Genomic DNA, 144,179 nt, shown 5'->3' with positions numbered 1-144,179 from the left:
TTTCTCTTGAACGTCCTGCTACATTGAAATATGTGAGTTTCTGTGAAATTGAAATTCTACTAATAAGGTCTAGTTTGAACCGGTTAAACATTTGAACCAGCGATTCATTCGACAACAGTTCGGTATTACGGTCCTGAATGAGCATGGATTCTTCATGGGTTTTGTCATACGTTTCGACTTCTTGCAAAACAGTTTTGTAATTTTGAATCAACTCGGCGTTTGATTGGCTGAGCAGATCTCGAACACGCTGCTGAGTGTTGTTTAGTTTTTCGCAAAAATTTGCTAACTTTCTGTTTCGTTCGTAATTGACCTTCGAAGTATTTTTGATTTCTGGCACAAGACTTTCTTGTAGATTTTTGCACTCGTGTTCTAGGTTTCTACTCAAAGCTTCTCCTTCGTCTAAGTTTTGTTGGACTGTGTTTGACATTGCTTCTTTTTTAAGCCGCAGAGGTTTTTCTTTCAACTCTAAAGATGTCAAGGTTTCAAACACTTGAGCTTTAACTATGGCAGCTTTTTCCTCCATTGGTTGAAATGTATGCTGACTATGCTTTGTCAGACATTTGCAGCATAACGGAACATCACAAGTGTGGCAGTATTCGAGGCACGGCAAGGCATGTTGGGGGCACGCAAAAGGCTCCTTACCTTTAGAGTCGATTACAGAATGCTGTTTCCGGATGTGTGGAAAAACACATATTTCGCAGAAGATTTCTGGGGTCGATCCTTTTTCCAGGTCGGATGAACACGTTTCACATCGGTATAAAGAGACGGGAGGTATAGTTGATAAACACATGGAGCACTCGGAGACAGACATTAGTTAATAAAGTTATCGCAGCAGCTTTTATTCAAAACAAAACTTTCGTATGAAAGGAGGCTGAATAGAAGTTCGCCAATCTAAGAGTCGCAATTAGTAAAAACATAGATTGCTTAAGATTGATAACCAACTTCCTAGTTGCCCGTCTTTTCCTCCCTTAGTACGATTAAAGAATTCGCATGCCCAAAACTAACCATGAATAGAAGAGAACTTCTAAAAAATTTTGTTTTCCATATACGGTAAACTTCTTGTCATAAAGTTCCATAGAATTCCATACGTAAGAAATATATGAAACCTTTCTGATAATTCAATTTCAATACATAAGAAATGTAGGACTAGCGTTTTTCCATAAATCAAAAAATGTTATGAAAACACGAAAAACAAAGAGTTCTCTGTCATAAGAAACCCATTGGTTGAGGGGAAGAAATCTCACAGATAGTCGGGATGTTTATATTATTTGTATGAAGTGATATTTGATAATTCGTTCAGAACTATGAGAAAACCGTTAAATTTCAAGTATGGCTAGAAAAATTTTAGCCAAAAAACTTTCCACTTGAATAGCGTGTCCTGATTTTTTTCAGCATTTTAAACCATATCTTAGCGAATAAAAGCAACAAAATTCAACTTTGGATTTGCGCAGCAAGAAAATTCAATTTTGTTTAATTTCTATAAACAATTCAATGTGGTCTACGTTATAGACAAAAATCCTAAGTAAAAACTGAAACAAGTTTTTCCCTGATAGCTGGATTTTTACACTGAATTTTCTTGAGCTATGTAAAAATTGCTTATCAAACAGTTTTAATGAACGGAAATTGTATGATAAGTGTTTTTTCTATAAACTCTGTGCATGCCATTGTATGATGAGCGTTTTTTTTTGTATCGAAACTGCATAACAAGTATTCCAACAAACCAGCAAGCTAGATAGACTTCTGTATCACAGTGAAGCCCAGAGAGTTCCACCTACCGTTTCACATGTCTGATGTCGCAAATGTTTTACAAAATAAATTTATCAAAGTAAGTGAAAACTGATAATTTTTTGTTCATTTATGCAATATTTGGGTCAGAGAGCAGGCCTCTTGTGATTAAGGAATGTTTTATGATCCGGATTTAAGATCTGCCTTTGCGCTAAGCAATAAAAGATATCTGGCAATTAAAAAAAAAACAAATTGGCAATTCTCAAAACCCAATAACTTTATCCAAGCTTAACAAAAAAACTACTTCGAAAAAAAACACAAACCCGCGCTTAAAAATTCAGTAATTTTCTTCAAAAAATGGGAAAAAGACGATGAAACTATATCAAAATCAGTAATTTCACAAATGAATGGTTGAATAATGGATTTGTCGCTGTTAAAAGGGTGAATTCACATAGGTTCCAATATTCGTAGCTCCCAGAATAAAAAATCTGTCAAATAAGTCCCAAAATTTATCTTATTGAAATCTGATTGGTTGAAATTTGAGCCAACGAATTTCTGGATTGATTGTATACTGTTCAAGCAGCATAACTTCAAGCTGCAGAATAGTGACTGCCGCAGCTGCGCCAACGTGTTGCGAGCTTGCCACCAAAGGGTAAGACTCTATACGAAATTTAGAGCCGGTTATCGCCGCAAAGCGGCGACGCGCGCATAGCGCGCCCACCGGCCATCTTAAACCGAGACTCGGCTAATTTAGTCTTTTGACCAATTGAAAAGATTTGGGACTTATGCGACTGCCTTTTTTATTATGGAACTTATGGGACTGATTTTTCATTTTGGGACCTATGAATACGCAACGATAAAATAAATGTTTCAGAGTTGAGTTGTTGAAGTGCCTATAGAGTTAACTCAACATGTGTAAAATAAAAACTGAATTTGTTGAGCTAGCAAAACTTAGCTTCAAGAATAAACAATGGTTATATAGGTGCTAGGGATTTTAGCAGACCGGTTTTTTAGCAGACCAGTTTTTTTTAGCAGACTCAGAACAATTATAAAGTGTGCTGGCTAACTTCAAACGCGGCATTGGCGATTAGCGATCGCTTGCTCCGCTGCGCTTCAATTCATCACGAGTGTTATTGTGCGCGTAAATATTTGTTTTGCCGCTAACTTAGACTGTTGTGTTCTTGAAGTTAATAGTTTTGTTAGAAAATCCTGAGATAATTGACTTAATTGAGGAAGCTTGGCCCCAGTCTGAGTGTCTGTTTGAGTCTCTCAATCAATCATGCATCACGTTATAACGTTGATCTGCTAAAAGACTGATTTTTCACTTTTCATGCTAAGCGATTGGTCTGCTAAACGATCGGTCCCCGGTTATATAGCTCGTTTTGCTGGCAGTGTTTAAACAAGTCAGCTGGCGTCGTTTTCATTAAAAAAACGGATCGATTTGAATTGATCTATCTTAATTTGAACTAAAAATAACATATTTTATACCGTTCATCGATTCAAGATTCATATTCCATTTTTATATCGTTTATCTTTATCATAACAGCATCAGTCAAGAATCGTTCATGTGGAATTAAATCAAGCTACTTAACCAAAATAACTTTCAGAAGAAAAAAAAACAGTTGTCGGTTTGAAACTACAAGGGCCATATGATTTAAAAGAAACTATGTTTTATCAGCGCATAAATTCGCTACTGAGCACGACCTCAATTTTAGGTGCGGAGAGATCCGTCTCCAATTCAAATTTTGTGACGTCCAAAAGCTTCTACTTACCAAATCAATTTTTGGTCGAATAACCATGAAATTTTTCTAAAGACATCTATGGCTCTTATATAATCCAAATTTGAAGGCGAGAGAACAAAAATGTGAAGTTGCGTTATTTTCCACCCGCTTGTTGTTATACTGGGTCAGCGAGTGAATTGAAGATACTACGATACAATCACGCATTCACGTAAAACACCTAAAAGGTGGCAATGTGTCTGCTAACTACTTCACAAAACATGCATTCACGAGAAACACCTAAAAGGTGGCAATGTGTCTGCTAACTACTTCATAAAACATGCATTCACGAGAAACACCTAAAAGGTGGCAATGTGTCTGCTAACTACTTCACAAAACATGCATTCACGAGAAACACCTAAAAGGTGGCAATGTGTCTGCTAACTACTTCATAAAACATGCATTCACGAGAAACACCTAAAAGGTGGCAATGTGTCTGCTAACTACTTCACAAAACATGCATTCACGTAAAACATCTAAAAGGTGGCAATGTGTCTGCTAACTACTTCACAAAACATGCATTCACGAGAAACACCTAAAAGGTGGCATTGTGTCTGCTAACTACTTCACAAAACATGCATTCACGTAAAACATCTAAAAGGTGGCAATGTGTCTGCTAACTACTTCACAAAACATGCATTCACGAGAAACACCTAAAAGGTGGCAATGTGTCTGCTAACTACTTCATAAAACATGCATTCACGAGAAACACCTAAAAGGTGGCAATGTGTCTGCTAACTACTTCACAAAACATGCATTCACGAGAAACGCCTAAAAGGTGGCAATGTGTCTGCTAACTACTTCATAAAACATGCATTCACGAGAAACACCTAAAAGGTGGCAATGTGTCTGCTAACTACTTCACAAAACATGCATTCACGTAAAACATCTAAAAGGTGGCAATGTGTCTGCTAACTACTTCACAAAACATGCATTCACGAGAAACACCTAAAAGGTGGCATTGTGTCTGCTAACTACTTCACAAAACATGCATTCACGAGAAACACCTAAAAGGTGGCAATGTGTCTGCTAACTACTTCATAAAACATGCATTCACGAGAAACACCTAAAAGGTGGCAATGTGTCTGCTAACTACTTCACAAAACATGCATTCACGAGAAACACCTAAAAGGTGGCAATGTGTCTGCTAACTACTTCATAAAACATGCATTCACGAGAAACACCTAAAAGGTGGCAATGTGTCTGCTAACTACTTCACAAAACATGCATTCACGTAAAACATCTAAAAGGTGGCAATGTGTCTGCTAACTACTTCACAAAACATGCATTCACGAGAAACACCTAAAAGGTGGCATTGTGTCTGCTAACTACTTCACAAAACATGCATTCACGTAAAACATCTAAAAGGTGGCAATGTGTCTGCTAACTACTTCACAAAACATGCATTCACGAGAAACACCTAAAAGGTGGCAATGTGTCTGCTAACTACTTCATAAAACATGCATTCACGAGAAACACCTAAAAGGTGGCAATGTGTCTGCTAACTACTTCACAAAACATGCATTCACGAGAAACACCTAAAAGGTGGCAATGTGTCTGCTAACTACTTCATAAAACATGCATTCACGAGAAACACCTAAAAGGTGGCAATGTGTCTGCTAACTACTTCACAAAACATGCATTCACGTAAAACATCTAAAAGGTGGCAATGTGTCTGCTAACTACTTCACAAAACATGCATTCACGAGAAACACCTAAAAGGTGGCATTGTGTCTGCTAACTACTTCACAAAACATGCATTCACGAGAAACACCTAAAAGGTGGCAATGTGTCTGCTAACTACTTCACAAAACATGCATTCACAGGAAACACCTAAAAGGTGGCAATGTGTCTGCTAACTACTTCACAAAACATGCATTCACGAGAAACACCTAAAAGGTGGCAATGTGTCTGCTAAATACTTCACAAAACAAGCATTCACGAGAAACACCTAAAAGGTGGCAATGTGTCTGCCAACTACTTCACAAAACATGCATTCACGAGAAACACCTAAAAGGTGGCAATGGGTCTGCTAACTACTTCACAAAACATGCATTCACGAGAAACACCTAAAAGGTGGCAATGTGTCTGCTAACTACTTCACAAAACATGCATTCACGTAAAACATCTAAAAGGTGGCAATGTGTCTGCTAACTACTTCACAAAACACGCATTCACGTAAAACACCTAAAAGGTGGCAATGTGTCTGCTAACTACTTCACAAAACATGCATTCACGTAAAACACCTAAAAAGTGGCAATGTGTCTGCTAACTACTTCACAAAACATGCTCTAACGAGAAACGCCTAAAAGGGGGCAATGTGTCTGCTAACTACTTCACAAAACATGCATTCACGTAAAACACCTAAAAGGTGGCAATGTGTCTGCTAACTACTTCATAAAACATGCATTCACGAGAAACACCTAAAAGGTGGCAATGTGTCTGCTAACTACTTCACAAAACATGCATTCACGTAAAACATCTAAAAGGTGGCAATGTGTCTGCTAACTACTTCACAAAACATGCATTCACGAGAAACACCTAAAAGGTGGCAATGTGTCTGCTAACTACTTCATAAAACATGCATTCACGAGAAACACCTAAAAGGTGGCAATGTGTCTGATAACTACTTCACAAAACATGCATTCACGAGAAACACCTAAAAGGTGGCAATGTGTCTGCTAACTACTTCATAAAACATGCATTCACGAGAAACACCTAAAAGGTGGCAATGTGTCTGCTAACTACTTCACAAAACATGCATTCACGTAAAACATCTAAAAGGTGGCAATGTGTCTGCTAACTACTTCACAAAACATGCATTCACGAGAAACACCTAAAAGGTGGCATTGTGTCTGCTAACTACTTCACCAAAAATGCATTCACGAGAAACACCTAAAAGGTGGCAATGTGTCTGCTAACTACTTCACAAAACATGCATTCACAGGAAACACCTAAAAGGTGGCAATGTGTCTGCTAACTACTTCACAAAACATGCATTCACGAGAAACACCTAAAAGGTGGCAATGTGTCTGCTAAATACTTCACAAAACAAGCATTCACGAGAAACACCTAAAAGGTGGCAATGTGTCTGCCAACTACTTCACAAAACATGCATTCACGAGAAACACCTAAAAGGTGGCAATGGGTCTGCTAACTACTTCACAAAACATGCATTCACGTAAAACACCTAAAAGGTGGCAATGTGTCTGCTAACTACTTCACAAAACATGCATTCACGAGAAACACCTAAAAGGTGGCAATGTGTCTGCTAACTACTTCACAAAACACGCATTCACGTAAAATACCTAAGAGGTGGCAATGTGTCTGCTAACTACTTCACAAAACATGCAATCACGAGAAACACCTAAAAGGTGGCAATGTGTCTGCGAACTACGTCACAAAACATGCATTCACGTAAAACACCTAAAAGGTGGCAATGTGTCTGCTAACTACTTCACAAAACATGCATTAACGTAAAATAGCTAAAAGTTGGCAATGTGTCTAATAACTACTTCACAAAACATGCATTCACGAGAAACACCTAAAAGGTGGCAATGTGTCTGCTAACTACTTCACAAAACACGCATTCACGTAAAATAGCTAAAAGGTGGCAATGTGTCTGCTAACTACTTCACAAAACATGCATTCACGAGAAACACCTAAAAGGTGGCAATGTGTCTGCCAACTACTTCACAAAACATGCAATCACGAGAAACACCTAAAAGGTGGCAATGTGTCTGCTATCTACTTCACAAAACATGCATTCACATAAAACACCTAAAAGGTGGCAATGTGTCTGCTAATTACTTCACAAAACATGCATTCACGTAAAATAGCTAAAAATTGGCAATGTGTCTGCTAACTACTTTACAAAACATGCACTCACGAGAAACACCTAAAAAGTGGCAATGTGTCTGCTAACTACATCACAAAACATGCATTCACGAGAAACACCTAAAAAATGGCAATGTGTCTGCTATCTACTTCACAAAACATGCATTCACGAGAAACACCTAAAAGGTGGCAGAGTGTCTGCTAACTACTTCACAAAACATGCATTCACTAGAAACACCTAAAAGGTGGCAATGTGTCTGCTAACTACTTCACAAAACATGCATTCACGAGAAACACCTAAAAGGTGGCAACGTGTCTGCCAACTACTTCACAAAACATGCATTCACGAGAAACACCTAAAAGGTGGCAATGTGTCTGCTAACTACTTCACAAAACATGCATTCACGAGAAACACCTGAAAGGTGGCAATGTGTCTGCTAACTACTTCACAAAACATGCATTCACGAGAAACACCTAAAAGGTGGCAATGTGTCTGCTAACTACTTCACACTCATGCATTCACGTAAAACACCTAAAAGGTGGCATTGTGTCTGCTAACTACTTCACAAAACATGCATTTACGAGAAACACCTAAAAGGTGGCAATGTGTCTGCTAACTACTTCACAAAACACGCATTCACGAGAAACACCTAAAAGGTGGCAATGTGTCTGCTAAATACTTCACAAAACATGCATTGACGAGAAACACCTAAAAGGTGGTAATGTGTCTGCTAACTACTTCACAAAACATGCATTCACGAGAAACACCTAAAAGGTGGCAATGTGTCTGCTAACTAATTCACAAAACATGCATGCACGAGAAACACCTAAAAGGTGGCAATGTGTCTGCCAACAACTTCACAAAACATGCATTCACGAGAAACACCTAAAAGGTGGCAATGTGTCTGCCAACTACATCACAAAACATGCATTCACGAGAAACACCTAAAAGGTGGCAATGTGTCTGCTAACTACTTCACAAAACATGCATTCACGTAAAACACCTAAAAGGTGGCAATGTGTCTGCTAACTACTTCACAAAACATGCAATCACGAGAAACACCTAAAAGGTGGCAATGTGTCTGCTAACTACTTCACAAAACACGCATTCACGAGAAACACCTAAAAGGTGGCAATGTGTCTGCTAACTACTTCACAAAACATGCATTCACGTAAAACACCTAAAAGGTGGCAATGTGTCTGCTAACTACTTCACAAAACATGCATTCACGAGAAACACCTAAAAGGTGGCAATGTGTCTGCTAACTACTTCACAAAACATGCATTCACGAGAAACACCTAAAAGGTGGCAATGTGTCTGCTAAATACTTCACAAAACATGCATTCACGAGAAACACCTAAAAGGTGGCAATGTGTCTGCTAACTACTTCACAAAACATGCATTCACGTAAAACGCCTAAAAGGTGGCAATGTGTCTGCTAACTACTTCACAAAACACGCATTTACGAGAAACACCTAAAAGGTGGCAATGTGTCTGCTAACTACTTCACAAAACACGCATTCACGAGAAACACCTAAAAGGTGGCAATGTGTCTGCTAACTACTTCAAAAAACATGCATTGACGAGAAACACCTAAAAGGTGGCAATGTGTCTGCTAACTACTTCACAAAACATGCATTCACGAGAAACACCTAAAAGGTGGCAATGTGTCTGCTAACTAATTCACAAAACATGCATGCACGAGAAACACCTAAAAGGTATTAATGTGTCTGCCAACTACTTCACAAAACATGCATTCACGAGAAACACCTAAAAGGTGGCAATGTGTCTGCCAACTACTTCACAAAACATGCATTCACGAGAAACACCTAAAAGGTGTCAATGTGTCTGCTAACTACTTCACAAAACATGCATTCACGTAAAACACCTAAAAGCTGGCAATGTGTCTGCTAACTACTTCACAAAAGATGCATTCACGAGAAACACCTAAAAGGTGGCAATGTGTCTGCTAACTACTTCACAAAACACGCATTCACGAGAAACACCTAAAAGGTGGCAATGTGTCTGCTAACTACTTCACAAAACATGCATTCACGTAAACACCTAAAAGGTGGCAATGTGTCTGCTAACTACTTCACAAAACATGCATTCACGAGAAACACCTAAAAGGTGGCAATGTGTCTGCTAACTACTTCACAAAACATGCATTCACGAGAAACACCTAAAAAGTGGCAATGTGTCTGCTAACTACTTCACAAAACATGCATTCACGAGAAACACCTAAGAGGTGGCAATGTGTCTGCTAACTAATTCACAAAACATGCATTCACGAGAAACGCCTAAAAGGTGGCAATGTGTCTGCCAACTACTTCACAAAACATGCATTCACGAGAAACACCTAAAAAGTGGCAATTTGTCTGCTATCTACTTCACAAAACATGGATTCACTTAAAATACCTAAAAGGTGGCAATGAGTCTGCTAACTACTTCACAAAACATGCATTCACGAGAAACACCTAAAAGGTGGCAATGTGTCTGCTAACTACTTCACAAAACATGCATTCACGAGAAACACTTAAAAGGTGGCAATGGGTCTGCTAACTACTTCACAAAACATGCATTCACGAGAAACATCTAAAAGGTGGCAATGTGTCTGCCAACTACTTCACAAAAACATGCATTCACGAGAATCACCTCAAAGATGGCAATGTGTCTGCTAACTACTTCACAAAACATGCATTCACGTAAAACACCTAAAAGGTGGCAATGTGTCTGCTAACTACTTCATAAAACATGCATTCACGAGAAACACCTAAAAGGTGGCAATGTGTCTGCTAACTACTTCACAAAACATGCATTCACAAGAAACACCTAAAAGGTGGCAATGTGTCTGCTAACTACTTCACAAAACATGCATTCACGAGAAACACCTAAGAGGTGGCAATGTGTCTGCTAAGTACTTCACAAAACATGCATTCACGAGAAACACCTAAAAGTTGGCAATGTGTCTGCTAACTATTTCACAAAACATGCATTCACGAGAAACACCTAAAAGGTGGCAATCTGTCTGCCAACTACTTCACAAAACATGCATTCACGAGAAACACCTTAAAGGTGGGAATGTGTCTGCTAACTACTTCAGAAAACATGAATTCACGTAAAACACCTAAAAGGTGGCAATGTGTCTGCTAACTACTTCACAAAACATGCATTCACGAGAAACACCTAAAGGTGGCAATGTGTCTGCTAACTACTTCACAAAACACGCATTCACGTAAAACACCTAAAAGGTGGCAATGTGTCTGCTAACTACTTCACAAAACATGCATTCACGAGAAACACCTAAAAGGTGACAATGTGTCTGCTAACTACTTCACAAAACATGCATTCACGAGAAACACCTAGAAGGTTGCAATGTGTCTGCTAACTACTTCACAAAACATGCATTCACGAGAAACACCTAAAAGGTGACAATGTGTCTGCTAACTACTTCACAAAACATGCATTCACGAGAAACACCTAGAAGGTTGCAATGTGTCTGCTAACTACTTCACAAAACATGCATTCACGAGAAACACCTCAAAGGTGGCAATGTGTCTGCTAACTACTTCACAAAACATGCATTCACGTAAAACACCTAAAAGGTGGCAATGTGTCTGCTAACTACTTCACAAAACATGCATTCACGAGAAACACCTAAAAGGTGGCAATGTGTCTGCTAACTACTTCACAAAACGTGCATTCACGAGAAACACCTAAAAGGTGGCAATGTGTCTGCTAACTACTTCACAAAACACGCATTCACGAGAAACACCTAAAAGGTGGCAATGTGTCTGCCAACTACTTCGCAAAACATGCATTCACGAGAAACACCTAAAAAGTGGCAATGTGTCTGCTATCTACTTCACAAAACATGGGTTCACTTAAAATACCTAAAAGGTGGCAATGAGTCTGCTAATTACTTCACAAAACATGCATTCACGAGAAACACCTAAAAGGTGACAATGTGTCTGCTAACTACTTCACAAAACATGCATTCACGAGAAACACCTAGAAGGTTGCAATGTGTCTGCTAACTACTTCACAAAACATGCATTCACGAGAAACACCTCAAAGGTGGCAATGTGTCTGCTAACTACTTCACAAAACATGCATTCACGTAAAACACCTAAAAGGTGGCAATGTGTCTGCTAACTACTTCACAAAACATGCATTCACGAGAAACACCTAAAAGGTGGCAATGTGTCTGCTAACTACTTCACAAAACGTGCATTCACGAGAAACACCTAAAAGGTGGCAATGTGTCTGCTAACTACTTCACAAAACATGCATTCACGAGAAACACCTAAAAGGTGGCAATGTGTCTGCTAACTACTTCACAAAACATGCATTCACGAGAAACACCTAAAAGGTGGCAATGTGTCTGCTAACTACTTCACAAAACATGCATTCACGTAAAACACCTAAATGTGGCAATGTGTCTGCTAACTACTTCACAAAACATGCATTTACGAGAAACACTTAAAAGGTGGCAATGTGTCTGCTAACTACTTCACAAAACACGCATTCACGAGAAACACCTAAAAGGTGGCAATGTGTCTGCTAACTACTTCACAAAACATGCATTGACGAGAAAAACCTAAGAGGTGGCAATGTGTCTGCTAACTACTTCACAAAACATGCATTCACGAGAAACACCTAAAAGGTGGCAATGTGTCTGCTAACTAATTCACAAAACATGCATGCACGAGAAACACCTAAAAGGTGGCAATGTGTCTGCCAACTACTTCACAAAACATGCATTCACGAGAAACACCTAAGAGGTGGCAATGTGTCTGCCAACTACTTCACAAAACATGCATTCACGAGAAACACCTAAAAGGTGGCAATGCGTCTGCTAACTACTTCACAAAACATGCATTCACGTAAAACACCTAAAAGGTGGCAATGTGTCTGCTAACTACTTCACAAAGCATGCATTCACGAGAAACACCTAAAAGGTGGCAATGTGTCTGCCAACTACTTCACAAAACATGCATTCACGAGAAACACCTAAGAGGTGGCAATGTGTCTGCCAACTACTTCACAAAACATGCATTCACGAGAAACACCTAAAAGGTGGCAATGTGTCTGCTAACTACTTCACAAAACATGCATTCACGTAAAACACCTAAAAGGTGGCAATGTGTCTGCTAACTACTTCACAAAGCATGCATTCACGAGAAACACCTAAAAGGTGGCAATGTGTCTGCTAACTACTTCACAAAACACGCATTCACGAGAAACACCTAAAAGGTGGCAATGTGTCTGCTAACTACTTCACAAAACATGCATTCACGTAAAACACCTAAAAGGTGGCAATGTGTCTGCTAACTACTTCACAAAACATGCATTCACGAGAAACACCTAAAAGGTGGCAATGTGTCTGCTAACTACTTCACAAAACATGCATTCACGAGAAACACATAAAAGGTGGCAATGTGTCTGCTAACTACTTCACAAAACATGCATTCACGAGAAACACCTAAAAGGTGGCAATGTGTCTGCTAACTAATTCACAAAACATGCATTCACGAGAAACGCCTAAAAGGTGGCAATGTGTCTGCCAACTACTTCACAAAACATGCATTCACGAGAAACACCTAAAAGGTGGCAATGTGTCTGCTATCTACTTCACAAAACATGCATTCACTTAAAATACCTAAAAGGTGGCAATGAGTCTGCTAACTACTTCACAAAACATGCATTCACGAGAAACACCTAAAAGGTGGCAATGTGTCTGCTAATTACTTCACAAAACATGCATTCACGAGAAACACTTAAAAGGTGGCAATGGGTCTGCTAACTACTTCACAAAACATGCATTCACGAGAAACATCTAAAAGGTGGCAATGTGTCTGCCAACTACTTCACAAAACATGCATTCACGAGAAACACCTCAAAGATGGCAATGTGTCTGCTAACTACTTCACAAAACATGCATTCACGTAAAACACCTAAAAGGTGGCAATGTGTCTGCTAACTACTTCACAAAACATGCATTCACGAGAAACACCCAAAAGGTGGCAATGTGTCTGCTAACTACTTCACAAAACATGCATTCACGAGAAACACCTAAAAGGTGGCAATGTGTCTGCTAACTACTTCACAAAACATGCATTCACGAGAAACACCTAAAAGGTGGCAATGTGTCTGCTAAGTACTTCACAAAACATGCATTCACGAGAAACACCTAAAAGGTGGCAATGTGTCTGCTAACTACTTCACAAAACATGCATTCACGAGAAACACCTAAAAGGTGGCAATGTGTCTGCCAACTACTTCACAAAACATGCATTCACGAGAAACACGTTAAAGGTGGCAATGTGTCTGCTAACTACTTCAGAAAACATGCATTCACGTAAAACACCTAAAAGGTGGCAATGTGTCTGCTAAATAATTCACAAAACATGCATTCACGAGAAACACCTAAAAGGTGGCAATGTGTCTGCTAACTACTTCACAAAACACGCATTCACGTAAAACACCTAAAAGGTGGCAATGTGTCTGCTAACTACTTCACAAAACATGCATTCACGAGAAACACCTAAAAGGTGACAATGTGTCTGCTAACTACTTCACAAAACATGCATTCACGAGAAACACCTAGAAGGTTGCAATGTGTCTGCTAACTACTTCACAAAACATGCATTCACGAGAAACACCTCAAAGGTGGCAATGTGTCTGCTAACTACTTCACAAAACATGCATTCACGTAAAACACCTAAAAAGTGGCAATGTGTCTGCTAACTACTTCACAAAACATGCATTAACGAGAAACACCTAAAAGGTGGCAATGTGTCTGCTAATTACTTCACAAAACATGCATTCACGTAAAACACCTAAAAGGTGGCAATGTGTCTGCTAACTACTTCACAAAACATGCATTCACGAGAAACACCTAAAAGGTGGCAATGTGTCTGCTAACTACTTCACAAAACATGCATTCACGAGAAACACCTAAAAGGTGGCAATGTGTCTGCTAACTACTTCACAAAACATGCATTCACGAGAAACACCTGAAAGGTGGCAATGTGTCTGCTAACTACTTCACAAATCATGCATTCACGAGAAACACCTAAAAGGTGGCAATGTGTCTGCTAACTACTTCACAAAACATGCATTCACGAGAAACACCTAAAAGGTGGCAATGTGTCTGCCAACTACTTCACAAAACATGCATTCACGAGAATCACCTTAAAGGTGGCAATGTGTCTGCTAACTACTTCACAAATCATGCATTCACGAGAAACACCTAAAAGGTGGCAATGTGTCTGCTAATTACTTCACAAAACATGCATTCACGTAAAACACCTAAAAGGTGGCAATGTGTCTGCTAACTACTTCACAAAACATGCATTCACGAGAAACACCTAAAAGGTGGCAATGTGTCTGCTAACTACTTCACAAAACATGCATTCACGAGAAACACCTAAAAGGTGGCAATGTGTCTGCTAACTACTTCACAAAACATGCATTCACGAGAAACACCTGAAAGGTGGCAATGTGTCTGCTAACTACTTCACAAATCATGCATTCACGAGAAACACCTAAAAGGTGGCAATGTGTCTGCTAACTACTTCACAAAACATGCATTCACGAGAAACACCTAAAAGGTGGCAATGTGTCTGCCAACTACTTCACAAAACATGCATTCACGAGAATCACCTTAAAGGTGGCAATGTGTCTGCTAACTACTTCACAAATCATGCATTCACGAGAAACACCTAAAAGGTGGCAATGTGTCTGCTAACTACTTCACAAAACATGCATTCACGAGAAACACCTAAAAGGTGGCAATGTGTCTGCCAACTACTTCACAAAACATGCATTCACGAGAAACACCTTAAAGGTGGCAATGTGTCTGCTAACTACTTCACAAAACATGCATTCACGAGAAACACCTAAAAGGTGGCAATGTGTCTGCTAACTACTTCACAAAACACGCATTCACGTAAAACACCTAAAAGGTGGCAATGTGTCTGCTAACTACTTCACAAAACATGCATTCACGTAAAACACCTAAAAGGTGGCAATGTGTCTGCTAACTACTTCACAAAACATGCATTAACGAGAAACACCTAAAAGGTGGCAATGTGTCTGCTAACTACTTCACAAAACCTGCATTCACGTAAAACACCTAAAAGGTGGCAATGTGTCTGCTAAGTACTTCACAAAACATACATTCACGAGAAACACCTAAAAGGTGGCAATGTGTCTGCTAACTACTTCACAAAACATGCATTCACGAGAAACACCTAAAAGGTGGCAATGTGTCTGCTAACTACTTCACAAAACATGCATTCACGAGAAACACCTAAAAGGTGGCAATGTGTCTGCTAACTACTTCACAAAACATGCATTCACGAGAAACACCTAAAAGGTGGCAATGTGTCTGCTAACTACTTCACAAAACATGCATTCACGAGAAACACCTTAAAGGTGACAATGTGTCTGCTAACTACTTCACAAAACATGCATTCACGAGAAACACCTAAAAAGTGGCAATGTGTCTGCTAACTACTTCACAAAACATGAATTCACGAGAAACACCTCAAAGGTGGCAATGTGTCTGCTAACTACTCCAAAAAAAACATGCATTCACGTACAACACCTAAAAGGTGGCAATGTGTCTGCTAACTACTTCACAAAACATGCATTCACGAGAAACACCTAAAAGGTGGCAATGTGTCTGCTAACTACTTCACAAAACATGCCTTCACGTAAAACACCTAAAAGGTGGCAATGTGTCTGCTAACTACTTCACAAAACATGCATTCACGAGAAACAATTAAAAGGTGGCAGTGTGTCTGCTAACTACTTCACAAAAAATGCATTCACGAGAAACACCTAAAAGGTGGCAATGTGTCTGCTAACTACTTCACAAAACATGCATTCACGAGAAACACCTAGAAGGTGGCAATGTGTTTGCTAACTACTTCACAAAACATGCATTCACGAGAAACACCTAAAAGGTGGCAATGTGTCTGCTAACTACTTCGCAAAACATGCATTCACGAGAAACACCTAAAAGGTGGCAATGTGTCTGCCAACTACTTCACAAAACATGCATTCACGAGAAACACCTTAAGGGTGGCAATGTGTCTGCTAACTACTCCAGAAAACATGCATTCACGTAAAACACCTAAAAGGTGGCAATGTGTCTGCTAACTACTTCACAAAACATGCATTCACGAGAAACACCTAAAAGGTGGCAATGTGTCTGCTAACTACTTCACAAAACATGCATTCACGAGAAACACCTAAAAGGTGGCAATGTGTCTGCTAACTACTTCACAAAACACGCATTCACGTAAAACACCTAAAAGGTGGCAATGTGTCTGCTAACTACTTCACAAAACATGCATTCACGAGAAACACCTAAAAGGTGCCAATGTGTCTGCTAACTACTTCACAAAACATGCATTCACGAGAAACACCTAAAAGGTGGCAATGTGTCTGCTTACTACTTCACAAAACATGCATTCACGAGAAACACCTCAAAGGTGGCAATGTGTCTGCTAACTACTTCACAAAACATGCATTCACGAGAAACACCTCAAAGGTGGCAATGTGTCTGCTAACTACTTCACAAAACATGCATTCACGTAAAACACCTAAAAGGTGGCAATGTGTCTGCTAACTACTTCACAAAACATGCATTCACATGAAACACCTAAAAGGTGGCAATGTGTCTGCTAACAACTTCAAAAAACATGCATTCACGAGAAACACCTAAAAGGTGGCAATGTGTCTGCTAACTACTTCACAAAACATGCATTCACGAGAAACACCTAAAAGGTGGCAATGTGTCTGCTAACTACTTCACAAAACATGCATTCACGAGAAACACCTAAAAGGTGGCAATGTGTCTGCCAACTACTTCACAAAACATGCATTCACGAGAAACACCTTAAAGGTGGCAATGTGTCTGCTAACTACTTCAGAAAACATGCTTTAACGTAAAACACCTAAAAGGTGGCAATGTGTCTGCTAACTACTTCACAAAACATGCATTCACGAGAAACACCTAAAAGGAGGCAATGTGTCTGCTAACTACTTCACAAAACATGCATTCACGAGAAACACCTAAAAGGTGGCAATGTGTCTGCTAACTACTTCACAAAACATGCATTCACGAGAAACACCTAAAAGGTGGCAATGTGTCTGCCAACTACTTCACAAAACATGCATTCACGAGAAACATCTCAAAGGTGGCAATGTGTCTGCTAACTACTTCACAAAACATGCATTCACGTAAAACACCTAAAAGGTGGCAATGTGTCTGCTAACTACTTCACAAAACATGCATTCACGAGAAACACCTAAAAGGAGGCAATGTGTCTGCTAACTACTTCACAAAACATGCATTCACGAGAAACACCTAAAAGGTGGCAATGTGTCTGCTAACTACTTCACAAAACATGCATTCACGAGAAACACCTAAAAGGTGGCAATGTGTCTGCTAACTAATTCAGAAAACATGCATTCACGTAAAACACCTAAAAGGTGGCAATGTGTCTGCTAACTACTTCACAAAACATGCATTCACGAGAAACACCTAAAAGGTGGCAGTGTGTCTGCCAACTACTTCACAAAACATGCATTCACGAGAAACACCTAAAAGGTGGCAATGTGTCTGCTAAGTACTTCACAAAACATGCATTCACGTAAAACAACTAAAAGGTGGCAATTTGTCTGCTAACTACTTCACAAATCATGCATTCACGAGAAACACCTCAAAGGTGGCAATGTGTCTGCTAACTACTTCACAAAACATGCATTCACGTAAAACACCTAAAAGGTGGCAAGGTGTCTGCTAACTACTTCACAAAACATGCATTCACGAGAAACACCTAAAAGGAGGCAATGTGTCTGCTAACTACTTCACAAAACATGCATTCACGAGAAACACCTAAAAGGTGGCAATGTGTCTGCTAACTACTTCACAAAACATGCATTCACGAGAAACACCTAAAAGGTGGCAATGTGTCTGCTAACTAATTCAGAAAACATGCATTCACGTAAAACACCTAAAAGGTGGCAATGTGTCTGCTAACTACTTCACAAAACATGCATTCACGAGAAACATCTAAAAAGTGGCAATGTGTCTGCCAACTACTTCACAAAACAAGCATTCACGAGAAACACCTTAAAGGTGGCAATGTGTCTGCTAACTAATTCAGAAAACATGCATTCACGTAAAACACCTAAAAGGTGGCAATGTGTCTGCTAACTACTTCACAAAACATGCATTCACGAGAAACACCTAAAAGGTGGCAATGTGTCTGCCAACTACTTCACAAAGAATGCATTCACGAGAAACACCTAAAAGGTGGCAATGCGTCTGCTAAGTACTTCACAAAACATGCATTCACGTAAAACACCTAAAAGGTGGCAATTTGTCTGCTAACTACTTCACAAATCATGCATTCATGAGAAACACCTAAAATGTGGCAATGTGTCTGCTAACTACTTCACAAAACATGCATTCACGAGAAACACCTAAAAGGTGGCAATGTGTCTGCTAACTACTTCACAAAACACGCATTCACGTAAAACACCTAAAAGGTGGCAATGTGTCTGCTAACTACTTCACAAAACATGCATTCACGAGAAACACCTAAAAGGTGGCAATGTGTCTGCTAACTACTTCACAAAACATGCATTCACGAGAAACACCTAAAAGATGGCAATGTGTCTGCTAACTACTTCACAAAACATGCATTCACGAGAAACACCTAAAAGATGGCAATGTGTCTGCTAACTACTTCACAAAACATGCATTTACGAGAAACACCTAAAAGGTGGCAATGTGTCTGCTAACTACTTCACAAAACATGCATTCACGAGAAACACCTAAAAGGTGGCAATGTGTCTGCTAACTACTTCACAAAACATGCATTCACGAGAAACACCAATAAGGTGGCAATGTGTCTGCTAACTACTTCACAAAACATGCATTCACGAGAAACACCTGAAAGGTGGCAATGTGTCTGCTAACTACTTCATAAAACATGCATTCACGAGAAACACCTAAAAGGTGGCAATGTGTCTGCTAACTACTTCACAAAACATGCATTCACGAGAAACACCTAAAAGGTGGCAATGTGTCTGCCAACTACTTCACAAAACATGCATTCACGAGAAACACCTTAAAAGTGGCAATGTGTTTGCTAACTACTTCAGAAAACATGCATTCACGTAAAACACCTAAAAGGTGGCAATGTGTCTGCTAACTACTTCACAAAACATGCATTCACGAGAAACACCTAAAAGGTGGCAATGTGTCTGCTAACTACTTCACAAAACACGCATTCACGTAAAACACCTAAAAGGTGGCAATGTGTCTGCTAACTACTTCACAAAACATGCATTCACGTAAAACACCTAAAAAGTGGCAATGTGTCTGCTAACTACTTCACAAAACATGCATTAACGAGAAACGCCTAAAAGGGGGCAATGTGTCTGCTAACTACTTCACAAAACATGCATTCACGTAAAACACCTAAAAGGTGGCAATGTGTCTGCTAACTACTTCACAAAACATGCATTCACGAGAAACACTTAAAAGGTGGCAATATGTCTGCTATTTACTTCACAAAACATGCATTCACGAGAAACACCTAAAAGGTGGCAATGTGTCTGCTAACTACTTCACAAAACACGCATTCACGTAAAACACCTAAAAGGTGGCAATGTGTCTGCTAACTACTTCACAAAACATGCATTCACGAGAAACACCTAAAAGGTGGCAATGTGTCTGCTAACTACTTCACAAAACATGCATTCACGAGAAACACCTAAAAGGTGGCAATGTGTCTGCTAACTACTTCACAAAACATGCATTCACGAGAAACACCTAAAAGATGGCAATGTGTCTGCTAACTACTTCACAAAACATGCATTTACGAGAAACACCTAAAAGGTGGCAATGTGTCTGCTAACTACTTCACAAAACATGCATTCACGAGAAACAGCTAAAAGGTGGCAATGTGTCTGCTAACTACTTCACAAAACATGCATTCACGAGAAACACCTAAAAGGTGGCAATGTGTCTGCTAACTACTTCACAAAACATGCATTCACGAGAAACACCTGAAAGGTGGCAATGTGTCTGCTAACTACTTCACAAAACATGCATTCACGAGAAACACCTAAAAGGTGGCAATGTGTCTGCTAACTACTTCACAAAACATGCATTCACGAGAAACACCTAAAAGGTGGCAATGTGTCTGCCAACTACTTCACAAAACATGCATTCACGAGAAACACCTTAAAGGTGGCAATGTGTTTGCTAACTACTTCAGAAAACATGCATTCACGTAAAACACCTAAAAGGTGGCAATGTGTCTGCTAACTACTTCACAAAACATGCATTCACGAGAAACACCTAAAAGGTGGCAATGTGTCTGCTAACTACTTCACAAAACACGCATTCACGTAAAACACCTAAAAGGTGGCAATGTGTCTGCTAACTACTTCACAAAACATGCATTCACGTAAAACACCTAAAAGGTGGCAATGTGTCTGCTAACTACTTCACAAAACATGCTCTAACGAGAAACGCCTAAAAGGGGGCAATGTGTCTGCTAACTACTTAACAAAACATGCATTCACGTAAAACACCTAAAAGGTGGCAATGTGTCTGCTAACTACTTCACAAAACATACATTCACGAGAAACACCTAAAAGGTGGCAATGTGTCTGCTAACTACTTCACAAAACATGCATTCACGAGAAACACCTAAAAGGTGGCAATGTGTCTGCTAACTACTTCACAAAACATGCATTCACGAGAAACACCTAAAAGGTGGCAATGTGTCTGCTAACTACTTCACAAAACATGCATTCACGAGAAACACCTAAAAGGTGGCAATGTGTCTGCTAACTACTTCACAAAACATGCATTCACGAGAAACACCTAAAAGGTGACAATGTGTCTGCTAACTACTTCACAAAACATGCATTCACGAGAAACACCTAAAAGGTGGCAATGTGTCTGCTAGCTACTTCACAAAACATGCATTCACGAGAAACACCTCAAAGGTGGCAATGTGTCTGCTAACTACTTCAAAAAAAACATGCATTCACGTAAAACACCTAAAAGGTGGCAATATGTCTGCTTACTACTTCACAAATCATGCATTCACGAGAAACACCTAAAAGGTGGCAATGTGTCTGCTAACTACTTCACAAAACATGCATTCACGTAAAACACCTAAAAGGTGGCAATGTGTCTGCTAACTACTTCACAAAACATGCATTCACGAGAAACAATTAAAAGGTGGCAATGTGTCTGCTAACTACTTCACAAAACATGCATTCACGTAAAACACCTAAAAGGTGGCAATGTGTCTGCTAACTACTTCACAAAACATGCATTCACGTAAAACACCTAAAAGGTGGCAATGTGTCTGCTAACTACTTCACAAAACATGCATTAACGAGAAACACCTAAAAGGGGGCAATGTGTCTGCTAACTACTTCACAAAACATGCATTCACGTAAAACACCTAAAAGGTGGCAATGTGTCTGCTAACTACTTCACAAAACATACATTCACGAGAAACACCTAAAAGGTGGCAATGTGTCTGCTAACTACTTCACAAAACATGCATTCACGAGAAACACCTAAAATGTGGCAATGTGTCTGCTAACTACTTCACAAAACATGCATTCACGAGAAACACCTAAAAGGTGGCAATGTGTCTGCTAACTACTTCACAAAACATGCATTCACGAGAAACACCTAAAAGGTGGCAATGTGTCTGCTAACTAATTCACAAAACATGCATTCACGAAAAACACCTAAAAGGTGACAATGTGTCTGCTAACTACTTCACAAAACATGCATTCACGAGAAACACCTAAAAGGTGGCAATGTGTCTGCTAACTACTTCACAAAACATGCATTCACGAGAAACACCTCAAAGGTGGCAATGTGTCTGCTAACTACTTCAAAAAAAACATGCATTCACGTAAAACACCTAAAAGGTGGCAATGTGTCTGCTTACTACTTCACAAAACATGCATTCACGAGAAACACCTAAAAGGTGGCAATGTGTCTGCTAACTACTTCACAAAACATGCATTCACGAAAAACACCTAAAAGGTGGCAATGTGTCTGCTAACTACTTCACAAAACATGCATTCACGAGAAACAATTAAAAGGTGGCAGTGTGTCTGCTAACTACTTCACAAAAAATGCATTCACGAGAAACACCTAAAAGGTGGCAATGTGTCTGCTAACTACTTCACAAAACATGCATTCACGAGAAACGCCTAAAAGGTGGCAATGTGTTTGCTAACTACTTCACAAAACATGCATTCACGAGAAACACCTAAAAGGTGGCAATGTGTCTGCTAACTATTTCACAAAACATGCATTCACGAGAAGCACCTAAAAGGTGGCAATGTGTCTGCCAGCTACTTCACAAAACATGCATTCACGAGAAACACCTTAAGGGTGGCAATGTGTCTGCTAACTACTTCAGAAAACATGCATTCACGTAAAACACCTAAAAGGTGGCAATTTGTCTGCTAACTACTTCACAAAACATGCATTCACGAGAAACACCTAAAAGGTGGCAATGTGTCTGCTAACTACTTCACAGTACACGCATTCACGTAAAACACCTAAAAGGTGGCAATGTGTCTGCTAACTACTTCACAAAACATGCATTCACGAGAAACACCTAAAACGTGACAATGTGTCTGCTAACTACTTCACAAAACATGCATTCACGAGAAACACCTAAAAGGTGGCAATGTGTCTGCTAACTACTTCACAAAACATGCATTCACGAGAAACACCTCAAAGGTGGCAATGTGTCTGCTAACTACTTCACAAAACATGCATTCACGAGAAACACCTCAAAGGTGGCAATGTGTCTGCTAACTACTTCACAAAACATGCATTCACGTAAAACACCTAAAAGGTGGCAATGTGTCTGCTAACTACTTCACAAAACATGCATTCACGAGAAACACCTAAAAGGTGGCAATGTGTCTGCTAACTACTTCACAAAACATGCATTCACGAGAAACACCTAAAAGGTGGCAATGTGTCTGCTAACTACTTCACAAAACATGCATTCACGAGAAACACCTAAAAGGTGGCAATGTGCCTGCTAACTACTTCACAAAACATGCATTCACGAGAAACACCTAAAAGGTGGCAATGTGTCTGCCAACTACTTCACAAAACATGCATTCACGAGAAACACCTTAAAGGTGGCAATGTGTCTGCTAACTACTTCAGAAAACATGCATTCACGTAAAACACCTAAAAGTTGGCAATGTTTCTGCTAACTACTTCACAAAACATGCATTCACGAGAAACACCTAAAAGGTGGCAATGTGTCTGCTAACTACTTCACAAAACACGCATTCACGTAAAACACCTAAAAGGTGGCAATGTGTCTGCTAACTACTTCACAAAACATGCATTCACGAGAAACACCTAAAAGGTGACAATGTGTCTGCTAACTACTTCACAAAACATGCATTCACGAGAAACACCTAAAAGGTGGCAATGTGTCTGCTAACTACTTCACAAAACATGCATTCACGAGAAACACCTCAAAGGTGGCAATGTGTCTGCTAACTACTTCACAAAACATGCATTCACGAGAAACACCTCAAAGGTGGCAATGTGTCTGCTAACTACTTCACAAAACATGCATTCACGTAAAACACCTAAAAGGTGGCAATGTGTCTGCTAACTACTTCACAAAACATGCATTCACGAGAAACACCTAAAAGGAGGCAATGTGTCTGCTAACTACTTCACAAAACATGCATTCACGAGAAACACCTAAAAGGTGGCAATGTGTCTGCTAACTACTTCACAAAACATGCATTCACGAGAAACACCTAAAAGGTGGCAATGTGTCTGCTAACTACTTCACAAAACATGCATTTACGAGAAACACCTAAAAGGTGGCAATGTTTCTGCCAACTACTTCACAAAACAAGCATTCACGAGAAACACCTTAAAGGTGGCAATGTGTCTGCTAAATAATTCAGAAAACATGCATTCACGTAAAACACCTAAAAGGTGGCAATGTGTCTGCTAACTACTTCACAAAACATGCATTCACGAGAAACACCTAAAAGGTGGCGATGTGTCTGCTAACTACTTCACAAAACACGCATTCACGAAAAACACCTAAAAGGTGGCAATGTGTCTGCTAACAACTTCACAAAACATGCACTCACGAGAAACACCTAAAAGGTGGCAATGTGTCTGCTAACTACTTCACAAAACATGCAATCACGAGAAACACCTAAAAGGTGGCAATGTGTCTGCTAACTACTTCACAAAACATGCATTCACGAGAAACACTTAAAAGGTGGCAATGTGTCTGCTAACTACTTCACAAAACATGCATTCACGAGAAACACCTAAAAGGTGGCAATGTGTCTGCTAACTACTTCACAAAACATGCATTCACGAGAAACACCTAAAAGGTGGCAATGTGTCTGCTAACTACTTCACAAAACACGCATTCACGTAAAACACCTAAAAGGTGGCAATGTGTCTGCTAACTACTTCACAAAACATGCATTCACGAGAAACACCTAAAAGGTGACAATGTGTCTGCTAACTACTTCACAAAACATGCATTCACGAGAAACACCTAAAAGGTGGCAATGTGTCTGCTAACTACTTCACAAAACATGCATTCACGAGAAACACCTCAAAGGTGGCAATGTGTCTGCTAACTACTTCACAAAACATGCATTCACGAGAAACACCTCAAAGGTGGCAATGTGTCTGCTAACTACTTCACAAAACATGCATTCACGTAAAACACCTAAAAGGTGGCAATGTGTCTGCTAACTACTTCACAAAACATGCATTCACGAGAAACACCTAAAAGGAGGCAATGTGTCTGCTAACTACTTCACAAAACATGCATTCACGAGAAACACCTAAAAGGTGGCAATGTGTCTGCTAACTACTTCACAAAACATGCATTCACGAGAAACACCTAAAAGGTGGCAATGTGTCTGCTAACTACTTCACAAAACATGCATTTACGAGAAACACCTAAAAGGTGGCAATGTTTCTGCCAACTACTTCACAAAACAAGCATTCACGAGAAACACCTTAAAGGTGGCAATGTGTCTGCTAAATAATTCAGAAAACATGCATTCACGTAAAACACCTAAAAGGTGGCAATGTGTCTGCTAACTACTTCACAAAACATGCATTCACGAGAAACACCTAAAAGGTGGCGATGTGTCTGCTAACTACTTCACAAAACACGCATTCACGAAAAACACCTAAAAGGTGGCAATGTGTCTGCTAACAACTTCACAAAACATGCACTCACGAGAAACACCTAAAAGGTGGCAATGTGTCTGCTAACTACTTCACAAAACATGCAATCACGAGAAACACCTAAAAGGTGGCAATGTGTCTGCTAACTACTTCACAAAACATGCATTCACGAGAAACACTTAAAAGGTGGCAATGTGTCTGCTAACTACTTCACAAAACATGCATTCACGAGAAACACCTAAAAGGTGGCAATGTGTCTGCTAACTACTTCACAAAACATGCATTCACGAGAAACACCTAAAAGGTGGCAATGTGTCTGCCAACTACTTCTCAAAACATGCATTCACGAGAAACACCTAAAAGGTGGCAATGTGTCTGCTAAGTACTTCACAAAACATGCATTCACGTAAAACACCTAAAAGGTGGCAATTTGTCTGCTAACTACTTCACAAATCATGCATTCACGAGAAAAACCTAAAATGTGGCAATGTGTCTGCTAACTACTTCACAAAACATGCATTCACGAGAAACACCTAAAAGGTGGCAATGTGTCTGCTAACTACTTCACAAAACACGCATTCACGTAAAACACCTAAAAGGTGGCAATGTGTCTGCTAACTACTTCACAAAACATGCATTCACGATAAACACCTAAAAGGTGGCAATGTGTCTGCTAACTACTTCACAAAACATGCATTCACGAGAAACACCTAAAAGGTGGCAATGTGTCTGCTTACTACTTCACAAAACATGCATTCACGAGAAACACCTAAAAGGTGGCAATGTGTCTGCTAACTACTTCACAAAACAAGCATTCACGTAAAACACCTAAAAGGTGGCAATGTGTCTGCTAACTACTTCACAAAACATGCATTCACGTAAAACACCTAAAAGGTGGCAATGTGTCTGCTAACTACTTCACAAAACATGCATTCACGAGAAGCACCTAAAAGGAGGCAATGTGTCTGCTAACTACTTCACAAAACATGCATTCACGAGAAACACCTAAAAGGTGGCAATGTGTCTGCTAACTACTTCACAAAACATGCATTCACGAGAAACACCTAAAAGGTGGCAATGTGTCTGCTAACTACTTCACAAAACATGCATTTACGAGAAACACCTAAAAGGTGGCAATGTTTCTGCCAACTACTTCACAAAACAAGCATTCACGAGAAACACCTTAAAGGTGGCAATGTGTCTGCTAAATAATTCAGAAAACATGCATTCACCTAAAACACCTAAAAGGTGGCAATGTGTCTGCTAACTACTTCACAAAACATGCATTCACGAGAAACACCTAAAAGGTGGCGATGTGTCTGCTAACTACTTCACAAAACACGCATTCACGAAAAACACCTAAAAGGTGGCAATGTGTCTGCTAACAACTTCACAAAACATGCACTCACGAGAAACACCTAAAAGGTGGCAATATGTCTGCTAACTACTTCACAAAACATGCAATCACGAGAAACACCTAAAAGGTGGCAATGTGTCTGCTAACTACTTCACAAAACATGCACTCACGAGAAACACTTAAAAGGTGGCAATGTGTCTGCTAACTACTTCACAAAACATGCATTCACGAGAAACACCTAAAAGGTGGCAATGTGTCTGCTAACTACTTCACAAAACATGCATTCACGAGAAACACCTAAATGGTGGCAATGTGTCTGCCAACTACTTCTCAAAACATGCATTCACGAGAAACACCTAAAAGGTGGCAATGTGTCTGCTAAGTACTTCACAAACATGCATTCACGTAAAACACCTAAAAGGTGGCAATTTGTCTGCTAACTACTTCACAAATCATGCATTCACGAGAAAAACCTAAAATGTGGCAATGTGTCTGCTAACTACTTCACAAAACATGCATTCACGAGAAACACCTAAAAGGTGGCAATGTGTGTGCTTACTACTTCACAAAACACGCATTCACGTAAAACACCTAAAAGGTGGCAATGTGTCTGCTAACTACTTCACAAAACATGCATTCACGATAAACACCTAAAAGGTGGCAATGTGTCTGCTAACTACTTCACAAAACATGCATTCACGAGAAACACCTAAAAGGTGGCAATGTGTCTGCTTACTACTTCACAAAACATGCATTCACGAGAAACACCTAAAAGGTGGCAATGTGTCTGCTAACTACTTCACAAAACACGCATTCACGTAAAACACCTAAAAGGTGGCAATGTGTCTGCTAACTACTTCGCAAAACATGCATTCACGAGAAACACCTAAAAGGTGACAATGTGTCTGCTAACTACTTCACAAAACATGCATTCACGAGAAACACCTAAAAGGTGGCAATGTGTCTGCTAACTACTTCACAAAACATGCATTCACGAGAAACACCTCAAAGGTGGCAATGTGTCTGCTAACTACTTCACAAAACATGCATTCACGAGAAACACCTCAAAGGTGGCAATGTGTCTGCTAACTACTTCACAAAACATGCATTCACGTAAAACACCTAAAAGGTGGCAATGTGTCTGCTAACTACTTCACAAAACATGCATTCACGAGAAACACCTAAAACGAGGCAATGTGTCTGCTAACTACTTCACAAAACATGCATTCACGAGAAACACCTAAAAGGTGGCAATGTGTCTGCTAACTACTTCACAAAACACGCATTCACGTAAAACACCTAAAAGGTGGCAATGTGTCTGCTAACTACTTCACAAAACATGCATTCACGAGAAACACCTAAAAGGTGACAATGTGTCTGCTAACTACTTCACAAAACATGCATTCACGAGAAACACCTAAAAGGTGGCAATGTGTCTGCTAACTACTTCACAAAACATGCATTCACGAGAAACACCTCAAAGGTGGCAATGTGTCTGCTAACTACTTCACAAAACATGCATTCACGAGAAACACCTCAAAGGTGGCAATGTGTCTGCTAACTACTTCACAAAACATGCATTCACGTAAAACACCTAAAAGGTGGCAATGTGTCTGCTAACTACTTCACAAAACATGCATTCACGAGAAACACCTAAAACGAGGCAATGTGTCTGCTAACTACTTCACAAAACATGCATTCACGAGAAACACCTAAAAGGTGGCAATGTGTCTGCTAACTACTTCACAAAACATGCATTCACGAGAAACACCTAAAAGGTGGCAATGTGTCTGCTAACTACTTCACAAAACATGCATTTACGAGAAACACCTAAAAGGTGGCAATGTGTCTGCCAACTACTTCACAAAACAGGCATTCACGAGAAACACCTTAAAGGTGGCAATGTGTCTGCTAAATAATTCAGAAAACATGCATTCACGTAAAACACCTAAAAGGTGGCAATGTGTCTGCTAACTACTTCACAAAACATGCATTCACGAGAAACACCTAAAAGGTGGCAATGTGTCTGCTAACTACTTCACAAAACACGCATTCACGAAAAACACCTAAAAGGTGGCAATGTGTCTGCTAACAACTTCACAAAACATGCACTCACGAGAAACACCTAAAAGGTGGCAATGTGTCCGCTAACTACTTCACAAAACATGCAATCACGAGAAACACCTAAAAGGTGGCAATGTGTCTGCTAACTACTTCACAAAACATGCATTCTTGAGAAACACTTAAAAGGTGGCAATGTGTCTGCTAACTACTTCACAAAACATGCATTCACGAGAAACACCTAAAAGGTGGCAATGTGTCTGCTAACTACTTCACAAAACATGCATTCACGAGAAACACCTAAAAGGTGGCAATGTGTCTGCCAACTACTTCTCAAAACATGCATTCACGAGAAACACCTAAAAGGTGGCAATGTGTCTGCTAAGTACTTCACAAAACATGCATTCACGTAAAACACCTAAAAGGTGGCAATTTGTCTGCTAACTACTTCACAAATCATGCATTCACGAGAAAAACCTAAAATGTGGCAATGTGTCTGCTAACTACTTCACAAAACATGCATTCACGAGAAACACCTAAAAGGTGGCAATGTGTCTGCTAACTACTTCACAAAACACGCATTCACGTAAAACACCTAAAAGGTGGCAATGTGTCTGCTAACTACTTCACAAAACATGCATTCACGAGAAACACCTAAAAGGTGGCAATGTGTCTGCTAACTACTTCACAAAACATGCATTCACGAGAAACACCTAAAAGGTGGCAATGTGTCTGCTTACTACTTCACAAAACATGCATTCACGAGAAACACCTAAAAGGTGGCAATGTGTCTGCTAACTACTTCACAAAACATGCATTCACGAGAAACACCTAGAAGGTGTCAATGTGTCTGCTAACTACTTCACAAAATATGCATTCACGAGAAACACCTAAAAGGTGGCAATGTGTCTGCCAACTACTTCACAAAACATGCATTCACGAGAAACACCTAAAAGCGGCAATGTGTCTGCTAACTACTTCACAAAACATGCATTCACGTTGTAAAACACCTAAAAGGTGGCATTGTGTCTGCTAACTACTTCACGAACATGCATTCTGCATTCACGAGAAACACCTAAAAGGTGGCAATGTGTCTGCCAACTACTTCACAAAACATGCATTCACGAAAAACTCCTAAAAGGTGGCAATGTGTCTGCTAACTACTTCACAAAACATGCATTCACGAGAAACACCTAAAAGGTGGCAATGTGTCTGCTAACTACTTCACAAAATATGCATTCACGAGAAACACCTAAAAGGTGGCAATGTGTCTGCTAACTACTTCACAAAACATGCATTCACGAGAATCACCTAAAAGGTGGCAATGTGTCTGCTAACTACTTCACAAAACATGCATTCACGAGAAACACCTAAAAGGTGGCAATGTGTCTGCTAACTACTTCACAAAACATGCATTCACGAGAAACACCTAAAAGGTGGCAATGTGTCTGCTAACTACTTCACAAAACATGCATTCACGAGAAACACCTAAAAGGTGGCAATGTGTCTGCTAACTACTTCACAAAACATGCATTCACGAGAAACACCTAAAAGGTGGCAATGTGTCTGCCAACTACTTCACAAAACATGCATTCACGAGAAACACCTAAAAGGTGGCAATGTGTCTGCTAAGTACTTCACAAAACATGAATTCACGTAAAACACCTAAAAGGTGGCAATTTTCCTGCTAACTACTTCACAAATCATGCATTCACGAGAAACACCTAAAAGGTGGCAATGTGTCTGCTAACTACTTCACAAAACATGCATTCACGAGAAACAGCTAAAAGGTGGCAATGTGTCTGCTAACTACTTCACAAAACACGCATTCACGTAAAACACCTAAAAGGTGGCAATGTGTCTGCTAACTACTTCACAAAACATGCATTCACGAGAAACACCTAAAAGGTGGCAATGTGTCTGCTAACTACTTCACAAAACATGCATTCACGAGAAACACCTAAAAGGTGGCAATGTGTCTGCTTACTACTTCACAAAACATGCATTCACGAGAAACACCTAAAAGGTGGCAATGTGTCTGCTAACTACTTCACAAAACATGCATTCACGAGAAACACCTAAAAGGTGGCAATGTGTCTGCTAAATACTTCACAAAACATGCATTCACGAGAAACACCTAAAAGGTGGCAATGTGTCTGCCAACTACTTCACAAAACATGCATTCACGAGAAACACCTAAAAGCGGCAATGTGTCTGCTAACTACTTCACAAAACATGCATTCACGTCGTAAAACACCTAAAAGGTGGCGTTGTGTCTGCTAACTACTTTACAAAACATGCATTCACGAGAAACACCTAAAAGGTGGCAATGTGTCTGCTAACTACTTCACAAAACATGCATTCACGAGAAACTCATAAAAAGGTGGCAATGTGTCTACTAACTACTTCACAAAACATGCATTCACGAGAAACACCTAAAAGGTGGCAATGTGTCTGCTAACTACTTCACAAAACATGCATTCACGAGAAACACCTAAAAGGTGGCAATGTGTCTGCCAACTACTTCACAAAACATGCATTCACGAGAAACACCTAAAAGATGGCAAAGTGTCTGCTAACTACTTCACAAAACATGCATTTACGAGAAACACCTAAAAGGTGGCAATGTGTCTGCTAACTACTTCACAAAACATGCATTCACGAGAAACACCTAAAAGGTGGCAATGTGTCTGCTAACTACTTCACAAAACACGCATTCACGTAAAACACCTAAAAGGTGGCAATGTGTCTGCTAACTACTTCACAAAACATGCATTCACGAGAAACACCTAAAAGGTGGCAATGTGTCTGCTAACTACTTCACAAAACATGCATTCACGAGAAACACCTAAAAGGTGGCAATGTGTCTGCTTACTACTTCACAAAACATGCATTCACGAGAAACACCTAAAAGGTGGCAATGTGTCTGCTAACTACTTCACAAAACATGCATTCACGAGAAACACCTAAAAGGTGGCAATGTGTCTGCTAAATACTTCACAAAACATGCATTCACGAGAAACACCTAAAAGGTGGCAATGTGTCTGCCAACTACTTCACAAAACATGCATTCACGAGAAACACCTAAAAGCGGCAATGTGTCTGCTAACTACTTCACAAAACATGCATTCACGTCGTAAAACACCTAAAAGGTGGCGTTGTGTCTGCTAACTACTTCACAAAACATGCATTCACGAGAAACACCTAAAAGGTGGCAATGTGTCTGCTAACTACTTCACAAAACATGCATTCACGAGAAACTCCTAAAAGGTGGCAATGTGTCTACTAACTACTTCACAAAACATGCATTCACGAGAAACACCTAAAAGGTGGCAATGTGTCTGCTAACTACTTCACAAAACATGCATTCACGAGAAACACCTAAAAGGTGGCAATGTGTCTGCTAACTACTTCACAAAACATGCATTCACGAGAATCACCTAAAAGATGGCAATGTGTCTGCTAACTACTTCACAAAACATGCATTCACGAGAAACACCTAAAAGGTGGCAATGTGCAGCTAACTACTTCACAAAACATGCATTCACGAGAAACACCTAAAAGGTGGCAATGTATCTGCTAACTACTTCAAAAAACATGCATTCACGAGAAACACCTAAGAGGTGGCAATGTGTCTGCTAACTACTTCACAAAACATGCATTCACGAGAAACACCTAAAAGGTGGCAATGTGTCTGCCAACTACTTCACAAAACATGCATTCACGAGAAACACCTAAAAGGTGGCAATGTGTCTGCTAACTACTTCACAAAACATGCATTCACGTAAAACACCTAAAAGGTGGCAATGTTTCTGCTAACTACTTCACAAAACATGCATTCACGAGAAACACCTAATAGGTGGCAATGTGTCTGCTAACTACTTCACGAAACATGCATTCACGAGAAACATCTAAAAGGTGGCAATGTGTCTGCTAACTACTTCACAAAACACGCATTCACGTAAAACACCTAAAAGGTGGCAATGTGTCTGCTAACTACTTCACAAAACATGCATTCACGAGAAACACCTAAAAGGTGGCAATGTGTCTGCTAACTATTTCACAAAACATGCATTCACGAGAAACACCTAAAAGGTGGCAATGTGTCTGCTAACTACTTCACAAAACATGCATTCACGAGAAACACCTAAGAGGTGGCAATGTGTCTGCTAACTACTTCACAAAACATGCATTCACGAGAAACACCTAAAAGGTGGCAATGTGTCTGCCAACTACTTCACAAAACATGCATTCACGAGAAACACCTAAAAGGTGGCAATGTGTCTGCTAACTACTTCACAAAACATGCATTCACGTAAAACACCTAAAAGGTGGCAATGTTTCTGCTAACTACTTCACAAAACATGCATTCACGAGAAACACCTAATAGGTGGCAATGTGTCTGCTAACTACTTCACGAAACATGCATTCACGAGAAACATCTAAAAGGTGGCAATGTGTCTGCTAACTACTTCACAAAACACGCATTCACGTAAAACACCTAAAAGGTGGCAATGTGTCTGCTAACTACTTCACAAAACATGCATTCACGAAAAACACCTAAAAGGTGGCAATGTGTCTGCTAACTACTTCACAAAACATGCATTCACGAGAAAAACCTAAAAGGTGGCAATGTGTCTGCTAACTACTTCACAAAACATGCATTCACGAGAAACACCTAAAAGATGGCAATGTGTCTGCCAACTACTTCACAAAACATGCATTCACGAGAAACACCTAAAAGGTGGCAATGTGTCTGCTACTACTTCACAAAACATACATTCACGAGAAACACCTAAAAGGTGGCAATGTGTCTGCTAACTACTTCACAAAACATGCATTCACGAGAAACACCTAAAAAGTGGCAATGTGTCTGCTAACTACTTCACAAAACATGCATTCACGAGAAACACCTAAAAGGTGGCAATGTGTCAGCTAACTACTTCACAAAACATGCATTCACGAGAAACACCTAAAAGGTGGCAATGTGTCTGCTAACTACTTCACAAAACATGCATTCACGAGAAACACCTAAAAGGTGGCCATGTGTCTGCTAACTACTTCACAAAACATGCATTCACGAGAAACACCTAAAAGGTGGCATTACGTCTGCCAACTACTTCACAAAACATGCATTCACGAGAAACACCTAAAAGGTGGCAATGTGTCTGCTAACTACTTCATAAAACATGCATTCACGAGAAACACCTAAAAGGTGGCAATGTGTCTGCCAACTACTTCACAAAACATGCATTCACGAGAAACACCTAAAAGATGGCAGTGTGTCTGCTAACTACTTCACAAAACATGCATTCACGTCGTAAAACACCTAAAAGGTGGCATTGTGTCTGCTAACTACTTCACAAAACATGCATTCACGAGAAACACCTAAAAGGTGGCAATGTGTCTGCTAACTACTTCACAAAACATGCATTCACGAGAAACACCTAAAAGGTGGCAATGTGTGTGCTAACTACTTCACAAAACATGCATTCACGAGAAACACCTAAAAGGTGGCAATGTGTCTTTAACTACTTCATAAAACATGCATTCACGAGAAACACCTAAGAGGTGGCAATGTGTCTGCTAACTATTTCACAAAACATGCATTCACGAGAAACACCTAAAAGGTGGCAATGTGTCTGCCAACTACTTCACAAAATATGCATTCACGAGAAACACCTAAAAGGTGGCAATGTGTCTGCTAACTACTTCACAAAACATGCATTCACGTAAAACACCTAAAAGGTGGCAATGTTTCTGCTAACTACTTCACAAAACATGCATTCACGAGAAACACCTAATAGGTGGCAATGTGTCTGCTAACTACTTCACGAAACATGCATTCACGAGAAACATCTAAAAGGTGGCAATGTGTCTGCTAAATACTTCACAAAACACGCATTCACGTAAAACACCTAAAAGGTGGCAATGTGTCTGCTAACTACTTCACAAAACATGCATTCACGAGAAACACCTAAAAGGTGGCAATGTGTCTGCTAACTACTTCACAAAACATGCATTCACGAGAAAAACCTAAAAGGTGGCAATGTGTCTGCTAACTACTTCACAAAACATGCATTCACGAGAAACACCTAAAAGATGGCAATGTGTCTGCCAACTACTTCACAAAACATGCATTCACGAGAAACACCTAAAAGGTGGCAATGTGTCTGCTAACTACTTCACAAAACATACATTTACGAGAAACTTCTAAAAGGTGGCAATGTGTCTGCTAACTACTTCACAAAACATGCATTCACGAGAAACACCTAAAAAGTGGCAATGTGTCTGCTAACTACTTCACAAAACATGCATTCACGAGAAACACCTAAAAGGTGGCAATGTGTCTGCTAACTACTTCACAAAACATGCATTCACGAGAAACACCTAAAAGATGGCAATGTGTCTGCCAACTACTTCACAAAACATGCATTCACGAGAAACACCTAAAAGGTGGCAATGTGTCTGCTAACTACTTCACAAAACATACATTCACGAGAAACTTCTAAAAGGTGGCAATGTGTCTGCTAACTACTTCACAAAACATGCATTCACGAGAAACACCTAAAAAGTGGCAATGTGTCTGCTAACTACTTCACAAAACATGCATTCACGAGAAACACCTAAAAGGTGGCAATGTGTCTGCTAACTACTTCACAAAACATGCATTCACGAGAAACACCTAAAAGGTGGCAATGTGTCTGCTAACTACTTCACAAAACATGCATTCACGAGAAACACCTAAAAGGTGGCCATGTGTCTGCTAACTACTTCACAAAACATGCATTCACGAGAAACACCTAAAAGGTGGGATTACGTCTGCCAACTACTTCACAAAACATGCATTCACGAGAAACACCTAAAAGGTGGCAATGTGTCTGCTAACTACTTCATAAAACATGCATTCACGAGAAACACCTAAAAGGTGGCAATGTGTCTGCCAACTACTTCACAAAACATGCATTCACGAGAAACACCTAAAAGATGGCAGTGTGTCTGCTAACTACTTCACAAAACATGCATTCACGTCGTAAAACACCTAAAAGGTGGCATTGTGTCTGCTAACTACTTCACAAAACATGCATTCACGAGAAACACCTAAAAGGTGCCAATGTGTCTGCTAACTACTTCACAAAACATGCATTCACGAGAAACACCTAAAAAGTGGCAATGTGTCTGCTAACTACTTCGCAAAACATGCATTCACGAGAAACACCTAAAAGGTGGCAATGTGTCTCCTAACTACTTCACAAAACATGCATTCACGAGAAACACCTAAAAGGTGGCAATGTGTCTGCTAACTACTTCAAAAAACATGCATTCACGAGAAACACCTAAAAGGTGGCAATGTGTCTGCTAACTATTTCACAAAACATGCATTCACGAGAAACACCTAAAAGGTGGCAATGTGTCTGCTAACTACTTCACAAAACATGCATTCACGAGAAACACCTAAAAGGTGGCAATGTGTGTGCTAACTACTTCACAAAACATGCATTCACGAGAAACACCTAAAAGGTGGCAATGTGTCTGTCAACTACTTCACAAAACATGCATTCACGAGAAACACCTAAAAGGTGGCAATGTGTCTGCTAACTACTTCACAAAACATGCATTCACGAGAAAGACCTAAAAGGTGGCAATGTGTCTGTCAACTACTTCACAAAACATGCATTCACGAGAAACACCTAAAAGGTGGCAATGTGTCTGCTAACTACTTCACAAAACATGCATTCACGTAAAACACCTAAAAGGTGGCAATGTGTCTGCTAACTACTTCACAAAACATTTATTCACGAGAAACACCTAAAAGGTGGCAATGTGTCTGCTAACTACTTCACAAAACATGCATTCACGAGAAACACCTAAAAGGTGGCAATGTGTCTGCTAACTACTTCACAAAACATGCATTCACGAGAAACACCTAAAAGGTGGCAATGTGTCTGCTAACTACTTCACAAAACATGCATTCACGAGAAACACCTAAAAGGTGGCAATGTGTCTGCTAACTACTTCACAAAACATGCATTCACGAGAAACACCTAAAAGGTGGCCATGTGTCTGCTAACTACTTCACAAAACATGCATTCACGAGAAACACCTAAAAGGTGGCATTACGTCTGCCAACTACTTCACAAAACATGCATTCACGAGAAACACCTAAAAGGTGGCAATGTGTCTGCTAACTACTTCATAAAACATGCATTCACGAGAAACACCTAAAAGGTGGCAATGTGTCTGCCAACTACTTCACAAAACATGCATTCACGAGAAACACCTAAAAGATGGCAGTGTGTCTGCTAACTACTTCACAAAACATGCATTCACGTCGTAAAACACCTAAAAGGTGGCATTGTGTCTGCTAACTACTTCACAAAACATGCATTCACGAGAAACACCTAAAAGGTGGCAATGTGTCTGCTAACTACTTCACAAAACATGCATTCACGAGAAACACCTAAAAGGTGGCAATGTGTCTGCTAACTACTTCACAAAACATGCATTCACGAGAAACACCTAAAAGGTGGCAATGTGTCTGCTAACTACTTCACAAAACATGCATTCACGTAAAACACCTAAAAGGTGGCAATGTGTCTGCTAACTACTTCACAAAACATGCATTCACGAGAAACACCTAAAAGGTGGCGATGTGTCTCCTAACTACTTCACAAAACATGCATTCACGAGAAACACCTAAAAGGTGGCAATGTGTCTGCTAACTACTTCACAAAACATGCATTCACGAGAAACACCTAAAAGGTGGCAATGTGTGTGCTAACTACTTCACAAAACATGCATTAACGAGAAACACCTAAAAGGTGGCAATGTGTCTGCTAACTACTTCACAAAACATGCATTCACGAGAAAGACCTAAAAGGTGGCAATGTGTCTGTCAACTACTTCACAAAACATGCATTCACGAGAAACACCTAAAAGGTGGCAATGTGTCTGCTAACTACTTCACAAAACATGCATTCACGTAAAACACCTAAAAGGTGGCAATGTGTCTGCTAACTACTTCACAAAACATGCATTCACGAGAAACACCTAAAAGGTGGCAATGTGTCTGCTAACTACTTCACAAAACATGCATTCACGTAAAACACCTAAAAGGTGGCAATGTGTCTGCTAACTACTTCACAAAACATGCATTCACGAGAAACACCTAAAAGGTGGCAATGTGTCAGCTAACTACTTCACAAAACATGCATTCACGAGAAACACCTAAAAGGTGGCAATGTGTCTGCTAACTACTTCACAAAACATGCATTCACGAGAAAGACCTAAAAGGTGGCAATGTGTCTGTCAACTACTTCACAAAACATGCATTCACGAGAAACACCTAAAAGGTGGCGATGTGTCTCCTAACTACTTCACAAAACATGCATTCACGAGAAACACCTAAAAGGTGGCAATGTGTCTGCTAACTACTTCAAAAAACATGCATTCACGAGAAACACCTAAAAGGTGGCAATGTGTCTGCTAACTATTTCACAAAACATGCATTCACGAGAAACACCTAAAAGGTGGCAGTGTGTCTGCTAACTACTTCACAAAACATGCATTCACGAGAAACACCTAAAAGGTGGCAATGTGTGTGCTAACTACTTCACAAAACATGCATTCACGAGAAACACCTAAAAGGTGGCAATGTGTCTGCTAACTACTTCACAAAACATGCATTCACGAGAAAGACCTAAAAGGTGGCAATGTGTCTGTCAACTACTTCACAAAACATGCATTCACGAGAAACACCTAAAAGGTGGCAATGTGTCTGCTAACTACTTCACAAAACATGCATTCACGTAAAACACCTAAAAGGTGGCAATGTGTCTGCTAACTACTTCACAAAACATGCATTCACGAGAAACACCTAAAAGGTGGCAATGTGTCAGCTAACTACTTCACAAAACATGCATTCACGAGAAACATCTAAAAGGTGGCAATGTGTCTGCTAACTACTTCACAAAACATGCATTCACGAGAAACACCTAAAAGATGGCAATGTGTCTGCTAACTACTTCACAAAACATGCATTCACGAAAAACACCTAAAAGGTGGCAGCAATGTGTCTGCTAACTACAGTGCTGATTTAAATTAACCGGACAAAACGCGTTAAACTTGAAATTTAAAACGCGTTTTTCTCAAATTGGGTTGAGTTTAGGTGAAAACTTATGAAGACAAAACTTGCTTAAAATTTTAGCAGAAATAATATGGTGTAATTTGTTTTGCGAAATTCGGGCCCAAAATTTTACCCCAAAAATGGTTCATTTTGGCTTTTCTTAGTTAATCAAAAATTACGCCGAAAATACTCAGTTGATCACAGACATAATTATATCAAAGTGAGCCCTTTACGTAGCCCAACAAACTTTAACTAGGGTATAATCTCCAAAATATTGTATAAGTTAATTTATGTTTGTTTGATAGAAAAAAAGGTCGTTTTTACTAAATAAAATACCAACTTTTTATTTAAAAACAATTTTCAAACGGTTTGCAATTTTTTTTTGGAGAAAATACAATTCATAAAGTTTGTTGGGCTACATAAGGGGCTCCTTTTGATATAATTATGTCTGTAATCGACTGAGTATTTTCGGTGTTATTTTTGATTAACTAAGAAAAGCCAAAATGACCTAATGTTGGGGTAAAATTTCGGGCCCGAATTTCGTAAAACAAATTACACCATATTAATTCTGCTAAAATTTTGTCTTCATAAGTTTTGAGCTAAACGCAACCCAATTTGAGAAAAACGCGTCAAAAAGCTTCAATCAATCAACTTGCTTGGCTCTTAGACGCAATCCGGACCAGCATCATTCTGATGCTAGGCAATTAAGACGACACGACGTTAAAAAGACATGGTATTAGGACGTAAAATGAGCAGTAAAGAGGTGATATGTAAACCAGCCGAAGTATCAACCAGCCAAAAATAGGTAAGAAACAATTATAAAAGACATGCGAAAGTTATGCAAATTCATTATATGATCTGAATTTTCGACTGGCTCAGATACTCCGGGCAATTTCGGTTGGTTTATATTTTGGCTGGTTTAATTATTCTCGTTAAAACATTCAAAATGAGCAGTTCGAAATTGAGCAGTCTATATTTCTCAGAAACTACATCTGGATAAGAGTGTATAGCCCCGTCTTAAAATCCCATCAAAAACAGTCTTAAAGGTTGGCGCCTTATTTGCTGGGCACCCATTATTCTACTCAATTGTAGGAAACCGTTTTTTGCAAGATAAAACAAGCCTTAAGGTTGTGATAAAATAGTTATTTTGTTTTAGGAGAGACAAGAATACTAATTCACCATATTCATTTGAAGTTCAGAATACTGAAATTCAAGTAGACGACAACAACAGTACTAAGGCAAAAGTTACCGAACTTCGATATCTGTATCAGACTCTCGCAGTGAAGAGCACAACCAAAAAACCTTCTACAGTGCTGACACCACATAGCGAAGACAAAAGCGGCACATATGTACACATCTGATAAGCTCGGCGGCAGGAATCTCAATCAGCAATGCAGTTTCTACTATAGTGGCGCAAATAATAGTCCAATTGCAGTCAGCGATTTCAAAAGCGATCAGAAACGCCGTGAATGGGTTTGAAAACAAGGTTTTGCTAAAAAGACGCAAGATCTTGAATATAGCAAAAGCAAAAAAGATCTGATGACAAAACGTGAGACAGAAAAGCGGGAAACATACAACAGAGGGGATAACACTAGTATTTTTGGACTAAGAGACGATGGTAATACCGATGAGCACTTTTAAACATTCCATGAGGAAACCTTTTAAAGGTGCTAGAGCTCTCTAAAAACAGTTGATGCCTGTACAGACGAAAAAGAAACCTCTATTGCACACCAAGTAGCAACTAGGCATCGAGCCATTAAAAACATAAATTTCAAAATTCCACGAAAGACTAAAAAATCTATGCGGAAAAAAACAAACTAGCGGAGTCTAAAAATGATGAAAAAAGGTAGTTATTTTCTAAGAGTTTGGTCAAAATAAGGAAAAATATTATATACATTTTACAACAGTCCTAATGTCATTAAAATCATTAAATTTTATGTTGAAGGAATTGATCTTTGCAATAACTTAAATGATGTGAAAAGCTGTTTTTGTTGATAAAAAGTTGATTAAGTAGTTCTAACCGTTATCACTAAATGCAATCAAGTAATGCCAACTTATTTATTATGAACCTTGACATAAGATTCTTAAATTCAAACTTCGAACAATTGGAAGCTTTTGTACTAACGGCGGATCATTTTTTGCCAACTGAAACGCGGCACACAGAAAGCGACAAAAATTAAAGCTAGGTAATTAGTGTTTGTAATCAATTCTACACGAGAAATGGAAGCACTCATGTCGGCGTTGTCTTGATACAAAAAAGAAGTGTTTGCTTCAGTTGGTTAAAATGCCCTTCGAAAAAAGTATGCCTATTGAAAGATCTAAAAATATTTTCAAAATCTCGGTTAGTGTTGTATTTATTATACCTACAAATAACGAAATGTCGTTCGAAGAAAAACTTAAGCATATTTTAAGACGAGAAAAAACATGAGATTGGGTTTTTTTTAACTGTGTTGCAATTTCCGTATAATTACTATGCAAAACAAACTAATTGTTCAAAATTACGGGAACATAAAATCTTCAAATGGTTCTGAGATCACTAGAAATTAAGCAACTCGTGTAACTGAAAAAACTTGTTTGGATCCTTGCATAAAAAAACATAAAATTCCCTGTTTATAACATTTTCATGTAGGTATATTTCTGTTTATAAAGAAACATAAAATTCCCTATAGGTTCCTAATTACAACAAACGTCTGATTGTTATCCGATATCATTGAAATGGGACATACAAAAAAAAGTTTCAATGATGAATCTATTTTTCGAGATAAATCATTTCTAAAGTAGCAATATTTGATTTAGGGTCGCACCATAGGGTATTTGATTTTTTGAAAACATTAGATGATGACTTCGAAAACCAGAGAATGAGTTTATTTGCCTCCCAGTACCCAAATGAGCTTCTGAAAACTTTCAGAGTTTAATTTTTAATGTTCTGGATCATTTTGCTCCTCTTAATTGGTTGAAAAGTCAATCAAAAGAGCGGCCAGTTCGGTTTGCCAACGGATTTGTAAATCTTCTAATTACGATAAAAGCAGCTCATAGAAAACGGAAATGCAGCCAAAATCATGCTAACCATTTTTGGGAAAAAAGTCAATAGTCAATAACTAGAGAGTGCAATTAGAAAAAGAAGTGAAACCCACAAAAAAGTTTGTTGGAATAAATTTGAAATGAACTCAGAAAATGTATTGAAGACTCAAAACGAACGTTTGAACTACTAATTGATATAAGGGGTAAAACAATAAATCTAAAAAAAACTCCCCCAATGCAATCGGGTCCTAATCTTTGCGATGATTCAACAGATGCACAAAACTTTTTTCACAACCATAGAAGAAAAAACACTCAAAAAATACAATCCAATCATTGAGACACCAAATTGAGTAAACAATTTTTCGGATGAACAAAAATGAAATAAATTTAGTTAAAGATAAAAAAAACTTGACAGTTTAGATATAAATGATAGTCAGGTGACGATTACATTTGTGTTATAATAGTGAAAGTTTCGTCTGAAGTTGTGGCTTCCTATTTAGCTTTCATAATCAACATTTTTTTGAAAAACGTATTTGTTCAAAATCTTTGCAAATCAAATGTTTTTTTTTCTACATAAAGGAGGATCAAAACAGATAAAAAAAATCATCGATCTTTACCTCTTTTCACTGTTTGGAGTAAAATAAATGAAAAAGCAATGTAAAAAATGTATTTTCTCACAATAAAAAGTAGAACCTCTGATCTGTCCAAAAAAATGCATTTCGTTCTAAACTAAGTAAAATTGATACTGATGCACTAGCGGAAATAAACGAAAGATAAAATTATTTGATAAAAATTATAACTTTCTCTTGAATCTTGAATATAAAAACTACGTTCGTTGCGGGTAACCACAACACACTAGTTTACGAAATTAAAATGTATAGCCTCCCCAAAAATTGCTCAAATTTCAAATTAGCTGAAGCAAAATCTTCGCAACCGCAGATAGCGTGCATATTTGAGTGCAATGATCGATTTTAGGGCCTTTATCAGTTCCTTTATCAGTCACATAAAGTTCGTTAAAATGAGACTTTGAAAACAATAAGTTTTAACATCAATTTTTTTGCACTAAGTACTAATGGGCAAACTAATAGAATACTAACGCAGTAATGTTGTCCCTATTTTTCAGTATGACGTTTCAGTTTATCGGTGCTGTAGTTTTTTGTTTAAAATTTGAAATTTAATTATTTTTTTTCAGAAAACGGCAAGACGTGGTGTGAAGATATTTTCCGGAAAAAAGGATGACCTTTTATGATTATCATATCTACAAGCTTGTGTAATTCACCCTAATTGTTGAAATAAAAAACGCTCTGCTTCTTTTTTGAACGAAATGATTAATTTCCAAAATTCTCAAAAACTAACAAGGAAATCTTGTGCGAAAATACTTGCGGAACCTGTTTGCCAACGAAAAATTGAAAGATTCTCGATACGGTATACAAGATGCTAAGTATACAACAAATTTAAAACTATAGATTCACTGCCCGTTTTAATAGAAATTTTTCTTGAAAGGAAATATCAAGATTTTACAACGAATCCAAAGATTCTTTTTTATTTTAAAATTTTGCACTGGTTAAATGTTTTTATGAATTGTGAAAAAGTTTGCAAAAATTGAACCCATTGGTTGTTTGGGACTGGGCTAATCCAAAGAGTTAGGATTTGTGAGAAAAAAACAATCAGAATTGTTTAATTTTTCGAGATATTACAATTTAAAAAAAAAATCGAAATTTTCTCAGAAATTACAAAAACAGAAAAAAAATAGAACAAAAGATATTTATCGACCAGATTATCGGGCAAACCAAACGTTTAAACATGGACAACCAAGAAGCTATTCGAATCCTATAAATCTACTTCTAAGTGCTCGGACGACTCAAAATTATACCTTAGTCACACTTAAGAAATAGAAAAAACAAAATGAAGATTTTTTTTCAAACTTAATATTTAAAAATCTGTTCACTTTTAAAATAATTTATGACCCTTTAGGGCAGACGCTTGGAGCATCATAGGATTGTGTTGTCTGATCTGTATAAGTCCCAATATCTGGTGGTGTATAACCTTGCTCAACAAATAATTGGAGAAATAAATTCTGTCTTTCTTCTTACACTACTGTGCTTGACCAATACATTTACAATTCTTTTTTCAAATATCTGATTCGAAAACACCAAATTAAACTATAAATTCATGCAGCTCCATCAGAACCCAATCATGACTAATCGTTCATATACATTTTGTATGTATTCAATCATGCTAAATTGAAACAAATTCTGAGTAATTTTAATTGCACTTCAAAAATATGATTATTTTTAGAATTCGAAATTGAATTATTTCAAAAGTTCACATAAAACATTTGACTGGAATTCAATTTAAATTCAAAGGGATAAATTTAAGCAGTTGAAGATAGGATATGCAAGCATACAAATTAGGGTAATTTCGTTATCGATTTAAATGTCATTCCGAGCATCAGAGTTATTCAACGAGAGCATTTCGTGGTATTCTGCATCCCAAGTTCAAAAAACCAAACCTGATTGGTTCAAAATGCGTCGAAAATTTCCTCTGTAATGAACATAGAAAGAAAGCCTTCAAAAATAATGAAGATAATAAGAATAAAATGCACCCAGGTCCAAATACAAAACGAACTTTGTTCATGTGGTCGAAATGAGTCATCCAAAAAAGACGTGAACTTCATTTTTGTGCTGCAGTTGTATGTCGTGCAATGATGACGTGGTCCATGTCGAGTCCTTTTCATGCCCCCACTCCCACCAATTTGTTCACCATTGCTCCCTAAATAAACAACTTTAGAGTCAACAACAGATTCGAGAAGGAACTCCAGTTCCTAATGTTGAACCGGGAGGAGTCCATAATGGCAGAAGGACCGAAACAAAATTATGTTTTAAGATTACCAATCAAGATTTTTTAGCCAAAGTATACAATATATATGATTGAAGATAAGTCCGTTTCGATCTTATTTTGAAGCTGATTGGCTCAAAATTTTTGCGCATTTGGTCCCGTAAAATTATGGTAAGTAATTAATTAAAAGGAGGAAATGTATCAAAAAAATCATTCGAGAGACATGACTAAATTCTTGCGAGAATTTTAAATTCAATTTCGTGGTTTAGCTGCGCTCATCGTAACAGACTTTTGATTGAAATTTGGGACGACATTGAAGTAGCTTACATGCACCACGAATTTCTTTGAGCTATTAGATGCTTGGTAGGTCCCTAGTATCTTCATTAGAGCATAGTTCTAACAGCAATTGAACGACTTAATGAAAGAAGGCCGGCAGAGTTTGAAAAAACTCTTGAATAACTTCAGACAATCTCAACAATACAACAGAAAAGAAACTAATTTAAACCTGATGTAGTTTCTAGAGAAACCATCGACTCATGATATCTCTTTATGGTTACTACCTGTTAGACTCCAACGCCAACTAATTTGTTCGTTATAGCTTGCTAAAACCATCATGAAAACTTTTTGAATAAAGAGTAGAAAATAAGTTTGGCAGTAACTATTATGCAGCTAACAAAAAGACTATCTGATGTCCAAAATTAAACAGAGAGGTGAAGCAAAGCTTCGCGCCACTTGCAATACAACAACAAAATAGCATGGCAAACTAACCGACAGAAAACGAGACCAAAGGCGCAGAAATATAATTTTCAAACATGTCGAAAACTTGATCTATCAAAATTTTCGTATCTGTCCTGATTTTAATTTCAATGAATTTCCTATTTTGACTACCTCAAAGAACATATGGGCTCAAGGGTGGTATTACAGAAAACTTTTTTGATCGTGATTCGTATTCCAAAAAATATATGTCACACTGAAACATACCACCCCTTTCTTACGTTTCACTTCAATTAAACCAATGCTCCACTTATAAGACAGTTAACATATAAATTAGGAGCGTATTTAAACAATTTTTGGGAACCTCAAAAAAGTTCAGGGTTGGTCGAAAAAAAACGAGTATCAGAAAAAGATATCAGAGAGGGACCCTTGGGTGGCAAGGGATGGAAATCTCTGAAAAAGGGGGATGTCACCCCTTCATCCGACTCTGGGCGTTGACTAAGGAATTAAACCAAAACCTGAAACACAAACGTCAAAGTCTGAAAATTTACAACGATCACTCGTACGAATTTCGTACAATCGTCACATAACAACACAAAAATTAACAACTGAATTGAGTACTACGAGCCGACTTGGCGGCATTTTATTTCACACTACCTGTTGTCTTCTCCAACACCAATTAGTTTGTTTGTCATAGCTTCCTAAAACATTTATGAAAATCGAGATGCAATAATGGTAAACAAAAATCCGAACAGGTTTTAACAATGATTTTTTTCTAAACTTACCTGTAAAATCACAAAAAAACACTGCTGATTGAAACTACGGAGGCAAAATAATGAAATTGAAAATTTCAACCGTTTGTTTTTCTCAAAATGGGTTGTAATTTCAGACAGAGGCGAAGTTGCAGCTTCACAAACCAATTACAACCGAAAAAACACACTTTTTTTAAATAATTTGGAAAGTAATCAACTAAAGGCAACCACACAAACTTTGCATGTAATAAATTTGATACTGAGGGGAAGAAGTTTTTATTATTGCACTGTTGTAAGAAACAAATAGCTTTTGTGCTTCAATTGATGATTTAAAAAAACATCAACTGTGTTATCTCATTACACATCAAATATCGAAGCTTATGGTAATATTGTGCCAATGCAGCCTTCTGATTTAGACAACCCAAGTGTCGCTTTTGAGCCAGCAAAAGTAGCACTTTTGAGCCACGAAAAACGGCACGTTTATTTGCGATTAAGGTCAAAACAAAAATTTCATCATTCCAATACACAATGCCCCGCATGTGTAAAAGAAAACGATTAAGAAAAAGCTGTATCAAAAAGAACCTTTTATATAGCCCTGTATTTATTGAACTGATTTTTTTAAAAAAGTGGATGAACATTATTAACGAAGGAAAACTTCTAACAAGGAGGAACCCTTAAAAAATTAAGCAAAAAAAACAATCCAATCCATAGTTCCTTCCTGTCCTTTTCAGTGTCCCAGTGAGAACAAATATGGAGCAGCTCAAAATGAAGCAATGTCATCTAAAATAGCCTCGAACGGTCTTTTTTCTCTCTTTCGTTTTTCCGTTTGCTAAAAAATATGACACATGAGAATCAAAACTTTTTTCAATTTGTCATTTATATCAAACTTTTAGGTTTTTTATTAGACTAGTTATGAGCTCTGTACAAGGTCAAAAAATCCAATAGGGGGATATCCAACATTGATATAACGCTTCCATTGTCTTGTAGTATAAAACAGACATCGACAGCTCAAAACATTAAAACAGGATCAGCGATGAATCACAATTTTCTCCTTAATCTATCAGCTGCATATCAAAGAAACAAACTTAAAAGATTGGCTTCAGCATAAATATTGATGCGATTAATAGTACGCTTATACGATACCTATAGTGTATTCTACACAGAATTGCCGAAAAATGATTGGTAACATAGGGATGAAGACGGAGATAACACAGGTATAACATAGGGAAGATTGGTAACATAAGGAGGAATCTTGGCAAAAAAAACATACAAAATTTGACCTTCATTATGACAGTTAAAAAATCATGTTGAACTTTTAATGTTAAACAACTATTTTATGGAATTTCTGAAAATGTTGATCAACAATTAAGATGATAATTTGAATGCTGAACCTGAAACAAGCTTTTCGAACCCCAGCACATCTCAAAAAACTCAAAAAAGTAAGGCAAAACCAATTATTTGCTCATGTCCGAAAACGTGTTACTAAATTACAAAAGATTTGTTTGCTACGTACTCATCTACAAATGTAGCAACTTTAAGCTTCGGTTTAGTTTTATTGCTGCGTCGACCAGATGAGTTTAGGGAGAGCTGCATTGGCAATTTTTTGGAGATTCTGTTTAAAAAAACGATACGTAAATTTTTTTTATACAACTTTGAAAAGTAATGCTACGAATGCCATTGCAAGGAACAATGCAAATTTTGACGAAAACTAGCTGATACCAAAACTCTGATACTCGAGCATATGAAAAAAAAGTTTTATCAAGTTTGTTTCATCCTACTTTTAAAAAACACGTTCATAATTTCTCTCAAAATTTTTTGCAGACTAACAAAAAGTGCCAGTTTAGAAATCTAATAATTCATAACTAAGGCATTATTAGGTATTAATATCGAACAGTACCAAGTTTTAAATTTCAGATTTCGGAGAAAAAACACTATTTTATTCTTTTCTTAAAAAACCAAATAGAAAAACTGTGTCATTAGTTAATTTTTCATGCGACTGGTAATTTTGAAATTGAAATCCGCTTTCGAAAATAAACGTCATTCACGGAACTCAAAATGTTTCGCACCAATTGCACTGTTATTACTTTAAATGGTAACTCGCCTTTCTTTGGGAAACAAAAATGAAATGAACTTTGAAAATGAAACATAGACACCTGACAGTTGGATAAGTGTCAATAAACTCAAGAAGAACAAAAAAGACTAATTTCTTGAAAAAAAAATTCAATTTTTAGGTTTCAAATTTATCAAAAAAAGTATCAATTCTCAAAATCAAATTTACTTGTTGCAGCTAGAGAACTTTTGTTTCACGTTTTTGTACTGTTTGCACTTTTGTGACTTGAGAGCGGCATTTGAAAGCGGATTTGTCCTCAAAAACATCGAGACGAGAAGAAAACTAAAAAGAACTATTACGACCTTACGACCTGTAAAAAATTCATTACGCTAAGTTACACGGTTTTAAATGTGAAATGCGAAAAATGAATTGTGAGCGGAACTAGGTTCAAGATTTTTCGTAAAAAAACACATGAGCTAAGTAAAAGATAAATCACTTTAATCGTTAGCACGTACAAATAGGTGACAGACACAATATTGTTGGTAAACGAGGAGAAAACATATTTTTCTGTTTTATGTTTCGACTTTCACAGAAAAATTTATTGTGCTCGCTGAATTTCGAGAACCTTTTATTATTGGCTGAAAAAAACTAGCCAAATTTGAGATCGATGGGTCAGTAAATTCTTTTGTTCCACTGCCAAATCAATTAATTACGCAGAGGCGACGCTGCACTTCGCAAACACTAGCGAGAACACGACAAAAATTAGCGCATTAACCACTGAGCCACAAAAGCAAAATAGCCTGAAATAAAGCAGAGAACAGATGCCATGAATTTTCCAATGCTATAGATTGTGATTATAGCAAAAGTGCCACCAAAAAATGAACAATTTGCCGCAAAATAATGAACACCTATATTTGCGAGTTAGGTTAAAAAAAAACGGTTCGTACTATAAAACTAACGCTCGCAAATTCGCTAGTGTAAAAATCCGCATTGAGTTTTTTTTGCGTCATTTGAACTTTTGATATGGAGAGCGTCACATGAAAAATCAAAGCACCGAATTTTAAAACTAATCTAGAAATTTTTTCGTAAAAAATCGACAGTATAACCTACTAAATTCATATGCCTTCAAAAGTCACATCTTATCTATTTTAAACGATCAGTGGATTCCTGTCCAAATGTTTTTTAAACAACCAACCGGGAGGCTTTATTCAATGTTAATTTTTTAAGTTTGAGCTAGAGCTCATTTAATCATGATGAGCGCATTGAGATAGGCAGTAGCGGATTTAGGGGGGACGTTCTCTTCTCAGGGAAATGACCCTCGGCCGACCCAAAGTGTCCTCTGTTAGAACTATTTTGAAATATCCAGTTTTGGCTGACTGATCTTACAACTTTTCAAAAGCACCTTTGGCGCCAGTATATACTAATTTATAAGGGAAAGCATGCGCCGCAAAAAGAAATTTTTTGGTTGAAGTTTTTCCAAAAAAATTCCCTAAAAACGCCTTTTCTGTTCGGACCCGTTTTTTGCTAAAATTCGCCTGCGGCGCAGAACATTCAGTCAAAATATGATCTTTATAGTGATTTGGGATAGCTCATAAGAGTAATTTGCTGAACCTAAAAAAAGGTCGACAAAATTTTTTTATTTTTTTTTTGAAAATCCATTTCTTCCCTCGAGAAAACCCTAGACTCTCCTGAAGATAGTGCCAGACTCTTTTCCACTTCCTTCCCCACATTTTAAATTTTAATTTTTCTTTGTATTACGTGTGATTAGGGCTAAACGCCTGATATTACGATGTAAGGTATGAAGAACAAATCTGTTCATAAAAATTAGTTTGTTCACCATGCAAAAATTCATTACGTTCGTTGAAACTTAAATGTGGGGCGGAAAATGGAAAAGAACTTCCCAGGGCTATCTTGCAAGCGCTGACCTTGTAAATTGGAAACGCACATGAGACTTGAACCCGCAATCGTATGATTGTTGGGCACCAACACTACCGGATACGCCGATATATCTCTTTTGGCTGAGGTACTGAAACTGGCGCCACAAAAACTGGTAACAAGTGACAATTGGGAATAAGCCAAAATTGAGAAAGACACACCCTAAGAACTTGAGTTAAAATGCAGACAGCACTTGCCTCGCCGCTGTCGAGAAAGTAAAACTGTCGTCGAGCAATTGTTAATTCCGAGATATTTATACAGTAACTTAATCTTGCAAAGTTAGCATCAAGAGTGGTTAGAAACAATATCCAAGGGTGACAGACAGATCCAAGGACAAAAACCTGCTAATCAATTAGTCTAGCACCAATAGTGAACATTTGATTGACAGCTTTGGAAATGAACTAAATTACTCAATACGACACTTCTCCTTCGATAATGAAAACTTTAGTTAAGTAGAATAATTTCGCAGGTTTACTTTAATGACTGAAATAGATGGTTAGAAAAATAGATGGTTGATTGATTGCAGATAGTTGAAAAGAATTACTAGCTCCATGTTACAGTATACAACTCAGACTTTATAATAACGACTTTTTGTTAATAACTAAAGGATCACTGATAGTGATAACGATTGAGTTTTAAGCCAGTAGTGACTCACCCTCTCCCTGGGTTTGAACAGTTTAACAAAGTTTGAAGTTTAAAGGATTCGACGATCAATTTTTTCCTTCCTTGTTCTGATTGATAAAGTCGATCATTACGCCCCCCATTTTGGTGACCGCCGTTCTTTTCCGCCCACTTCTTCTAGACGTTGTGGATGATGTCTCGTCTTGGCTATCCCCCTGGCTACTGTAAGAGACCAGCCGAGCTTTCCTGGATGAGGCTCCCTTTTTCTTGCCGGTGGTTTTCGGGTTTGCTGGGTTTTGCACCCCTGGATTCTCCGTTGCTTGCACCCCTGGATTTGGAGCATCCAACTCGCCGCCTAGTGCCGGAATGGTGTCCTGGTCGGTTTCAGCTTCAGCCTCTGGTATTGCTGTTGCTGAGCGTTCTACTTGTGCTTCCGGAGTGGTCGTTACTTGTTGTGGAGTACGTTTTACCGAGATAATCGGTAGATCCTCACTGTCCTCCGATTCGGAGTAATTTTCTTCGAATCGGCGCCCGGTCCTCTTCCGATTCTTTTCCGCAGTCCGCTTGGTCCATCGTTCCTTCAAGTCGCGCGGGGTTGGCGGTGGTAGTGTTGTATGAGTAGCCCGTTTGTTCGCTTCGATCACTGGTACCGGTAGTACGGATTTGGCTGCGGTTCTTGATTTTTTCTTCGATATGGGTTTCGTGGCCACTCCCGATTTCCTAAGCACAACTCCATTATCTAACGTCAGTGTGCACTCTCAGATCTAATTTTAGAATGAACTGGTCTATACCTTTTTAAGTTTTTGTTTCCAGTGCGCTGAAACAATGATCCGGATGGTCCCGGTTGTCCTGCGGGATTTGAGCTTTTGCGTATTGACGGTTCGTCGTCCTGATTCCCAGCTTGATCCACAGTAAGGCGTCGTGCATGAGTTCTGTTTTTAATGTCATAGTCGAGATCTGATCGTACACCCCAGTTTGTGTCGGCTGGATGGGGCATATCTTGTACACTAGGATCGTCGTTATCTAAACAAGCATTTTTCGTTTTTAGTACCCGTGACCAATCCAGATTCTGCAGCGATGGTTTTTTAGTAAGATTCCGTAAAACGGTGTTTGCTTCTCTACCATGATGAGCTTCAAAAGGCGAAATTCTAAGTGTTGAGTTTTTTGAGAATCTGAGAGCACCAAGGGCCCGTTCGACCATTTTCTCCAAGGGTTCAGGATTTTTTTCGTGAGCGAAAGTAAGGATTGAATTCTTAAGACTTCCAATAGTACGCTCGACACACCCGGTTGCCCGATGGTCGTTTACCGGTGATTTAATGATTTCAATGCCTTCCCCATTACAAAAAGCTTTGACCGCATTTGACATGAAATTAGTTCCCTGATCGATATGGATTTTTCGTGGCACCCCGTGGTTTGATATATAACTCTTCAAGAATTTCAATATTTTGTCCGAACGATTATTTCCACAGATCATTGCCGATGGCCAACGAGAGAACCGGTCGACCGCTACGAGCACATATTTAGAGGATTCATTTAAGTAATTAATGGGGCCCCAAAAATCTAATTGGACAGATTCATTCGGTTCTTTTGGTTCTGGTACAGATCCCAGTTGATTTTTACTTATTAGCGTCTTTAAGTTCTTACCGGCTGCAGTACATTCAGGGCACCCCTCGGCAATGGAGGCTATTGATCGGTAGATATAGGGATACCAGATGTCCTTTGCGGCATCGAACATATTTGACTTCCCGTGATGGTACGCGTGTATTCTGTTATTGATTGCTGACTGGAGGTTAATTGGGATTGCTAATTTATCGTCCATCCAAACTACATTTTCCTTCACTGAGAAATCAATGACGAATTGAGCGTGATAGCGGCTCATTCGAGTAACTTTTTCATGTATTTCCGGGTCTTGATTAACAATGAGATCGCGAATAGCGCTCAGTTGGGGGTCCGATACATAATTTGATTCTATGAATTTTAAGTTAAACAGGTCAGGTAATGCAGTAGTTTTATTAACGATCTTACAGTTTCGCGGGATAATTGACATACATACAAGGTTTGGGTCCACTGGTGGTACTGTTTCTCCTTTGAATTCCGAGGGTAACGAGAGAGTTGTATTTGTGCGTATCGATCTTGTCTCTTTGGTAATGGCTTCTAGTGATACATTTGGGGGCAATTCTTCGATTTCGTCGCTACTACTATTTAGGCTTGGATGCTGTTTGAGAAATTTCTGCCATTTGCGCATGTTTTGGTCCATGTTGTTATTCGGTTTAAAATTCTGAGGGCTGGATGTAAGAATATTCTGATTTTGAAGATTGGAATTGGATAATTTTGAACAACTGTGTTCTGAATGAATAATAGCCCCAACTAATCCAGCGCGCATGTCGCTTGGCCGTCGGTTTAAACCACGTGGTTGCATCTGATTGGTTGATTTCCGCTTACATGTTTTTCCGCCTTCTACCGAATCGTTATATGACGAAACTTCCAGTCTATTTATAGAAGGCTTTCTATTCGCTGTACAACTTTGTTCCTTGGATGTATTAGGTCCCCTGGATGTATTAAAGCCAAGCGCGGTGCGAATTAGGTTGATCTTTGCCACCGTGAACATATTATCATACGTACTAATTGGCGTTGCTTCTTTACTTGGATGCCGTGATAAATAGTCCGCCAAACCAATTTTAGCCCCCGGTTTATGCTCAATTTGAAAATCAAAGGGAATTAGTCGATCTAACCAGCGGGTTAAACGACTAAACATCGTTTTATTTTTCTTGTTATTACCGTTCAAAAGGGATATCAGGGCTTTATGATCGGTAACGATCAAAAAACTTCGGCCCAGTATGTAATTTCGAAAGTATTCAGCCCCCCACACAACTGCCAACATTTCCAATTCGTTTGTCGAGTATTTCTTTTCCGCCTCGTTAAGATATCTTTTATTCGGCGCGAGTGCTGTATTGCGCGTGACTTATGACTTTTTCCGCTATTCTCGGTGGGCTGAAAAATGTCCAACTGCAATTTTTTCTCTGTTTATTTTTCTCAGTTGCCCATGCTTGCAAGAAAAACAAACGCAGCTTTTCGATTACTTTTAAAACTCCTCGTGGCTTCAAAATGAACTCAATTCATTTCAAACAGTCATAGCAAACAAACTTTGAGCCCAATAGTTGGTAACTTCTTACCTCCTTGTCTTATAGTCCGACCAGTTTATTAGTGATGGCTTGCTAAATAGACATGTAGAACTTTTTATAATTGCTTTTGAATTTGGTATATTTTGCATTGAAATGAGCTATTAACAGCATGGAAATCAGCTTTGTTGATATACTTTTAAACAATAGTGACCAGTAATATCGTTGATAAAACAATCAAGTATGTGGCACCGGCTAGGGTTCAACAATTGTATTACTTTCCTACCGCTTACATGAACCCGGAACATAAAAACTTCATCCTTTTGTAAAAGGATGGGTAAAAATATTCGTATTCATAAATGCGGCTTAATGTGGCATGTAGTTTATTTTATGTTAAAGCAAAATTTGATTTGTGTTTCGAGAGAAAAACTCAAATTCAGATTCCCCGATGTGTTTACAGAAGGTGTAAACCATTTTCAAATGCTGATTTGATTTTAAGTTAAAAATATATCGGTGTTTCAAGGACATCTAGGCAATATATACGAAAAAAAACAAGTACAAAAAAGTTATATATACGAAAAAAAAGCCATTAAAAACATTAGTCACTAAAAAAGTAAAGACTGTAAACACAAAATAAAAACATTGAAGATGGCTTGAAAAATCATTAGTCACTAAAAAGTACTGCAAAGAAGAGTAAAAGAAAGAATGAGTTCACTAACGGGTAGAGTGTATATCATGAGGGCGAAGAATGCGATGAAGATGATGAGGAAGAGGGCCCCGATGATCTTCCACTTGTAGTTCTTCCAGATGATGTACTTCAGAGTCTTCCAGGGACTCATGAACCACAGGAACGACGACTCCGGACGGCTAAAACACATCACCGATCATCTGAAAATTATCAAAACTTCACTAACCATTGCTGATGCTGAACTATGATTCGCCACTTAGACCATTAATTTCACTTTTGAGCCCCAAAGGTGACATGGTAGACAGTAAGGCTGCCCAAAATTACTGAGCAGAAGTTATAATTTAGAATTTATTAAGAAGGTATACTTTGACAGCGTGGAATTCAGCTTCGAAATTGAGAGATTGCTAAAAGCTCTCGAGCCCAAGTTATTTTTTAACTACATCATAATAGTTTCATAAACATTGACTTAAGTTAATTGACCATTGTAATAATAATGAAGAAAAGGACGACTGACTTTGGTGGGTCCAGATGTGGATTTGCGTTTGGCTCGTCTCTGGCCTTGCCCGCTGGCTTGTCCTCCGCCTCGTAAATTGGTAGAACCTCAAGCTCCATCTCAATTTTTCCCTGCAACACAAAACAAATCAAAATAAATCAATAATAAGATTTTTATTTTGCTCTCAAGATACCTACTATAACCTTTTCGAGAGTTTTTTTCAAGAAAACTTCGTACATATTTTAGATAATGGCGATGATATTTTATAAGACAGTTCAAAAATTCAATTACACAGTAAAGATCTGAGAGGTTATAACTCAAATATAAATGAAAAAAAAAGTTCAACAGTTTCTTGAAAACTGCTCAAAATCTCCGTCAACTCTCTATTCGTATGCGCATTTTTTTGCAGTTCGTTGTTAGCGAATATCGTTTTGTTTATTTATGGGAAATGTGTTGTGTGACTCACAGCTAGTATGCCTGCTTCTGTGTCCTCAGTCATGCATGGCCACCAGCCCCTGGTCCTCTTGGCACTCATCAGACTCATCTTCTGCTGCTCTCTAGTCTTGAACTCACCTGTCTTCGGGTTGAACTCCCTGTAAGGCTTACACGTCCGGTCTGTCTTCGAAGGAGCCGGCATGTTTTCCAGAGGAAGCGAGATTTGGCCTGAACAAAACCAAACAAATAACAAAGAATCAAAATCGAAAAAACTGGTCGCTCGAAAACTTTATGGTGAATGACTTGCTACATTGCCTAAGTGCCACATTTCAATAAATATTTCTTTGATAGGGTACATTTTAGAACCATAAAAACTTAGGTTGCCTTAATTAGGTCATGTTTCGAGTTTAGAAATGAATTCAAGGGCAAAAGATATTGGAACTTTCAGCAGCTTTCGCAGAGTGTATTTTTCAAAGCGGAAATCTAACCTAATCTCAATTCTCAAGGTTGCACTAAAATTGAAGCTGAAGAAACGCCCATGTTCAAAATACTTTGTGAAATTAGCAGAATTGTTTTTGAACTTACATCTGATCTGTTTTGATTAGTACTGATCTGATTAGTACAGACCTGGTTTGATAAAAGTGAAAATAAATGGAGGTTATTTTGATGTGTATTTGACTGAACTGACTGAAGGTGGTCACTATACCTATGTAGTCGTCTGAGGAGAAGAGGTCATTGTCCCATATCTGCACACACAGTCTAGCTGGCAAGTGTGTCTCTGTCTTGTCCAGGGACCAGAAGTGCTCCTTCTCATTAACCACTATCACCTACATATGTAAACCTATGTTATTGTACAACTGTTAGGTTCAAATAATTAGGTTCACCTGCTTTTTTTAAAAGAGCGTTCAAAACTTTCTTTATGAATAAAGCAGACGATGATTTGTATCACCCTATTTGTTACAGAGCAGAGACAATTTTGGGTTCGGAAACCTTAACCTCTAAACTATAAGGCAATCACAACACTAAATGTGCTGGCAGTCGTTATTTATCAAAGAAATTATATTTGAAGCAACAGCATAGCCGACCTTCTCCTGCGGGAGGTAGTCGAATCGGAACACGAATCGCCAGTTGAAGTTCCCCTCCCCGTCGAGAGAGCGGTAGTGTATGTCAGTAGACTGTTTGCTGTCCTCCATTCCATCCAGCCATCTATCATGTAAACAAGCCATGTTTCTAATCAGTAGCAGATTTGATGGGAGTGCAAACAACCCCATCAATTTGATACCTGAACTCGATACCCCTATCAACTTAAAGTTCTCTTTTTTCGATTAGTTTGATTAGTTCTCTTTTTTGGATTATCTTTAATTTTGAGCTCATGGCATCAACGTCGCTCAGACTGTATATAAAGTTCCGTCAAAAGTTGTTAGTCAATAGGCCGAAGCTTGACTAGAGAAAAAACAACCCCAAGCAGAAACATCCGCCCTTTCTTCAAAACTTGGAACAAAAAACTCATTTCGCTGTGAGACAGACCATAGAATAAATTTTAACTGTTGCCGTTAGAGGAATCACGTTTGGATGTTCAATTCTGTGCGTATTATGTTATGTTAATGCAAACATGAGCTGACCCTTTCAAATAGATGTCGACCATCTCCTCGCCTGTGATGGAGGTGTCCTGCAGAATGACTTCTTTTGTGTTCCAGATCACCACCCGCAACTCGTATTCCTTCGGCACTCGTGGCGATATGTCAATCGGGTCTCCTGGGGGCGCTCCGAACTCTGCCGGAAACATATCTACCCACATCTGCAGACGACCCTAAAAATAACAAGACTGCTCGTATCAGGGCGAAGCCCTGAATGTTCCGACTGCCTTTTAAGGTTTATGGAGCAGTAATAACGTTAAAAAATTCAATGAAATAAAACAAAATGAAAAAAAAAATTTCTAAAATTTGAAATTTTTTAAATAAAAATCATCCCCCCACACGCCATATAAAGTACAAAAGGATAGATTTCGCTCCTTGTAACAAATCAATTATGGCAAATAGGCTTCTTTTAACCAATTTGGAACGATTTCTAAGATGGATTAACTCTCCGCTTACGCGTTAATAACGCGAAATATATCGCGCGTTAATTGTCCCAAGTTGGCCAAAATGGCAATTTTTAAACCCCCGTAACTTTCCGAAAAATGATCACAGGCAAAATATCTTTTCAAATTCGAGCTCAAGACAACAATACCTTTCGAATGATATAAAAATACTCCGTCAAAAATGGCTAGTTAAAAAGTCGAAATTTATCTGAAGAAAAAAAAAACCCACCCCGAGCACAAACATTCCGTTACTTTTGTACCGAAAGTCGGAACAATAAAACGAAGAATTACTAGAAGAAACTGCTTTAAGCAAGGTCAATTTTATGAAAGTGGTAAACCGTGTCAGGTTTCACACAATGTTCTGACCAGTCAAGATCAAATTTATTAACAAACTCAAAAAACGTTATTTTGATAAACCGTCGTTTAGTGAAATTTTATGTCATATTTGCCTCTAGAAAGATCAATTCAATTGATTATTCCAGCGACAAAATCACATGCAAATGAATTTTCATGAGCAAATTATGACATTTTAATCTAAAAAATAGAAAAAAGTAACTGAGTTTTTTTTATTAAAACACACAATTTGGTAGCTCAACGCAATATCACTTGAAAAACAAACCATTATAGTCTCAAGCAGTTTTAGTTGTAACATCATTCTGTTTCAGTTGTAACATCATTCAATATCACTTGAAAAACAAACCATTATAGTCTCAAGCAGTTTTAGTTGTAACATCATTCTGTTTCTCGAAGCTTTGTATTAATAATCAGGACTTGAAAATAAAATTATGGAGTGCGGTAAAAAAAAATATGTGAAAAAGTAGACACGTCGTAAGCCAATCAGAATCGAGGTAAGAAAACAAACATACGAAATGTTTTCTCTTATTATTATAATGTTCAAAGTAAGGCCAACCTGTTCTATGCCCGGCTGAATGTCATTGAAGAGTGGTCTGGTCTCAACATGTTCGGGGGCTAAATCCAGCAGACGTAACACATGCAGTGCCAGTCGCTCCTGTGCAGGACCCCAGTGAAGGTTCACCATCACGTCTTTCTCTGAAATTTTCAGACAAAAACAATAAATCCAACATAGTTCGGAATAAAAATGCTCATTTCAATCTTTCTTAACTTTTTTCAACATGAGAATTAATGTCAATTTACTTTTGCAACAAGAAAATTCCCATATTCGTTTTCACTAACTTATTAATTGTATGCGGTTCTCAACATCGCCTTTTCAAATTCAAAATTGAGTTCATCAAGTTCAAAGTTATGAAGACAACACTCGATAGCGAACTAACTGACCCTTGTGGCTTTCTTCCAAGATGGGATTTTTTAACACAGAGGCGAAGCGGAGCTTCGCACCACTTGCGATACAGCACTAAATAAAAAAGCATTAGTCGGGAAAAAATGGAAAAAAAATTGAACAAAAACTAGGTGAACCAAAGTTTTCATATGGCTCGATGAATGATACCTAGGGCCCAGCTAAAGCTGGAGGTACCTGTTTGATATTTTTTGAACTTGTTATACTGATGCGGGACGCAATGCGTAATTTCAAAAATTGGACCTTGCCCAAACAAACCCTTAGCTGTTCTCTAATGAGATAAAAAAGAAGAAAGAAAATTTTTGAAATCTTGGAGTTTTCCCAAACATAAAAACACTATCTTACAAAAAATCAGGGCGTAGCCGCTTCTGCAGGAAAAAATCGCGCAACCGCTACTTTCGATTCGATTGAAACTTTCATCTCAGATTTGATAGTGTAGCTTAAAAGAAAATTCTTAAAATTTTTAAAAAACGGTCAAAGTTCAAAAATTTGACTTTCCGAAATCCGTAACTTTTTTCTGCTGAGCGCAGGTCGTGGCCGGTAAACTAGAGAAGATTCCCAAAATCGGGTTTCTCGATTGAAAGCTTCATCAAATCAAAAAATTGGCATGGTGATTTTCGGGTAGAAAAAAAAACTCCCAGAAAATTTGGGAGTTTTTGTAGCCGCTTATGTAGAAACGCTCAAATCCTTTCTATTCGTTGACACCAAAATCTGAGATTTGGTAGGTTAGTTTTTGAGAAAACGAAAAAAAATCAAAAATATCGGTCAAATATTCACCACCGACTTTTTGAAGTCTGTAGACATAGGGGTAAAGCAAAAAAGATCAAGGGCCAGGGGAGTATGCAGACAAATAAAAAAAAATAAAACGGTCTTTCTATGGATATCCCTGTTTTGTAAATTAGTAGAAGAATATTTGATAAAAAACAATTTTTTGTGCAAAAATTATAAAATTTTCCAAAATGTATAAAAAACCTTTCACAATACCTGTTTTTATCAAACATGGCAAACAAGACATTTGAAACTCAAATTAGCAACTGAATAAAACTTACGAAGCGGAAACAAGGACGACAATCTTTGAGCAGAAACCAGTTGTGCGAAAAAAAAATTGATTTTATAAAAACCTCTGAAAAGTTTCAAGTCCCCCTGAAACTACCCTGTAGTAATTAGTACCCGCCCAATAGTTAAATTTGAATTTTCATGAAATTGTGATTCAACTGATTTTGTTAAACTAGTTAATAACCTGAAAAAAGTCTACATTCCGATTTGATAACGCTTGCTAATCGCAAGGGTAAAAATGTAATTAATTTTATAAATTATAGGCAATCTGTTTCCGTCTTGAAAGCGAGTTGATTGCTATTATATTTTCCTCCAACTGGGAAAGGACCGACAAACTCGCTGTTCCACTCTTTAAGGCGAATTGATGTTGCGCACCTTGTTTAAAAGCGAAACCCCCTTTTTTGATCGTTTTTCTATTAGCTAAAAGTATTCGTCGATAGAAGGGAGTATTTGTCGTATAAAATCGTGGGATTGAACGAATGAAAGCACCGACCGAACTCCTGCAGTCGGTAAATCTGCTGCGGTGATTGTTCCTGACTTCCCTCCTCTCCCTTGGTCTCCACCGTTGTCGCCACGTGAGAGGGTGTTGCGAGGGGGGAGGTGGAGGGTGTTCCTCCTCGCATGCAGAGGGTGTCGTCCGATACGAAGAGGGGCTCGCTGAGGTTTCTCTCACGACACACCCGCTTCAGAATCTCAACTGGAGTCTCACAGTCTCGCCACTTGTTGATACCATCTCTACATAACACCAAAACGTCAGTTCAATGGATACATGACACCAAGGGCAACTAAAGAAGTTTATAGACCAATCAACTAATGCTACTGGCAGACTTACGTTTTTTAATCACTATAAATTTTACATCAGCTACGAACAACAGGTTATTCATGAACTAAGGCTATTCAGAAACTACGAAAATTAACAAAGACTTCACATCAATTTAAACTCTTGACTAGCAGACACCAAAATTAGAAACGTTTTACAGACTCTGGAGGTCAATTCACAAAGTTAATTCCCTTTTTGATATGGAAACTAAGCTAAAATTTGCATGCACCTGAAAAAACGGCAAAAAGAGTTCTCAAATTTTGTGAAATTACAAAACAGGCAAGGAAAAAAATTTTTTGCTTGTATTTTAAGTAGTTTCACTTACATGCAGTACGACTGCGGCAGTCCACATGTGGCTCTGAAATGGGTCAGATATCTGTTCTCTAGATCTATCCTCGTCTCGCCAATCAGGTCATCCGCACTCAACATGTCATAGTCCCACAACTGCACCACCAAGTCCTTGTTGATCGGAACCATAGTCGTGATCTCAAACACGCTAAACAAGCACAACCCAATTAATCACAGTCACGTGGATTAGTGTCAGGCATGTACGAATCTAAAGCTCTGTTGCTTATAGGTATATTCAGGGGAGGACTTAAGGTGGGGAAGCCTCTTCACCCCTCAGGGATTCGACCCCCTCTGCCGACCCAAAAGGTCCCTTTTCTTACTATTTTACGACATCCATTTTTGGCTGATCGACCCATAAATTTTTATATAGACGCGTTTAGCGCCAATATTTACTAATTTGAGGAGGATCACGCGCTGAAAAAACGCATTTTTTAGTCGACATTTTCCAGACAGTGCCTAAAACCATTTTTTGGTCTTTTTTTCTTTTTTACGCATTTTTTAGTCTTTTTTCTTCAAAAACTCACCTGCGGCGCAGCTAATTTGTTCAAAATAGGATCTTTATGATGACTTGGGAAACAAGCAATCAATAACATTCTGACCTTTTAAATAATTATGATAATATTTCTTTATAATAGTTAAAAAGAATACTGCCTTTTAATGTTCCGAATAAAACTTTCATTTTGGAACAAACACAAAACTTCGATAAAAGTTTGAAAGAAAGGAGAAACAACTCAAGGTGTCGTACTTTCCGAACACTGGACAGAGAGTGTTGGCTTTGTAGTTCTCCTGGTCCACTATCTTAGTCTTACCACACTTGATCACAATATAGGGGTCAGCCTGCAAACAAAAAGAATACTCAAATTGCAAAACTCTTACTCATAGCATGACTATCAAAATAGTTGAAATCTTTAAGCAGTGGAAAACGGTTAATGCTTCAGCATTGGAAAACGGATGATACTTGAAAGCAGTACATTGATTCGCTATTTGATTTTGGGCCCTCATTCTAGGTATAAACTCACTTTGATTCCAATTTTCTACAATTTCAATTTACTCACTGCTCCCCCATCGTCTTGAGGTTGCAGATCAACTGCCCTGACAACATACACTCTCAGAACTACTTCGGTGGGTGCGTTCTCGGGCAGGGAGTTGAATATTCTTGGGGGCACGGGTGCTTCTGGGTCGTGGGGGAGGGGGTAGATGCGGAAGGAGCCCTTGAACTCCCCCGCTATGTCCACGTCGTCGTCCTCCTCCATGCACTTTCCCCTTTCGAGAGGGAAGCTCTGCACGAAGTCGTTGAACTCGGCAAAGCCTTGTACTTTCTCCAGCTCACAGTCGTACACCTGAAATGCATTCCAAACAGAGTATTAATTATTGATTCACCCGATTCAACAAAGACCGTTCATTAACTAACATCTATAATTATTAGCCTGCTGCTAATCAAAACTTTTTCTGCGAGCTGGTCGAAGATTTTTGAAAGGGCGTGACTTTTCAACCATTCTAAGGGCAATTACACTGATTAACCCAACCCACTCTTGAAGCAGTTAAGATAAGCAGACAGAAACTTTAGACTAGGCAAATACTTTTTGCCAAAAGTACAGCTTTGGGATTTTCAGAAATGTTTTCAACTCAAAATCGTGGTTTTTAATTTTATACTGCTGAGAATCAAATGGAAAATTTTTAGGCTTTGATATGAGCAGAAGTACCATGTAATCAGTAGAAAGTTTTCTTAAGAGAATTCACAAGGTAGCGTAACCGCTCAAGCTGATCTTGAAAAAAATTCACGCGGTTTGTACCTTGCTGCATTTTTAAATCATGAATTGTTTAGAAAATTGAATACTATCTCCGTGAAAACCTTTTTCATTTAATAGGACGAAGTTTGCCAGATCATTTTTTTCTGCAACAAATTTTCCGTGGCACTCAAATGCGGCCTTGACTTCTGGAACTTGAATATCCAGGGTGTTTGCTTAGCAAATTTATGAAAACAAAGACTATTTTGAAAATAATTTTTGATTTCATAAATTTGCCAAACAAACACCCTGGATATTCAAATTCCAGAAGTTTGCGAGACCATTTTTTCTGCAACAAGTTTTCCGTGGCACTCAAATGCGGCCTTGACTTCTGGAACTTGAATATCCAGGGTGTTTGCTTTGCAAATTTATGAAAACAAAAACTATTTTGAAAATAATGTTTGATTTCATAAATTTGCCAGACAAACACCCTGGATATTCAAATTCCAGAAGTTTGCGAGACCATTTTTTTCTGCAACAGATTTTCCGTGGCACTCAAATGCGGCCTTGACTTCTGGAACTTGAATATCCAGGATGTTTGCTTAGCAAATTTATGAAAACAAAAACTATTTTGAAAATAATGTTTGATTTCATAAATTTGCTAAGCAAACAACCTGGATATTCAAATTCCAGAACTCAAGGCCGCATTTGTGTGCCACGGAAAATCAGTTTGAAAATTTACCCAAAATGACTTTACTGTTACCTTCATGAGGTCCCAACCCATCTGTGAATAGATGCCGCCCTTCTCTGGGAGTCCCTCGGAGCAGTAGAACTTACACCACCAGTCTATGTTTTCAGTCTCGGCTGCTATCGTGGCATCGTCCTAAACACAAGTCCACTTCAACTACTATTATTTTAAAAGGCACGAAAAAACTTCGTCTCATTCAGATGTTTAAGGCGATGTGATATTGAATAGAAAGAACAAACGAGAAAGTGTTTCAAACAAAACACAGAACTTGGTATGCATATATTTTATCTGAAAAAAAACACAACGATGATATTGATGCGAGCTATTTTTTTAAGTAGGATATTTTATCAGAATTATTCGTGTGGGTGAAATGAAAATTTTTTTAGAGCTTTTTTTTGGATTAAAACTATGTAACCAGTTCTCAAAAAGTTCGTGCCAGTGGCTACGATACATATGACACAAAAATATTAACACCTAATTAATGATGAAGTTATCACTTGAACATAAAAATGAATTGGTGATAGTTGCATTTTCGACTTAAATTTTTAAGTATGGCAACCAAACATAACTTAAACAACATTTGAAATAAAAAGCCATGGTATCGCAGAGCTCATGTTCCTACCGAAAGTCGAAATATGAAGTCGAACAAAAATCGAAACATGAATGGTATAAAAAAAGTATCTTTATTTTGTGAACAAGATTCATCGATACATGCTCAATTTGATACACCATCTTACCATCTTGGACCGAAGTATTGATCCTGCATCACTACCATCCTTCTCCTATCAGAAGTTAGAAAATCACTGTTAAAGCTAAATTGTATTGAAACTTATTACAAAAAATGTAGATGAAGCACATAGTTGATGCCCCGTTGTTGTCAATATCCTTTTCCAGAAAGAAAAAATTCAAAAGTATTCAGACAAGTTTTTCTTGACAATGCGACGACTTTTAGAAATTCTTTTAAGAATCCTAATCATGACTGATAAGGTTTTAATATGATACCACGCTTAACCACTTCAGATGTTCCTAGAGGTAGTCAAAAGTGGCTAGAAAAAATGAGCCCTAATCCATAGTACCTTTTCACTCTTCCAGAGTAGTCAGAACAAAAACTGGATCAATAGGTTTTTTATTCCGCTGGTGAATCTGAATATTGAAATCCGTTTTTCTAAGCTAAAATACCCTCATATTTTCTGCACCATATGCACTTTCGCTATAAAGAAGCATAACTTACATTTAATTCAGCAAATTAAACTGAAACGAACTTAAACAAAAATCAAAGTCAAACCTCATAAAAATCGAAAGTCAAACCTTTTTCTTTGCTATAAAAAACTGAAAGCAACACGATCTCACGATCTAGAAAATGACATATAACTTAATTCATGAACACTCAAAAATGCTGCTCTTATCAGGGCAAACTATAGATTGACTATCCTTCAAGTTATCTGCAATAGCTTTTTATAAACAAAACATAAAATAAATTTTTCAAAAACAGTTCAAACAATTCAGACATTTTTGATTGCGATGTCAAAATTTTCTGCACATACAACGTCAAAACAAAAATATGTTTACTAACGGGAAAACAACAAATGAGCACTTTTATTTGCGAGTTAGGTTGGAAAAAAAAGGAGTAATACTATTACACTTCGCACGCTAGCTCGCCATCTAGAAACTTGCTAGGTCGAAAGTAATCTAGAATCAATTTTTCGTGAACTTAAAACAATTTAGAAACTACGCGTTTCTAGAAAACTGGTATATAGCGCAAATTAATTATCCAAAATTGGCAATTATTAAACTACCATGAATATGAATGTACGGAAAAAAACTTTAGGACACAGAGGCGAAGCGGAGCTTCTCAAATTTCGTGATACAACAAAAACTGGAAAGTTTCGATTGAAAAAAAAATGAAAACCGACTTGTAAAAATACAACCGATACAATACCTGATTTAGTCAAACGGGAATTTGTCCCGTCGACACTACGCAAAATAGTTTGACAAAGCCGATATAACACAAGCCGAAACCGTTTAAAAGAAAGAAAAAACTTGAGAAAAAGACAAAATTATTCAAAATCAGACTTGGTAAATGTAAGCCAATAAAAATTATTACCAGATAATATAAACGCCAAATAAAAAAAACGAAAATTGAACCGACCGAAACAAGGGCGAGCACTACGAATCCGAAAAAATCAACTTGGTTCAAGAAATTTAATTGAAAAAACATTACAGCGGGAAACTTAATCTGCCTTTTTACTACCAAAATGAGGTAGTTTCATTTGAACTTTCAAGAAATTCAGCAAGTATTGAAATTTACTTTTCCTGCATAAATGACTTCCATAGTTTTTTACGGGTGAAAAGTCTAGTACCTGATTGCAATACCTTTGCTTTTCGCAAGGGTAGTGATATGAAAATTCCGCCAAAAACGGTTTATTGAAAAGTTGAAGTTGGTCTAAAAATAACAATAAATATTCCTTCAGGATAAAAATTTTGTCAACCTCTTCGAAAGTCAGTGAAAAAAACTAGCACTTCTAATTTATTCAAAAAAATATTTATCAATATTTACATTGTAATAAAAAAATGAGTTTTCCAGACAACAATTTCATTTTCTGTTTATTTAAATAGAAATCACTGATAAAGAGGACATATTTGTAAAACTAAGTTTAATTTCATCCATTTTCTAAAGCGAAAACTACTTGAACAAAAAAAATTTTGGCAATTAGAAAATTCAAGACATCGGCTTCAAGACAAGCATTTTCTAACTGGCAATACAAGCATTTTCTAACTGAGTAGTTTTTATTTATAACGACTTTTTGTAGCAATTGTAAAGCGATCTAACAAATCAAGCGAAGCGTGCTTCCAAAAGATCCGCAGAGCACCAAAAGATCCGCAAAGTTGATGAGCAGCGAGTGCTATTAGATAAGAATCATCATCTGAAAGAAATCAAGCAAAATTATACTTTTCCTAGAAAGGTGGTCGTCCAGAAATCAATATTTGTCATACTTAAGGGTGCATCAGCAAGATAATTTGAAATGTTGCCACATTTTATAGGAAATGTGAAAGAGCCTTTTAGTTTTAACAGCAAAACTGTGCTGGAAAGAGGGAGTTAGATGATGAAGATAATGAAGCGATGATAGTTGGATCAAACTGTATTCAAATTTAGAACCGATGATTCATTATAACGTCAAACATGAGTTTTTTGTATGTGCAAATTATACTCTTACCAGAACTGTTTCACCCTCATCCTAACAAAAAAAATTGTTCGAATTGTCTCTTTTTTTGAATGGAAAACACTTAAAATTTAAGCTAAAAATTTCTTGTAGAAATGCCCTGCTATTTGAAAGTGGAAAAGGACTACTTTGAAAAGTGGAAAGCATGCTTTTTTATACCGTGGTAAGCATCTTTTTCTTCTTTTTCCTTCCAAAAGGCAGAGTACTAGTGAATGAAGAAGGAGCCTCCTTGTCTTTCTCCTTTTCCTTCGATTTCTTCTCCCGCTCAATAGTCAACATCACCTGCAAAGACAACCAGGAAAAACCAAGGTTTGATTAGATAATCAATAGGTTCTTGCAATTGCTCATAACGGCGAGAAAAAACTCAAATCTGATAGGACTCTGTAATATAATGCCAGTAATATCTATTCGAGAAAAACCAGTGATAGTGACAATAAAATTGTGTATCTCGATCAATTTTTGAACTTGCTCATTTTAGTTTTGCTCTTTGTGTATCTTGGTCAGCATCAAACTTTTTGTTGACCCCGGAAAACTATTTTCTTCACATATTTTTCCCTATTTCATAAAATTTGAAGTTATTTAATATTCTGAAAAAGTAAGCTAGAAACTATTTTTTAAATGATTACCTCCTGTTTCAGTCTCTCGACTCCCCCATCCGCGTCATCGTCTCCCTCCGATCCCGCAGAAGGCAGAGGAGGTGCCTCACACTTGAACGCCTGCAGGGACTTGATACTGCACATGCCGACCATTGGCTTCCGACCGAACTGGCGGTTGTCCCGACAGCGGATGTTCATCGGAGGAGTGTAGAGCTCCTCTTTTGGCAGTAGCTGCAAGAAAACCAGAAAATAACCAGAAAATTTTTCTTAATTGTGGTAAAATATGTCCTATTCACGTGCTAGTTAGCAAGTGAAATTCAGATACGACCCTTAGTTTTTATCTTTTTGGAGCTTATTTGACCAGAAACCCTTTCTTAAAAAGAAGTAAGACTTTCAGAGAAATCCCCCTGTCACCAATTTTACAGTATTTTGCATATGCAGGTAACAACAGATTTAAAAGGCGGAGCGGAGAGGGCGGGGCGGACGCCTCCCCTCTCAGGAATTCGACCACCTGCCGACCCAAAGGATCCCCCTTCGTACAATTTTGAGCCTAAAAATTTTCCAAAGGCGCCAATATATATAACTTTTGAGGGGGGAGCGCGCGCCAAAAAACGCAAATTTTTGGTCAAAATTTTCCAAAAAGTACCTAAAAACGCCTTTTTTGGCCAGCGGCGCAGAAAATTTGGTCGAAAGTGGGTCTTTAAAGTGGTTTGTGAGAGCCCAGAAAATCAATTTCGTCGATCGAAAAAAAGTCGACCAAAAATTTCAAATTTTTTTTTTGAAAATCTGTCCCTCCCCTCGAGAGAAAACTCTGGATCCGCCCTGTATGCAGGCCAAATATGTTTAAATTATAATAATTAGTTCACACGTCCGTCATCATTTTCCTGATAATAGGTAAACATTTTTTTTCTAGTAAAAATTCACAGGTGGGCTGGAGGGAAGATTCAATTCGAAGTAGGCAAGAATCAACTGTTAAAAAAATATCAGGGGAAAGAGTAGTTCCAGAAAAACGTATGATAACTCTGCATGAAACAAAAACTGCTTCATTACGAGGGCAAACTGATTTTTTTCTGAATTGCAAGCGAATTCTGCAACAAGGATGCTCTGTTTGTTCTTGTTTTGTTCTTTCATTTTCTTTGATCGTTCCGACATTATTTTAACATGTTTAAAGATTTGCTTCTGGAATCCAGGAACACACAGACACCAAATTGTGCGCCTATACACTGCATGGTTTGGCCTCGTACTGTTTAGAGGCAAAAATTAATAGGAGCATCAAATTTTTTAAGTTTAATAATTGGTCGCATAGGCACAGGAACACTGCAATCAATGCGTATAAAAACAATATTAGTAATACTGACGACGTCGAGGAAGAGTACTGGCTGACTGAAGTTGGGGTTCTTGGCAACACTCCTGATGACGTCACTGTGCAGCAAGTGTCCCCCACACTCGAACTCAATCGAGGGACTGTTCACTGCTGACAGCTGATACTTCTTCATGTTTCGCACACCCCAACATAACACCTATCATCACGCACATAACATACACTTATGAGTTATTGTTGTTTGAAGGGATCTTTCGAATCATAGTCACCCTTGAGTGATACAAAAAAACTCACCTAACTGTGACTTTTAGATATTAAGAAGAGATATAAACTGCTGGGGGACATAATCGGAAAAGCCGTTTTTACCACTTGTTTCCCATTATTCAAAATCATTTTGATTATAAAAATTAGTTAAAATTTCAGGAAAAAAACTCACATGATTTTCATATTTTGTACATTGTTGAAACTATTTTAGCAAATGCATCATCAAACTTTTTGCATCATCAGATTTCATGCTAAATTTCAGCGTGAAATGAATTTAAACCTGTATAAACTATTTAAAACTCAAAATTTAGTCAACTTATTGATAATTACCTCAATAGCCGTCCTCTGCAGTACTGGTCTGATTCCAGCAGGAACTGAGTAAAGACCCCCCTCTTCTTGACTTTTCATTGGCGGTAGAAATGGCAGGTCTCCCCCTTCGTACGCAAACAACTCAAACGAAGCCAACAACTCCCCGCAATTATCATTCGGCGACAGACGGTGGAGCTCGTGCCATGCGAGTCGCGCCACGCGAGTATTTGCCGGATTCAACTTCACAAGAGGCTGCACGACTGCTCTACCCATGAATTCGGGACTCCCGAATCGGTCGTAGTCGAACAACTCGATGCAGATGTTGGGAGGATTCCTTTCGATATCATCTGGGTTGTCGTAGATGGTCACATGATCAAACAAGAGTGTCTGGTCCCAAGTGGGACAGATGCTCTTATGAATAACTTCCGTGCTTTGACTGCGGTTCATGAACACCACACGTGCAAAAGGATCTAAGTAAGGACGGGATAAAGACGACAATATAAATAATAATTTTTTGAATTCATATAACGTATTTCATCATGAAATAAAAAAAGAATGAAACACTTTCTTCGAACTTTTTAACAAAATGGAGCTTACCAATAATAGCAGTAGTTTGACAATGATTTTAAAATACTGCAAAATGAGCCCCAACCTGAGAATGAGTCATCGTCGGCAGAGAGCAGTCCCCTGGCCTGGTAGATGTACACTCTCAACTGGTACTTGCGGGCCTCCTTGAACACCAGGAACATTCGGGGCGTGATGCGCATAATCTTCTTCTTCACTCCCGCGCTGGACACTTTGGCTGCCCCTTCCCCAGCGTCACTGTCGCTATCGTCACCCTCTCCCTGTTATTGCATTCATTCATCAGTTTCAACTTCATTACAAAAGATGCTTGATTCGATTTCTATAAAGTTTGTTAAGGATAGCGTATCTCTCAAAGTTTTAAAAAAGTACAACTTTCGAAAAATGGTCATTCTTGAGTTCGAAAAAAAAACACACTGCTGTAGTAGAAAACTGCGCTTATATAATCGACATTAGTGTTTCCAAGTATTAACCATTTCTGTAAAAAAAAAACTACTATCAAAATTGGTATATGAAAAAGAACACGAGTTTTCTGTCGCCCTGAATGGTATAAACTAAATATGCAAAGGCCATAACCCGCTTTCAAAAAACACCAACTTCATGAGATAATGAAAGTGAGACGATTATGCAGGTTGAATGCGCTCATAGTTAACTTGCTAAGATTCTGTGTTCGTTTGAAGTTTTTCTCATGACCAAAGGTCCGAACTGACGAAAATCTTTATTCAATCAACATTTGTAGATTTTCTCTAACTCTGAATCGACTGTCTTTTTTGACCTTTTTCTTTCAAACTTTTTGATCAATGGCACCTGAATTGTTAACTCAGTATCCGTCATTCGCACCTTCTGTCATGAGGGCACATCATGTAGGTCAAAAAAAATTCCCCAATCCAGCTTCGTTACTCATGATTCATGTATTTATTCAATTTCTATGAAAAATAAGCAATGGATGAAAAAGAGCCCATGAAAAGCCAGAAAATTTGGGTTACCGGTGCAGTAGAAGGATCCGTTTCCGCTTCCGGCACGACTGGTTTATCTGGTTTATCCTAGTAAAGTGGTCGATTAAAATGAAAACAATCTCAGATTTGAATGGGAGACACATTTACATACAGCGCAAAACAGCCGGTTATAAATCACTGATTTATACGAGAAAAGGGGCAGAAAACTTTCAGTTGTTCCCATTGTTTGTACTATTTCAAACAATTTGATTTAATGTGCATCAATTAACCAATTGACTAAGGGTGAAGCAAAATTTTCTAAGAGCATCAAACAAAAACAATAAGTTTAGGCATAGACACATGCATAACACCATTGTGCGTGAAAAATAAGTTACAGCCATGATTAAGAACTTACCGATCCAGATGGCTGAAAGTAAAAAATTACGTTAGGACGAAATAATGTTGAAACACGGACAATGAGTGCAGCCAAAAACAAGGTGATATAGCAAATTGCAACACAGGTTTCATGTGAGCAATACCAGATGACTCCATAATAAGTCGATGACCAATAATTAACAACATGGATTCTATGTAGACTTCAGAAATACACTTAATACATCCGTAATCTAACAAGGACAAACGGTTGCTGTGCATGTAGCACAGAATGTTCCGACCATATTCTTAAAAACACAAAAAACTCAAAACGTTTTTTTTTTCAAAATAAGTGTTGTTTTTTGTGCGTGGTGAGATGAAAGCTCTGAAGAAAACCAGAATTTTTTGTACATTCGACAGCCACAGTAAATAGGAAAATCGAACAACGTCGAAAATGACAATGTCGAAAATGACAATGTCGAAAAAGACAAAACAAAATAAAATTCATAAATGCCTTATATTTTTTTTGAAGAAATTGTTTTGAACTTTAAAGATTTCTCTTCCAAAAAAGGCGGTAAAATTTTTTTATTGTAATGAATTAAAATGGCAGTAAAAACCTATTTTACTATTAAAATGACTGTATAACTTACTTTTACTAATTTTACTAAATTTATATGGTTTCTCCGTCTATAAAAAGCCTGCTCCTTTGCTTTAATTGCTCAAAGTTAGACCAAAAATCAAAAATTTTCAACCAGTTTTTCTCAATACTGAGAAAAGTTTTTCGAAGTTTTTTAATGTCGTTCGAATCACGACTGAAAGGTTTTTAATATGATATATCACTCGACCCATTCCGATGATTATATGTGGAAACTGATTTTGCGAGGAGCAATGCGATAATTATGTGCTAAAATTTTTGGTTGAAAAACAAAATATTCCTGCTCGCTCACCGTATTAGCTCACATTTAGACCAAAAAATCAAAAAATTTCAAACCGGTTTTTCCCGACACTAAAAAAATTGTTCGAAAATTTTTAATGTTCAAATCACGTCTGAAAGAACTTTTATATGGTATATCACTCGACCCATTCCGATGATTATTTGTGGTACCTGATTTTGCGTGGAGAATAAAAAAAGAATAAAAACGACAAGAATAGCTCAGAATGGTCCGACCATAGTCTTTAAAAAATTACATTCTTTTTCAATTTGTGTAGTTTTTCCTGCGGAGTGTAATAAAAGGGTCTGACGTATAAACTTAATTTAGCCATATTCGACAGTCATACCCAGTCCGATGATTATTTGTGGTACCTGATTTTACAAGGAAAACAAAAACTAAAAAAAGCTAAAACAGAACACAAAATTCATCCCCATTTTCAATGGTGCGAACGAAAATGGTCGAAAGATCAAGAATAGGCAACTGCTATGAAAGTAGCACGCAATTTTCGAGCAAAATAAAAAAATTTATCCAATTTTTGTACAATGGAAAGATCAAGAATAGGCAACTGCTATGAAAGTAGCACGTAACTTTCGACCAAAATATAAAAAAATTGTTCCATTTTTTGTACAAAGCGTGATAAAAGGAACAAAACTAAAACTTATAAAATAAATGAAGAATAATCGACTACGGTTGTTGTCGAACACTGAATTATAAAATTTTAAAAAATCGAAGCAAACTCAAAAAAAATCTAGTAATTTTCACAAAATCCTTTTTGAGTTTTTGTTAGGAAACCTTTTAGGCCAAAGAAAAAGCTCGATGAAGCTTTGAAATCTAGTTTTGCAGGAGTAAAACTTATTATTTTCGCAGCTTAAATTAAATTTGATTTTTAAATTATATGCTTATTTTCTCGTTTTACTCGCTCGAAATTAGACTAAAAACAATCATTGGTCTGACCATTGAAAATGGGGAAGAGCTTTGTATTCGGGTGTATTTTAGTTTTTTTTCTTTTGTTTTCCACGCAACATCAGGTACCTCAAATAATCATCGGACTGAGCTGAGTGATATGTCATATTAACACCCTTTACGTCGTGATTCGAACCTTTAATAAATTTCTGAAATTCATTTTCTAATGTTGAGAAAAACCGGTTTGAAATTTTTGATTTTTCGCTTTAATTCGAGCGAATAAAGAATTCCAGCAGGCTTACAGCAGCTTAATTATGCCTATTCTAAGACGATAAACTTATTTTTAGGCCAGTAAAACTAGTTGTTGGAGTTTTATAGCAACATTTTGATAAACAAAATAAAACTAGTTGTTGGAGAATAAAACAGGCCAGTAAAACTAGTTGGAGTTTTATAGCAACATTTTGATAAACAAATTTTTTTTACCCTTTGTTTTAGTTTTTCTAATAAATTTTCTACAAAACTTTTTGTCTAATTTGCTTATATTACTATGACTGAATAATATGCCTAAATTAGACTTTTACGTTAGATTCTTTTATCACACCAAGCAGAAAAAACTAATCTAAAAAAAAGTTTCTAAACCGTAGTTTTCTGGAGACTATGGTCGGAACAGTCTGTACTAATTGCACAATAACCAGATATTCTTCGTTTAAACCCGTTTTTTTCGACGGAGAAAAAATTTCTTACCTTTTAAATGTCGTTCCAATCACAAATGAAAAATTAATAACGAGATATCACTCCAATCATTACTTGAGGTGAAAAAACTTGGCGTGAAAAAAGTTTAGAAAACAAAAACTCGCCCAAAAACCACTTATTTCTGACTGCTAAATACATTAAAAACCGCGAAACGACCAAAATTCATCAAATTTGCTCAAAAGTAAAAAAGTGCTGACAAATTCCTGGTTTCGCGAATTTTTTGATAGCCATTTTAATTTTCGCAATTTTAAATCACACTTAAGCATATGTATCGATTTTTTTTTTTTCATTTTTTCCTGCAAGTCATTTAAGAACGAGTCGCTTCAAACATTATTTCAAAATTTTTTCATATGTGATTTGATTTTTTTTAAATCTCAAAAAGTTTTCTCGGTTTCGAGAAAAACTGGTTTGAAAATTTTGCTTATTATTCAATTTCGAATGAGTAAAGCGAGCGAGTAAAAGAGCAGCCATGACTGAGTGAGCAAGATTTTAACATAAAGATCGTCGGTTTGAATCCCGCTTCGGTCATGGTTGGAGGGGTCCCAGTGTCATCCGTTTCCTCAAGGTGGGACCGGCTGCGGCAAAATTGATGACATCTCTCTCAAGGAATACAGGCCCAAGTTTAAATAGTGGGAGCTGGGCTAGATGTCAATAAAAAAGCGAGTACGTGTTATAACCTTCATGCTTCGTATTTCCCTATATAACTTATTGTGAGGTTTTTTGGGTTTTTTGTTCGTTTTTTTTTTTTAGTGTTCTGAGAATCTCTTAAGTGAAACTTGAGGTGGGTTTGGATCAGCCATTGTTGGTAATTGGTGCTAATTTATATAACGCTGACACGCTTTGAATTTCGAAAATCTTATATGATTTGCCCTTTTTAAAAAAAAACTTACCCAATTAGAAAAAACTGGATAAAGTATTTTTTTATTCCGATCCGAAAAAAAAACATTTGTCAATAATTTTAAAAAAATGATTACTATACTACGCCAAATGAACTATGAGAAAGTTTCAGTTTAAATTTTAAGAATTTGAGCATGTCAGCAGAATAGAGCATAGCATGTCAGCAGCAAAGTTGTTTGCATAAAAAAGTGTATTTCCGATTACACGACACTTGCTCTCGCGAGTGTAATTATTTTCAAATGAAGCTGAGTATGTGTTTTTTGACTAGTACTGCTTAATTTTGAACAGTCAAAAGCAAATGAGAAGATCTGTGAAGTGAAAGTGGTGTCTACTCATTTTTGTGAGAGTTCTAGATGGAAATTTCCCATTTCACATCAGTACCCAGAGTTTCCATTTTTCCACGCACTGAAATGGCGATGATCTTTTTTTAGATGAAATCCCAGTGATGACTATCAGTTCACTTACCAAAATCTCGTTAGTCTATAAAATCAAAGTATGACTAAATCATCGATGAAAATGTTATTCATCAAACTAGTTGAACTTGCAGCCTTAGTGTGCGTTAATTTCGTCAAATATTACATCAGAGATTGATTATGATTATGCCTCACATTTTCCTCTATAATTCCGGGCAATATAAAAGTGTTTCTTCTGATGAAAAAATCATGCTCAAACCATGCTATTAAATGGTCTTCCAAATTCAAAACTATCAAATCAATTCGCAATTTTTCAATAATTTACTTTATTTATCAAAATTATGCGTCAAAATATTTCGAGCCATGCTTTCTAGGGATAGGATCCTTACCCTGTGCCAAATTGACTTTGCCAGCGCTTTGCCGGTCTCAATGGCTTGCTGTTTCTTGGTATACTGGCGGCAGAATCATAACCCGATTATTTAAAAGATCAACTTAGCGTGGAGAACCCTTGACCAACCAAACAGTATCTTTAATTTGATTTGAGAGTAGATCATATATGAGCAAGTTACCGAAATCAAGACTCTCTTCCTTACTATCAGCATATAATTTGATCCGAGTTGGGATTAAAAAGTAAGGAAAAAAGTGTTTATTTAAGACACGCGAAAAAAAGTGTTTATTTAAGACATGAATCCGGTTTTCAAAGATGCAAGAAAAAAATATTGGAATGAGAGACAACGCGCTAAAATTTGGCGTGGTGAAAAAATTGCGAAATCAGCCCACTTGCTTGTTTTTTCCGTGTCTTTTGGTTTGGGTTTTATGAAAATCGAACCTACTATGGTACACTATGCCATTCTGCAGTATGCTATTCTTGTCTATATGCGTCGAAATCTACCCTAAGATAAAATTTATGGTAAAAAAACAAAGGGTGAGTTCAAAAAAAGTTGCAGAAATCGTTGCTTCATATTACCTCGATGGGTTTGGCGATGTCTGAGTTTACGTCGATGAGGAAGAGACAGGGACTGCCCACTTTGGTGCAGTTGAGTTTCCGGTGCCATCTCCTCCGCCTACACATGTCCATCGTCTTCTCCTTGTCGTGGAACTTACCCGTGAACACTGTCGCATACTCCCACCCTCCACCCGCCAGCAGAGTCGCGGGGTCCTATTCAATAAAAGGACGTGAATAATTAATCACTATGAGCAATGTGATTTAATTCAACGCCATTTTGCTATCTAATTTATCACCACCAATTTTTCTTCAAAAACAAAGAAGACGTTTAAACAAAAGCTACAAATGCAATTTAGGTTTTACTGTTTTTTTTTAAACCAAACCTGACAACAGTATTAATTCGCCCCTTTTTAAAGCAATGACCATCATCAACCCATATATTAGGCCATATACCTACAGCGCATAATTAATTTCAAAACCCACGGTTCATGGATCATAAAAGAGGTTAGGTAGAATATGAAATATTGAATATACACGAAAAGCTTCCAATTGAATCTTAGCTTCAAATATTTCGTTCCAAATGAAATGATATAACCAAACAAGACTGCTCGTGTATCAGGGCAAAACCCTGAATGTTCCAACTGCCTCTTAACTTATATCAAATAATTTGAGAGTGCAGTCAAAAAGTAGAGAACCTTTATTTCATACCGGTCAAAATGTAGACAAATACTATATTAACCAATCAGAATTGAGAACAGAAAGCAAACTCAGGAAATAAGTAATTCATAACTTTTTTTCCTGAGTTTGCTTCTTGCTCTCGATTCGGATTGGTTGATGTAGTAGTTGTCTACTTTATGAGGTGTCATTTTTGCTATGTAACCAGTTTCAGTTTTGTGGGAAAAGAAAATACTGAAAATCTATAAATTTTGGGCAATATCAAAGATTAGGAAGTTTGAGTCATAGGAAGTTACAACGACCAATTACCTAGCCTCAATTCAATTGGGAACGGTTTTGTTGTGCGAGATAATTTGCAACGCATAAATAATTTGCATTACGCTTTAAGGATTATGGAAAAAATCTACAAAATGCGCATAAATTAGTCCAGAGCATGGCCAAATTATCAATTTTCAAACTCCTAACACTTTGCAAAAAATGATCAAATTGATTGGGGCAAAATATTTTTTACATTTAATTTCAGGGAGTCGATATCTTCAATGGGTCTAAAATTTTGTTTATTAAAACCTATTATTTCGATTGCCGAAAATTGACTGAATATAAAAACCACACCAAGCAGAAATATTCCATTTTCTTTGCAGTCGGAACAACACAAAGAAATCAAAAGTTAAATGGCAAAGTTTAAAACTGAACGTGAATATTTTGAGCGTGAGCAAGGTTTGTGCGTGATATAATTGGAGCGTGCATGTGATTAATTTGAGCGTGAACCATTTGAGCGGGAACAATTTGAGCGTGAACAACCTGAGCGTGATTAGTCAAAAAACCACAAGACTTAAATAAGTGATAAATCACTTCATTTATTAATAATTAAAAAGGTAGAAGTAACTTCGGAGATAAAATGCATCAAATTTTTATTTGGGGACATGTTATGATTAAAATGCATGTGTATTTGGGGATTCAAAAAGTTGTCATATCTTAAAACTTAAGCTCTGCGATGTATTGTTTGTGTGGCTAGTAAAAAAAAACACTTCATTAATTAATACTTACAAGAGTAAAAATAATTTCAGAGATTACAATGCATCAAGTTTCTATTTGAGGATTTGTTATAATGAAAATGTATGTGTATTTAGGTATTTAATACGTTGACATATCTTAAAATTTAAGCTCTTCGATTTAATGTTTGGCCTGATTGTTTGATTTTGAAATTCACTGATATGTCACAGAAACGTTTGCAAATGATTCGTGATGTGATTGTCTCCGAATAAAAGCAAGAAAATATTAAGGTTCATTAGAAACTGCACCTCAGAAAATAATTACGGTTGCACGCATTATCAAATCGAAAAACAAATTTTTCCCCGTTAGATAACTTGACTTTAAAAAAATCAGCGTATTGATGACAGCATTTTTGGATCTACTAAACAATCCCCTCCCCCCATTTTAAGGAAGGAGGCAATTGTTAATTAGATTAAGTTGTCGTATTTTTCATCAATAAGATAGCAGCAAAATTCGAATTTAAATGCAACGCTTTAGTGCTAATTTGCTGCTTTTATTTATTGGGGCGGAGTTTCTTAAGCAGAAAACAAAGGGACGGCAATTGTTACGTAGATCCGTAATTTTTTGATATGATTTGGCACTGAAAGTGATTTTCAACTATAAATGATGTCAAACAGCGGCTAATAATAAAAGCTTCTAAATAATAAAACCAAATGACTCGCCTCAACTCAAATTGGAAGCAATAACTCACCGCTTACGTGTGTTATAAGAACACAATATATACCCCGTTAGGGTGACAGTAACTTAGACAGAAAAAAAAATAGACGGCTACAAAAACGGAGTTTAGACATTATTTTTTGCAAAACTAAACTTTTGGACGAAGAACAAGGGCTCACAAGACTAACTGCTTTAAAAAAACTGACAAATACGAGAAGAGTATATAACCTCATGGTATATCAAAATTTTAATTATAATTGATATATAAAACATTAATCTGAATATTATTTAAAAAATTTTGAAATGCAAAAATTGAAAAACTTCCCCATGTGGACAATTGATTGTTTTTTAAGAAAGCTGGAACGAAATTTAATTGTACTCAGTAAACGCACTTAAAAAACATGATAAAAAACATTTACCTTTTATAATTCTAATTATAAATTCATTTTTGGTCGCGTCTAATTTGCTTGTAGTCCAAATTCCTTAGTCCCCCGCGTTAATTAAACCAAGGTCGCCAAATAAGCGATTTTAAAACCCCCATAACTTTATTGAAAAAAAATCACAGGTAAATTTATCGAAAATATTTGAGCTCCAGACAATAATATCTAATATCTCTCGCATACACATGGCATAAATAGTTTTGGTCAAAAACGCTTAGCTAAATGGTCAAAAACTGACTGAATAAAAAACACTCCAAGCATAAATACTCGGCTTTTTCTTCGAAAGTCGGAACCAAAAGCAGTGACTGCCTAAGAAAAGTCCCTTCTATTTGTCCGTTTTCCGTTAAAAAGTCAATTAGGTTTCACAATCACATGGTTTCATCATCAATTACAGACGCAACAATTTCAGTCAGGGATCATGGATTTAGGAACAGCATCGAACAGAAAATTGGGAAAATTCAATCGGAAATTGGGAAAATTCACAAAAAATTTTGAACGCCGCTTCCCGCGTGGGCTTAATTTACCTCCGTAGTTTTCCTTGAACCAGCTTGGTTGCTCACAGACAACATCGAGCCCCAACGAATCAGGTTCGATGTAAAATTGCCACCTGCGTCCTGCGGAAAGTTTAACTTTTCATTTAAGAAACCGACCACAATCTTAGGCGATCTGAGGTATAATTTTAAAATTTGAAATTGATTTAATCAAAGAAATGAAATGTGTTGACGTGTAATCAGTTTGTTCATCAAGGTAATTATGATCGCTCATATAAAAGAACGCTTAGAATCATTTTTGGGCATTGCTATGCTGCCAATCCAAAAAAGCCAATAATTTTTCACAACCATTTCCACAGATGGAGAAAAAGTTCAATTTTGTTGCTCCCTTTGATTCGCAAAAAAAGTAATCAAGACTAGACGAGCCTGCTTAAACAATCGAATAGCCTAATGTAATTTTCCAACTACCGCAACCCTACATGTTGGTTGGAATGCATCGTTTAGCATGCGTGTCCAATAACTTGCGGTTCTAGTTTTAGCTAATTGTTCAATTCGACCAAAAACTGCATATTTTAAGTTTTCAGCAATAATGAATATAGTTTAAAAGTGATAAGTTAAGATAGTGATGTACTAACTTGGGCCGTGACGGTGCCCGATTGGACGGTGAGTTGATCGGATCTGCTCCTGCCTCTGACCCACCTCCTCCTTCTACATAGATGGTACGTCTTCTCCGCCGGGCTACAAAAGCGCGCAAGCAAAATGATATCTGAAGTTGGCTCAAATTATCCACAAATATGGTTTCTCTTAAAGTTCAATCGATTTGCTCCTCGGTAAAGCGGAAGTGCGCTTTGGAGAAACCACTTAAACTAAGAATATTCGTTTAAAACCTATTCTATTGAGCGTGTTCCCGAATATCACAAGGAGAAGTTTGAATCTTATGTTAGCTAATTCAGATTAGTTTGAATCTTATGTTAGCATAATTTTTTTTCGCTCACTGAGATAGTTGGGAACACGCCTGGCCACCGCGTTAAATTACATAATGTCTGTAGATTGATAGAGAAAGCCCAAATGAACTCTTATAGCTAAAAAACATCCCTGAAATCTTATGGTTTGGGCGATTTTAGTTAATAGAATCTTTTGACATGCAAGACTTTGGTTTAAGAATACCAAATTAACAAGGCTAATGCTGATACCAAATTAACAATGTTTTATTTGAGTCGAGGGGAACTGGGGACATCTTTTCACCTGTAGTTTCCAACAGTGGCTTCAACGCAGTACTCCCATCCCTCGTCATCCACAGCTCTGTTCAGGTCCAGTCGCCAATCCTCGTCCCACTCCCACCCCTCCGGACACTGGATCGCATCACGCGACGCCACTGCAATGGGGTCATTACGCTATTCCACAAACACAACCACAAATTACTCACAACAAATTACTCACAACAAAATACTCACAATATACCAACAATAATTTTATTTTCGAAACAAGCGGACAATTTTCATTTGAAATATTCAAAAGACGATCTCCTGAAGTTATACGACAAATTTACTCAGTGAGTCAGTGAACAAATTCTCGGAATTTATCAGCTGAGAAAAGGCCTCCCAATCAAGTAAACGATTAGTTCTTTTCAACAAAGATGACTGATCAATGTTTTCTGTCGCTTCTTTTTTGCCAGTTTCCAATTTTTCAATCGCAGAAAAATATTATGGCGATCATAACAAGTTCATCAGACAATTTTGCACGACCGACTTTTCCACTGAGAGGCGGAGAGTTAGCCACTTCACCGCACTCCCTGTTTTCACCATTCAAATCAGGTTCCAGAAACAAAGTCGATTGATATATCATATTTCAGTTTTGATAAATGTTCATAAGTTAATCACGGTTAATCGCGGTTAATTTATAGGTTAATTAAGCTGTGGATAGCTATGGTTATAATCCCGAATTTCGAAGAAAGTGACGGAATATTTTTTGCTTGAGGTGGTATTAGTTCAGTAAAATTTCGGCGATCGATTAAATAAGTTTTATCAAACAAAAATTATACCCGATTGAAAAAATTGACTCCTTCAAATCAAAATTTAAAGGTTAGTTTACTCAAAATCATTTTTTGTAAAGCTATCGGGCCATGCTCTGGACTAATTCATGCAAACTGAGAAGATCTTACTTATGACATGGAAAGACTAATTATTTATGCGCGATGAATTATCCTGCACTACAAAAACCTGTTCCGAATTATCCTGTTCCCAATTGAGTTGAGGCAACCTTAATTGGTCGTACTAATTGTTCCGATTTTCGAAGAAAACGAAATATTTATGCTCGGTGTGGTTTTTTTTTAATCAGTCAATTTTCACCGATCGGAACAATATTTTTCAACAAAAATTTTTTATACCTCATTGAAGATATCGACTTCCTGAGTTCAAATGTAAAACAAATATTTCACCTCCGATTATTTTTTGTAAAATTCTGGGGGTTTGAAAATTCCCAAAAAATGATACTTTCTTCTGTCAAATACTGGCAAATTTCTCCACTTTTTACCGCTCCACAAGTTTGAACTGTTTTCTTTGTAACGAGAAAAGTGTTCTGGACATTTTCCAATACAGCTTGATATACGATACTAGATTGTTGTTCCGACCATTGAAAATGGGGAGGAACTTTGTATTCGGATGTCTTTTATTTTTGTTTTTTTTTGGCTTTTTGTTTTCCACGCAAAATCAGCTGCCAAAAATAATCATCGGACAGGGTTAGTGATATATCATACAAAAGCCTTTTCAGTCGTGATTCGAACGACATTAAGTTTTCCAAAAAATTTTCTTTGTGTCAAGAAAAACCATTTTGAAATTTTTGATTTTTGGTCTAATTTCGAGCTAATTAGTTAGGTAGTTAGTAATTACAATAGCTTATTTAAGCTTAATCTAAGGCGTGAAAATTTAGTTTTACTTAACTAAAGGTAGTCTTTAGAGTTTTCTAACGCAATTTTGGAAATCAAAAACGTGAAAATTCAAAAAAAAAAATTGATAAACTTTTGAAAATGTTTTCAATTTTTTTTCGTTTTTCTAGTCATTTTTCTTCTAAACTGTTTTCCAATTGACCTATTTACTATGACTCTCAAATATGCCTAAGTTCGATTTTTTTCGTTGAGTTGTTTTATCACAACATGCAGAAAAAAACGACATCAATTTGAGAAAACATTTTTGTATTTTTTTTCAAGTCTATGATCGGAGCATTCTGTGCTACTTGAGCAGTAGCCGGCTGTCCTTGTATGTTTTTTAGGTTTCATTGCTTACATTATTTTGGAAAGAAAACGTCGGTCAGATGTTTTTAAGTTTATCGCTTCTATTCTAGTTTTTTCTTTTTTTTTGTTTTCCACGCAAAATCAGGTAGCACAAATCTTCAACGAAGTGGGCGGACTGTTATATCATAGTAATCCTCTTTCAGTCGTGATTCGGTCAGTTTAAAAAAATTGAAAATTTTTTTCAGGGCTGAGAAAAAGCGGTGTGATATATCTGAAATTTAGTCTAATTTTGAATGATAAAAGCAAGTGAGCAGGCCGGCCTAGGATAGAACGATAAGCCAAGAAATTTCTATAAAGACTTGAAAACTCAATTTTACTCCAGTAAAATTAGTTTTCAAAATTTTTTAGCGCCATCTTTGGAATAAAAAGCTTCAAAATTGCAAAAAAAACTGCAAAAGAAAATGACAAATAGTTGGAAACGTTTTTTTTGTCACTTTTGAGGAAAAGTGTTGTTCGGTATGCCTATTTTACAATGACTTTCGAAGATATCAAAGTTACAGGCTATCTTTCGTACCCTTTCATCAGACCACGCACAAAGACGACACTAATTTAATTTGTTTTATATATATACATTTTTTCAAGAATATGATCGGATAATTCTGTGCTTCTTGCTCAGCAACCGGTTACGCTTGTTAAATTAATCATTTTGTTCGCTGTTTTCAGTTCGAACTAACTGCAGAAAACATACCACATCAGTTAAAGCGTGAGGAGAGGGTCCCCACTTGCCTCCCGGGTTGCGACTCTCATTCTCAAAGATGTCCTCCAGGAACTTCACATGGTGAGCGTCTGTGTCGAAGGAGTGACTGGCTTCAGGTGAGATAAACCAATCGCCGGCCCACTGCCACCCACGAGGTGCCACAAATTTCTCCTTCTGTAGTTTGTAATGGCCGTGTTCATCAGAGAACTCTGGTCGAGTGAGTCCAGTAGTGGTCCAATTGCCGAAAAGAGACACCTGGTTCTCGTACTGAACAAACACTTTGCAATCAGAAGCTGCTTTTAAAATAATCTTTGAAGTGACTGCATAAATCGACAAAACAAGGGAAAAAATTCCAGCCCATTAGTCGGCCAATTTTTAGAACCAAAAAATGAGTATTTCGCAAGTTTTTGTTCTGACTTGTTTCGATTGAAATACATTCACGCGTAAAGATGACGAAAACTTGTTGAATTTGCGATAAATGCAGGTAGAGCTCACCGTTTCTCCGAAGACCTGGACGTCTGCGTCTGTGTGGATGGTGTGCCACTTGGGACTCTGACTCTCCAGACCCAGCCACAATCTCAGTCTGACCTCGGCGCTGATCTTAGTCCGCTGCTCCTCATCCAAGTCCACTCCAGGGAACTAACATCACAACACACCAACGATGGTTAAAAACTATGATTTTATTTATTTCATGAAATTATAGATACGATCAGTTTTCCAAATTTCACATCAACATGCCAGCTTTGCAACACTTCGAGACATGCACAATGGCGATATGTGCAATGAGAGCAAATTCAGTATAGAAGAAAAAATCAGAGGGTTGCAAACGACGTGGCAAAACCAAGATGATGGTTCAATACGTTGACTGTTAGTCAAATTAGTTTAATTTTTCCTGATTGTAATACAGTAATGCAAAATTCCCACAAAAACATTGCCAATGGAAACAAAAAAAACTAACAACAAGAGTATCAATGAAAATTGCGTTGGAGCAAAGCAGAGGATTATACTAGAATGAAACTTATTTACACAGAGGCGAAGCTACATTTCGCAAACACAATCAAGAATACGGCAAAATGTTGCTTTAAAAATTGAAATAAGGAAATGTTCCGGAATCGACCCCCAGAACTCGAGATTCTGAGTTTCACGTCCTCCTATTTCTGACATGCTCGCTTGAGCGTACACAAACTAGCTACCAGTAAAGCAGTTAGAACAGATGATAATTAATTGTCAATACTCAGCAGCAAAAGTGCCACCAAATGAGCACTTTTATTTGCGAGTTAGCTTGAAAAAGTGGGTTCGTGTTAGAACAATACTTGCAAGCTCGCGTGTGTACAGAGCAAAACTAAAACTAATCAAATAATGTCGCTGAAATTAGTTCAGTTTTGTTCTGATTTATGTTGTAGTTGTTGCTGGATTGTGGTACCTTGAGAAAGATGGTTTGTTTGGTGCCGCAGTGCCTGCCTCTGCCCCACTCCCAGTCAGAGTAGAGGACGTCGTAGGCGGGGATCCTCAAATAGGCCACCCTCTTCTCACCTGATATCATCCAAATCACCACGTCAGGAACGCTGTTCTGAGGCTGCAAAAGAACACAACAGAAACCACATTAAAAAGAATAGGAACGTGGGAACTATAGTCGACCATTTGAAAGGTCTCTTTTATAGCCAATTTTTGGATCCCCATCATGAAAAAAAGCTTGTTCACCACTTTGCTTAAGTCGTCTGGCTGTTAGGTTATACTGGTAATTCAAAACATATCACGAGGACCAAATATATAGGCAATTTGCGGATCTAATCTACTTAACAATCTCTCCCCCCCCTTTCAAGAAAGGGGGGAGATTCTTTAGTTGGTACAATAGGGGGGGATTGTTAAGTAGGTCCCCAGGGATCAACTTAACAATCTCCCCCCCCCCCCTTTCTTGAAAGGGGGGAGATTCTTTAGTAGGTACAATAGGGTGGGGGATTGTTAAGTAGATCCCAATTTGGTAGCCAGTATCACAATAAATTTCAACTCGAACAATTTAAACAAAAACTGAAGAAACTGAAAAAACCTATTGGTGCTAAAATACGTTGAAAATTTCTTGATTAAGTTTCGCTTCCCAAAATTTTTGGAAATTTTTGGATAAACACCTCAAAGCACATAGAGCGGATGGAAGCCAGGTATGTCTTGAGTTCCTCCACCGCCTCCTCCAAGTCAGTGCATGTTTCTCTCAGTTGGAAGGCGGAGTCGGCGATAAATGTCAGCTGCTTCCTCCTCATCCTGTACTGCTCCCGGTCCAGCTGATTAACAGCATGGCCTCTGCTCACATCAGCGTCAGGAAGTGGCAACCTAAAAGACATGAAGTACTGATTAGGTATCTAAAAAGATGACACACTCATTTCATACCCTTTTTTGACAGTTACCTGGAAATGACAGCCACCAGAAACGACACTTCAAAAAGCCCAAGTGACGGTCAAAAAAGGGTATGAGAAAAACTTTGCATTTCGCTAACTTTACATGAATTTTAAAAAATGAGCATACTTGAATAAACAATTTTTGAACTTCAAAAACTTTATCGTAAATGCTCATGTAGCGGCAGAAAATTGAAGTTCACTGGAGCTTTTTTCTGAAAATTAGTTTTGTAATCACACTTGAAATTGCGCGAACTTTCTGCAAATTGAATAAACTGCTGCGAATGATCGAAACTTAACTATTATAAACATTGACCCATATAGTTGTTACTTTAAAAAAACAGTATAACTTTGACCTAAAAGTAGGTTTTGAATGGGCCACATAGGGGCGACATTTAATTTTTAAAAACCTAGACTGGAGAGACGGGATATGAAGAGAGTAAGGGGCGGATGCTGTGTGCCTGTCATACCGCTACTGCAGTAGCAGTATTTATTATACGTATGTACATCTAACCTCTGGTGCTCAATCATTATTTTATGGTATTCTCAAGGTCATACGTAAGTGTTGACACTGAGATTAAGCGAGAGATCAGAGTACTTAACAATGATCTATCTCTCAGTACATAAGAAACCAAGAAAAGAGAAAATCTAAATTCAATATTCAGACTACAGTATTGAATTACAACTTGTTTTCAATTGATATCGCAACGCATATCACATGGCGCAGCCAGCAGGATTCGCAGCTCAAGACAACAGAACGGATATGGGAATTCCGGTATTTTGGGCATCAGCGAATCTAGACCCTCCGTGGCAATTCAAAATTTGGTTCGAACAATTTCTCATGGCGGTTACGGTCAAAGAAAATGTGAACCCAGAGATTATTTTGGAAGAACCAAAAGACATATTAGAGGAACCACCACCACGCCCGGAAACGCCCAGGGAAGGGGAGAACGAAGATGCGAGAAACGCTAGGATCCTTAGAGATAAATTAGCAAGAGACAGAGTAGTATTGGAGAACGAAGAAAGAAAAACAAGAGGCCCACGAGTCGGACACAATGTCTTCTACAACGAAGTACAAAAGAAACTGGTGTCACGATTATTTCTATCTTTGGGCACAGAGGGAAAGAAGAGATTCCTACAAAAGAATCCGCACGCAGAAATATCGAAAATGACGTTCAGAGAAATAACAGAGTTGGCAGAAGTCTCATTTCAAAAGGTAAAATGTGTAACATACGAAAGATACAAGTTATTTACGAGAATGCAAGAATCTGGAGAATCTCTAGAATCATTCCACGCAGCATTAACTGCTCAAGCTGCTCGTTAAGAACTGGGGACATTGGAAAATGAAATAGTGCGAGACTTGTTCATTTCGAAAATGAAAAACATGACATTGCAGGACACGTTGACATTCGAAACTCTGAATCCAGAGGAAGTTCTAAAAAGGGCTATAAAATTCGAACATAGCGAGTTAACCACAATGGCATTTCAAAAGACTAATGCTGCGGCTACAGGAGGATCAAGTAGCAATTACACATCGGGTGTGAGAATAAAACAGGAACCTGTAATGGCAGTTCGAAATTTGGGGGGGGGAAAACCAAAACCCCAAATAGAAGAGAAACAAATAACAGACAGAATAATAACAAAACTCAAAACACGAAAACAAAACCATGTAATAGATGTGGAAGGACGTTTGAACAGGGACATCTAAAAAATTGTCCAGCGATGGGGAAGAATTGTAAACACTGTGGTAAACCAAATCACTTCGCCAAAATGTGCAGATCCCGACAAGTAAGTGAAGTTGCGGAAGATTCGGAAGGATCGGTAGAGGAATGCGACCAGATCAGTGAAGGTGTTGGGTCATGTAGTGAATTTGAAGTTATGTCAATACAAACCTACCAACCGGAAAATGAGCGAGTTTCAAAATATGTGAAAGATCGAATCAACGAAATGAGAAACAAAACAAACGGAAAAGTGATACGAGTTCAGAAAATAGATTCTATTCGCGATCCAACATTGAATCGCGTAAAATCACTAAAAGCCATGGTACGAATAGATAACCAGATAATTCAATTAACAGTGGACACTGGAAGTCCTGTTTCATTTCTTAACTGGGCCACGACAAAGGAAATCATGGAAAAATCAAAAAAAGTGAGATTCATACCGTCCGACAAATTGAAATTACAAACCAAACTCGTGGATTACAACAAACAACCGATCAGTATCCTGGGAGCCCTGAAAACCAATCTGAGGTCAGCGGGCTGGGAGGTAAAGGGCGCAACCTTTCTGGTATCAGAACGAAAAACTAGATGCATCATGGGATTAGATCTGCAAGGACAAGTGGGAATAGTGACTACACAAAGACCGGCGCCAAAAGAACTCACCAGGTTTGACGTGCTCATGTGCGAGCAGTCAGAAGGTTGGAAAGAAAAATTTTTCACTAAATTTAAAAACTTATTTGAAAGGCAAGGCATTTCAAAAAATCACATTGCCAGTTCAAACTTCAAATACCCACTATGTCCGATTCAAGAAAAGGGGAGAAGAATCCCAATTCACATACAAGATAAAGTCGAAAAAGAAATCGAGAAGTTATTGACAGAAGGTCATATAACAAAACTTGATAAATGTACAAGTGATTGTTTTATCGCCCCGATTGTGATAACAGTAAAGAAGGACGACTCAATAAAATTGGCAATGGATGCAAAACCAATCAATAGACAATTGTTCAAAAACAAATACCAAATGCCGAATGTAGATGAACTTATTGATGGGGTAAGCCAGATTGTAACTGAAAACAAAAAGGGTACGCTATATTTTTCGGTGTTAGATTTGAAATATGCGTACAGTCAACTAAAATTGGCTGCTGATACAGCTAGACAATGCAATTTTAACATTGTGGGTGGAAAAGCAACTGGAACTTACAGATTCTTGACAGGGTTCTACGGTCTAGCAGATATGCCAGCTGAATTTCAAAAGGCTATGGATAGAACCATCAATCACGCTAAAAACACGTTCTGTTTTCTGGATGACATACTTATTGTGTCAAAGGGAAGTGAAATCGAACATGCAAACTTAGTAGAAGCAGTACTAAAGAAATTGGATGCGGAAAACTTGGCACTGAAACTCTCAAAATGTGAATTTTTTAAACAAGAAGTGAATTGGTTGGGTCACCATCTCTCAGAAGAAGGGGTTAGACCGAAAATCACTAAAACGGAAGCCGTAGTAAACTTGAACCAGCCGAAATCCCTAAAACAACTAAGGTCATTTCTAGGAAGCATAAATCACTTAGCTAAATTTATACCTAACGTAGCCAGTCTGACTGAAAAATTAAGACCACTTCTTAAAGAAGAAAATCAAAAGAAAAAGTTAAAAAACATGAAACTCCCGGTGAAAAAATTCGAGTGGGGGGATGTTCACACAGTATCATTTAATGCTATAAAAGGAGCTGTGGCAAATATTACGAAAGTGCATTATTACGATGCAAATCGTGAAACACGAGTTAAATGCGATGCTAGCCATGATGGGCTAGGGGCTACTTTAGAACAACAAAATGATGAAGGGTTGTGGGCCCCAACTTCGTTCGCATCCCGATACTTAAATGCCCAGGAAAAAAATATTCAACAAATGAGTTGGAATTATTGGCAGTTGTTTGGGCAGTAGATAGATATAAACACTACCTTCTGGGGAAACCATTTACCATCGCAACTGACCACAAAGCGCTTACAACAGCATTGGATGTTAATCAATCGAACAAGGCCTACCAATCACGTTTAACCCGGTGGGTTGACCGGTTACTGCCATATCAGTTCAACATAGTTCACATTCCGGGGAGGGACATGGGCATAGTTGATTATTTATCGCGTGATCCTTTCAATGATCCCTGGCCCGAATCAGAATTAGACGAAAAGTTTGTAGTAGCGACAATAAACTCTTTTCATGAAGCGTTCGACTGCTGGAACAGTAGGCTTAAAGACTCAAGGTCGCTCAACCGGAACGAAAACGTTCTAGAATGTTCTAGAAGGAATGTTACGAAACAGTCATCAAGTAATGGTTGCTATAGCAACCAAAACGGTCAAAACCGAACAAGGCTCGACCGGAACGAGAGAAAACAGTTTCCACGACTGCAAAAACAGCTAAACACAACAGTTCAACAGAAACAAATCACTTTTTCGTCAAATCAACCCACTAAACAGTCAGTCTTAAATAATTGCAAAATCAAAAAACGACCAGTAACGAGCAAAATAGAAAAAACAGACTCAGGGATCGAGATGTCAGAAAATAAAAACAGAGCATACGACTGGTGGTCGAACTCACCACAAGAATGGCGGAATGAGGAGCGCGAAGAAAGCATAATGGACCCAAAGTGGAACCGATCACTTTCCACCAATAACGAACTCTCGGAGGAGGAGGAGATCACAGAGGCAGTCCAACGCACGAGAAAAATAATACGAGGAGGCAGAAAAAATAGGGACAGCTCCGACAGCGAAACACGTCATGCACAACGAGTAAAATGGTCGTTGGAACCGGAACAACAACGAGTAGCGGATCAAAGACTGCTCTCATTCTGGCAGTTAATGGGCGGAGAAAACAATGTTCAGGAAAATCGAGAACTGGTGGCTCATACCCAAGAAGTCAGGGACAACTTGGAACACGAATCAAGTTCAACATCGCCAAAACCGAGCGCATCGACGGAACGAAAACTCAGTGAGGTGAATGTAATAGAAGTAGACCTGACAACCACAGAAGAGGCGGAGAGTGAGGAGGAAGTGTGCTCAATTCAACCGCCAAAGGGACTAGGAAAAACAGGACTGCAAAAGCAGCAACAAGTGGAGACCCTGGACAACCTCGCAAAACTGTTCGACAAAAACTTACTAGCAGAACTGACCACAGAAGACACGGGGATGGACCGCCTCAGGAGAGTGGTAGAGAGAGGGGATAAACAAGGATTCGAATTGATGGGACCCTATACAAATCCGTTGTGGTCACAGATGGCAGTTCAGGACGACTGCATCTTGGTGAATAATCGGCTAGCAGTACCAGTTCAACTACGACAAGCTGTCCTGAAACGAATCCATCGAGGACACCCAGGTCAGGAGGCTATGTTGGGAGCAGCGCAGTATCTGTGGTGGCCACACATGAATAAGGACATCGTGAATTTGGCAGAGGAGTGTCGTAGTTGTACCAGATATGGTAAGAATGTAAAATACCTTATTTCGAAAAATTCGTCAAAACCATTGCCACTGCTCACGCAGCCGGGACAGGAGGTACAACTAGACTACGCGGGGCCTATAGAAAATCAAAAAGGAAAAAAAATCTATCTTTTAGTAGCTATTGATCGATTCTCAAAATTTCCATCAGTGAAAGTTACAAAATCTACAAGTGGAAAGAGCACAGTAAAATTCTTGAGATCATATATCGACACACATGGAGTCCCTGAATCAATTCGATCGGACCAATTTTCAGGATTTAAGGGAAAAACTTTAAAAAAATTCTGTTCGGAACTCAATATCGAGCAAAAATTCTGTCCGGTGGGGGATCACAGAGGTTGTGGTTTGGTTGAACGTACAATTCAAACAATAAAAAGAAGACTGGGAGTGATGATGCTCGATGAAAATAATAAATCAATCAAAATATGCCTCAGCATTATAATGAGAGACTTACGGTGGAACAAGCAGAAAACAATTCAAGTATCTCCGTTCCAAGCACATTTCGGCAGACTACCAAAAACAGAATTTAAAATTGTGAGGGATAAATTTTTAAATAATTCTGATTCTTTAGACAAACAACACTTGGAACGCTCAGCACTGACTGCTTCTCAAATGAAACGAAGAATTGATCAGTCGAGAGAGAATCTAAAGATAGTGCGCAAGGGACAACTGAGCAGGGATACAAGCCCACTGCACAAGCAGCAGATAACATCGGACAGAGACAAAGAAAGAGCCAAAGCCCTAAAGGAATTGTTGGAAGCGAACGCCCGCTGGAACTACGAAAGAAGGGACGCGGCTAAAAATGACATCCGGAAATTAGTGGACGAGACAGGGCAACTCAATCCCGATCTCCGAAAGGAAATGATCTACTCTTGGGAGAAGGGATTTGTGGAGGACAAAATAGAAAACCAATGCAAGTCACCAACCAAGACTATACTTCGAAAAGACCCTCTACGGAAAAGCGGACAAGCCTTAACCAGACCACTAAAGGGGAAAATCGTTTCAGAAACGGACTCAACAATTAGGACATCAGCCGGTTCGATCTATAGGAAATCGGATATAGCTCAATCAAAAACGGTACTGACGCAAGAAAACCAGCGAAGCACGAGTAAAAGTCCATCGTCAGAACCTACCAAAAAGTTTAAGCGAGTCAGCTCTCCAGAACGACTAGAGGAGCTGGGATCAGAGGACGAACTTCAAGGAGAAATGGAAATCGCTGATACAATGAATCCAATAGAGCGCTTTCAGAGGAGCCAAACAATAGTCACTTCAAAGGACACAGAAGCCGGGGGAGGCCTGAATCTTGCAGTCAAAAGAGCAAAACCCAATTTGGCGGGACCAAAACCAAATACAGAGGAAAATATCACAAACAAGCCGGAAAAGGGCGGAAAGGAAAAGAAAGGCCGAAGCAAGAAACAACAGGGGACAAATCAAGCTGCGACTGCAGCAAACTCGGAGCAAGAGAAAGTAACATCTAAGCCGGAATCAGACACAGTAGATACCAAAATTCAGTCAAGTTCTACGCCGAAAGCAAAACAGCGTCCGAAACTGAAAGGCATTGACTCTCACACTCCTCTTGAAGATATCGTGGACACATTTCACAATCGAAATTTGGCACCGTCTGAATGGGAGAAGTACGCGGACCAATTGTTAAAAAGAGGAGTGCAGCGAGTTGCGGATGAACTTCGAGAAAATCCTCAACAAAGCTCGGAACTGGACACAAACTTCGAACCACCACAAGGATTCTCGGACGAATCAAGTGCAGAAGAGTCAGGTATTAGACGAAGTTCGAGACAAACAAAAAACAAAGAACCCAAACGATTCGGAGATCCGATAAAACATTCAATCAAAGAAATATCTGAAAACCTTACAGGTAGAGGTCTTCTAAAGGAGGCACTTAGACAATACAGAAACCAACTGAGAGATTTTAAAGATCGGGACGACAGACCATTAGAATCGAAAGTGCGACGACTCGAAAGACATCTATTTATGCGAAAATTCGGATATGCTACCTTGGATGAGGGAGTCGATTGGAACCCGAGTTGGGAAATCGAGCTGGAGGAAAACTGAAAAATACATAATCTAAAATCGTCAATTACCAGAAAAAAAAAAAAAAAAAAAACTTTTCTTTGAACTGAGTAAATTGAACTCTTTAAATAAATTATCCTACTGATGTTGTATAATTTATTTCTTTCACCGTGGGGGTGTGTCATACCGCTACTGCAGTAGCAGTATTTATTATACGTATGTACATCTAACCTCTGGTGCTCAATCATTATTTTATGGTATTCTCAAGGTCATACGTAAGTGTTGACACTGAGATTAAGCGAGAGATCAGAGTACTTAACAATGATCTATCTCTCAGTACATAAGAAACCAAGAAAAGAGAAAATCTAAATTCAATATTCAGAATACAGTATTGAATTACAACTTGTTTTCAATTGATATCGCAACGCATATCACAGTGCCTTAATTATAAATAGTTTTCATGAGTTAGCACATAAAGTATAAATGAACTACAGAACAGGCATCTACATGCAACAGTCTATTGCAGTAAAAAGACGATGCCCCAATTTATAATAATAATACTAAATTTATTATCGTGAACCAACAAAATAATTTGAAAAATTAACTGCATCAATTGCGGTTCTCTTTAGTGAATTAATTAAATTCAATCTTGGTCCTCTTCCTCGTGACAAAAAGTAGGATAAAAGAACAACGAATGGGTACTAATCTATGTCTTAATTTTTATTTGTACCTGCAGTGTTCTATGATCTGATCTAAAGCCTGAACGACACACTTGGCCTGCATCTGTTCACTCTCATTCGCCTTCATCGCCAGCTCGATCTTGTCCACGTTCTCCTCCTACAACAAGCCAAAACAAATTCTGGAATATTCTCGACTATTCAGAATATTAGATGCCGATGTTTTCAAAGGAAGCAACTAAGACCAAAGAAAACGGCAAAAACTTTCCAAAAAAACACAACTAAAAAAACTAAGAAAATGTTGTCTAGCATGATGTTGTATTTGCAGAAAACACGTCCAAAAACACATTCGACGGCGTTCAATGAAAATTCAAAAACAATTTTCAAGCTAACAAAAATTGCAGTCATGAAAAAATTTTAACTATTTTTGACGTTTTGCGCCATCCGGAGGAAAGCATAAGACATATGGTTCCCTGGAAGAACCCAAAAATAATTTAGTAAGCCGATAAAATATAAGTTGAAACCATTTAGCCCGGGAAAAAAAAGGAAAAGATACGAAGTCAAGGTTAGTAGAATTACAAAATACAGGAGTAAACAAAAACATAAAAAACCACTACAAAACGTATACAGCTTAAAAAAATCTACGATGTGGCAACTAAGCCGACAAATCATAAGCAGACAAATCATAAGCCCACAGGTTTTTGAAACTGAAGATTTCCCATTTGAAAAGAAAACAGGCCCTGGTCAGATTCGAACCCAGGGCCGGGGCCGTCCCGGGCTCATTCGTTACCGCAAGACTAAGTCTGCCGGAAACGCTTGGAAATTTGAATTCATTTTGAATCAAGATACCAAGTGATTCTGTTAAACAAGTTAACCCGAGAAAAATACTATATTCCGATTTGTTAATGCTTGCTAATCGCAAGCGTAATTAACAGGGTTGGCAAACAATTGTTTTCTATTAGAAAACAACGTTTTAAGCAAAAAAAAGGTTAAAAATAATGTTTATTTTCTAAACCAGGTTGTTTCAAGATTCTTGGCAAAAACACAGGTGCACAACATCAAGTCAATTATCTTTGAGCAATCTCATGCACATGGCAAGTTTCCCAACTTTTACAGCTCCCAGCTTATTTCTCAAGTTTTAATGTATCAATTAAATAGGACGCATCATCGAGCGTGGCATTATTCACCAGGGAGCCGTGGTGAAGTGGTTACGTCTCCGACTCCAATCGAAAGTCAGATATTTGCGGCCCACCATGATCCGTGGTAGTTGCATGAGGGAGAGGCAACATTAACCGGCCCGTAAAAATAACCAAAAAATGCACGTACACTTAAACAGAAGAACAACAGCGGTCCTCTGTGAATAGTCGAATAGCTTGTATGTTGGTCTTTTCCTTTGTGGATACACCATCGAAGTATCTTCAAGATTATTCCGCGGAATCAGTTGATTGTTATTAATTTTTGAACAATAACAGTAGAAAAAATCAAGAGAAAAAACAAGTGTTTTAGACAATGTTTTAACACGAAAGTGAAACTACGCTTCTCAGCACTTGCGAAACAAAAATTAGGGCCTGTGATAAAAATCAAAAGAAAAAAAGACAAAAAACTTCAAAAATCTTTCTTGACAATTGAAATTACAAAATTTGCAACAAAAGCGCAAAATGTCCAGAACTAAATTTCAAGCATCATTAGAAACTTTAGGAGGAGTTCTCAGAACGCTAGAAAGAAGCCGAATTTCCAAAAAAATCTGCGGAAAAAAGTCGACAAAAATAAGCAGACAGACCATAATCTCAACTAGCCGAAATTTTTCAGTTTGCAAAAAAAACATGTCTCGACTGAAATCGAACTCTTGCGCTTGGTCGTCACAATCAAGTCGGGCTACAGGAATTAAACCTGCATAACAAACTGAATAGTTTGCAAAAAAAAACAGGTCGCGTTCGGATTCGAACTACAAGTCTTTACCGTCTCAAGCAGTTATGTTACCTAACAACCAGATTTGCGGGATAGTTGGTTGAATATGAATCTATAACACAGAGGCGAAGCTGTGCTTCGCAAACACTAGAGAGAAGGCGACAAAAAAGCAGCTTTATAAAATGAAATGAAAAAAAAAAAATAGAAATAAGCCTCGAATTAGTAAGATTTTGCTACGTATCGTATTCGCACATGCGACCTCGGTATTTGGAGTCTCACTTTCTTCCCACTCGACTACGAATACCCAACAACCGACAAACACTAGTCACGAATCAAGCAGCCACATATGCCAATAAATTGCCAATGCCATGCAGCAAAAATAGCACCAAATACAAACTGACACTATTTGGCATATAATAATTTGAAATGTAACAAACTGAAGGCATCCACACTAACTTTACATGTAATGAATACGAAAGCATACAGCCTAAGTATGTATAAATTCAGTATTTCAAAAATATTTCAAGATATATTGAGTTAATAAATTTCTGAAATCAATTTTTTTGTTATTGAAAGGATATTTGAAGCAAATAGCTTTTGGGTTCATTTGAAAAATAATAATGCATCAACTGTGTTAGCTAATTGCTAATTGAATGTCAATAAAGGTGCCCAAAAAGTGGCAGCAAAATCCCCTTTCCACTAAGAACACACACACGCACACAAAAACTTTTTTCAGTCATCAACAGACGCAATGAGAAGCCACCAAGTCGATATAAAATAAACAGAAACCTATTAGAACGAAGTGAAGTAATTTAAAAAAAACGAATCGAGTTTTCAAGAGATCGAGTTGGTAAAATTACAATCAACATAAAAACAAAATTCCATTAGGCCGTATATTTTAAATGCTAACATGCTCAAAGTATGTTTGTTGCAACAAAAGTGCCCAGAAGAAGGAAGGGTCCAGGAGATGGACAAGTATTTACGGGAAATAAGTCTAGTACCCTACTGCAATACCCTTGCTTATCGCAAGGGTAAGCATGTTTTAAACTGCACTTGTTTTTTGTTCTGCCAACCTTGCATAATAAAGGTTGTTATTCAAAGCTACCAACATTACTTCATCGAGACTCAATAATACTAAAAAAAATTGTGGTGTATTTTATAAGTTCGTTTAAAAAGCCACAAGAGTCGTACCAGAGTATCAGCGATTTTGAGTAACATATTTAGTGCCTCGAGACGGAACGAGATGTCCTCCCACTGGCAGTTCACACTCAAACAGGGCTTCTTGTCCTGCCACGGTAAAAAGTAGTAGCTCTCCCCGTCATACACGGGATTGGTGGGTTGGGTGGTGGAGGGTTGCGGCGGCACGCTCTCGTCCAGTTTGTTGCCGTAGTTGCCGATGCTGATCTCGAATTCGACTGGGTCATCGTCCTCGCACAACATGGTTGCCTCCATGAACGAAGCGAACAGTGTGTATCGTCGACGACGCACAAATGGCTGCAAAAAATTATAAAGAGAATAGGAATCCGTCAAAAAGGTGTACATTAAATAGCGCACCCCACAAAAATCTGGCACAAGCTACATTGGGAACTTACTATTAATGATTGCGACCTAGTTACTCCTAAAGCAATTTCAACTATCAAGATTTATTCCACCAGTACTATCAATACTACTGTAGAGACAGACAACCTGTACAATCAATTCCAAGATGTTGAAGGAACCTTAGAAAAAGTTTCAAACTTAATGAATGAAACTGGTCCTTAACAACTTTATTGACTCAATTTGTAATAATCTCGCTGACTTCGGTGCTATTTTTGAATGATTTTCGACATAACAATTTTTGCCATAATTCGTATTTGTATTTACGTGCAGTCTGAACAAGTCATCGTTGTCTACATCTGCTATGTGTTTATCGGGCAACTCCCCAATCGTAGTTCCCAACTCCACCAGAACCCTCCCTCTGTACGCACACCCCTCCCCCTTGCCCTCGTTCAATGACTCATACTGGTCGGGCATGTCAGAGAACTCGCGAGTGGAGCCGTAGAAATTCATCCAAGTTGGACCCAAAGTAGGCAAGAAACCTGGAAAACGAAATAGAAACAATGTTCATTTGTGTTCTACGCCAAAAACCCGATGAGAATTTTTCAGAATCATCAATTTGATTGGCAATCAAAAAATCTTACTGAAATGAAAGTAGGCAGAAGCGAACAGAGAATTTAGAGAGACAAAACCATGGAAAATTGAAACCCTCAAGTTGTGCACTGAACTCAAATTCGCAAACTCTAGCGAGAACACAAAAAGCAGCTCTATAAAGTGTATTAAGAAAAAGTAGAAATAAGCCTCGAATTAGTAAAAACTCGGCTACGTCTCGTATTCGATCTGCGACCTAGAGACTTTGGGTCTCACGCCCTAGGACGCTTAATAAATCACAAATAAAGCAAAGAACAGATGCTATGAAATTTCCAATGCTTAGATCGTGATAATAGCAAAAGTGCCACCAAATAAGTGAACTTTTTTAAAGAACACATTTATTTGCGAGCTAGCTGGGAAAAAAGAAGGTTCACACTAATACACTATGCTCACAAGCTCGCTAGTGTAAACATCTATTTGTGGAAGTGGAAGCAAATAAAACTGCTAAGTGTTACCTTGTTCTTCAGTGGATCTGTCCTGTATCTTGTCCAGTTCAATGAAGACAGTGCCTATTGTATCATCCTTCGACATCTGATCCCTGCAAATCAGAACACAGAACATCCAGTTTATAAGTTATTTACACAAAACAGGTTGCTAATTTTGTAGTATTCTTTCTACTGGTTATTTGAAATCAAAAAAATCTAGGATGGTCAAAATAGTAAGCAACTTGGAAAAAAAATTCGCATGCGAGCAGTTCTGGTGGTGTTAATAAAGAGAAGTTATTCTTGGTTTCTAGTAATGGAGACAGAAATACAAATTTACTAACCAGTCTTTCATGTTGATCTTGATTTTGTCGCACATTGAAGGAAACTGAAAAAAAAGATATGCATAAACATGAGAAACAAATATAAGTTATCGTTCCGGCAACTCAAGGAAAGGGCTGGAGTGGAAATTTACAACACAGTGTTTCATTAGTATAAAAAACTCGCAAGGATTCCTGTGTTGTCTTGTCTCATCATACTAGAGCACTTCGAGTCGCGCCTCGAATTCGGAAAGGTTATTCAACAATAAAAAAAACATCACTGAATTACTCACCATGGAGCAAATATGTATAGTCAAGCCCGATGTGATGCAAGTTTTGTTGTTGCAACACTCACTTAACCAAGTTCTTCAGGCTTAATTTCACTCCCATATGGCTACTCATAAAACGAAAATATATTTTTATACACAGAGGCGAAGCAGAGCTTCGCACTACTTGCGATGCAAAAATTGTAAGTCAAGAAAAAACTATTGTTGGGAAAACAATTTTTAAAATTATATTAGCAACAAAATCGGCCTACCTCCAACCTACTTTTAAAACCTACCTGCTACTCATCGAAGTCTTCTGAAGACACGCAATCAAACCATTAGTAAACTGCATTGATGAATGAACCAAAACCACTAACTCTGATATACTTTTTGAATAAGTAAACGAAAGACATAAATACCGAACAATATGATTCAATTTTTCAGAAACCTAGACAAATTAGATTAGAAACACAACAAATGTGATCTGAACAATATTCTGAACAGTACTTTTGAAAATAGTCTGAAAATTCTGAACAAAAAAGTGATCTGAATATTACTTTTCAAAACAATATGGGCTAAAAAGCAATGAGAACATATTTGCAATTGTTGTATTTTCAAACAAAAAAATAAACAAAAAAATTGAGCGAAAACACAAACCCCTCATTAACTACACCAAAAACAAATAATAAAAACAGCTGATTGAAAAAACAAAAGCATGAAAGGTTAAAACCAACGTTATTGTGCAAAGTGAAAACAAAAAAAAAATAATTTTTTTTTTCATTTTTAAAATTTTCACTTTTATTACGAAGGGTCAGTGAAAGTGATTTAGATTTGCCCTAAACATTTTGCTAAGACTTCAACCATTCTTATAAAAACCAACAAAAAGTAATTTTGAAAAAATCATTCGGAAAATGAGCCGACGGGATTTAAGCAGACACTCAAGTGCCGAAAAAATACCGAAATTTTGTGGCACAGAAAATAGTTTTAAATGAACCCATGACAAGCACACAAGGCATATACTTAACATGAACATACCGCATTTACCTCTGCAGCAAAACACATGCGAATTCAATTTACGTGCGAATTCTGTGGAAAAAGTTGTTTACGGGAAAAAAGTCTAGTACCCGGTTGCAATTTCCTTGCTTATCCCAAGGGTTAAAAAATATATAGTACAAAAAACGGACTCTTTGGGTGATCAAAGCTCCATTGCTCAACAAAGGGTGTGCTAAGTTTTGCGCTCTTGACATGCCCGAATTTTGCGGTATCAACACACAATTTTGTTTCGCGTTTGAACCTTTCTTTAGCCAATAAAAAGAATTCAAAAAGAGAACCAAATACACTGGAGGAGGAAGATCAAGTTGATTTAAGCAGTAGTTGTATTTAGTGCATGTATTGACTTGCCTTGATCCCCAGTCTGAGTTCCTGGTTCCACTCTGGATGGTTGGACTCGGTGATCACTTTAGTCTTCACTTTCTTGCCCGCAAAGTAGAACCCCATGTAGGGGTCCACCAGCTCCTTCTTCTCCTCGTTGCTTCCGAGGATCTTGCGGATGCCCTGGAACATGGAGGTATCCATCTGGGGAACATCTTCTGCTCTGAACACTTTCAGCCAGAACGTCGCCGGCTGCAGCTGAACTCCGGCAGGTGCCAACAAGTTCCTGCAAAAGAACAAAAAGGAAAACTTAATGACAAACTCTCATTATATACCTCTTGTTATTCAAATGCGACAAAAAAGTTCAAATTCAACATTGTGAAATTCAAATTCATCAAACAGTTCAAAAGAAAAAACAAGAAGTTCAAATACAACAAAATCAAATTTTAACTATATAACTGTAAAAGAGCATCAAAAACAACAAGACTGCTCGTATATTTAGGCGAATCCCTGATTGTTCCGACTGCGTTTCAAGGCCAACTAAAAAACTTTTGGGCGAAAAATTTGATGAAATCATTTAAAAAAAAAGAAAAAAAAGTTTTTCTTTTCTTTATTCTTCAATTTATCCCCCACGCCCTAAAGTGAACTACAAAGGGATGTATTTAGCATCAGTTTTCATAAAAAGACCAAATGGTTCAACTCAATTTGATTCGGACCACATTAATCTGCCGCTTATGCGTGTTATAAGAACACAATATATCGCGCATTAATTATCCCAAATTAGCAATTTTTACGAAACTTTGCGAAAAAAGATTACAGGTGAATATCATTATAAATTTGAGCTCATGGCATTGCTACTTTTCAAATGGAACAAAAAGTTCCGCCAAAATTGTATGGCTAAAATGTCGAAAATTGATTTACTAAAAACCCGGCCCAGGCATAAATATTCGTTTTCTTCAAAAGCCGGTCAATAAACATTATTGTTCGAATCCAAGTAATTATATATGCCCTTCATTTAAGCCACGACGACGAATAAACGTGAGAATTTTATTGTGCCAGGATGCAGTTTGGCTGTTGTAATGACCCTGCTAGGGGCCTAGGAAATTAGACGATAAGCAAATTAGACGGATGCTACAAAAACGAAATTAGACGGAATTTATTTTTTACAGATCTGGCATTTTAGACGAAAGTGAAAGGGCCAACAAAGATTTTTCTTAATAGTCAAGTTTCACAAAAACAAAAAGAACATAAAATGTCAATACCTATCAAAACAATTAGTTTAAATGAACATAAAATGTGAAATCTGAATATTACAGGAGAGTTTTGAATTGAATAAATTATGCATGACTGACTTGTAAAGTTTTTTGCCACCGAAATTGAACTCTTGTCTACAAACAATTTTATTTTTCTAACGCAATTTGTGTGCAAACAAAGTTAATTTCTCTCACTTTCGTCTATTTTCTCACAATTGCAGTTTTGCAAAACCGTCTAATTTCCTTTTAAGTACCTCCGTCTAATTTGCTTATCGTCTAATTTATCAACCCCCCCTGCTACTTTTCTTCGAAGCAAAATATCGAAGAAAGAAGCAGAGTCATTAGCCAAATGTGCATCATGGCAGAACATCGTTCGCACGTTTTTTACTCGTTCTTCAAAAGAAGAGGATATAAATAACTGGGGTTCGAACATTAATGTTTGATTTGTGTTATACTCTGTTACAGTTATATAGCTAAAACTTCATTCGTTTATATAGCTTTCTTCATTCGTTACACAGGTTTTTGCCCAAGATCCGATTTACAATGTTGATTTTCTATGATTTCATTGCATATTTTTGAGCTCAAAATCTGGTTTATATTAACATTTTTTATTTATTTCTTGAATTCTAAAACATCTGGCACCTGTGTTTTTATTTTAAAAAAATCAAGAATAAAATATTTCAATTAGTTTTCTAAAAAGCATGTTTTTTCCCTTGTTAGCAAAAAAAATCGATTTTAGTGTGTCGGATAATCCATCCAAATCGATTTAAATCAATTTTTAGACCCTTAAATCGATTTAAAATCCATTTAAGTTCGTAAAATGTACATTGTTATTTGATTTGGATCAATTTAAAATCGATTTAAAATCATTTTAAATTGATCTGAAACCATTTTTGTCAGTGCGGGTGTCTTTGTTTTATGTGTATTTCCTGTGTTGAATTTGAGCTTCCGTTTTTTTTACTTCGAAGTGCTTGATAAATTTGAATTTACATAATTTAACGAGAATGATCAAAATGAGGCATTTGAATTACAAAAGCTATATTTAAAGCAAAATTATTCATTCAATGCTGAAGCTCAATTAAAGTTTTTATCAGACGATATCTTACACCTAAAATAAGAAAGATAACTTAAATAACGTAAGAATTTTCAACTTTTAAAACTAGAGCACCGCAACCCAAAAACAGAAATAGTTACAAATTTTTAACTATTCAAGCAACTTGTTAATTGACTAGTTTTTTAAGCAAATTGACCAGCAAACTTGTCGGACAACTTGTGTAAATTGTAAATGATAGGAAGAGAAAAATAGGATCATTTCGAACAGCCTGTGAAAAAATATGATACAGCCCAAGCATGAGAAAATCTTTCAAAATGAGAACTTACGATACTAGCCAAAAACAATCATATTTAGCTAGTTTCCCATGTTCTCATTTTGAAAGACTTTCTCATGCTTACGAGGTATCATTTTGCTTCGAAATTATCTTATTTTTCTCTTCCTATGAGTTCAATTCTAAAATGTTTGCGAAAGACTTTAACTACTAAAATATTCTTCATAAAACTTCAGCGCAAACAAAAAACGCGAAGTCAATAACAAATATCTACGGTCAACATGATCGGTTGCACTCTTCGCAGAGATCCGCTAATCTGGAACAAGTTAATATTCTCACATCTCAATGTCGTCGGTGTCTGCGCTTTCCTTTTCCTTGGGGGGTTCATCGCCCGCACCGATGACCATGGCTGTGAACTTGACATAGCCCTTGCAGCCACTCATGGGATCCTCCGGATCTGTGAGGAGGAGCCACTTGCTCAAGTATGCATGTTGAGGTTGATCATACACTGCTCCCACGTCCAGCTGAAGAAAACCAAAAATGCTCACATGTGAGGACTCCACAAAACATTCATGCTATGAATGAACTGCCATAAAAGAACCTGTATGTTTTCTAGGATTTTTGTGGTCACAGCGTTAGGGGTGCTTGATTATTTAGAAAAAATTTTTTATCCGCGGACCAACCCCAATTTACAGAAACTTTTGGCGCCGAATGCAATATTTTGAAGAAAAAAATTCTTGCAGTTTTTGTTGAGAACACCCTTCCCCCTAAATCGACCCCAGCGGACTCCGATAGTTTGAATTAAATCTAAAGAGAAAGTGATAGTTCGGATATATCATGTTGCTACCTTGTAGCTGCCTATGAGTGCATCTGATCTGAGCACCCTGGCATTAAACAGCTCCACTTCCACTGTTTGGCTGAACAACTCCTGGGGCGACTGGTGAACATTGAAGAAAAAAGTCTAAAACACAAATTATACATTCTCACAACTCATACGAAAAAATTTGCACTATTCATTAAAATTATGGATTGAACTATGACACTTGAACACAATTTGATACTTGAACACAATTTTTGCAATGAGATGATACCATCTCAGCATTCTATAAATGAGATACTATTAGAGTAAAATTAAGACAGGGGCGATCATGAACTTCGCAAACACAAGAAAAGAAACGGCAAAAAAGAAGCTCTACAAAATCATGCCTTTAAAGAACAAAACACAAGAAAATTTTCAAATCATGTTCAAAAAGTACCAAGGAAACTCTGGCCACAGAATATATAAAAAACTTTTTTTTTTTTGCATATTGTGATGTTTTTTTTGTTCATTAGGTTATGAGCAGATCTAAACAAAAGCCTAGAAATTCAGTGCATTCGATAGTAAGAGTAAAATGCACATATTCCACAACAGTATTTATCAAAAAACTAATCGAAAAACGAAAATTTCAAACAAAAAATCAAAGATTTTTTTACATTTAAAAATTTTTTTCAGAACTTTTTGTGGTTATTTAGGCGCTGAAAAGCTTCATAAACTATTACTTCAGGAATGAAATTGAATTTTGAACAGTACAGTAACTTTTGCACTGCAAAAACCAAAGCACTATAAAAATTTATGCCAAAAAATTTTACAACGATTTCCTTTAAGCCGAGAGAAAATTGCAATCTTTAAATACAGAGGCGAAGTTGCACTTCGTATACACAAGCAAAAATATGACCGATAACTCTACTAGGAAAAACTGAATGAGTAAAATTTTGAGTCTACAATATTTCATAAGTGATGCACGCCAATTATGAGTCTACTTAATTGCTAAGTGACGCAAGCCAATTAAGACGCATTAGAAGTACCAGTCAAATTGAAAAAATAAATTTACCGACTAACATGCCTCAATTTATAGAGCGGATGCATTTAAACTAGTATACAAAAAGTTCATTAAAAACATCCGACCCGGCCCAAGTTCGAACCCACTTATTTTGCTGCTGGTCACTCATCCTACCTCTACGGTACAGATCCATGATGCCTTGAAACTAAAGTGCTATTTGTAATATAATAGTCTGAGTTAATATCCTTAGCATTGGCTGTACTTAATAGCTGGATAAAAAAACACTTTCAAAATGAACAATTTTGTCGCAACAATTGCATTGCAACAATATTTGCGACTTACTAAGGAAAAAAAAGAAACCTCATACTATAACACAAGCTATGCTTATGTAAAAATTAAAAGTAACAAAAAAGTTTTCAGACTTGAAAACCGAAAGTTTGAAGAAGATGCGAAGACACCTCTATATCGGAATTTTATCTAATATAAAGACTTTGAAATGAAAAAAAAAAATGAAAACAATAAATTTTAAACAGGCGCAAAAGAACTCTTCACAAATTATACAAAAAATTAAACCTAAATTTGACAAATTAGTAGTAGATGTTGGAGCTGAAGTGGGGGGGGGGGGGTCCCTGCAGACCCACATGTATTAAGATAGGGAATGGAGCATCCGGTCTTAATACATAGCTTGAAGACCGGATGCTCTATTCCCTATCTTAATACATGTGGGTCTTCAGGGTCCCCCCCCCCCACTTAACCTCCAACATCTACTACTCAAATTAAACCTAAATTTGTCAAAAAACCCGCCTCCGAAAAAAGACTAAAAATAAGAGATGTAACTCTTCGTGTAATTCAAAAATAGGAAATATCCGGACGCAAGGAAGGCACTTAACTGAACTTAAACATAAATTGTTTACAAAAACTATTTACACAAATTTTCATAAAATAAAACTGATACATCAATTTTTTAGTTTTCCACCGCTTCGCATTTTCATTTTTTATGTAATAAACTGATGAATCAATCTGAAATTTGTATGCAATACGCCCTTTTGAAAATAGATAAAAACATATAAAATAGATTTTTGAAAATAGATATTGGGTGCTTATTGCGTACTAAGAAAAAAAAAGTACGTCGACATCAAGCTTATTGTAATCTTGATTAATCTTGGCAACATTGCCAAATTTCCAAAAAAACATGATACAAAAAAGACAAAAAACAATGTAACATATTGTTTTTTAAATGAACAACAGCACCAAATTTTCAACATGATTCACTGATTCTGTTTGACAAGATGTTCACCAAAAAAAGCTCGATTCCAATTGGATGATCTTGTTTATAGTAAAAGTAAAATGAGGACATGACAAGCCGTCAAAACACACATCGATGACTGCCGCAACACTACAAAGAACATTTTGGATACCAAATGCAGTAGAATAAACAATTTCAATTTTCTGAAAATTAGCAAAAGTAATGAACCATACTGCTCGTATCATGACAAAGCATTGAGTGTTCCGATTGCCTTTCAACGTGTCTAAATACTGAAGAACAAAAAATGTACTCATAAAATATTTCGGTTCAATTATGAATTCCGTTTCCGGCTTGAGCAAGGATTAGTCGAACTAATAACGTTATCAAAATTCTAAAGGTGGACAAATCAAAGTTTAGTTGTTTGCTATGACTGACCTCGTTCCAATTGGGCTCTGCACTGTTCTTCTTGACCTTGGTTGACTTCTGGTCCTTGCCCAGACTCACTTTGCACACTGAGTTAATATCCCCACCTGGCAGCTGTCTCGCCTGGAAGATCTTCACTCGGATCTGAAACATAAACATATACATGAAATACGAGACATCAAGGTCATATGACCAAAATTAAAGTTCTTCACACTGGCGAATTTGAACGAATAACTAATGATTGAACATATATGATCAAGAAATCAATTAGTTCAGACTGAACCATTTCAAACTTTTACAACCCGGTCCAAACTTTACGGTTGAGTTGGAGAGTAGAACCTATGACCCATTGATTGATAAGTAGGTGGCTTTCTCCCTTACCTGCATGTCCTGTGGCTTGTCAGAGAGAGTGCCCATTCGCTTGCTCTTCATCTGGGCCTTCCTGGCAGCCGCTTCCTCCTCCCCCATCAACTCCTCTACGTCAGAAGCGAGACCCTGAGAGGCTACAAACAGAACACAAAACACATGATACAATGTACAACTCTTTCGTTGACTGACAACGTAGATTATCTTGTTCAACAAATCGATAGCAATGGTAAAGAGCTATCCGCCGCTCTTTACCATAGCAATGGTAAAGATCGCCGCCTCTCAATGGAAATATCAATGTTCAATCTATTCGCATTCCTTTTTGCAAATTTTTTTCTACGATATAGTAACTTTTGTAGCATTAAAGAATTGAATGAAAGCTTAAGTACCGCAGCAAAAAAAATCTAGGAGGAAAATGGCATTTCATATGAGGTAACTTTTTTGAAAGTGAGCCTTCACAGTAGCGGATTAAGGGGGGCGCGGGCGAACGCTTGCTCTCAGGGATTTGACCCCCTGCCGACCCAAAGGGTCCCCCTTTATATTATTTTGAGATATCCATTTTTGGCTGACTGACCTTAAAATTTTTCTAAAGGCGCCAATCTATACTAATTTTGAGCCGAAAAAACGCGAGTTTTTGGTCGAAACTTTCCAAAAAGTGCCTAAAAACGCCTTTTTAGGCCTTTATTGAAAAATTTGCGGAGCAGAAAATGTGGTCAAAGTAGGGTCTTTATAGTGGTTTGGGAGAGCTCGGAAAATCAATTTGGTCGACCTAAAAAAAGTCGACAAAATTTTTAAAATCCGCCCCCCTGGAGAAATTCCTAGATCCGCGCCTGAGCCTTCATAACAACAAAACTGTAAATTGAATTAAATCATAAAATGTCGTTCACGTGAACCAGAATTTAATTTCAAAGATATTTTTATAAAAATGAAACAAAACCAAAAAATAGAGCTCCACCACAACAGCTTTTTTTTTGTTCTGAGGGGAGGGCTATATTTTCATGGGAGGGGGCTGTAATAGGAAAGAGCCAAATAATGAACAGACATGGATATCACTCTCGTACCGTCAGTGTCGTATCCTGAAGTGTCCATTGAGTCACCACCAGTGGAGTCTCCACTAGAGGACACACCTCCTCCTCCGCCTCCGCCCTTTTTACCGGAGCTCTTGTAGATCACCAGGAAACTTATTGTACCCTAAACATACATTGACATCTTTCACGTGACGAATTATGTCATCAAAGTCAATAACAAAAAGGTAGATTTTAAGATACGACATGCCTTGAATTCCTGTTACTAATGGCAAAAACGTGTAGTACTCGATTTCACTGCGCTTTGTTGATCGAAAATGCAAAAGATATCAGCTTTGGTCTGAGAGGGTATGCTACAGATTTGTTTTGAAACGTTTTTACTTTGAAAAAAACATAGGTAACTGCCCATTGGTGAGTATGGGTAAAAAAAGTGTACTGCGTGCCTCTATTTTGCGCTTGTTTCCGTCCAGCAGAGAGAGACTCATCTCAGCCTGTCCAGACTGACTCCTGACCACTTCCCGTAGACTGATCGTGCCAGTGCCAAGTAACCTAACACAGATGCATAACACTGTTGTTTCTCCCATAAAAACACTCCGATCAAAAAAACACTTTCGATGTTAAGATTCGCATTTTTTTATATGTACTCGAAAAAACCAGTGTCGTTCAAAAAACCGCACTAATGTTCAATTTCGTTTTCTGATATCGAATAATTTTCCAGCGAAAGTGAAGTTGATCATTTAAGTTCTCAGATGAATTGAATAGCTACAACGGTAAACAACTAAATATCATCATCTAAATCTCCAGCAGTTATATTATCAGTCACTTTCATCATCCACCAAAATAAAAAACAAAGATGCCTTCAATAAAAGACTCCGTCATCATCAACATCATCGCGATAAAGAGTCTTTATTATTCACCCCTCGTTTTTAAAGCGAAGACTTAGTTCCGACTGCTTTGAAAAAATAAACGGCACGTTTTTTTTTCCAGAAAACACCGAGGACATAAAGAGATGGATGAAAGATCGCCGTTATCATTTCATCCTTACCTGTTTCTACCCACTTTCTCGTAGTCCTTCACCTCAAACTCAATCACATCATTCTGAACAACCGGCTTGTCAATGTCCCACGACAATTTCTGAACACAAACACACTGCCTATATATACGTTCTTCGTCTCTTTATACAAAAAAAAGATCCCACTTAGTTGAAGTTTTACAAAAAAAAATTTGAAGAGTTTGGATTTTGTGCATACCTTCTGCCGATCAGATCTTGACATAGAAGAGCCCACAACATTTTACTCTGATTTTTGATGGCAATGACGCTGACGTGCGCAGGAATTTTTCGACCGGCGGTTTTTCAAACATAGATTTTGGTTTTTAAGTCAGCCATCTCGAAACTTTTAAGCTCTGCCAAAACCTCAGAATGACCAACATTGGCAACATTTTCTGCCCTGCAGGTGATTTTTTTCTTGGAAAAAAGCCGTTTTTGAAAACATTTTGATACGTTTTAGCTTCCTAAAAACTATTATATATTGGGATCAAAGGCGCCTTTAGAAAACGCCGCTTCTGTAATAAAGCCATTGTGCGTATTGAAGACTCTGCAATGAAACCTCGTTCCAAGTGGGGTTGCAGCTGTTCTCGATGTGGTTGGTCTTGCGCTGCACCCCTCTGAAAGTGAGCACTGCAAACGGGTCGCTCTCTCTCCCAGTCTCCACATTGGGCAGCTTACTCGCACTCTTCACTGTCACATTCAGCTGACGGCCACCCCCTCCACCTGCTCCACCCCCAGCCCCTCCCCCGCCCCCACTCTCTCCTCCGCCCCTAAGACAACAAAACAACAGTAAAGCTAAGACCACAATACATCTAAATCATAGATGTATACAAGATTTTTTGAAATGAGTGCAACGAAATACTAAAGGCAGTAGCCGCTAAAAGAACAAGTTCAGGTTTTGCAATTGAACAGGCTTGCAGGAACTACGACTAGCGAGTTTTCAGAATTTCAACATCCAAAACCGTTCTTTCATTATAGCAATCATATTATCTGTGCGCGAATTAGACTATATAATTGGAAAAAATGAATCCTCATAGTTCATAGACTGTGTGAGGCTCTAGCTGCAACTTCACAAGATCGCTTACTATGAATAATTTTACTCTAACAAGTTGTAACTAAAGGTTTAGTTTTTTGCTGTTTCCCTCTTTTTTCCTCGTTATAATTTTTATTTATTTTACTGTTTCATGCGCCTTTCATAATGGGTTCGTCAGCTGTCCACTCTAAGTTTCAATTTACCAGTATCATGCCATGTTGTGAGTGAGTTTTTGAAATTTGTAATGTAATTTGTTACGATGAGAAATAACATCTTTTTTCCTTCTTCTAAAAATATGAAACATATACAACAATCAGCTACTCCGAAAAACAGTTCTGGCATCTTTTGAAAAATGTTGACCTAAAATTGGGTTTTTTCGGCGCCCACACCTGCTTCAAGCTTAGTGTATTTTGGCGTTGAAAATTCCTTCAGAAAAAAATTTAATGTTGGTCGACGAAAAGTGGATTTCAACAAATTAAAATTGAAGTTTTATAAGCAATAGCTTGATCGCAAAACAATTAAGTTGAAAATATTTATCGGCTAAAATAGATATATTCAAAGCTTTTTCTTTGCGTTTAAAACACCCGAAATTAACGAAGTTATTTCCCACTGCCTGATCAAAACAAAATCAACCAATATATTACGTAATGATTCAAATGCTTAGAAACCTACGCAATTTGCCAGTAACATCTTAAGACTTCAAGCACATATCAGAAACAAAAAGAAAACACCTAGTCAGCATAGTCATGAAAATGTAAGCAAAATGTAATGAAGCATATTAGTTACAGAAAATAGGATTTAAATTTCAAATTTCGAATTCATTATAGGACGTAAAACACTTCAATTCTCATAAAGTTCAACTCTTAAATAAACTAAATTCTTACTATTTACATCTTTGATTTAATTACATAACTTTGTTGTGAATTGACCATCTAGACATTTATTTGAGGAGGTCCCGTCTTCGATGGTTCGGGCACACTCAGAGGAGCGTGCTCCTTGCAAATGCGCTAACAAACGTTTGTGTCCCCGGACCCAGATCAAAGGGTAGGCCGAAGAAGACATGGGACAAAACAATAGAGGAAGACCTATCCTTGCTGGGACTGAAAAAGGAGGAAGCCATGGACAGGGATTTGTGGAAGGCATTGTTGTCTAACCCCGTGTAGCACGGGAAAAAGACACAAAACGTTGATGATGATGATGATGATGTTGTGAATTGAATAGTCAAAAACTCCATTTTATCTCCCAGTTTATCCCGACACCGGAAAAAGTTTTTGCAAATTTTAGAATTCAAATTACCATCAATAGGGTTTCGTTATGATACCACATTTGACCCCAAGGAGTTTTCTTTAGATAAAATGACAAAAGTTTGTCAAAAAAATTGTGCGCCATAGTTCATTCCCACTTCGTGGATGTGGTTGGAAAAAAACTGACACAAAAGTATTTTTCATCCGCTGATTGTTTCGAGATGAAACGAACTCTTGAAACCCAGAACCTAAGTTTTGCTTCATTTTCAATTTCATTTTTGGAGAGTGCGCCTTAGAAGTTAGTTTTAAAAGCAAAGCACCATAACGCAATATATATATATATATATATATATATATATATATATATATATATATATATATATATATATATACCTGAAGAAAAACTCTTTGATGCGGTTTTAAAAACGGTCCATGCAATTAACTCTAAACAAAAAATGCAGGATTACATATATTTACACAGAGAGAGGCAAAACTGAGCTTTACGCCACTTGCGATGCACAATAAAGCTCCAAAAATCAAAGTATAAAGTGGCTCTAACTTAAAAATTGAAAATTTGAATGAATTTTTTTGAAGAAATCGTAGTCGAAAAAGTCAACAAAATTTTTATTGCAAATGTTATAGAAATCAATTACCTTCAACACAAAAGAAGAATTTGGGCTTAAATCTATCCATTTTTTTCTGATAACCAATCGATGAAAACATTAAGAATAAAAAAATTGAGATCAAAAAATCCTAAATGTACTCAAAAACTGTTCATTAAATCTTGCAACCGAACAATCTGCATATCCAACAAGAAAAATCGGGGGGTGAACGGCTCTATTCGCAAAATGCTATAGTATAAAATTTAAAAAAAAAACGAATAACAAAATTTCAAAAACATGAAAGCAAAAATTACAAACAACTGTCACAGAAAAGAGCTTGCCAAAAATCAGAAAAAAACTCTAAAAGCCTATGAGAATAACGCAATCATTTTAAGAGCTATCAATTAAGAATTATTCGCAACGGTAAGAGAGCTAGATCACAACAAAAATTAATATTTATTGCAGAAAAATTCCAGCACAAAAATTCCGAAAAATTTTACTTCTAGCAGAATATTTTGGCGCCTATAAAAAACCAGAAAACCATGAACTATATTTATGCTCATGAAAATGAAGAAAAAATGTACTAAAAAAAACTACCAAAAAAAAGATATAATTACCCGGCAAGCAAGCCGACAAAAATTGGGTCGAAAACAATAAAGCCGACAAAAAATCGATTTGCATCTGAAAACTTTTTTTAGCTGTAAAACAATTATCAATTCAGTCGCTGAGTCTACCTGTTGAATTACAGCTGTTAGACGTGCAAGTTGGGTACAAATAGAGATGCATTTGGACATTACGAAATTTTAATCTTCCTGTAGACAAAGTTGTTTACGGGAAAAACGTCTAGTACCTGATTTCAATACTCTTGCTTATCGCAAGGGTAATTATCGCAATTAGAGATTTAAAAAAAAAGAAAATTTTCCAATAAACAATTTCAAAAATTGTACGAGACTGATAGGGTAGTCATTTTTTCATTAAAATTTTGAATTACCAGGTCAGACTAATTCTATTGGAAAAAGGATTAAGAAACTAGGGGACAAGCAAATCGATGATTTTAATAAAGCTGAATTATCTGATCAGAAAAGTATTCAACAAGCGTATTGCGATTTAACGTAATACGGTGGTAAAACAGTTAGATGACACGAAATTAGGACAACATTAAAAACTAATTTAGCCGTTCAACCTATTTATGATGAAAATTTTTTTTATTCATGACAAAACGTTTGATCGAAAAAATATAATACAATTTTGAAATGCATGAAATATGCAAGAGTGGCACGTAAAATTGGTATATTTTAATTTTCTTTAAGCATATTTCGTTTATTTTCTCGTAATAGTACTTTTATAAATTCGCCCAAATTTCTTTCAATGAGCGGCATCAAGTTTGCTTCTCGTCTAATTTCCTATGCCCCTTTTTAAAAAGTTTATCTAAAATTTTAATTGAACTGGTATTATCTGTTCTTTTCAAAGTCAATGTTTTAGGGACCCGCGCATTCGTTTCAATCTAAATAACAAAAAAAAACAGATTTCAAGAAATTTTCAGGAAATTGTTTCAAGAAAATTATTCCAAAAAATTATAAAAAATGATTGCAGTTAAGACATCCTTTAAAGTTTGATATATAGCAACTTGTCTAGAGAAAAACCACAGCGAGCGAAAGCCGAAAAAATTATGACCTGGCAACAAGGAATGTGCTTTAATAAAACGTATAAAGCTACTGATAGTTGAAATCTTCAAAAGGAAACTAAACTGCTTACAACAATTAAACTCAAGAATTGAAACTTAGGTTGTAAAAAAGTTATTCGATCCTGTATTTAAAGTACAACAAGTGTAATAATCAATACAACATTCAAATTATCATACAACCTCAGTACAGTTTAATTAAGAAAAAATTTAAAATATTACACAGAAAACTTTTTAAAAACATTCCATTACATTTCTTAAGAGCGACAAAAAATTGGCAATCATTTAGTGAGCCTTCTTCTATTCAAAATTTTTGAGAAGAGAATATGGTGGCGTTCAACGGTGCCGAAGTACAACAGTGCTGAAACTGAAAACGTGTTCAACAGTCTCAAAAATTGATCATATTTGGGAATTTCGGGTTCTTTTTGTGATTCGTTGGCAGTTTTGCGGGAATACTGTTTTGTTTTGAAACAAAACCAGGAAGAAATTGTGACAATTTGCTGAGGATAATTGTTTGCTCAGAAAAAACATATGACGCCGCGCTTGGGGAACTTTTGTTTGTTTTACAAGCTGCATTAATTGATATGGCCATTTTCATCGTTTCAAATTCCGTCCATTTGAAAATAATCACTTGCCAGTGAGATGAGTAAAAACAGTATTCAAAATAACTTTCGGCACTATTGAACAACAAAATGATTTTTGGTACTGTCGTACTCCGGCACTGTTGTACTGCCCCTAGAATTAAAAAAAAAATTATTTTATGTTAAACTCTCTGCGTTCAAAAACGATTGTTCAAAACTGAACCCGTCAATGTTTTAAAATTCAACCGTTAATTCAAATGCGAGCCAACTAATTTAGGGTAGTCAAATTGGGAAAAAATTTAAAAATATAACAATGTCTCTGACTCTCCACAAAACGAAGAAATTTATAGCAACTTAAGCAGGTTTTCTTACGATTCCTACAATTCCTTGTTTGTCCGACCAGGCTCCTGAAAGTAGCAGGAAAGAACTCTAGTTTCGATGTACTTTTTTGACCCAATTTTAGCTACTCTAGCGAATCGTCCGATGGAATCGAGCCATGCATCAACTTAAAGCCATTTCCGTCGTAAGGACTTCAAAAATATATCTCTGTTAAAAAGGAAAAAAACTTCTTTGCTCCAAAAACAGTTTTGCTTTGGTTTTTTGGAGGCCGAAAAAGACTAAAACTTACCCTGCAGACATGTTCTGCTGGACTCAGCTGGAGTTGCTCCTCTTTTCAAATCCAGCCAATGGATAAACAACTTCTGTCACTTGGGTCGAAAAAAAAAGTTTAAAGTCGGTAAACGCCACCGCCCAGAATTTTCGTGAGCTGTACGCCGATCAAAGGTGCAAATCACTACGAGCTAAAACAAACGGTCACATGCATTTATTCATGCAAAAATTACCTCTCCATATTTGCTGCCGCAAAAAAAACCCATGCATGTCGGATTTTAATATTTGCCGAAATTGTATGTTTTTTTTTTCAATCTCTTTTAAACCACAACAATCTTTAATAGGCTCCATTATCTTCAAAAATCAGACCGGAAAAAATATTAAAACAAAAATTAAAATACTAGGTTGGTCTGTACGAGAGTTGAGCTTGGAGAGCTGTTGACCCATATTACGCTTCAAATTTAGCAGCCAATGCTTTTGAAAAGCTCTGATCATTTTAAGTCACTTCTGATTTTGTACGAGTGGCTTTTACCACCGGGCAATTTTTTGCCTGCGATTTAAGAGCAATTTTTTTCTGATTTTTTAAACGTTGTATCGTACAACCAAAACAACTAAGAAGACGAACTAACCTTGTCAAGATTAAATTAATCTAACGTTAGACACGAGATAAAAAGCGGTTTGGATCTAAGACAGTGCCTGGTCGAGACGTTTGAAGCCAATTTTGGAAGATCACAAACCGAAATTAAAAAATTAAAAATAAAAATGACAGCGAAATAAAAATTACAATAAAAAGAGCAAACACTGCTTGTATGTTTAAACTTTTGAAATATATAACTTTTCACATGGTTAGTTTTGAGTAAATGTATTTTTTAAACTCAACTGGTGTCGATTTGTGCTATTATCGAGTTTGAATTATAAGCATGTTTTATGGCGGAGTTCGTTTTAGAGTAAAAGAAAATATCCTTTGGATGATTCCTTCTTGAGCTGAAATGAAATGGCACAAGTGTGCTTATCCTTTCTCACATGTTTGTTCAATTCCAACTTCATTTCAAACCAAAAAAAGTCATTCAGTCGGAAAAAGCGCAACAAATTGAAAAGAAAATAAGACTAAACTTTTGTCACGTCACGTCATGGACAAGCTACTTTTCAAAGTATGCCATAATTTGAAGTATTAGAAGTTTTTAAATCACACAAATTCCATTTTTATTCCAATTTAGTAGGAACTGAGCTGTGAGGAGCTGTGTATTTCATAATGTTAATTAAACTGTACAATCCACCTCTCTTATTTTCATTTTTTTGTTCAATTTTTTACTTTTTAAACCGGGAGAACATATGGTGCCAAATGACACACAAAATCATCCGAGAATTATCTGTTTAATTACGTCCACAAATATGAATAGAAAAGGAGATCAGCATGCTTCAGAATAAAAAACCATAATCATATTCAAAACAAATAGCCATCGTCAGCGAAAAAAAAAATACAGAAAAAAAATCTTCTGAAATGAGTATAAAGGATAAATTTTACAAAACTACCTGAAAAAAATACGATACGAAGCTACATGAGAACAGATAAAACGAATTATCTGCCTTGAGTAATAACTGCGTTTTTAGCGAACAGAGCTCCTTTTGCCGCTTTGTTCGTATGTCTCAATAAAAATAACTAGGGGCCCAGCTAAAGCTAGCTTTTTGATATTTCCGGAATTTTTTTTACAGATGCGGGATGAAATGGGTAAATTAAAAAATTAAAAACTCTCAAAACCAGCCATCTCGATTGAACAATTTTACTTAGGAATTGGCAGGGTAGTTTTCGAGAAAAGTCAAGTTTCCAAAAAACGGTGAATAAATCAAAAACCGAGAATCACACTTTTGTGCTGGCTGTAGCTGTTTATGCAGTAAAGAAGATTCATATAAACTGTTGTTTCGATTGAACGCAAAAACTCAGGTTTGGGCAGGTAGTTTTCGAGAAAAATCAAAAAGAATAAATAAACGATCAAAAATTCAAATATTTGACTAGTCCGAGAGCCAGAACTTACTCTGTAAAAAAACTTGAGGGGAGCCACTTGTGGAAGAGAGCTTTTTCCAACCCATTTTATTCATTGCACACAAATATCCGATTTGGGAGAGTAGTTTTTGAGAAAACAAGAAAATCCTAAAAATATGGGTCAAATATTCCCCCACAGACTTTTTCGAAGGCTAGAGACAGTAGGGCAAGGTAAAAATACGAGGGGACTATGCAGACACGCAGAGTACGAGTGGTCGGTCTTCGCATTGAAACCCGATTTTTGAAAATAGAAAATAGTTTTCCACTGAAGTAAAAAAAAATAAAAACACCCAGTCACACACATTTGCATAATAACTAATTTTACCGAACAAAAATTTTTGGGCAATCGAAACTACACAATATAAGTTGACTGAGTCGATACCGCTTTCTTACGCCGAAATCGTTTAATTGAAAAAAAAAATATATATACGAATTCAGGTTTGTTAAAATGGCAAATTACAGAACTTTCAATTAGAAAAAAGACACAATTTGAACTTAAATCAAATCCATGTTTTACACATTATGACGATAAAAACCAGTACCAGATAAAAACAAATGCCATTTTAGAAAAAAAAGGGGCAGCTGAAACTAGGCCGAACACCACAAAACCGAAAAAATCACATTTTTCAAAGGTTTTTCCATTTGAAAAATTAATTTATGACTGACATGTACTCCACCTGTTTACTACCTAGATGAAGTAGTTTGATTTGAATTTTCAGAAACTGTGCATGTCTTGAAATTTACCATTCTGACAAAATTGACCATTCTGTGGTTCAAGTTATTTACGAAAAAAAGTACAGAACCCGATTGCAATACCCTTGCTTATCGCAACGGTAAATAGCCCAATTGGAGTACAACTTTTTTTAGAAAATTGACAAGAAAATGAAAAAAAAGGTTAAAAATTTGTTTTTTAAATGTTCAAACTGGCGCTAAAAAAACTCCAAAAAACTAATTTTAATCAAGAAAAGCTAAATTTTCACAGCTAATAGTAAGAATAAACTACCTCATGCAAGCATGCACGCTCACCTTATTAGCTGACAATTAGACCAAGGGTCAAAAGTTTTTTTAAAAGTAAAAAACTCCAAAAACGAACTATAACCAAGAAACGCTAAATCATCACGGCTTAAAGTACGAAAAAACACAGAGACGACGCGGAGCTTCGCATCACTTGCGATACAATACAAACAAAAAGACAGTAAAAAATGAGACAATTTTAGATACTGAAAACTAGGTGAACCAAAACTTTCGTAAGTCTTGATAAAAACAACTAGAGGACCAGCTAAAGCTTTATTGAATGAGTTTGCTATACTGATGCGGCACGAAAAGAGTGATTTCAAAAATTGGGTTGCCTAAAAAATTAGCTGTTCCTCTACTAAAATAAGTGAAAAGAAATTTTGAGAAAATCAATTTTCCCAAAAAGATAGAAAATTCTCTAACAAAAAGTTGAGGAATCGCTGCTTCTGCGGGAAAATATATCGCAACCCGTTACTTCAATGGAACTTTTCATCTCAGATTTGATTAAGTAAGATTTAACAAAATTAAAAAAAAGTTTCTAAAAAGCGGTCACAAGTTCTAAAAAAAAAGGTTCAAAAGACTTTCCAAAATCCAAACCATTTGAACTCAAAACATCAGGTATAGCAGGGTAGTTTTTGAGAATGTTGAAAAAATTTATAATGGTCAAAAATTCAAAAATTTGATTTTTCAGAGGGCAATTATTTCTTGTGTAAAACTTTTCGCTAGTGTCCGCTAATGTAGAGGAGCTTCTCACTACCCGTAATCTCATTGAACCCACAATATCAGATTTGGGAAATAAATTAATATTTGGACGTTTCCGAGGGACAAAAATGTTTGTGTTATTTATTTTGGGTGTAATCGCTTCAGCATGGGAGCTCCCCACAACAAGACCTTTCGATTGATACCAGATCTCAGATTTGGGAGGGTAGTTTTCGAGAAAAGTTAAAATTTTTCAAAAAAAAAAACGGTCACAAAATCGAACTGTTTACTTTTCCGAGGGCCATAACTTTTGGAGTCAAAAAATTTGGACGTAGTAGCAAAAGCAAATTAACTTCCCGAAGCCCATTTGAAAATTGAACCCAAAATCTTAGGTATGGCAGGGTAGTTTTCGAGAATATTCAAAAAGTTTGAGAGACGGTTAAAAAACTGAATGTTTGAATTTTCAGAGGGCAATATGTTCTTGCGTAAAACTTTTTGTTAGTGTCCGCTAATACAGAGGAGCTTCCCATAACCCGTTACCCCATTGAACCTAAAATATCAGATTTAGGACAAAAATCGAAATTTTGACTGTTACGAGGGTCAAAAAAATTTGTAATATATTTTTTGCGAGTAATCGAGACTGCCTGGGCGCTCCCCACACCACGTCCTTTCGATTGAAACCAAAATCTTAGATTTGGGAGGGTAGTTTTCGAGAAAAGTTGAAATCTTTAAAAAAAAACAGTCACAAAATCAAACTTTTTATTTTTCCGAGGGCCATAATTCTTGGAGTCAAAAAAATTGTGCGTAGTAGCAAAATCAAATGAAGATCCCGAAGCCTTTTCTGAGAATTGAACCAAAAATCTTAGGTGTGGCAGGGTAGTTTTCGAGAATATTCAAGTTTTTAAAAAACTAGCAGTTTGACCTTTCAGAGGGTACTAACTTCTTTTTTAAAACATTTTGTTGGTGTCCGCTAATGCAGAGGAGCTTCCTCCTATAGGCTATCTTATTCAACTCACAATATCAGAGATGAGAGGTTAGTTTTTGAGAAAAAACGAAAAGATCCACAAAACGGTCAAAAAATAAAAATTTATTTCAAGGACCGTAACAAGCAAAAAAAATTTAAGTCCTAGTCACTTATGCAGCGGAGCTTTTTGAAACAGTTCTATCCATTGAAACCAAAAAATCAAATTTTTGCAAACAGTAAAAAAAATTCCAAAACGAAAAAAATGAAATTTCAACAAACAGATTGGTAAACATACAACTTAGTTAAAAAGTGCGGAGCGGAGTGCTAAAATTGTGTTGATTTTGAAACGACCCCAAATTAGGTCATTACACCGATGAAAAAATAGGCGGAATAATATTTGGCCGAGGAATTTTTTAAACGAAACAAAAAAAAGTGAGGAAATAAAAAGTCATGGTAAGTAAAATTACAAAATATAGGCGTAATTCAAGCACTATAAACAACAATTCCAAGATCAGAAAAAAAGCCGACAACAGATAAGCTGACAAATAATTAATCGACAATTTTTTTATTGAAACAGAATATAACCCATTTAAAAAAAAACAGGTCCTGGTCAGACTCGAACCCAGGACACTTGGCGTCCCAGGCATATTCGTTACCTACAGACTAAATTGGCCGGGAACACTAAAAATTTGAATACATAAGGAACACAGAGGCAAAGCTGTGCTTCGCAAACATTTGAGAAAACACGACCAAAAAGCAGCTATCAAATGACACATGAAAAGTAGAAATAAGCCTCGAATTTGCAAAACTCGAGGCTTAGCAAAAACTCGAATTAGCAAAAATCTGCGACCTAGCAAACTTGAATCTCACGCACTAACCACTCAGCCACGAATGCTTGAAATCCCCAAAAACTAGCTATCAATAATGCAGCTACATATGCTAACAAATTGCTAATTCGATGCAACAAAAAAAGCATCTAATACAAAAAGGTAAAATTTTGCATGTAAAAAATCGCAAATCATAAAGCCACATGTATAAATTATGCATTTCAAAAAATTGCGAGATATATTGAGTTGAAAAATTTCTGAAATCGACATTTTAGTATTGTTATGTTGTTTGAAATAAATAGCTTTCTTCGGTTCACTTGATGAATTAAAAATGCATCAACTGTGTAAACTTATAACTATTCGAATGTTAAAGCAACTAAATATCAAAGGTGCAACAAAATATCAAAAAATCTTATTGCCAATTCGGTGCAGCAAATATTGCTGCTTTAAGTCGCAACAACAATTGCGACTAAGTCGCAACAATATTTGCGACTTAGGTTGGAAAAAAAGAAAGTTCGTACTATAATATATTGCTTCGCAAGTGTAAACAGGGTAGAGATGAGTCCAGACGAGTCCTGTGGACAAAAATCTTGACGGGAAAAAAGTCGAGTAACCGGTTGCAATAGGGTGATAACTTAGTAGCTAAGAGACTAACAATCTTTTAGGTTTTTCCTGAAACAACACACTTAGCCAACAGACAGTTGGAAAAGGGTCAATGAACACAAGTAAATAGAAAAAAAAGACTGACTTTTTCTCAACACTGATTTTTCTCGACACTGAGTTTTTCATGACACTGAGTTTTTCACTACACTGTTTTTTCTCGACACCGCGAAAACTTTTTTCTCGACACTGGCTTTTCTCAACACAGACAACTTTTTCAAATTTTTTAATTTCTTTGAAATCAGGACTTAAAAGGCAGTAACATGATATATCACTCGAACCATTCCGATGATTTGTGCTACCTGATTTTGGGTGGAAAATGAAAAACTAAAACACCTGAATAAGAAATTCCTCCATATTTTTTTAAATAGTCGGAATACAAAGTCCCGAACGAAAACCTTTTCGCTGAAATCTCTCTTAAATTAACAATAACTGGTTTCCGCACAAGTATTACAGGAGCCAGTGGCACATAATTTTTAAATGTAAATTTTTAAAATCTAAATGATCAATTTCTTAAACTTGCGAATCAAAACACTATATCAAAGTTTAAAACTTTTGAGTCACTGGCTTCTGAATGGAAGTGTTCATTAAAAATAATGCTGATAAAAGCATAATTCGCAGTAAAATATTTCAACACAGGCTTGTTATTGAAGATGAAGGAAGTTTCTAGAACTCCTTCGGAAACCTTCAATATCAGACATCAATCTTTTGATTCATTTTTAATGAACACTTCCATTCATTGCTTTTTTATACGAGTAAAATGAAAAAATGATTGAAAGTTTGCTGAAAAAAAAAACAGCCAGCCAGTAAACTTACGTCATCAACATAACCGATAAAACATCTATTTACTTCTTTTGCAACTTCAGTAAAAGGTTCAGAACTAAGACAACACATCAGGAATTATATTCCGCTGGTAGAATGCAACCGTGAACTAATTTGATACCACGACCAATTTCAGTCATCCTGTGAACATAGTTATTTACGCAAAAAAAATCCAGTACTAGCTTGCAATACACTTGCTTTTCCCGATGAACATTGATCGATTTGACTGCAATGGTTTCAAATAGATACATCATTCAACTCTGGTTCCCACTTAATTGTAGCGCATCATTTTTTCGTTAAAAACTGAAAAAAGCAGCGTAGGAAATTCCTGCACATTTCGTGGTAGGAACAACGAATTGTGCATATAGCTTTGACTCAGTTTCCTCATTCAAATTACTTTTAATTGACAATCTCAAGTTAAGGACAACGCTAAACCCTCGCAAAAGTTCCAGATCCTCCCTTAGAACATTAAAAAAAGAAATGGCGAAATTAGCTTCCCAATAATCAGTATAAAACAAACCTATTTTTTTGAATTAATTTGAGAAACTTACCGTTCGATATCGTTCAGATTAGAATCGCGCAGATTATGAAGCAGACTGTCGCGGATTTTTTCCATGTTTAGCAGTGCTGCTGAGTCACATAATTTTCAGGCGTGTTTTCCTACCTGCTACCTCCACTGCTCCTGATTTTAGATTTTAATCTAACTGCTGGATTATTTCAAGCGCACCGGTGTGTTAATTTAGTTCAAAGTTGTAACGCGGAAATGGGCTATGATTTGTTATAACTTCATCAAATTTGATGACATGTTTCGTTCCGCAAATCAATTATCGCCAGTGTAAAAAAAATCATGCTGCTCTATGAAGACCAATTTTTAAAACTCAGATCAATGGTTCATTACATTTTGTTTCTTTAGTATTTTTATCGATCTATTCATTGCAGGCAAGGTCTCTCTTGTAAGACAGGATATACTATGTTCAATATAAACAGGTTACGCCGTTTCTGCCTAGAATGCTTCGACCACTTACAAAATTGGAGAAACAAGTGAATAAAAACTTTTAAAACACCTTTTGACAAATTTTGAAAATAAGGGGCTAGAAAGTTTTGGGCGACAATTTGTAACTGGTAAAAATTAGAACCAATCTGAATTCATAACTATCCGTTATTTGCATGTTACGAACTGTCGCCTGTTTCGAACTGCCGCCTCACTGTCACGAACATTTAATGATAACTTAGATTAAACTACTTATTAAATGAACTATTATGAATGATTAAAATTTGTCCGAATTTCAAATTGTTGAAAATCGATTGAATACCTTCTCTTGTATTTTTTGGCATAGAAATCAAACATGTACATAAGACTCTTAAGTAATAAAAGCATTCATTAGTTAAATTTGATTTTGTTAGGTTCAAACGCGGGTAGCTTAATTTACGCAAGACGCATAAGTACCTCAAAGATTTTTCTAAAATGCAACCAAGGTAGAGCCTGCGATACCCCCAGTCTGCTTTTAAATTAATTTAAAACATTTTTTCTAGATATTGAAAAGATTCAGTTCGACTTATGTCTGAAAGTGAACTATCATCTATCTTCTATCTCACTCAACCTTATCCGAATTTAGGGCTCCTCCTTTTTATATGAAAAATTGGGCCATGAGTACATTCATTTTCTGATACTTCAAATCTTCCAAATAATTTCAACTAAGTTGCCATAAACGAAGATTTGATAAGATAATTTTATGACGAATGTTTTTCAAAGCAATCCAAATCAGTCTTTTTTCTGGATCCGCGGGATGGTTGCGAAGATTCTTGCACTTAAACATTGACATCGTAAAAATCTACCAAGATATCATAGACACTTGAGGGGATCTTTGTTTCTACTCTGCTTTTTGCCTTTCTTCAGGAGACCTAGTTTCTTGTAGTAATCTAGAGTTTCCTTCTGCAGCTGTTTCTTCGCCTTTTTCCGGTCCCAAGCTCCTCCGTCATCTTTGCTCTCTCCTAAGACACCCCGTGTATCGCTCTGGACCTCTTCAATTCCGGCATCACTAGTGGATAGTTTCGTGGGAGCCAGGTACTCCGGAAACTCTGAGATGTCTTCGAACTTCCTCTTGAGTTTGCTTCCAGTCTGGTTGTTTCCATGTTGCACGGCCACCAGGTCACTGGGGTGTTTTTTGAAGTGCTTCTTAAGTTTCTCAGACTGCAGCAGCTCCGTGTGTATCTCCTGAAGCTGTGCACTTCGGATGGTCTTGTTAGAGAGAGACGAGAGCACGTCGTTCACTCTGTACACAAGTTTGTCTACTTCGGCCATATCGACAAAGTAATCCTCAACTGCATTTTCTGATTCCTCTGTCGCATCGTCGCTGTCACTTTTTAATCGTTCCTAGAGTATAAACAAAATTCTTTCAAAAATAATCGAGTTGAAAAAATATCGATTACAGAGCGTATCAGGTATGGAAAAAGAGGGTATATTTAAAAAGTTCTTGACAGGTGTATACTTATTTGTAAATCCTGCGAAAATGCTCTTTAGAAGTTTCAACATTTTTTAAAATGTTACCTAAGACAAATCTCAATATAAGCATCTTGAGGAGTTTATCATCTTTAGGAATTTGTGCATCTTTACGAACAATTTACGCATCGTCAGGAGTTTGGTACTATTCGCGCTTTTGGCAATAGTTAAGAATTATGGTATGACAAAACTCATCTAGAAGTACTCCATGCGGTCCCATAAAAAAATGAAATTTGCGTGAAAAGATCAATATTGGTTTTTAGACAGAAAAAACGATCAGCAATATGCACAAACAAGTTATATACACTTTCATAGTAATTTAACAAGGTACAAAATTCGTATATGCTTAACTGTTCATTTCTTTTTTTATAGGGGCGAGATTCGATACAAGGTACCATAGGGGGGAAGGGGGGGTGTGTATGCGTGTTTTGGTATTCAGTCAACCCAGAATTTGATTGATCCAAAAATTATCCTCAAGCATTTGGCATATATTGTTTACCGAACCTGTACAGCTGTAAGCGCTGCTTCGTCTGACGGCATTATTAAAGACAGCACAGTTCCCCTCTTCGCTCCTCTGGCAGTCCTGCCTGCTCTGTGAATGTACACCGAAGAGTCAGTTGGGAAGTCGAAGTTCAGCACCAGGGATACATTTTGGAAGTCGATTCCTCTGGATAAGGAGAACTCCTGGTCTGTGTGTTTTTTCTTCTCGCTGCGAAAAGATTGAGCAGCCAGATCAGTCGCAATGATGATGTCGTACTGGTCCGAATTGAACAACTCAACTACACTGTGTCTCGAGTTGAAAGGCAACTGGTCATTCAAAACACAACTGTAAAACTTGAAGCTGTCCAAAAATAACTTCAATTTGTAGGAACTTTTGATATTATTACAAAACACAAGACATTTGCCCCGTATTTTCTCAAACTTCAACAAATGCAGTAGTACACAAAATTTGGCAGTCTTGTGTTGGACTCTCAAACACAGCTGCTTCAATTGTTTCTTTTCTGGTAGCTCTTGGTTCAGCAATCTTACCAACGCTAAATTATGCGGTAAAAGCGTCTTGATAATAGCTACTTCTTTACTCAAAGTGGCAGAAAGTACGATTGATTGAAAATTGCGGCCAGCATGGCTTAATGTCTCCCGAAGATCTTTCTCAAACCCACATGAAAACATTGCATCTGCTTCATCGATGGCTACCAATTTCACTTTGCGGATGATCTTTCCAGAAAAGCTGCTAAGACATCTAGAAACTTGACGTGGAGTCCCAATCAGCACGTCTGGAAATTGCACTTCGAGAGATGAAAATACCCCACTTTTAGCCTCCGTCGGGTCTAAACTTCGAAACACAATTATACCTGGAAATGTTTTCGTAGCCTGAACAAAACATTCTTCTGTTTGAATGCACAATTCTTTCGTAGGACACAACACCAAAGCTAGGACTGAATTGCTTTTCGCTTCCTTAGTTTTCGATTCTTTGATCTGCAGAATTTTCTGGACCATAGGAAGCACAAAAATAGCAGTTTTTCCACTCCCAGTTGTAGCCTGGATCAGAAGATCTTTTCCGGACAGTGCCAAAGGAAGAGCACTAGCTTGGATTGCAGTCGGACTTTCCCACTTGAGTTTTCGCAATGACTTCAATATTCTTGGATCAAGTCCGAGTGTTTTGAAAGATCCCAAACTACTTTGAGATTTAGAACTTTCCTCGCTAACTAGAGCCATTCCATAAACAAAATAAATCTAAAATTTTCCATGCTTCAAAGTTGCGTTATAAATTGTTCTTCAAAATGTTGCTTTGGAAACTATTTTATACATGGAATACACATTTAAGCCAAAAACCCAGGCATTCGCGTACTCTTTGGACAGAAAGAAAATTATTAGTGTGTCTCCAATAACAAAAAAAACTAACCACAAATAAAGGTCACATGTGGTCGACTGATATATCACATGAAATCTTTTAGCCGTGATACCATTTCAAAAAAAAACCTTTAACAACTTGTTTCGAGAAAAATTGGGCCGAAAATTTCTATTTTCAAGACAAATTTTCAGCATAGGAGAGTGATTAAGGCGAAATCCCTCTCATCTTTTTATATTAATTAAGCTATGGTCGCTTTGATAATTTAGCAATTAACTGTTTTCCTCCCCCAAATTTTTAAAAACTCCAGATATTTGCACAGCAAACGGGTATACTTGCCTACACAGGCAACGAGCTTGACACCAAAAAAAAACAAGATAACTGGCAACGTGTCCCTAAACAGAGCAAACTAGCAAGCTTAGCTCGGAAAAAATATATATTTTAAAGCCTACAAGCGCAAAAGTCGCACCCACGGTGCTTCAAAGAGATCGTTAAGCGTAAAACGAACTTCCTACAACATGTACTAAAACAGCAATATTTAATGCAACCGTGAAGATCAACTGGGCTCATCTATGAGAGTTTTCTTTGTTCATAAAAAATGCCATTTCTCAAAAATCAAAAGAATTTAAGCAGCTTAAATTAGAGGACAGATTGGCTATCCTATTTGTTTTCCTAGCAGCATCCCACAGAAGGCTTAGATATTACTTTTCTACTGTTTTTTTTTTAAAAGTATTGAAAAATCACGAGAAAAGCCATATCTTGGAACCAAGAATGATTTGAGCATAAGCTTAGAGACCAGATTTGTACCCTGACAGTACCTCCTGAAAGTACCCTGACAAAACCACTCCATTCAATCGGTTTGTTTTTTTTTAATTCAATTTTTTTCGTTAAACCTGCAAAAAATGAAACGTTGAAACAGCTTAAACATGTCAACACAGACTTCTAAACATGTGTCACATGAAACGCCAATTAATTTTAAAGCCTATTAGTGAAAAAATTCAAAAGGATTCCAAGGACCTCTGTAACTTCCCCCTCTTCCCCTATGAAGCAGAGAAACTCGCCATAAACATATTTCAAGTGACACACATTTCTCGAAAAACGCATTTAGAAAAAACTGAATTTAAGTTTTTTACATCATGATGTGCAGAAGTTAATTTCAAAAACCTTGCAAGCAGAAACAACCACCTCAAAAATTGCTAGAATGTAAAGTTAATCGTAAGGCTGTTAATTGCTAATAAAAACATCCAACTCAAAGCCAAAACCGGTAAATTACAACAGCTATGGTATACATACGCAGCGAGAATGAATCCACTACCAAAGCCGGGTAAAGAACTAAATAAATTTAAAGACTGTGACTCATCTGCACTCCTTTCCCCGTGGCTAAAATACCTGGGCGCCTTCTTCTTCTACAATTTGTCAGAAGCCTCTTACTCGTAACAAACCAACAGGGTTTTCAAAAAAAATTGCTCCAAAGCAACATCTTCGAATTTCCTGAGAGGCAAAGTAAATACAGAGACAAAACGAAGCTTTGCACTACTCGCTATACGACACAAACTTAGCATAACAAAACTAACCGACACCAAATGAGATGAAAGCTGCAAAAGAATGATTTTCGTTTTTTGAAAAAATGCGGGAAAAATGATCAATAGAAACTTTCATATCTTCATCTCAAACAGAAACAAAACCAGCACAGTATGATAATTGAATAACAAATCAGCATCAAAATAAAACTTTCGAAAAGGCAACGAAGTCGACAACTCTTGAGCAGACATACGTTCAAACGAAACAATGTTTTCACAAAGAGAAATTCCGCAAACACTAGCCAGAACACAAAAAGAAGCTCTATAAAGTGTATAAAGAAAAAGTAGAAATATGCCTCGAATTAGTATGAACTCGGCTACAACTCGAATACGATCAGCGACCTAGAGATTATGGGTCTCACGCACTAGAACGCTAAACAAATCACAAACACTAGCCACAAATAAAGCAGAATACAGATGCTATAAAATTTCCAACTACAGATCGCGATTATAGCAAAAGTGCCACTAAATAGGTGAGAAACAAAGAAGGCTTGTACTAATACACTTTACTCGCAAGCTAGCTAGTGTAAAAAACGGTGTATCTTGACTATCATTTTTATCCAAAAAAATAGCAAAAAAAGGACTTAAAAATTATCTGCACCATTAGAAACTTAAAAGCTTTCAAAATGCTAAAAAGAAATCGAACCTTTTTGCGGGACCTAAGCCGACCAAAATTAGCAGACACGAAAGTCTAGAACATTCGAAAAATTTATGTTTCGACAATAAAAAGGGCCCGACTGAAATCGAAATTCTTGGATTTTTCGTCTCACGCATGGGTGTTACCAATGCACTAATGAATTTAAAGATAATTTATAAAGAAAACAACTTTCAAAAATTTTAAGGAATAGCATGAAAAAAATCAAAACATATCAACAAATACCCCAAACTTCTTGGACTCAATTACTTGCCCAAAACCGGAATAAACTGAAATGTTTTTTAATTCGAGTAGAATTTGGTGCTGCGGTAATTAAGCCGACAAAAACTAACAGACAAACAGAAGTCCGACAACGATTTTTTGACGCGCGGACAATTTTTCACTCACACATCAAAACAGATCCTGGCCGGATTCGAACCATTGATTAACGTTTACTCATTGGATTTAAGCAGATTGGTAAACTTACAACCAAAAAACAAAAATCGAATAGAAAGAGAGGACCGTTAAAATACACATGCTCAAAAAAACTGTTCCATGGTTGACGACGGTACCGATGAGGACTAAAAACTTACAACCTCCTTGCTAGAGAACACTCTGCCCTTGAATTTTTGGTAGCTTTTGGCTCTGTAGCCCACAATGAGCTGCCGCATAACTCAGCAATTACACTGACAGATGTTTGCTTTCATATTTTCAACCTGTGTTGAGTACAAAGAGTGTGCATTAAGCATGCAATTGTTTATTTAGTGGAGTCCCTCATGGGGTGTTATTTTGCTGAATCATTTTGCTGAATTCGACTTTTATATGAAATCCATGTCATATTCTTCTGAAAAGTTTGTACGCATTACAGAGTGCCCAATGTGAGTAGAGAGTAAAATCGTCATTATATGTGATGACTGTAACATTTTCAGAAGAAGATGGTATCGATTTCAAATAAAGGTCCAAGAGGTTTGGGGAAAATAGAACTTCCTAGAGGGAGCTCATTGGATTAATTTTTGCATCCTTGATACCCACTATTTAGTCAACCTAGATAGAGCTACTTTGAAAATATGAAAGCAATCATCTGTTGAAGTATTGCCGAAGTTTGCAACCGCTCATTGATGTCAACGGCGTTGATTAATTAAACTCGTGACTCAACCAAAAACGTCCTAAACTCTTCGTTGACCGTATTTCTTTCAGAATGGTTTGCTGAGAATGGTTTGCTGAGATAAATTGGTTTGCTGAGATAAATTTCAAGAATCTAGCAAAGATAGGCAGTTACAAATGCTGCACAACAAAAACAGTAAATAACATCGGTGCTATCTGTGATAATATTCAAACTTTTTCCCCTCACTGCGGGAAAGTTTGAAAAAGCAAAGAATATTATAGTAAAAATAGACCAGTAAGAAACGGGTGTTGTTCAAAATAAACCCTTTGTTAAAACCTACAAATCCGTGGGCACAAGCGTCATGAATTACGCCGCCCCAACCACGGTGAGCTCATTGGCAAAACCTGCAAATTAAACAGAACAATACCTAGCTCATATTATCTGGCTGTGGAAAAATAGCTCCCTCGAACACCTTTGATCTAATAATACTTCGAAAACATACAAAACTCTTAGCAAAACAGTTCTACCTCAGTTCAGTGATCCTAAAACGTATTTATCTCCGCACTCACTATTTCACTCAGAGGCAAAGTGGAGCACCACTTGCGATACAACACAAACATACAAAAGTCGAAAAAAAATTTAGATGCTGAAAAAAAATTGGTAGACCAAAATTTTCGTATGTCTCGAGAAATGAAAAACAACTAGGGGCCCAGCTAAAGCTGGAGGTACGTGGTTGAAAATGAATGAATTTGCTATGCTGATGCGGCACGAAAAGTTCGATTTCAAAAGTTGAATATTGCCGAAAACCCTTAGCTGTTTATCTACTAAAATAAGTGAAAAAAATTATTTGAGCTAACCGATTTTCCCAAGTACAAAACATTTACCTTATAAAAATTTATCTGTGGGATCAATAATCACAGCCGGTTCAAATGAACTTTTCATCTCAGATTTGAGTGCATAACTATGAGAAAATTCAAAAAAATTCTAAAAAAACGGTCAAAGGCTTTCCAAAACGTTTTTCTACAAAAAGCAGGTTATGGACACTTAAGCAGAAAAGATTCACAAAACCGGCTTCGCGATTGAACACAAGCTTAGAATTGCACGGTAGATTTTGCCGAAGTCAATAAGTTTCCAAAGACTGCCAAAGTTTCAACAAATTTGACTTGTTTGAAGGAAAACTTTTTGCTCAAACAAAATGGGCATAGCAAATTGTAAAGGTAGGCTTTCAACAAGCTTTTCATTCGATTAAACCTAAGATATCAGATTTGGCATGATAGTTGCGAGAAAAGTCCAAAAAACGGTCAGCAAACCAAAAACTTCCTAGAATCAAAGCTTGTGTGTATGGTAGCTCTTACGCAGAAGCAATTCAAGCAACCTGTATTTTCGATTGAACCCAAAATCTCAGATTTGCGAGGGTAGTTTTCGATACAATCAAAAACTTTCAAAAAAAACGGTCACGAATCAATAATTTTTTCCGAGGGCCAAAACATTTGATGTCAAAAAAATTGGGTTAAGTCGCATAAGCAAATAATCTTCCCACAGCCCGTTCTGAGAGTTGAACCCAGAATCTCAGATATGGCAGAAGAGTTTTCGAGAATATTCATAAACTTTAAAACCCGGACAAAATATCAAGAACTGACTTTTCCGAGGGCGATAACTTCTTTTGTAAATTTTTGTTTGCGTGTCCACTATAGCAGAAGAGCTTACCACTACCCGTTATCTCCATTGATTACACAATATCAGGTTTGAGAGATTAGTTTTCGCGAAAAGTCGAAAAGATTCAAAAACTGTCAAAAATCTATTATTATTATTTGGCTATTCCAAGGGCCTTAACTTTAACTGTAAAAAATTTTAGGCGTGGCTACTTATGCAAGAAAATTTTTCGAAAGCGTTCTATTCATTGAAACCAGAACTCATATTTGAGAATGGTAGTTTTCGAGAAAAGGAAAAAACAATCAAAATATGCGTCAAATAATCCCCCACACATTTCCAAGGGCCATTGACAGAGGGGTCAAGTAAACAAAGACAGGCAGAGAGGGGTCAAGTAAACTAAGCAGGCACACAGGTGAGTGGACGGTCTTTCAATTGATATCCTTTTTTGAAAATCAGATGAAGTTTCTAAGAAAAACAAAAACTTTTCAAATAAACTTCTATAAGGAAAAAAAATAAATTTCAACAAACCGATTGGAAATTAAAAAACTAAAATGAAAAAGGCGCAAGGAAGTGTTAAAAATTGTTTCTCTTGAAACGGCCCAAAATTGGCTCATTAACCCGAAGATAATTAGGTTGAATTGATATTTCCCGTTTGCAAAAAAAAACAGGTCCAGGTCCCGCTCAAAAATTTGAATACAACATGAAACAGGGTACCACTAAATGAGTCTTGTGAACAAAGTTCATAACGTAAAAAGCCTAGTATCCGATTGCAGTATCCTTGCTTATAGCAAGGGTACGAAAATTAAGCAGTCGCAGCTCCTGCAAAAAACATTCGCGACCTGTATTTTCTATTGAAACTATAAGCTTAGATTTGAAGAAGAAAGAAGAAATGTTAATTAAGTTATAAACACATATAACTTATGAATACATGACACTTAACAAAATTAAAGTTTGTTAAAGTTTGTAAAGGTTGCATCTAGTGGCGCGCTGGGGGAAAAGTTTCATGTGTTTTTCTAGTTTCTGATATTGTGCATGTGCCGTTCTATTTCTCAGGCGGCTTGTGGAATAGTCTTCACGTTGAGGCACGAGATGGTGTAAAATATGGAAGTTGTTTTTTCCTGCTTGTTGAAGTAGGCTGGCATCCGTTCTTTCAATTAGTGAGTCGATAGGATTAAATTTTCTAATGATACCAAGTTTTATTGCCTTTTCTTGAACACGGTCAATGGATTTTAGCGTAGTTATGTTTGCGCAAGCCCAAACTGGTAAGGCATAAGTTATTTGGCTCTCTATTAGATACTCGTAAATATGTTCCAATTCTGATAGTTTCATTCCAAAACTTTTGAGTCTTGACAGAAGATAACATGAACTTGATAACTTTTTACACAAATTGTTGATATGTGGCTGGACTGTGAGTTTATAATCGAATGTAACTCCAAGTATTTTCATTTCTTCGACATCTTCAACGTTACTCAAGACTGGGGGTGAACATTTGGCGAGGTAGTCTCTGAAAAAAAAAACACAAAAAGTATAAGAACGTCAGTCGGACAGTTCCTCAGTTGTAACTTTCGGTAGCCGTCCATTGTCGAGGAAAATTAAAATTTAAGCAAAAAGTGAAAAACAAATTTAGAAGCTTTAAAAAAATGTCTTTAAAAAAAAGCTTTAAAAAGTCCCATACATTTTCATAATACCTGATTTTGTCAAACAGAAATTTAGTTCTGTTGAACAACGCAAAATAATTTGACAAAGCCGATACAACATCAGCCGCAACCATTTAATCGAAAAAAACTTTGGATAAAAAAAAAACATTTTTTTTTCAGAATCAGACTTATTAAAATGACACAAATGAGGACTTTCGTTATAAAACACTTAAGAATCAAAATATAATCCATGCTTTACAATGTTAGTCAAAAAATATATAACCAGATAAAATAAAGGCCATTTAAAAAGGAAAAACGAACAGACGAAAACAAGCCCGAAAGAAATTTGAAAAAAAAAATCATAATAATGCGAGAGACTACTCCGCCTTTTTACTACTTAAACGAGGTAGTTTTCATTTAAATTTGAAGAAATTCAGCAAGTATTGAAACTTACAATTCCTACATAATTGACCATTCTGTGCGCAAAGTTATTTGCGGGGAAAAAAGGCTAGTACCCTTTTGCAATGCCCTTGCTTATCGCAAGGGTAATTAACAAAAAAATTATGAAGCCGACGATCCGAAGCAAATATCAGGAGACGATATCTGCCATAAACAATAACAAAAACGAAATCAATTGATCTAAAAGAATACAAGCCACTTCTGAAAAAAGCTTTACACCAAAACTGCTTTGACCCGTACATTTACAACAAATCTCCACATGTAAAATCGGGCCAAATGGCTCTATAATCTTTTTAATTGCAAAAACTCCGGTTATAAGAACTAAGGATTGAAACCGTCAATGCATGAAAATTTCTCAAAATGGAGAACGCGTCTTCTCTCCTTCTGCCGCTGAGGGTTTCACGGGAAATGAGATTCGAATCAGGAAAAACCAGACGAGTGTCAGAGCAGTAAACGGGGGTCCTCCCTCCTAAACTGGGGACCTCCGATCTCCATTCTCAACATCAGACATATGTAAAAGGTCTTCAAAGTTTCCGTACTGTGCGTGTTATTTGGCACAAGCTCTACAAAATCTTCAAAGCTGCAAAGTTTCAACAGCCAAGAAATGGCCTCATAATACAACGCTGCTATTGAATTGCTATAGTTCGCTTCTTAGTCCGGTCACAAAAAGGAATTTGTAGCTCAGATAAAACTCTTCTTTTCAATGATTTATACTAATTTACGCTACTAAACTGAAATTTCAAGCATTGAATTCAACGCTTCTGGAGGGATCAGTAGAGTATATCTTTTGGCAAAATGTAATTAGTCTTTTGAAAGCCTGTATATATTTTCGCTGCTCCTCATCGTTAAGTACATGGGCTATACTTTTAGTGGCAAGCTTGTCTTTTCCAGGTCGGGCGTGGATACCATGCATTGTTACTCCTATTGGCCACGGAGCATTGCCAATCGCCATTTGGAGGTAACTGTCGCTAGCTTTGATGTACTCTTTCTTCAAGGTCCAATAGACAACACTAGCCAGTGAATCGAGAATATCTTCTTCCATTGAATTGGACTTCAACTGCCTCATCATCGGTCGCATATAATCGACTGTTTGCAAATACCTTGCCGCCTCCAGCCTACCTTGTTGAGACTTTTTCACTGCAGTTGTTCGGCCATTCAAGTCTTGTCCCCAAAGTTGCAACATCAATTGGCAAAACTTTAGAATTACGTTCATATCATAATGATAGTCAATTTGGGCTAATTTGAGGCCTTTTTCGGCTAACTCTTCAAAATTAATTCCAGATGGTTTGACCTTCACGTCATGAGCATCTTGGGAGCCGGCATCTTTAGCCAGGTTGGAATGCGACTCATGTTCCATTTTCTCCATCAAGATTTGCATATCATTTTTCCGTCCATTATCTAATAAATCAGGATCAGTAAGTTCTAATTTTCGTAACCGCTGATACGTCATTAAATCTGTTTCACCGAATAATTTAATCGGCTGACTACGTTTTCTCAAACGCAAAATTATTTCATTGCTACTTATTGCAATTTTTTCAGAAGTTTTTTCGGCCAGCTGATCAATGTTTTCGACCGCAGATTGTGCTGAAGATGACTGTGATTGTTTGTATGCCTGATATTTGGAAAGATACTCTTCTTTTTCTTTCTCTTCCAGGGCTGATCGCTTGAAAAATTTCCCATTCACAAGTAGTCCCGGCTTACTTTCAACATGTGCACGCTTCCGATTTATCTCAGAGAGTAGATCATCCATTCTGTCTAGAAAACATTACCAAACTATCGTTTTGAAGCCTTTTGTCATTGGTAATCAGATGGTCAAAAGTATCATCAAAAGGACTGGAAAAGTCACAATCGCAGGAAAAAATTACTCGATTGTACCCTGACAGCATGTCGCTATGGGGTTGAGAATTTCAAGTATCCTTATTTTTTAGAGTGTAACGCACCTCCGGTGCTTCGAATTTTTGACAAAAACCGCATTTAATGGAAACAAGATCTGCACCCTTTGAGTGTACTCTGTCAGCGCCCAATTACAGGGTTGGTAATTTTAAAAAAAAATTAAATTTCAGTTTTTTTTAAAAGTTTTTAAAACCATAAAAACACTCGTATCTGGAAAACTACAAATAAAATGAACAGTCATGTTTGGAGGCAATATTGGCAACACCTGAGAGTACTGTGACTACCCCCAACTATAGGGTTAGGAATGTCAAATTTTACATGAGGAACATAAGAATGCAGACTCACCGGTAGGCCTCCGCCTTCAGCAATGCAGTCTTGAGGGAAATAGCGCAGATCTTAGTTGGGAAATTATAAATAGGTCAAACAACCAAACAAAACACTAGGGGCAAAACATATCAGGAAAGAGAAACCGGGCTTGAACACGCACGATGAGTTTAGGACATAACTGAAAATTTTAGAGGTTTAAAATATTTTCATCTGAACAGTAATTTTAGAAGTCAACTGTGATTGGCTAATTTTGTAACATGATGGTTTAAAAACCAAAATTTATGCGAATTATTTTAAATAACATTTGTAAATTGATGTTTTATCGTCAATTAGATTTGTTTATTGTAAAAATCTTGAGATGCACATAGTTGCGAAAACGTTGGAAATTTAATTTTTATCAAAAATTTCTTCAATTTAAGTTTCAGCTTTCTGAATTTCCTTTGGAAAAAATAACAAACGTCATAACTGGAAAAGCTCAAAGATTTGAGCAATCATTTTTGAAGGCAAGAATCGCAACCACTAGAAGCACTCAACGTTACCAACTACACGGTTAGGAAATTCATATTTTGAAAAAAAAATTCAATTTTGAAAATGTTTGAAAGATTTAAATTAAAAAAAAAAATTCTGAAAAAAATTATACCTCAACAACTACAAAGAAGTGAGCAGTCATATATGGAGGCAAACTTCGCAACTCCTGAGAGTACCCCTACAGAGCATCACTTTAGAGATGGGAATTTCAGGTTTGGCATCTTTTCTTCTCGCTGGATTGTGCTAGTCGGTCATATTTAGAAGTTTGACCTTGAGGGACACGAAACCTTGGAGTGAAGTTTTATTTTTCAAAAATTCGAATGGAGCCTGTCATGCTCAGTTTTCTCGCGACAACTGAAAACATAAAATAATAAATCAGAACGACTGAATTAACAATTGCGGGAAAGTTGTCAAATATATACAGTGGGAAATCGCTATTCGCAATTTCCATCGTAGAAATCGAGAGTAGAGCTGTCCTATCTGACATAGGAGACCAAACGAACACAAGAGCAGAGCTGAAATCAACTGGACCAGTGCGAACCTTCGACGGAAAGGCGGACAAGTGAAGTGTCCCAATGGTCCAGAGCAAAAACTATATTCTTGAGTTAAAACTTACTTCCTTTGATTGGGACTCTACTCTTCGTTAGAAAACTTCTTGAGTTATATTTGATTATATTTATGCCAGTCGTTAATTAGTTTAGTTACTCTGTGTCTCAAGCGTGCTGCTATGTAAGTACCAAATTTAGTTTTCTCGATTGTGTTTTATGATTGTTATGTTGAGATAAGGCGAGTTTTAGGTTGATCCATCTGAAATGGATCAAAGTTCCACTGTCTAATAAAAAATAACTTAACGGATTGTTCCGACCCTGTTTTTAACGGCGTTCGTGTATTTTAGGTATCTCGAGACCTAAGTATGGGAACGTTCTTATTTGCTAGAGTGGGGGATATTTTGGTAGTAGCCTTTAAGCTGTAACGGGTTCTAGTCTCATGTCGCAAGCGAACCGAATTGGCTCCGACCGTTTTTGAGGTAGAAAAACACAAGAGATAGTGTCCTTGACTCTTGAGCCAATGGTTATAGGGCCTATTTTTCTTAAGCCTCATATGTGATTGAAGTAGGCGACTGTTACATAGTGTTTTTATGGCGCTCCTGGGTGTTTTTACGACATCATGACTACGGAGTCGAACCCACTTGACACAGCTTTGGGCTGCAAGCCCATTCTAGAGTACCGGTGGTACGGTTCAGCGGGAACGTGTAAACCTTCTGGTTGTACCGTGATAGCTTTTTAAGAAAACTTGAGAAAACTTCCTGGTACGCTCTCCGAACGAGGCCTAGCTAACCGAGTAAGGGGGGGGGGGGGTAACTAGTGGGACAAAAACACGAGCAAAAAGACAAAAAGCGAAACAAAAATATGGAAAAAGTATAGAAAAGCAACAAAAACCATAAAACAATAAAGACAGTGACTTTGATACCAGATTAGTTGGATCAAACCTTTTTATTAAATAAATAGTATATCTATACTGTTTTATAAGACCGATCGTTTCGATCAATCGAGCAATCTAAACCAGTGACTTCAATAAGGTGCCCAAGTGGGGGGCGTTGTTAAGGGTTTTCAGATAGCTTGCAACCTAGCCGGATCACTAGGAGACTTGACTGGAAAAGGTGACCAGCCGAGTGGGAAAGTGGTTCACAAGGACAGAACCGGACCACTAGGAGACTTGACGGGAAGAGGTGACCAGCCGAGTGGGAAAGTGGTTCAGAAGGACTGAGCTGAACCGCTAGGAAATTTGACTGGAAGAGGTGACCAGCCAAGTGGGAAGGTGGTGCTGGTGTCAAGTGCAGTGCACGTCAAGGGGACAACCAGCACGGGATCACTACAACAAGAAGAGGACGCACAGGGGTTTTCTCAAGTTGGGCAAACGGGTATCGTTAAAATCCACATTACATTGTAGGAGATAAGTGTAAAATTGGATAAGCGGAGCCCCATTGTTTTGAGTAAGTTTTTACACAAGCAGGCCTGGAAACAGGTCTACGGTTTTCTCTCGAGAGGTTTAGCATTCGGCGCTTAAGGGATTTTTCGGCTTAAGAGGTGGGCTAAAGAGGGAGAGGTTAGAAAGGGGGCTGGTTAGGTTAGAGGTTGGCGGTTGTAAATTGTGAAAAGGGGGGACACATTAGAGTAACTAATTGTTCGGCATCGTCAATTTAATTACATTAGATACTTACACGCGCTGGTTATAAGAAGCGGATATCCAAATTTAGCATCGAGTTAAAGTAGGTACCCGGGTCGGATCGGTAGGGGGGAACGGACATAGACAGTTTTTCTGATACCCCATAAGATCGCTAGCAGCGGGGAGGAAAACGCGTGGCATTCGGGTACCGGACATTTTTTCAGACAAAGGTTGACATCTGTCAACTTTGAATTTTAGGTGGGTTCATCTCTCTGTTTTTGGAATTTTTCCTGTTTAAATTTTTACGTTTTGGTGGAAATTTGTTGTTGGTATTTGAACGAACAGGTGATCACAAGACACTTGCGAGGAAGGTAGGGTTTCAAATAGCCTGAAACAACGAGAGGGAGATAAATACAGGGGGGTCAGTATTTGGGTTTTGGCCATTAAGATAGGGATTTTGAAAAACTTTTTTTTACTAGAGCTCAAGTGGTGGTACACGGTACAGTGGTTCAAGAGTCCCCACAACGAAGAAGAAGAGATCCTATATCCAGGCACTTAGTGACAAGTCTTGGGACAGTACCGAAGAAGTCTTGGGACATTGCAGTCTGCGGACAATCTTGGAGCAGTACGGTCTTGGGACAGTCTTGGGACAGTGCAGTCTTGGGACAGTCTTGGGACGGTGCAGTCTTGGGACAGTCTTGGACCAGAGCAGTCTTGGTACGAGACAGTCTTGGGACACTGGTCTTGGGACAGTAGTCTTGGGACAGTAGTCTTGGGACAGTGGTCTTGGGACAGTGGTCTTGGGACAGTGATCTTGGGACAGTGGTCTTGGGACACTGGTCTTAGGACAGTGGTCTTGGGACACTGGTCTTGGGACAGTAGTCTTGGGACAGTGGTCTTGGGACAGTGGTCTTGGGACACTAGTCTTGGGACAGTGGTCTTGGGACAGTAGTCTTGGAACACTAGTCTTGGGACAGTAGTCTTGGGACAGTAGTCTTGGGACAGTAGTCTTGGGACAGTAGTCTTGGGACAGTAGTCTTGGGACAGTAGTCTTTGGACAGTAGTCTTGGGACAGTAGTCTTGGGACAGTGTTCTTGGGACAGTAGTCTTGGGACAGTAGTCTTTGGACAGTATTCTTGGGACAGTAGTCTTGGGACAGTGGTCTTGGGACAGTAGTCTTGGGACAGTAGTCTTAGGGCAAGGGTCTTGGGACAGTGGCCGTGGGACACTAACAAGAAGTACAGGGACAGCACTGAATAGTCTTAGGACAGTAAAGAGGAAGTCTTGGAACAGTATAAAGAAGGGGGTGACGGTACAAAAGAGTACTAAGACAGGTTGAAGTAACCAATCGCAAAATTAAATTTTCTATCCAGTCCTAAAGATCCGGTACTGTAGGGATCAAGAACATATAGAATTTTCAAAAAGCTCAGGAAACGTTGTTTTTAGTAAATTGTAAATTTCTTTTTATCAATTTTGTCAAAAGAGGTTTTAACCTTAGAGTAGAATTTTGTAGATAGTAATACTGTAAATAGTAACAATTGTAAATAAAAATAATGAGGCGGAGCAGGGTACCGTTGGCTGAAAAAAGATCTACTGAAGCGAAGACAAAATATAACTCGTCGCTACGTAAAACGACATCAATGGGTCCAAAGATAACAAAGAAGAACTTTTCAGTTAGCATGGCCAACACGAGGAGTAATACAGAGAACAGAGCAAAAGAGGGCACGGAAGGGAAACAAGCAGAACCTGCCATCGAGATTGAACTAGAGACACCGGACCAAAGTGTGGATGAGGTGGGAAAGAAGACGACAGAGACAACTCCGATGACGAATGCGGAAGAACCTAATCCAAAGTCCATGGAGTTCTCACCGATAGACAATGTGGAAGACACAACAGGCAACACGCCAGAAACGGTGAAGGACGAGTCTCAAGCAAAAAGAACGTCTTTTACTGAAAAATTGGCGATAATGGTCGGAATGAAGTCGAGAGACGCAGCAGTGGAAGAGACAAAAGCCGAGAAAGGCAAAACATTTGGAACAGTTTCCACGAGAACGACAGACACCGACCAAAACGAAGACCAGATCAGACCGGGAACAGCAACCAATAACAGGACAACAACTGACCATGGAACAGCTACTCTTGAGCTAGGTGATTTGATGGCGAAGCTAGATCAGATAGACAAGAAACTGAAGCACAGCGAAGAGGATAGAGATGTGATAAGGAGGGAAATAAGAAACAACAAACATGAGTACCTGGACAGCTATTTCAATCTAGCGAGAGCGACAGAGGAAAGGCTTCAGCAGATGTCGGACAAGGTAGATACCACTGATGAAAAACGAGATAAGAACATCAGAAAAGACATGCAAGAAATGAAGCAACGATATGACGCAGTGAATAGCCAGTTGGGGAGTTTGGAAACGAGAATGGATACGATGAGTAGGGACCAGGCTGAGAGTTCATGTGCAATACAGACAAAGTTAGACGCCATCTTGAGGAACTCAACGCCACAAGACAGGCCAGCAGCGGAGCGAACGCAAGGCAATAGAGTTGATTTCGTGGAACCACAACGGAACAAACGGCAGTCAACACCGTTACCATTACCCCTGGATGCTGCGAGTACAGCACCGGGGCGGGGCCAAAGCGATTATGAAAAGTGGAACAGCAAACACATCCAGTGGTCCAGGGGACTCCACGACTCACAACAACGTGGGACCGGATGTCATGACATGGGCAAGCACCTGGGAAATGATGAACAGGACACTAGAAGCCTTCGCCACAAGGAACACCGACTCGAGTGACAGAGGAAGCAACAAATCCAGGAAAACTTTCAACAACCGAAAAAACTCAAGGATGATTCAGACGGATGCATTGACACTTGGGTAGAAGTCATGAGGTTGCACTTGGAACAAGACAACTTGAACGATGAGAGGCAAGCATGCACAGCGATACTCAGCAACTTGGAAGGCACTGCATTGAAATGCGTGGTTGCGAAGAAGGAAGAGGAACGCGACACAGCGGATAAAATCTTCGAGATATTGTTAAATCGATTCGGGTCAGGCATGAAGGGTCATCAAGCGATGATGCGATTTGAAAAGAGAAGGCAAAGGGACGATGAATCGATAGACAGGTTCCTAGATGATCTTGAGAGCTTGAGACGAAGGTGTGACCCGGAAGAATCCACCAATAGAAGGAAATTCAGCATCGCCTCAAAGTTCATTGATGGGTAAAGAGTGATGACTTGAGAACAATGTTAGCAACATACTATACATTGTCGAAAGACAGTGCACCAACTCCAGAAGAGATGAGGCAGAAGTCAAGAGAGTACATGCTAATGAAACCCAAGAAATACTCGTGCTCAGATAACAGGTATACGCAAGGGGGGAATCGACCACAAAGGTCGTCATGGTACAAGCCCAGAGATGACATGGACAAACTTAGATCATGCGCGAACTGCGGGTCAGCTGACCATCATGTGGCGGATTGCACAACATACAAGCAGGGCATGAAGAGTTTGGAATAAGCACCCGATGAGGAAGATATGAGCCAGATGGAGGAACACGAGTTCTATAGTGGCTTGATCATCAAAATAGGTGCAAGATACTTCTTCTGCAACCAAGAGGGGGCACTTCAGGGTGGACTGTCCGTTGTTCTGGGAGGCATTCAAGAACCAGAGTCATCCAAAACACAAGTTGGCGTTAGCAGCGGTGCAGAACCAGAGAATTAGACAAGGTGAATTTGAAACGAAAAACGTAGAAACACCAAGTGCGGAACTGCCAACGAAAACAGTGAAAGCTGTAACGCAAGTTAATAGTGCAATAGAGGCCACGGCCAGGAACGCCCTAGAGATAAATTATGAGAAGGGGGCGGTGGAAGCTATCAATAAAGTGAAACAGGACCTGGCGGCGAAAGAAATAGAACAACGACTGAAGCAAGAGATCGAAAGACAGAAAATGAACGAGGCATTAGGTTGCTCGCAGTCAATACCAGAGGCTGTAGCGGGGTCAACAAAAAATGGAAACTGCAACACTGTAAAGATGGTGACGGGGAGGCCATTTGGTATAACAAAGATCGGGGCAAGAATAATGTCAATAATCACCGTGGGCGGCCATGAGGTAACGAAAAACTTGAGCGAACCAAGTGACCAGACAATAATGCACATTGATGTGTACGCAGATTACTTGAGTAGTATAAGCCCACAAACGACCATTAGAGCATTGAGGGCACTACTCACGAGAGGGGGTAGCAAGTCAGTCCGAGTTGATAACAGGTACACAGAAGCTTATGGTCCGCATGAGGTGATGCTAAATATAGATGGGATCAACATCTATACGAAAACAATGATAACATGTGATGAAGATCTAATAGGGCAATTGTACGTAGGAAAAGAAGAGTTGAAAGTGAGATCGATTGGACACTGCGCCATGCTTGAGGAAGATGCAATGCACATCGGGACAGAGGCGGATGTATCAGCACATGTGCTCGACATAAATGGCAAGAAGACTCAGTTACGTGGGTTACTCGATACGGGAGCGGTCTTCAGTGTCATACCAATCGAAACCTGGGAACCAATGGGCTTCAACAAAAATGATTTGATAGACTCGAGAATACGGTTGTCAGCTGCAAACAAAGGGGCGCTGCGGGTGCTGGGCAGAACGCCGATAATAGCACTAAATCTTGGGGAACGTAACCTGTGGATGATCTTTCTTTTGGTGGAAAACCTAGATGAGTCTGACCAATTTATTTTAGGCAGAGACTTCATCAGGAACTTTGATGTAGCGATTGATCTAAACAACGCAATGTTCAGGATACGGAACCCGGATAGGAGGTACGCAATCAAACCGGTAAATTTAATAATGGCAAATGATACCAAAGCACCGGTATTCTTGAGTAGGAGGGTGAGGCTAAAGGCGCACGAGGCAGCGATTGTAAGCTTACGAATGAAAAATTACAATGAACTAAGTGACAACAAGCAGGTTTGTGTAGTCCCAAACCCAAATAGTCAAAGTGCTGCTGTTTTAGGTAGATCCTTCTCGATTACGAAGAGCGGCCTCTGCGTGAGTGTCTTGTTGAATACCCTTGACATGCCAATCACGATACAGAGAGGGAGGAAACTGGGATATGCTTTTCCTGTTAAAACTCGATATGAAATGACTGAAAACCATAAACAAAATGAAGTGGTTGATTGTCCCAACCATAGGGACAAAATTTGTATCTTGAGACGATTGAATAAAATAAAAGATTCATCAGGTCTTGTGAAGTCACTTAAGTCAGAGACGGACGATGGACTATCGAGCTGTTCGAATTTCCCGGAACGGCCCACATTAGACCAAATACAGGGTGATAAACCGGTCCTACCGGATATTGAACACTTAGGGGGCAAGTTCACGGACGAACAGCTCGAAGCCATCAAGGACGTACTAGAGCGGAACGAAGAAGTTTTTTCAAGACATAAGGCAGACATCGGGTGCTGCAATTTCGTTTAGCATGAAATAGAACTTGAGGAAAACGCAATACCGCACAGGGAGGGGGCGAGGCGCATGACCCCACACAAATCGGATGCGTGTAGAAAGGAGATCGAAACGCTACTAGAGTATGATATGATAGAACCATCCAAATCACCGTGGGCGTGTGGAGTAGTGATGGCCAAAAAGAAAGGCGACCAATTGAGGTTTTGTTGTGACTTTCGATACCTGAACTCCGTCACGGTGAAGGATGGCTATCCCATACCTAGGATTGATGAGAGCCTCTCGAAGTTAGGTGATGCAAAATTTTTTTACGACTCTTGATTTAGGTTCGGCCTTCTGGCAGGTACCACTCAGGAAGCAGGACAGGGACAAGACAGGGTTTGCCTGCGAGTTGGGTCTGTTTCAATGGAAACGGATGCCGTTTGGTCTTTGCAATGCCACTGCCACATTTCAGCGGTTGATGGCACACGCGCTGATAGGTGTGACGAAGAAGTACGGCAATCTGGTAATGTGCTATGTGGATGACGTGGTAATAGTGACACCCACACTGGAAGACCACATTGAGAGACTTGACGAGGTGTTTGCGTGTATGAAGAGGTCGGGGCTAAAGTGCAAACCATCAAAGTGCGAGATACTCAAGGATTCGA

At 37.7% G+C, this 144,179-nt stretch overlaps 4 protein-coding genes and 1 long non-coding RNA gene across 11 annotated transcripts in view; all 5 read right to left on the bottom strand.

Moving 5' to 3' along the window:
- Window positions 1–2,147, bottom strand: part of LOC134844095 (uncharacterized) — a 4,127-nt gene extending 1,980 nt beyond the window's left edge. The window contains exons 1-2 of the mRNA XM_063860570.1: window positions 2,104–2,147; window positions 1–945 (exon numbers count right to left, since the gene is read on the bottom strand). The exon at window positions 1–945 is cut by the window's left edge and continues 1,980 nt beyond it. Of these exons, the coding sequence (XP_063716640.1) occupies window positions 1–811 (811 nt within the window). The 5' untranslated portion in view covers window positions 812–945; window positions 2,104–2,147. The remainder of the gene's footprint in view (window positions 946–2,103) is intronic.
- A 42,112-nt stretch (window positions 2,148–44,259) lies between these two features.
- On the bottom strand, window positions 44,260–109,039 carry LOC134844594 (myoferlin-like). Of its 7 annotated transcripts, none has more exons than XM_063861347.1 (44): window positions 108,957–109,039; window positions 108,355–108,460; window positions 107,948–108,077; window positions 106,902–107,023; window positions 106,533–106,664; window positions 103,879–103,992; window positions 103,371–103,555; window positions 100,484–100,739; window positions 98,841–98,884; window positions 98,530–98,612; window positions 97,751–97,965; window positions 97,079–97,381; window positions 94,033–94,139; window positions 85,810–86,008; window positions 85,107–85,259; window positions 84,179–84,322; window positions 83,675–83,950; window positions 80,943–81,091; window positions 80,333–80,435; window positions 79,731–79,820; window positions 76,403–76,594; window positions 75,825–75,887; window positions 71,581–71,592; window positions 70,301–70,493; window positions 69,670–70,118; window positions 69,113–69,274; window positions 67,785–67,985; window positions 67,318–67,440; window positions 67,153–67,173; window positions 64,675–64,719; window positions 63,953–64,072; window positions 62,518–62,802; window positions 62,208–62,299; window positions 61,440–61,610; window positions 60,788–61,029; window positions 58,834–58,973; window positions 57,466–57,653; window positions 56,929–57,049; window positions 56,550–56,670; window positions 55,875–56,071; window positions 55,430–55,539; window positions 54,947–55,094; window positions 54,282–54,323; window positions 44,260–44,970 (listed from the first exon to the last, which is right to left on the bottom strand). In XM_063861347.1, the coding sequence occupies exons 2-43, from the start codon at window positions 108,394–108,396 to the stop codon at window positions 54,291–54,293; spliced, it is 6,276 nt and encodes a 2,091-aa protein (XP_063717417.1). In that variant the 5' UTR covers window positions 108,397–108,460; window positions 108,957–109,039; the 3' UTR covers window positions 44,260–44,970; window positions 54,282–54,290. The 7 variants fall into 7 exon arrangements, with proteins under 7 accessions (XP_063717417.1, XP_063717416.1, XP_063717415.1 ...); XM_063861346.1 differs by lacking the exon at window positions 54,282–54,323 and adding an exon at window positions 45,597–45,638; XM_063861345.1 differs by lacking the exon at window positions 54,282–54,323.
- Window positions 109,040–109,709: 670 nt separating this feature from the next.
- Window positions 109,710–115,627, bottom strand: LOC134844593 (uncharacterized). The gene is made up of 3 exons (XR_010162693.1): window positions 115,339–115,627; window positions 114,729–114,900; window positions 109,710–109,729 (listed from the first exon to the last, which is right to left on the bottom strand). It is a non-coding gene; the product is annotated as an uncharacterized LOC134844593 (long non-coding RNA).
- Window positions 115,628–123,498: 7,871 nt separating this feature from the next.
- LOC134843808 (probable ATP-dependent RNA helicase DDX56) lies at window positions 123,499–125,981 on the bottom strand. The gene is made up of 2 exons (XM_063860093.1): window positions 124,741–125,981; window positions 123,499–124,110 (listed from the first exon to the last, which is right to left on the bottom strand). The coding sequence occupies exons 1-2, from the start codon at window positions 125,950–125,952 to the stop codon at window positions 123,580–123,582; spliced, it is 1,743 nt and encodes a 580-aa protein (XP_063716163.1). The 5' UTR covers window positions 125,953–125,981; the 3' UTR covers window positions 123,499–123,579.
- Window positions 125,982–133,312: 7,331 nt separating this feature from the next.
- Window positions 133,313–134,908, bottom strand: LOC134844646 (pre-mRNA-splicing factor 18-like). Its single transcript, XM_063861438.1, has one exon. The coding sequence runs from the start codon at window positions 134,901–134,903 to the stop codon at window positions 133,893–133,895; it is 1,011 nt and encodes a 336-aa protein (XP_063717508.1). The 5' UTR covers window positions 134,904–134,908; the 3' UTR covers window positions 133,313–133,892.
- Between the last annotated feature and the right edge of the window lie 9,271 nt (window positions 134,909–144,179).

Source organism: Symsagittifera roscoffensis, chromosome 4, assembly GCF_963678635.1.
Source record: "Symsagittifera roscoffensis chromosome 4, txSymRosc1.1, whole genome shotgun sequence".
Classification (NCBI taxonomy): domain Eukaryota; kingdom Metazoa; phylum Xenacoelomorpha; order Acoela; family Convolutidae; genus Symsagittifera; species Symsagittifera roscoffensis.
This window is presented reverse-complemented; position numbering and strand designations above follow the sequence as displayed.

What these genes read in the sequence shown, in the direction of transcription:
- LOC134844594 (XM_063861346.1), bottom strand. Translation starts at nt 108,396, where the DNA reads ATGAGTCTCTCTCTGCTGGACGGAAACAAGCGCAAAATAGAG. An exon ending in GCCACTGTTGGAAACTACAG is followed by an intron (nt 80,436 to 80,942) that starts GTGAAAAGATGT and finishes GCGCTTTTGTAG; the next exon opens with CCCGGCGGAGAAGACGTACC. An exon ending in TCATGATATACACTCTACCC is followed by an intron (nt 45,639 to 54,946) that starts GTTAGTGAACTC and finishes TGATGGTTTTAG; the next exon opens with CAAGCTATAACGAACAAATT.
- LOC134843808 (XM_063860093.1), bottom strand. Translation starts at nt 125,952, where the DNA reads ATGGCTCTAGTTAGCGAGGAAAGTTCTAAATCTCAAAGTAGTTTGGGA. An exon ending in CAGCGCTTACAGCTGTACAG is followed by an intron (nt 124,111 to 124,740) that starts GTTCGGTAAACA and finishes TTTATACTCTAG; the next exon opens with GAACGATTAAAAAGTGACAG.
- LOC134844646 (XM_063861438.1), bottom strand. Translation starts at nt 134,903, where the DNA reads ATGGATGATCTACTCTCTGAGATAAATCGGAAGCGTGCACATGTTGAA.